Raw genomic sequence first — 144,179 nt, 5'->3', positions numbered from 1 at the left:
TTCAATGTGCACTTCCATGGGTAATGAGGATTTCAGGTTGAGATTCCTACCTCTTTTATCTCTCACTTTATAATGGAACCAAGAGAAGAATGACAGATCTTTTATCTAGGAAAGATGCTATTTTAATTCTGCGTATAATATTCCTGCCTTAACCTCTCTGCTTTGTACTTCAAATTTGTTCATTCAGACTTTTTGATCCTCCTGTATCAAAGTAGTACAGATAGATGGATCTCCTTTTTCTCTGGCAGGTCTGTTTCCTCAGAGGTTGATAGAGCTGATGGAAGTAGCATGCACTAAATGATAAAAATTAAACCTTTGGATCACATACCACACTACCTCAGGAAAAAATTGGAAGTTGGTTTTCCCAATTGGATGTTAGAGTGGAAATGCATGTTGGGGATTCACAAATTCTGCCCTCAATCCATCCTAATACCAATTGCTGAGGATTAGGAAAAGTGTCCTCTGTGGTAGGGCACTATGAATGGACATCAATCTCATCACAAATGACAACAAGGACAAAAATAGATTGATTTAATGAATGTCTTCCTTTGATTCTGGAGGATTAAGGTTTAAAGACTGGTCTACCTGTCTGATTAGAAAAGGTCCCTTCTGGACAAGCATCACACTGGTAGCAGCAAACTTGTTTGCCCTCAGGAACTCTTCTCCTTTCTCCTGCCTGGCACCTCTTCCTGCCACACCTGGCAAAGGGGATGGTCTGAGAGAGAAATACCAATGAATTATTTAATTGGTTCCCACATTCCTATTTCTATGCTCAGAATCTCTTCTAAACAAATTGTTCACCATTTTCTATCAAAAACCAGGAACAGCTGCTAGGGGATGCAGGCCAGTGAAACTCCAAATCCACCTACAGATGCTGGAGATTGGAACTGGGGTTTCATCCTGCAAAGGAAGGCTTGTGACTGAAGCACAGCATTTCTAAAAGAAAGAACTATGAGGATGCAACTGAGCAGAAATGGTCCATGGAAATCACTGTTTTTTTTGCTGTAATTGCATTCTGTGTTTCAAATAGAAATTGTTCCCTTTGTGGAATGACACAAATCAGACCTCAAATGTGTTACATGAAAAGCAGATTTGTCACGAAATGACTGCCATGATTTCTGACTCAATTGAGTTAGAAGGATGTTCTGCATTTCAGAAAGAGAATGAATCTTTCCCAGAATTTACAACATTTCCTTGCAGCTCACCTTTGTGGCCCAGACAATTCCATCAGACTTAATGGTGAAATCCTGGCCTGGGGGAGCCTCAGGATTCACTTGCCCAACTTTCATGGGGACAAAAGATTGATTGGGGAGGAAAAGCCAATTGAGAAGGTCATAACGAGCAGATCCCAGTCCATCTTCTGAGAAGAAGACTTCATCTCCAGCACTGTTGTTGAACTGCACATTACCCAAATAGGGAAGAATCTGAAATAAACGTGATCTTTAGAAATAGGAGTATTTGGTTAGAGCTACGGTTATGGCTTCTAGCAGAACATGGTGACAATTTTGAGAAGATGAATTTATGTCTGAAAAGCTAGAGGATTCTCTTGGTGGAGAATTGTGGAATCTGGAGTAACACCAAGTATTTACTCTGAAACTACAAAAAAAAAAAATCTTTATCATTGGTCCTTTGTATCATGGTTTCTTTAGATATGGCTTTACCAGAATAAACACATATGAAAAATTTCAGTGCCACATTCCAAAATTAATCATGTGCTCTTTCTCCTGAGATATTTGACTACATGTAGTTTGAAATATTTACTTTATGGCAAGGTCTTGTAATTGATAAATTCACTTTAGCAACAATTAAATTATTTGTATGGAAACAGAGTACAATTCCTTTGATTTTTTTCTATCTGAGAATCGAACAGAGCAGAATGCAGGAACCATGTTTGATGAAATGTAGTCAAGGAAAAGGAAGTGCTTGCCCTGATTTGTCTCTTCACTGTTCAGAGAAGTTCAATGTTTATCCAGTAATGCAGAAAAGTCTGATGGGTTTGAGACAAACAACACATTAAGGCTATTTTGAGTCCTTCTTTACGTGCTCAGGTGGCTGCATTCACATAAGCTGAGCAGTGCAATAAGCATAAAGCTGAACAAATGGGGGGAAGGGTCACGTAGGATGTGAAACTATAGAAACATAAACCAGGATTAAAATGAATTGAGTGTCTTTCTACAAGTTGGATTCAGGTTACATGCTGAGGGAAATGGAGATTGTTCTGCAAATATGCCAACTAGGACTTCTGACTTCTTGAAGCTTCTTTCTCAAACCTAGACAGATTGTTGTTGTGGTCTCAGTTCACTTCTACTCCCTGTCATGGTTACCTCCTGAAACCCAGGTAAACATTGAAGCCTTTCAGGACTTTATGAAGGTCTTTCTTCTTTTTTCTTATTTTTGTAATAACTTTTATTAATGTTCTATTAATTACATTTAATAGTGCTTAATAAATGTGTTTTCTGGGTATTTAATTTGCTTAACAATACAGATTCCATTCTTACTCTCCAATCACTGGTAAAATAAGTTCCATGTCTGATCATATTCTGTGTCTTCTTTCTGTTTAATTTTAAATGTAAGTCTATCCATTACTGCAGAATCTAGTATCTTCTTAACTATCTCTTCCCCTTGGGGTCTTTCTTCATCTTTCCAATGTTGTAACCAAAATAATCCTCACTGCTGTTAAGATATGGGATACTAAATACATACTTTTCTGCTCAAATTTTTCTGGTATCATCCCTAATAAAAATAGTTCAGCTATAAAATCTACGTGTTTCCCTTTTATCTTTTATAGCCATCTGTTTATTTTTGCCCAGAATAATTTTTATTTTATCACAAGGCCACCACACATGATAAAATAAGCCCATCTTTTGACTACATTTCCACACTTTTAAACATTTTAAGGAACCTTCCCTTCTCTTTTCCCCTCTCTCTAATGTCTTCCAACAAAACATTATTCTTAACTCATATTTTTCTAATAATTGCTTTTAATATGCATTGATATGATAACATGCGGAAACTGAATCAGTAACTGAAGAAATGCATATGGGAATCTTCCTCTCTGAGCAACCACAGAAATTACCTGCCATGATTGGATATTTGGGGTCCTCTTTCCAAACCTCACCACAGTTGCTTGGGCTCTGGATCCAAATATTGTATGTAATGCATGTGCCACAGCATAAATGGCATTGTAGATATTGTAACTTTCACCTGTCATTCTTGTTTCAAAAATGTAATTGGGCAGATTCTGCACATTCTCCTTTCCTGTACATAGTTTTTCCCCCTTTGGAGGGATCTCTCCTAATTTATGGATTTTGCAGCCAAAAACCAATCCCCACCATCGAGGGAGAAAGACATCTCCTTGGGGATTCAAAGGGTCTAAAGACAGAACAAAATGATTGAATTCTGAGACATCCCCGGTGTGGTCTCTGAAATGCAAGACTCCATGGAAAGACTTTACAAATAACAATGCGTGTTCAGATTCCGCCACACTCAGTTTCCAATGGGAGGTTAAAATCCAAACATTCTGAAATGTTGTCTTGCTTGATTTTACATAGAGAAACCAAATTGCGTGTACACTTAAACTAAAATCAAAGTTTCCAAAAAGAAGAATCACTTCAGTTTTTGACCAAGTCTTGAAACTGAGAACTAATTTTTTCACTATAATCTCAATATCATGTGAATTCAACCTTTCAGAGAAAGCCAGGCATATCTCCTTCTCCTGGAGCATTGGGGTCAGAGTTGAGACAAATCTTTCTCCCCTGTCATGTTCAGAGGCCATAAGCCCAACCCAGTTCCACTGGAAATGTAGGAGCAGCTGGACTAAACCCACATATTGAGAAGATTCTTTAGGATTAATCCGGAAGAAGGAAGGATAAACTCTTCTCTCTTCCTGAGAGAACTCAAAGCCAACACCAAGCTGGAGGAAATGAAATTATTTTGACAAAAACAAAGTAAAAGTTGACGTTCACTTTAGGAATCACCAGTTAAACATTTTTATTGGTTGAGATATGTTGGAAGACAAGAGAAAAAAAACTAACAATCGGATTCAGAGAATAAATGGCACTAAAATGATGGCCACTTTTTAATAAAGGATTAACTAAGAGTCACATGCTCATGATGTGCCTCCCCAACCCCTTCCTCTCTGCTTTTGAGTAACCTTCTGATCTCTGTCTACTCCATACTTTATCCAATAGAGCTCTCTTACCTGTGAGACCTTAAAGATGCTGAAGATGGAATCCATCTGCCTTGAAGATTTGGGATTGAGGCCACCAATGATGGAGAACAGAGTGCCCTTCCAGCCACATTTGTAACCTGGAACCACTTGGCATTGTGAGGAGAGCATGGAGAGGCTGTTTAAGGAAATAACTATCTCCCTCTGGTAATAGCCATAGATGTGGAAGCCAAGGGTGATGTTGGGGAGTAGAAGAAAATCCTTATTGACCTGGGAGACAGCAAACATCAATGCAAGGATCTGCTGGTAGTTACCGGGGATGAGTCTATAATGAGAAAAACATTGGGGAACATTACAATTAAGGTTGTTTGCTTGTAGAGTTTGCTTCAGTATTTGGTTTGGTGTAGCAACATCCAAATTGGATTTGGGTTTTTTTTAAGGATCTTTCTCAGCAAAGCCTGAATGCTGCCATTCTATAATGGAAGAAGAAGGATGGGGAGAGTTGGTACAAGTAACCCTTTTGATGTAACCTGAATATTTAAAGCCTTGCATTGAATCTGTATAACTTCAACACTATATATGACTGCAGCCAGATGCCTGGGACCTTGTCACTTCTTGGAGAGATAGCAAGATGAGAAGTGACCAGAAAAATTCCAGCTCTGAGAGGAACTTCCTAAAAAACTTTTCTAAGATACGTTCCCAGAAAAAGGGGAGGGGGATTAACCTGTTGTTTCTTTGGTTGACTAAATCCACATTCATTTATCTCTTCCTGTATGCCTGGGGGTATCTTAGACTCTGCTTTTGCTAGTATCTGGATTACTCCTTTCAATAAAGAATTCCTTTTGAAGTACCTAGCTTTCAGAAGTTCAGAATTGCAGCTTATTTTAGGAGCTTGCTATTTTACTTAGAAATGGAGAAGGTGTATATTACACTTAGACAGTGCAGAATACTAGAAGAAGGATTTTTGAAAGAGGTCCAGCTGAAACTTACCTATTATCTAAAAGAAGATTTGATATATTAAAGTGTGGGACAGTAGAATTTAAACTAGCTCCCAAAGGCAAATTCCCACCAATAATATGATCACCAGGCCTATAGTAGCATTCCTCTAATGGGATATAATCCCTGAACACACACATGGTTTGTAGCCTCTTTGCTGTAGTTGGAGCCAGGAGCCAGAAGAGCATCAGCATCCACCATAGCATCATTCCTACCTGGTAATTCTTCTCAACTTCCCTCCTAGGACAGAAATAAAAGTTTAGGTAGAAACTGATTTGAAGGTTGAAATTTCACTGGAGCTTTAGCAGATCAGCCACCACCAATACCACCTGGATGGCCCCAGAACAAATTTACAGCAAAGATGCTTCCTCTTACCTGTGTTTGGGCTGTGATTATAAAGGAAACAAAGACACCTGAGTCTCTTCAAACCCAGGAGTGAGCTTTTTGCAAGACAGGCTAAGGTCTCATCTTTTACCCTCATCTGGAGAACTCAGACATGTTTTTATAGCTTGGAAGTTTTTGTATCTAGAAATCTACAGGGGATACACTAACAATTACTGTACTTCTGATGGTTGCAAGGAAAACCAAGTTTCTGTCCTTGTAGCAATAGCTTCTCATACACCCAATTGGAAAAAATGGATTGAACCTTATCAAGGAATGATCCAACTTGAACTAAGGAGAAATTTCCCGACTGGACAATAGAATAGAATAGAATAGAATAGAATAGAATAGAATAGAATAGAATAGAATAGAATAGAGGAAGGAGAGGAGAGGAGACAATTTTATTTATTTATTTATTTGTTTGTTTTGTTTATTTCTTTATTTTTGTCAATTGCTTACAAGATAATAGGTATCAGTAAAAACATAGTTTTGAATACATGAAATAGATACTTATAAGAAAAATAAAAAGAAACAATAGGAAAGGGATGGTAGGCATGTTGGTGCACTTCTTCCTGCCCCCTACAGGCCTCTTAGGAAAGGGGTGAGGCCAATTGTACACAGTCTAAGGGTAAAGTTTTGGTGGTTTGGGGAAGAAACCATAGAGTCACGTAGAGTATTCCAGACATTGAGCACTCTTTTGCTGAAGTTGTATTTTGTGCAATCAAGTTTGGTGGTATTAACCTTGAGTTTGTATCTATTGTTTGCTCTTGTGTTGTTATGGTTGAAGCTGAAGTATTCATTGACAGGTAGGACATTACAATGTATGACTTCATATACTATACTTAGATCGGACTGAAGGCGGCGTAGTTCGATATTTTCTAGGTCTAGAATTTTGAGTCTGGTGGCATAAGTTATTCTAAAACAAGTAGAGGAGTGGAGAACTCTTCTTGTGAAATATTTCTGGACTTTCTCAACTGTGCCAATATCAGATACTTAACGTGGGTTCCAGACTGGTGAGCTGTATTCGAGTATTGGTCTAGCAAATGTTTTGTATACTCTAGTTATTAGTGTAATATTTCCAGAGAAAAAGCTATGTAAGATTAGGTTAACAACTCTTAATGCCTTTTTGGCTATGTAGTTACAGTGCGTTCTAGCACTTAGATCATTAGAGATGAGTATTCCAAGGTCCTTGACAGAGCTTGGATCATCAACAAGGTCTTCACTATTCAGCTTGTATTTTATTTTCTAATTTTTTTTTTGCCAATACGTAAGACAGAGCATTTATTTGTTGAGATTTGAAGTTGCCATTTGTTTGACCATTCTGATACATAGTCAAGGTCTTTTTGAAGGGTAGCAGTATTGTCTCTGGTATTGAATAGCTTTACATCATCAGTGAAGAGAACGCAGTTGCTCTTAATATCATCAGAGAGGTCATTTGTGTAGAGTATGAATAGAGTTGGTCCTCGAACACTGCCTTGGGGGACACGAATATCGACAGATATAGAATTTGACAGGACACTCCCAATTTTGACCATTTTTTGTCTGTTTGACAGGAATGCTTCTATCCAGTTATGCAGTTGTCCAGAGATACTGTAAGGTTTTAGTTTTAGGAGTAGTTTGTCATGTACCACTGAATCAAAGGCTTTACAGAAGTCTATGTAGATTGCGTCTTTTGTTTTGCCCTGATCGAGTGCAGGATAATGATCGTTAATAATTGATTCCATAACTTTACAGGTGATGCAGCATTACGAGACTGGTCTGTAATTTTCAGCTAGGCTGGGGTCTCCCTTTTTGAAGATGGAGATGACTGTGGCTTGTGACCATACGTTAGGCAAGGAGCTTGTCCTGAAAGATTTTTCAAAGATTATGCTTAGAGGTTCTGCTATGGGCAGTGGATAGCTTTTTAACGAAGTAGGCACATATTCTGTCCCGTCCAATAGATAGAGATGGTTTTAGATTGCGTAGTGGTTTTTCAACATTTTCTTCTGTAAAATCGATATGTATTAGATCATTGTAGTTATCTTTGGATTGACTAGGAAATACTGGGCATGATCCATTGCTGTTTACAGATACTGAGCCAAAGAATGTGTTAAAGATGTTGGCTTTAATGGTGTCATCATTGCAATCTTTACCTTTAGGTCCTTTCAGGGGTGGGATGGACCTTGAATCTTTTAGTTTGTGGTTTACAAAATTGTAGAAAGCACAGGTGGAATTTGTGCGTAGAAGGTTTTCCTCTTGTTTAATGTGATAATTGGTGCATTCAGTCTGGTGGAATAAATATACTTATACCTATTGTTTTGTAAGTGATAAAATCAAAATAAATAAATAAAAAATTAATAATCATAGCTTTTTCTCTGGTAATATTGCACTACTAACTAGAGTATACAAAACATTTGCTAGACCAATTATCAAAAAATTATTTATTTTATTTTATTGATTTGGTTTGTCAATCACTTACAGGATAATGGGTATGGGTTTAGGCATTCATGGGAATGCAGGAAGTAGGTACGGATGAATGGGGACGGTGGGACAGGGAAGGTAGGGACGATGGTGTGATCTTGCACATCCCTTACAGGCCTCTTGGGAATGGGTATTCTTTTCTTTCCTTCCTTCCTTCCTTCCTTCCTTCCTTCCTTCCTTCCTTCCTTCCTTCCTTCCTTCCTTTCTCCCACTCCCTCCCTTCGCAAGGTAAATTGCATCAAACTTGACTGCAGGAAACACTACTTCAGCAATAGAGTGTTCAATGCCTGGAATACTCTACCAGACTTTATGGTTTCTTCCCCGAAACCCCAAAAACTTTAGACTGTCTACTGTTGACCTCACTTCTTTCCTAAGAGGTCTGAAAGGGGGTGTGCATAAGTACACCAACGTTCTTACTGTCCCCGTCCTAATATCCCCTTTTTATTCCTAGCCATTTCATGTATTTTTACTCATGTTTTTACTTATACCTTTTATCTAATACATGCTTGACCAAATCAATAAATAAAATAAATAAAGTTGAGGTGAAGCCAGCATGAATCATCCTTGAGAAATACAATTGTTCCCCTACCTCTGAAAGAGGTACTCAGTTTGACTCCTACTCAAGGAACAATGGCTGGACCACATCATACTGGACTATTTTGGTGGATCCTAAATGAATCCTCCTTTCAGTGAGATTTCAGGATTGGGTGTGGGGTGGAAATGGTATTGGTTGCACATTTAGATGAACTTAGGAAGAAGCAGAATGAGGGCAGTGCATCCATTCCAGCTCAACGTGGCCTCTTGGTAGTCTTTAAAGTCATCAACTGTCAAATGCTGGAAATCAGGTGACCCAAATGAATATAGGGTTATTGTATGCCAATGATCTCCAGAAAAATCTGGTCTACTAGCAGTGAAAGCAAATTTGGCAGTAAATAAGAGTCAGCAGAATTCAAGGTGGCCTGAACTTAGATCTCTTGGAGATTTGAGATGACTGGAGCATTTGTCCCTTATATCGGGCTGAGCCTTGTCATCACCTACATCAACCCTGGTTTCCAAAAGTATTGGCTGTCTTATTGGCCTTGACAATCCTTCAGGAAGATGATCAGTGTTATGATATGTACAGAATAACCCTTGAGGAACAAGGATATGCACATGGAAATGTTTATGAGAATAGTTATGAATAATTATCCAGCCACACACAAATACACTTAATTGAGTTAAAGTTTACTTTAAGAAATAGCACAGTCCAATAAATAGTCCAGGTCATATACATTTAACAGTCCAAAGAATATCCAATTACAAAGGCTTCTTACTGGTTGCCTTTGTCAGTTACAGTAAACAAAGATATCAAAATATAAGCACAGCATAAATACAACAGAGAAGCTTAGATAGCAGCAGAATGTCAGAGAGACAGAATGCCAGAGAGAGCAAGCTATGATCTCTAGCTCCCTCTAACTGTAATTTTCAATATAATCAACCAATCAGAATATAGTATAATTCAATACAATGATTTTTGTCTTAAAGCTACAGACTTACATTGTTGGTTTATATATTGCCAACCCAACTAATTAGTGGACAGATTACTAACAATTTATGTAGAAGTTGCTTCCCAATTAACTAATACTACATAACAGATCACAGATAATCAGAGTTGGAAGGGACCATATAGGTCATTTAGTCCAACCCCCGCCCAGGCGGGAGACCCTACACCATTTCTGTCAAATGGCAGTCCAATCTCTTCTTGAAAGACTCCAGGGATGAAGATCCCACATTCTCACTGTCAGAAAGTTTCTCCTTATTTCCAGGTTAAATCTCTCCTTGTTCAGTTGCCATCCATACATAAATTTTAACTACCCTTTCAGTGCAGTTTATTCCCTGTGGGTGGTTTCTTTCATCTTTTGACTTGTCACCACCAAGCAAAATATGTAATTGATCACTCTTCTTAAAAGGAAGAAGCTTAAGCTTGCCACTCAGAGTGAATCAGACTGACTAATGGAGCCATCAACCATACAACGGTGACCCCTTAAGTCACCAAAAACTTTACTTTGTCTTTGAAAGAAGACTCCCACTTTCTCCAGCTTGGTGTTGGCTTTGAGTTCTCTCAGGGAGAGAGATCAGCTCATCCTTCCTTCTTCTGGATTAATCCAGAATGTGGGTTTAGTTCAACTGCTCCTCTATTTCCAGTGGAACAGGGTTGGGCTTGTGACCCCTAAAAGTGACAGTGGAGAACATTTCATCTCATCTCTAATGCCAATGATCAGGGAGAAGGAGATCTGTGTGGCCTTCACTGAAATATTGAAACCGGATAATTTTCCCGATACATGGAATACATTTCATCTTTTTTTAAAAAAAAAACTGATGTCAGACTGAAGAGATTGTTCTCTTTGGAGACCCTCATACTAATGCAAATGTACAGTCCACTCTGCATTTTTATGTAACGTCCACAAAGTCACTGCCTCAGAAAGTTTGGATCCTAACTTCCTAATGGAAAGACAACATGGTTGCAGCTAAAGACGCATTGCCAGTTATAAAGCCCTTCCATGAGTCTTTGCAGTTAAGGAACCACACAGGGGAAATCTCAGAATTCAGACATTTTCCCATATCTTTGGACCCTTCAAATCCAGAATGGGAATTCTTTCTCCCACAGTGGTGGGAAAAAGTCTTTGACTGCAAGATCCAAAAACCAGGAAGGATCATTCCAAAGAAGAAGAAGAAATGTACAGGAAAGGAGAATGTACAAAATGTGCCTGCTCACATTTTTGAAATAAGCATGACAGGCGAAAGTTACAATATCTACAATGCCATTTTTGCTCTGGCGCACACATTGCATGCAATGTTTAGATCCAGAGCCCGACCAACCATAATGAGGCTTCAAAAGAGGATCTCAAATGTCCATTCATGCCAGGTAATCTATGTGAGTTTTTATTTAGTCCATATAGCTTTAGAGAGAAAGTCTCCTCTATGTATTTTTTTGAATTTAATGATTTAATATCTGTATGCTACCATATCAGTACATCTCAGAACAGATCATTGAATTATATTATAACAACATGAAATAAGTACAGTGAAATTATTTTAAATACATGCAAGTTGTCAATTTTTGATCACATAACAATAGATATGCAAAAACTGGTAATAAGTCATTTTGTTTGGGGCTGATGCCATTTCGAATGGTCAATAAAGAAATGATTGTAAGTCAAGGACTACCTAACTTTGTAATAACATTGGTTTAATGGTAATTATAGAATGGAGAGATGGATATATACATGGATATAACGCCATCACTCTACTAAACAAATAATTCCCTCAACACTGTCGAACTATTTACTAAGTCTGCATTACTATTATTATTAATTTTGCAATCCTTCCTTTCACCCATCTCCTCCCACTTATGACTGTGTGACTGTAACCTTGTTCCTTGTATCCTAACGCTTTTTATTGACTGTTTCCTAGTATGATTTGATTTCTTATTACTATTATTAAATGTTATACCTTATGAGTTGTGACAAATGTATCTTTTCTTTTATGTACATTGAGAGCATTTGCATCAAAACAAATTCCTTGTGTGTCCAATCACACTTGGCCAATAAAGAATTCTATTCTATTCTATTTTACTCTATGTGTGTTTGAGAGACTATTTGGTGGAGTTGACTCCAATTTAAATTTTGCTTTTTTTGCAGCCCCTCAAGCAGGGGCTGCAACCAGTTTAACACACACACACATGCACACAAATCACAGGAGAAAAACTATAGAACAAAATTTGGAATACAGAATTAACATCTTGATATGTAGGTATTATTCCAGTATGGTTGAAATAGAAAAAGCTATGATACAAATGTCCAAATATTTTTTTTTTTTTTGTAATGCTGGGGAAGAGGTTAAATATTTGGTTTTACTCCTGATTGCTCAGATCTCCACCAAGGGAACATGTTTCAAAATATTCATAGTTCTCAGGAGATCATTTAAGTTTATGGAACTAAGCTCACCTTCTCCCACAAGCCAACTTTTCTAACCAATTTAATGCAGGGGTATTTCAGTAAACAACGTATGGGTACCCTACTAGCCCTTCTCCCCCTGCTTTCACATCCCATTGGAGGAATAGCTACCAATCTTTTCATAAAGGATAGGAATGAAAGGTTCAAGTTTTACTTTTTATAATTTAGGTGTTGCTTCTTTTTTCAGTGCTACTAATCTCCCAGGAAATTGATAGACCCATAGGAAAAATAAGGGATTGAGCTATTCCAGGCCTATCAATCTGGTGGCCCATGGGCTGGATGCATCACACACAGGCCACGCTCACCCCGGCTCTGGAAAGGCAAAAAATGTCATGATACATCCCATGACATGATCAAATTTAACACCCATGATTTTTTCCTATCTACTAACCTTCCTCTGGAGTGGGAAAAATCTGAATGGGCAGATTTGAAATACAGAGTCGCTGATCTAGAAAGCTCTCAGTGCTGTCTTGTCTCTGTATCTTCCTTTCCTTTCTCCCTCCTATAATCAATTTCCCATTAAACTGCTTTTGAAGGGGGAAAGAGACCATTCTCCATTGGTGGGATTCAACCAGTGTAACAATTGGTATAACAATCTCCTGAACCAGTCCATACCAGTTGAATCCCATGGCTGCCTTTCTCCCTTACAATACTCAATATACAATTGCACCACCTTTTCTCTCTCATTTTAGAATTCTTTCAGCCCAGAACAATGGACAATGGATACAGAAACAAGATAGCAAGATTCTTAGCTTACAGATCTATCAGACTTCTGTGAGTTTCAGTATAAATTGAAAAAAAAAACATTTCATAGTTTCTCTCACTCTGAAATGTGCACATTGATGTGCCCAGTGATTGGACAGATGCTTTATACCAGAGCAAATTGATCAAACTGTTGGGGCTTAGCAGATTCTTGTCTCTGACTAACCTACCATCAGTGTCATGGATGATTTGCTCTTTTTGCTCTTCTATATAGCACACATAGTTCATTCCATCACTACATCTGTGGGTTGGCCACAGAAGAAAGGAGGTGTTCATATCACCCTGAAAGGAGGGATAACACTTATAGTAGATGCCCTTGAAATCCTTAAACAAAGGCTCTTCATTTCAGATGCTGCCCACTGTGACCTTTGCCCAGAAGACTAATACTCCAATGAGCACAAGGACCACTGCATTGCCAAGAGGATCCACTTCCTTGCTTATCAAGAGACCCTGGGATACACTTTATTATGTCTTGCTCTTTTTCTCTCTATGATCACATTAGGAGTCCTGGTGATTTTCCTTAAACATCATGAAACACCGATTGTCAAGGCCAACAACTGAGATCTCACCTGTATCCTCCTGGTCTCCCTCCTGCTCTGCTTCCTCTGCTCCTTCCTCTTCATTGGTCGACCCAGGAAGCTCACCTGTCTCTTCCAACAGACTTCATTTGCCATCCTCTTTTCCTTTGCAGTTTCCTCTGTCGTGGCAAAAACTGTCATGGTGGTTCTGGCATTTATGGCCACCAAGCCTGGGAACAAGACAAGGAAACTTAGGAAAACCACTGACCAATTCCATTGTCATAGCCTGTCCCCTGATCCAAGCCCTTCTTTGTGCCACCTGGCTGGGAACCTCTCCCTCGTTTCCTAACTTGGACTTCCACTGCTTTGTAGGAGAGATCATCTTGGAATGTAATGAAGGCTCAGCTTCCGTGTTTTACATTGTCCTTGCCTACCTGGCTTTTCTGGCCCTTATCAGTTTCACAGTGTCCTTCTTGGCTAGGAAATTGCCTGACAACTTTAATGAAGCCAAGTTCATCAGTTTTAGCATGCTGGTCTTTTGCAGTGTTTGGATCACATTCCTTCCCACCTACCTGAGTGCCAAAGGGAAGTCCATAGGGCTGTGGAGATCTCCTCCATTTTGGCCTCTGGGGCTGGTCTTTTGGTTTGTATCTTTTTCCTCAAATGCTACATTATCTTACTGAAACCCCATCTGAATTGTCGGGAAAATATAATGAAGCACAAAAATCTCTGATTCATATGGGATTTGGGAATTTTTATTTTGACTTGGGTACTTTTTCTCAGTTGTCCCCAGAGAGGCCTTGGTGATAAACATGGAAATCATTTAGATTAAAATATATGGCTAAGAATTTTCAGCAATACAATTTCTTCATTTATTTTTCAGTTTTGGAAATGAGTTGGATTCACCATCAATGTTTTTAAATGTATTTCTTTCTATAGATCTACAAGGTTTTGCTAAGTTCCCTACTAACATTTTCATTCAACTGACTATTAGTTTTTTTTAATTCTAGAATTTAAATGATTCATTTTTCTCTATTAATAGATACTTTATTAATATATTTCATGTGAAGTAGACATTAATGCAGGGGTGGGCAAACTGCGGCCCACGGGCCACATCCAGCCCATTGGCCAGTCCAATCTGGCCCGCCCCTGAAAAAAGTCACGGGGTGTGGCATATTGCCCTACGCTGCATGGCCCCCAAAGCTGAAAAAACTGTGCGGAGTGCTCTTGGGGTAGGAAAGAAAAGAAGAACATTGCAAAGGCCTTGGCTGGGAGTTCGAAATCACCTTTGAGTGTGATCTCTCCGAAGGTGAGTCCCCGCCGATCCCCCTTTTTTTTCCGGGGCTTCCAGGCTTAAACTTTGCAAAGGCAAAGTTTGCAGGCGGGAGCGTCTTCCCGCCGAGGAGTGGGAAGGGTTCTGCCCGGCGGGCGGGTGGGCTGCTTGGAGTGGGCTGCTTGAAGCCACCTAAAGCTAGGCCACTGCTGGTGGAGCCTTGCCCTGACTTGGTGCCCTGCTTCCCAGCTCGGTGGTCCTGCTCGGGCGACACTTTAAAAACCTGCTCCCAGCACCCGAGCAACTTCCCAGCAACTTAAGGCTTCCTTTTTCCTCACGGGTGCTGGCACCTGGCCCCAAGCCGCGTGGCAGAGGGGAAACCTGGAGCACTGCCGGCTCGCCTCCTCCAAGCAGCCTGCCTGCCTGCCGAGCTGAACCCTTCCCACTCCTCGGTGGGAAGACGCTCCCGCCTGCAAACTTTGCCTGTGCAAAGTTTAAGCTTAGAAGCCCCAGAAATCCAAGCAACTTCCCAGCAACTTTCGGCTTCCTTTTAACTCACGGGCACTTGCGCCTGGCCCTGAGCTGCATGGCAGAGGGGAAGCCCGGAGCACTGCCAGGTTGCCTTCTCCAAGCAGCCCGCCCACCTGCTAGGGTTCCCCTCTGCCACGTGGCTCGGGGCCAGGCGTGAGTGCCCATGAGTTAAAAAGAAGCCAAAAGTTGCTGGGAAGTTGCTTGGGTTTCCAGGGCTTCCAGGCTTAAACTTTGCACAGGCAAAGTTTGCAGGTGGGAGTGTCTTCCCACCGAGGAGCGGGAAGGGTTCCGCCTGGCGGGCAGGCGGGCTGTTTGGAAGAGGCAACCCAGCAGTGCTCCGGGCTTCCCCTCTGACGCATGGCTCGGGGCCAGGAGTGAGTACCTGAGAGGAAAAAGCAAGCCGCAAGTTGCTGGGAAGTTGCTTGGGTTTGGGGGCTTCCAGGCTTAAACTTTGCACCTATACGGAAGCCTGATGATGGCAGATGAGATTCTGCTGAAACATCGCTACAACTTTAAAAGCACAACTACTATGACGCGGGAAAATTCCCGAGCAAAGCCGAATGCCATACATGTAAGTACCCGCGAAAACTTAAGAAAACATATATATATTTTATACATACATACATACATACATACATACATACATACATACATACATATATTATTCTTATATATAATTTGCTGCATTTTATAATGGGCCCTTTATAATGGCCTTTTATAAAATTGGTTTGGCCCTCGAATTCAGATCTGATTTTCCATGTGGCCCCCGACAGAAATTAATTGCCCATCCCTGCATTAATGGGTATTTTCCTACCCCTGTTATACTATTTCCCCCCTCATTTTGAAATACTATGAAGAAAGAAGGACAGGCAGAAAATTGATGGAAATAAGTAAGTAAGGATGGATATGAATACATCATGACTCATTTATTATTGAGTAAGGAGGAAGACAAGGATGTTGTCTTACTTGTTCAAATAACTTACAGATAATCACACTGAAACTAGTGAACCAGTTGTCAAGCATTTGGATTTTGATCATGTGACCATGGGGATACTGCAATAGTCTAAAGTGTGAAAAATGAGCAAAAGTCACTTTTTTCAGTGCTGTTGAAACTTTGAACAGTCACACTAAATGAACTATTGTAAGTTGAGATCTACCTGTTCTTTGGAGAGTTCTGTTTTTCTTAATGGATCTGAGAAGAATTGAGGCACCTTAGCAAAATGAGGCATAAACCTTTGATACTACTACATTTGTGTCAGGAGCGCAATTTTGGAGGCAACTATTCTTTATGTGAGGCTGGACCTAAGAGGGCTATTCTAGGTGCAAGCTACAGCAAACCTTTCCAAAATGTGCTTGAGTAGGTTGATTAAGTTTGATCAATGTCACCATGAGTACTGACTTCTGACAGTCTTAGAAGTCATATTAGCACCAGAACCTTCTATGCTGCCACATTCCTGTGCCTGGGAAACTGGGAGGAGGGGTTTCATAGAGTGAATGTAGTTAGCCATAATAGCATTCTTCTAGCAGTGAAGGTCATGTCATCCTGCACCTGGTTGAGGAGTGGTTAGAGGGATGTTACAAGTTGGGACAGATGGTGATTGGGCCATGTGATGAACTGAGGGGTGCAGGGAATGGATTTTTGATTTTCAATTATTGAGGAAAAACCTGGAACTCTCAGATTCAGGTTTTCCCAGATGTGCCAGTATGACAACTCCAATAAAATGGAACTTTGAGAAAATGCCTGTCTTGGAGTTTTGGGGTTAGAGTTTGTTTTTCTGGAATGTTGACAACTTCAAACAAAGAAGGCCTCATGGAAATAACTTCCAACCAACACTGACTGGAATCTGCTTCAGAGAAAGGAGATAACTACATAACATTATGAACTAATTCTTATTACTCCAGCCAGGCCAGAGGCAAAACATACTTCACAACACAAACACAAAATATACTTTCGAAGACAAACAAAGTTTTCTGGCTACAACCAGTTGTTAGAAAATATTGCCATAGAGTGGCGAGACCTAGCCCATAGAATCATCAAGAGACAGACACAACTGATATGGACCTATCATGGTGGCCACATATGCAAATTACAATCAAGGTATGAGAAAGATGTGAAGGCATATGGCTTTTACAAATAGCAAACAATATTTGATCAAATAATGTTAGTGGTAGATGAAAAGTTAATAAAGAAACTATATAACTTCTTGTTAAGCTTTAAAATGGAAGATGAACAGGTAAAAGAGAGAATGATAACATGGACAATTTATATATATATATGTTGTGATTGGAAGGTCCAATCCTGTTAGGAACTTTGAATCTGATGACTGTTAGATTGTGGATTGACGTCAGAACCAGGGAACGTTACTCCCTTTAGTTTGATTTGATTGTGAAATGACTGTTGAATTTCAAAAGGGAATCCTAACAGTTTTGCTTGCAGTTTTGAATGAGAATGTTACAAGGGAGGACATTTGATTTGCAGGACCGGCCTGAACCTTCAATCTCCTCGGCTTCTCAATCAGGTTACTTATGGAGTCTTCAGGTGAAAGTAATAATTTAGTTAATTGCTGGGTGGATGTCAGAAGAAACCAACGGGAGCACAGGAGGAGGGCAGATCAGTAATTAGCTGCTGTTCTATAAAAGGAAGAGGAATGACTCTGCACTCTTGTCAGGAACAAATTGTCTGCAAGGAGAGCTGAAGACTTTGACTTGGAGAATTTGGGTCTGAAGTATTTTTGTTGGAATTGGATTTGTTGGAACTATTATTTTGGATTGTTTTGTCGAGGCTGGCCACAGCTGTGATCGGTGGAGACTCCTGGTTGCTGCCTTTGTTTGCGAGGACTGCTGCTTTCAGCCTTATCTGCTTATTTTTGAAGGTGGGACATAACATTTTTGTTCCCGACCAACAGACCATCTTTGCAACGATGGATTTAACTCAAATGCAACAATTGATTGACCAGCAACAGTTACAGATTAATCAGTTACTTCAGAGCAACGTGACCCTTCAGAATCAGGTAACTCAATTGTTAGCGTTTGTTACCAATTCTCAAACTGTCTCAGCTGCAGCTGGAGCCTCCCCTGCACCCCCTATGAGGAAAATCCCGGTAGCTATGCCAGAAAAATTTTCTGGGCAAACAGACATGTTTTCCACATTTTTGGGTCAGTGCCAACTGTATTTTTCTGTGAGGCCTGAAGATTTTCCAACCGACCGGGTTAAAGTGGGGTTTGTTATTAGTTTGTTAACCGGGCAGGCTGCCAAATGGGCTACTCCCTTATTAGTACAGGATAGCCCATTATTAGACAATTTCCAGGGGTTTCTTCAACAGATGAACATAATGTTTGAGAACCCGATTAAATCACAAATTGTGGACAGAAAGTTGAAGAATATTACTCAGGGCAAACGTCCCTTGCAAGAATACGTTGCAGAATTTCGGGTGCTGTGTTTGGACTCCAACTGGAATGAACCGGCTCATATGGCTGCATTCCAGGAAGGCCTGTCTGATGCCATCAAAGATGAGCTGGTCCATGCAGAGAGGGCTTTAACTTTGGATGCACTGATAGTTCAGTGCTTACGAATTGAAGCTCGTTTGCAGCAACGTGGACACAAACGGCTCAGTATGGAACCATCTTCGTTTTTTTGTGCACAACCCACGCCACCGAGAGTTTTCCAACCCATAGATATGACAGAGGAGCCGTTGGAGTTGGGAGCACTCCGCCCTCGCTTAACAGCGCAGGAACGTTCGAGACGGTTCCAGGAAGGCTTGTGCCTTTATTGCGGGGGTCTGGGACATTTTGTTAATTCCTGCAATCGGAGAGGGAACCGCAGACCTGTACCTGAAACCACTCTTGGCTCGTCAGGAAAACAGCGTAGACCTGACCTTAAGGAGGCCTTAGGTCTGGTACGTTTCACATCTAGGCCCCGCACTGAACCTGTTACAGATACTACAGTGGTTGGAATTTATGATTCATGATGGAAAAAGGGACGATTCCAGTACTTTGTGGGAAGAGTAGAAAATGAAACGGAGATCCGTCATTGGCAGGATGTGACCAAGGTACATGCCCCAGACCTTGTTCGAAGATATCATGCAGAATTCCCTTGAAAACCACATCCTGAACGTAAGACTCGGGGGACGGGCCCTGAGGTGGGGGATAGTGTTGTGATTGGAAGGTCCAATCCTGTTAGGAACTTTGAATCTGATGACTGTTAGATCGTGGATTGACGTCAGAACCAGGGAACGTTACTCCCTTTAGTTTGATTTGATTGTGAAATGACTGTTGAATTTCAAAAGGGAATCCTAACAGTTTTGCTTGCAGTTTTGAATGAGAATGTTACAAGGGAGGACATTTGATTTGCAGGACCGGCCTGAACCTTCAACCTCCTCGGCTTCTCAATCAGGTTACTTATGGAGTCTTCAGGTGAAAGTAATAATTTAGTTAATTGCTGGGTGGAGGTCAGAAGAAACCAACGGGAGCACAGGAGGAGGGCAGATCAGTAATTAGCTGCTTCTCTATAAAAGGAAGAGGAATGACTCTGCACTCTTGTCGAGAACAAATTGTCTACAAGATGAGCTGAGAACTTTGACTTGGAGAATTTTGGTCTGAAGTATTTTTGTTGGAATTGGATTTGTTGGAACTATTATTTTGGATTGTTTTGTCGAGGCTGGCCACAGCTGTGATCGGTGGAGACTTCTGGTTGCTGCCTTTGTTTGCGAGGACTGCTGCTTTCAGCCTTATCTGCTTATTTTTGAAGGTGGGACATAACATATATATATATATATATATATATATATATATATATATATATATATATATATATATATATATATATATATATATATATATATATCTTTGGTTGTTCGGGTTTTCTCCCGCGTAAGATTCGGAGTATCTAGGCAACGTTTCGATGAAGTCTCATTCATCATCTTCAGGCTTCTGTCTTCGGCTCTTGCTTCTCAGACTGATGTGAGATTGCAGCTGCTTCTTCCTTTTAACTGCTAGTGGGGTGTGACTTGATTGGGTGGGGGCTTGGCTGTGTTCTGATTGGCTGGGGTGTGTTCTCATTGGTAGGGGTTTGGCTGTGTTCTGATTGGTTGGGGGGTTGGCCGTGTTCTGATTGGCTGGAGGCGTGTTCTGTTCAGGTGGGGGCTTGGTTGTGCTCAGGTTAGTCTTACTTGCTGGGGGATTTGAGTTGGTGAGCTGTGATCTTGCTGTTTGGCTTCGAGTTCGTGGTCGTGCTGCATCTTCATAGTGGGTGTCGGTTTGCTTTGTGTATGGCTCGGAGGGGTTTGTAGTGGGTAGTAATGCAGCTGCAGTGCGGCTTCTGGTCTGTGGTCGTGTGTCATCTTCTGAGTGGGTGTAAGTCTGTTTTCTACATGGAAGTGTGGTGGTGGCATCTTGTGTGGCTCTCATGAGTGCGGGTCTGGTGTCAATCTTCATGTTAGGTACTCGTCTGTTCATGAGGGTGGGTTTCCAAATGGCTGGAAGGCGGGAGGTGTCATCTCGTTTGTTCATGCTGTGTGGGCGTTTTTCTATCTCTATGGCTTCTCTGATTATTCGGCTGTTGAAGTGTTCGGTTTTGGCGATGGTTCTGGTATTTTTAAAGTCAATCTCATGTTCTGTGGTTTTGAGGTGTTGGACGAGGGAGGAGGTCGTTTCTTCTTTTTTGATTGAGTTCTTATGTTCTTCAATATGTGCACTTATTCTTCTGTTCGTTTGTCCAATGTGTGTGGCGGGGCAGGCAGTGCAGGGGATTTCATATATTCCTTGGTTTTCTAATTCGATTTTGTCTTTGGGGTTTCTTAGGATGGTGGATATATTTCTGTTTGTGCAGAATGCTGTTTTAATGTTGTGTTTTTGGAGGATCTTGCTGATTTTGTCTGTGGTGCCTTTTATATATGGGAGGAGGGCTTTGCCGTTTTCTTGTTCTCTGTCTTGGATTTTGGTTGGGGTTTCTTTTTGGATTAGGTGGGTAATCTTCCTTCTTTGGAATCCATTGGCTGTTAGTACATTGGTGAGAGTGTGTAGTTCGGCTTTTTGGTGTTGTTCATCAGCTAAGCATTTTGTTCTGGAGATGAGTGTCTCGGCTACGGAATTGATCTGTGCTGGGTGGTGGTGTGAGAGTGCATGTAGATAGCGGTTTGTATGGGTTTTCTTCTGGTAGATGGTGTGTCCTAGGGAGCGATTGGATCTTTTGTATACCAAGGCATCTAGGAAGGGGAGTTGATTGTTGGCTTCTGTTTCCATGGTGAATTGTATTTTGGGGTGTAGGCTGTTGAGGTGTGTGAGGAAGTTGCTCAGTTTTTCTTTCCCGTGTGGCCAGATTATGAAGGTGTCATCTACATATCTGAGCCAGAGTTTGGGTTTGTGGTCGTATTTTTCTAGAGCTTGTGTTTCAAAGTGTTCCATGTAGAGGTTTGCGATGACAGGTGAGAGGGGTGATCCCATGGGTGCTCCTTCTATTTATTTGTATTTTTGTCCATTGTAGGTGAAGTATGTATTGGATAGGCAGTGGTTGGTCAGGATGTGCTTGGGGGGGTTGTATTTGTTTTGGATGGCTGTCAAGGCTTCTTTTATTGGCACTTGGGTGAAGAGGGATATGACATCGAAGCTTACTAGTAGGTCGCTGGGTTGTAAGAAACAACCCAAAGTTTCTGCACAAACAGAAAAATATCCACCATCCTAAGAAACCCCAAAGACAAAATCGAATTAGAAAACCAAGGAATATATGAAATCCCCTGCACTGCCTGCCCCGCCACATACATTGGACAAACGAACAGAAGAATAAGTGCACGTATTGAAGAACATAAGAACTCAATCAAAAAAGAAGAAACGACCTCCTCCCTGGTCCAACACCTCAAAACCACAGAACATGAGATTGACTTTAAAAATACCAGAACCATCGCCAAAACCGAACACTTCAACAGCCGAATAATCAGAGAAGCCATAGAAATAGAAAAACGCCCACACAGCATTGACAAACGAGATGACACCTCCCGCCTTCCAGCCATTTGGAAACCCGCCCTCATGAACAGACGAGTACCTAACATGAAGATTGACACCAGACCCGCACTCATGAGAGCCACACAAGATGCCACCACCACACTTCCATGTAGAAAACAGACTCACACCCACTCAGAAGATGACACACGACCACAGACCAGAAGCCGCACTGCAGCTGCATTACTACCCACTACAAACCCCTCCAAGCCATACACAAAGCAAACCGACACCCACTATGAAGATGCAGCACGACCACGAACTCGAAGCCAAACAGCAAGATCACAGCTCACCAACTCAAATCCCCCAGCAAGTAAGACTAACCTGAGAACAACCAAGCCCCCACCTGAACAGAACACGCCTCCAGCCAATCAGAACACGGCCAACCCCCCCAACCAATCAGAACACAGCCAAACCCCCTACCAATGAGAACACACCCCCAGCCAATCAGAACACAGCCAAGCCCCCACCCAATCAAGTCACACCCCCACTAGCAGTTAAAAGGAAGAAGCAGCTGCAATCTCACATCAGTCTGAGAAGCAAGAGCCAAAGACAGAAGCCTGAAGATGATGAATGAGACTTCATCAAAACGTTGCCTAAATACTCCGAATCTTACGCGGGAGAAAACCCGAACAACCAAAGATCCACATACAAATACCCGCGAGAACCTCAGAAAATATATATATATATATTTATATATATATATCATAGAACTAAACAAATGGCAAAAATGTTGGGAAAGAATCTGTAAGTTGACAATGGCAACTACTTATAAAGAAAACCTATACACAATGTTTTATAGATGGCACTTACACTGGGGAGATTAGCAAAGATGTTTAAAAATATGTCTGCCAAATGCTGGAAATGTAATCAGACACTGGGCATGTACATGTGGTGGTCATGTGTGAAAGCAAAGAAATATTGGAGAAAAATACAAAAAATACATGGTTAGAAAAAATGTTAAAATTGCATATAGATTATAAGCCAGAAATATTTTATTCAGTATAGTACCAGAAAAGTATGATAAGGGGAATATGTATTTAATATTATATGCTTTGACAGTACTGAGAAAATGCAGAAACAACAAGAGAAGAGAATGTAATTAAAAAAAATAGATTGTGCAGAAATGGACAGATTTGCATTAAAGATAAAAGAAAAAGAAGATACAGAGTATTTTCAAACATGGGATCTGTTTTATAAATGATTGGATAATAGAGGTAGAAATTTGGAGATGGAAAAGTTTTATTATGTAAGCAAATTGACCCAGACAATACACTGTACACGAAGTACTTATGAGTGTTGGTATTCCGCCGGATCTCACGAGATCAGGCGAACTGGTAGCAAGAATTTGGCATGAGTCGCTGAACCAGTAGTAAGTTCTGGCTGGCTATGCCCCCCACCTGGTCGCCCTCTGGCCCAATGCTCACTCACCCCGCCCGCCTGCCTGACATTCGCCTAAGGTATTTCTTACTTTTTTTCCCCCTCCCAACAATCAGCTGTAGATACGATCAACTGTACTGGATTCCCCTTGCTGAGGCCCAGGAAAGCAAAAAATGGAGGAAGGAACTCATGCCCCCCTCCATTTTTTGCCTTCCAGAGCCCAAGAAGAGCCTTAGGGGAGTAAAACGCCCCCCCTCCCCAAGGCTTCTCTGAGGCTAGGAAGCTCCCAAAATGGAACTTGGATGAGTGCTGCATGCCCCTCCCAAGCTCTGTTCCTTTTCTTCCAGAGCCGCAGAGGAGCCTTAGGGGAGCAAACACCTCCCCCAGGGGGCTTCTCTGTGGCTAAGAAACTCCCCAAAATGGGTGGGGGCTGCAAAAATAAAGTCTCGCCCACCCAGTCACATGGCCATGCCCACCAAGCCATGCCCACAGAACCAGTAGTAAAAGTTTTTGAATCCCACCACTGGTACTTATGAATGTTAAATGAAAATGTATAAATAAACTGAAAAAAAGAGAGACAGACACAACTGAATGGATAATATCACCATTGTCATCATCCCTATAGAATTTTAAATCTGCCTAATATCTTTCGGTGTTCTTGTGTCTATTTTAAAGATCTATGGGAGCATTTAGTTTTTAATTTCATCTCCTGTCCTAATGGCTATAAATAAACCAGTTATTCCATCCAAACGGTATCATTTTATTGTTGGAAGAAATATCCTTTTGGATTCAGTTTAAGTGGGGAAAAAGACACTGGATTCATGGAAGTTGCTTGGAAAGAAGGTTTATTGATGAACAGGCTTGGAGATCCTGGATGAAAAGGGGAGGAATGCTAAGGCTGCCTGGGTTTTATGCCCTCTCTGGGCTTTGAACTTCCTGGGGCACAGGAAGAGTATCCTGATTGGTTGCTATCAGAAGCCACAGCTAGTTTTGTAGGTTGTCTGTGTGCCAAGTTTAGTTGAAACTTGGTGGCTGGTGCAATGAAGGGCAATTCAATGGCTCTGTTGAAGGAGGTAGATCTTTGTTATGTAGAATAGGCTGCCCCAGGCATAAATGGCCATTAATTAAAGTGGGGGCGTGAGTTTCTGCCTTTCTGGGTTTCTTCTTCTCTTTTAGAGCAAATACTCTGCCTTTTTAATATATCCAAAATATTTCATTTTTCTAGGAGAGGGATGGGTTTTAACTTCCAACAGTATCTAAAAGAGGTTAATGTCAACTTGTAAAGCATTCCTGGACTCCTTTCAACTTGCCATGTGGGGGGTAGAAGACCTGAAGGAGCAGCAAGGCAATCAAAACCAGAAGTACATTCTACACATACCTTACCAGAGCTGTATCCCAGGTTACCGATCCAGTTGGAGGGGCGTGCCCTCTAGAGCCCGCAAAAGTCCTCTGTTGGAGAACATGATTTATGACACACCTAGTGTCGGGCTCTGTTAGGGATTATAGATGATCTGAGCCTGTCAGCTGCAGCATCGGAGAATGATGACATGGAGAATGATGACAAATGAAAGGATCCTCAGTCGTCTGTAACTTGAAGGTAAACTCCTATCAGTGTTTGATGGATTATTGGATGTTAATTAGATGATTCTGCCAAAAGCTGAACTGAAAGTGATAACAGCTGGTGCAGCTGTTGAATTAACTGGGCTGAAGAAACAGGCAATGGGGGGGGGAGTTTAACTATTTAGTTACTCGCAATGAGATAGGAAGCATGATGGGAATAAGGGGTGATTAAGGGAATAATTAGGGGCATGGATAGGAGATAGAAGTGTTTAGATGGGTTTTATTTATACCTTTAAATAACACTGTAAGACAGAAGCTTCCAGTGATAACTGGAAGAATGAATACCATTCTTGTCGGATGGAAAATTCGTTGTTTGACATTAAAGCCCTTGAAATCCGCTTTCTGCTTTGCATGGTGTTTTGTAATTTGTGTGCAAATCTTCAAGTTTTCAAAGATCGGCTGAGGCCCGGGGGAAGGGGGAAATGGAGTCATAGGTGCACTGTATGGTAACTGGACCAAGGTTTATTAAAACTGAGACATTTCATTTCTCATCCAAGTAACTTCTTCATTCAAATTAAAATTTTGGGTAGCCAGAGAGTCAGAGGGTTGTTGGAATGAACCAACTCTTGCCATACAGACTGCAGGGGGTCATTGCTCACACTTACTAGGGTACAACTGATTGTCATGTGCCCCATTAGCACTTGTACAATCTGAATCAATTATGACACAAGCCAAACTCCATCTTGTTTGCACATTCTCAGGTTCATGTAAGTCAAATAATGAACCCTGACTCCTAAGTTCATTTGCCCTAAGGATTACAAGAGACATAAACACGCTTTTCCCTTTCTGGGGCACAAACAAAATCTAATGCTAAGTGGATATGATATCGCTTTTCCTTGCAATTATTTTTTTTAAAAAAACAGTGGTTCTCAATGTGTCCCCTATGGATTTCTACCCACAAAAATCTTCCAAGATAAAACTTGCTTTAAACAATATACTCTCGGTTCTCAAGGTGGGGTTTGGACATGTCAGTTTAGCATTTCTTGCAAAGAGCTGACTCTTAGGTTTGGTGCAACTCAGCTGGCCTTAGTTTTCTCTTTGTTCACAGGGCAAACACAGGTAAGAGCAAACCTGGTGGATATATATTTGTCCCAAGACCATCCAGGCTGCAGGCCAATCTCTATTCTGCTAAAGCTCTGCTGAGATTTCAGGTGCTCCCTGAAATTCAGATTCTACACAAATCTTTAATTTCTGGTCTAGGAGAGAAAGTGACAAGAATGCCTGGGTTGCCTTTACTACTGCTGCTCTTCTGGCTCCTGCCTCCATCTACTGCTAAAAGAATTCCAAATATACCTGGGTTGGCAAATGCTTTCCAGATTCAGCAAGAGTATTACAGGCCTGGTGATCTCATTATTGGTGGGACTTTGATCCTGACAACCATTACTTACTTAGGCAACCCATATTTTAATGAAGACCCATCCAGGATTCCTTATATGTTGTTGTAAGTTTCACCTGTAGCAGCAAGATATAGATGGTTGTTTGCTTTGTTTTAGATTCAGGAATTCATTTCAGAAATACTTCTTCTAGTGGTCTTTGCAATGTCCTGGTGTATCTCAAATCTTTGTGCTTGTCATAATAAAGAGCTCATAAAATACTGTCACTTTGATATGATGATGATGATATGATTTATATGATGAACATCATATAAATGGAATGGAAATAGAACAGAACAGACTAGAACAGAACAAAATAGAATACTTTATTGGACAAGTGTGATTGGACACACAAAGTATTTTTCTTGGTGTAAATACTCTCAGTGTATATAAAAGAAAAGATACATTTGTCAAGAGTCAAGAATTATAAGGTACGACACTTAATGACAGTCATAGGGTACAATAAGCAATCAAATCATACTGGGAAACAGTCAATATAAATTGTAAAATAGAATTCTTTATTGGCCAAGTGTGATTGGACACACAAGGAATTTGTATTCAGTGCATAACCTCTCAGTATATGCAAAGCTAAAAGTCATGATCATAGTCATCTTTAAAAATACATTCATCATAAATCATAAGATACAACACAGTGATAAAATCAACATAAATCGTACTAAAAAACTAAATAAAACAATTTAAATCATAAAGATACAAGAAACATCAGAGAGCATTTCACATATTTCGTTACTATACCTTATTGTCTAACCATTGATACAATAGATCCCAAACTTTATAAAATTGTTTATCATCCTGTTCTCTAATTTCAAATGTCAATCTGCTCATTTCAGCACATTCCAATATTTTCTTAATGATTTCCTCCTGTGATGGTATTTTCTCATTTTTCCAGTTTTTAGCAAATACAATCCTAGCCACTGTTAATACATTTACAATCAGGTATTTCAAATCTTTACTATATATTTCAGGTAAAATTCCCAATAAAAATGTCTCTGGTTTCAAGTCTATATGCTTTTTTGTCATTTTTTCCAACCAAGTGTGGATTTTAGTCCAGTATTTTTTAGCATCCACACAAGTCCACCACATATGGTAATATAAGCCAGGTGTCTGATGACATTTCCAACAATTTTCGGATTTATTCTTGAACATTCTTGCTATTCGTGTCGGGGTAAAATGCCACCTGTAAAACATCTTATACAAATTTTCTTTACATGCTGTTGACATTGTCATTTTATAATTTTGAGACCACATTTTTTGCCATTTCTCTAGATCAATCCCATATCCAAAATTCTTCCCCCAAGCAGTCATAGTTTCTTTAACTTGTTCTTCTAGTTTAATTTCTAATAAAGATCCATACATTTTTTTAATCACCTTTTCATCAGTACCTGTCAAAATCTTATCTAAATCAGTTTATCATAGAAACCTTCTGTTTTAAAATCTTTATCATACCTTGAATGTATTTGCTCATATGAAAACCAATTCATCTTTATACCTTGTTCCTCTAGTTTTGTATAGATTTAATTCACCCTTTTCATTCAATATTTCCCCATATCTAACTGTTTGTTCCTTTTTGTATATTATAGGATAAGAAAATGCTTCAATAGTCGATAACCAGACTGGAATTTTCAAATAACATTTTCTTTTAATCTTCTCCCAGTTTAACCACAGAGACTCCCATATATAATGTCTTCTAAAGTACCCCTGTGTTTTAGTTCCTTTATACCATAAAAAAGCATGCCATCCCAACCACAGGTCATGTCCTTCTAATGTCAACAATCTAGTATTTCTTAATGTTATCCATTCCTTAACCCACATCAGATTTGTAGCTTGGTAATACAACCAAATCCTCCTCTTATTCTAGCATCTTGCAAAAGTTTTAACTTTATTCTCACTTTCTTTTTTTCCCCCAAATTTTATTGGTTTTTAAAAACAAACATAAACAAACAAAACATAAAAACATCAAGCTATCTTCCATAGGTGTACATACAGTGTGCCAGTTGGTTTACAAATTGTTTTGTGCTTTCATTTCATAGTCTTCAATTACAATTACATTACATATAATGTCATATTGTCAATCAAAAATTAAATACCTTAGTATCGTTATTAATCAATCATTTGACTATACTTTTATTCATTCATGTTTTACAAGATAACCATAATTTACTTAGATCTTATAACAGTTCATATTACCATCCCAAATCTATCCTAAAATCATTTTGTAGATATAATAAGGAAGAAGTACATCTTTGTATATTTATTATTTTCTAAAAGTCTACATAATTCATTACTGTACTTTATTGTCTAACCATTGATAGAAAAGATCCCAAATTTTATAAAATTGTTTATCCTCTTGTTCTCTAATTTCAAATGTCAATCTACTCATTTCAGCACATTCCAATATTTTCTTACTGATTTCCTCCTGTGATGGTATTTTCTCATTTTTCCAGTTTTTAGCAAATACAATACTAGTCGCTGTTAATACATTTACAATCAGGTATTTCAAGTCTTTACTATATATTTCAGGTAAAATTCCCAATAAAAATATCTCTGGTTTCAAGTCTCTATGTTTTTTTGTCATTTTTTCCAACCACATGTGGATTTTAGTCCAGTATTATTTAGCATCCGCACAAGTCTACCATATATGGTAATATGAGCCAGGTATCTGATGACATTTCCAACATTTTTCAGATTTATTCTTGAACATTCTTTCTATTCTTGTTGGGGGTTTATTCTCACTTTCTTACCTTGCCATATATATTTCAACACAATTTTATTTACAATTGTCATTAATAGGGAGAATATCAACAATCAAGATGAATATATTACCCTGAATTTTATATTTGTTTCAAACAATTCCAATTAGGCTTGGAAAAGACTATTTTGAAGATTTAAATAAAAATAGGCTATAATTCTTGATCTTTTCAGAAATCATCAGGAGGATAATAAGCAATATAAAAAGTGAAAAACATTAGAAACTTTGCTGGCCGAGGGAAGAAGTTCAATCATGATATTTATTTGGATAGAAAGTCATGGTGGAAATCTCAAAAGCTGAATCGTTTTCTATGGGATACTGAAATTAATGAAACTCAGTTTTGGAATCAGCAGTGCTGCTGATTCAAGAAATCTATGTTGTAACCCCCAACTGGAGTCTTGTGCTGCATAATGATTACAGACCTGAAGAAGGTGCTCAAAAAGAGAACCAAATTGATTGGGTTTCTAGAGGAGCAACTGGGAAGGATTACAGTTACTGGAGCAAAATAATGAAGGTGTCAATGTCAAGGTTATGACTGACGAACCCAACCAAAGCAAGCACAGTTGAGATGATCCAATCTTATTGAGTACATCATTTCAGCATGTTTGAAGGCAAAACCAGGTCTAGATCTTTTCCGCGCTAACTCCTATAGTTAAAGTTCAGATTCTTCCACCCCACGTTGTCCAATACAGTCTCCGGATATTGTTGTGGGAAAGTCTTTTTGGCTTTTGTAACCACCTGCTGAGATGTCCTTGGGTCTCACACTGACATCTCAATGTTTGGGCCATGCTCTATCTTTCCCTTCCCTCCCCCACCCCCAGTTTGTTGGCAAGCTGAGATGTGAGAATAGATACAACAGCAAGAGGTCTTTTGAAGCTTGAGAGAAGGGTAGGATGATAGAGGGGTACAAAATAGTTTGTGATATGGATAGAGTGGCTTTTCTCCTTTGTCACAAAGCCATCCAAGTTTAATCAAGGGATTTACAAAAAAAATAAAATAAAGGAAACATGGGACTTCCTTTTCTAAACCAGGGGTCTCCAACCTTGGCAATTTTAAGACTTGTGGACTTCAACTCCCAGAATTCCTCAGCCAGCTTAGGAATTCTGGGAGTTGAAGTCCACAAGTCTTAAAGTTGCCAAGGTTGGAGATCCCTGTTCTAAATGATACAAAAATAAGACAAGGCATATTCCACCAGCACATATAAGTTGCTCTGCAATGTTTCTCAATTATTTTCTTACTATAGAGCCATCCCCAAGAACTATCATCAGTTCCTGACTTTGAAGTTTGCAGTCACAGAGGTGAACAAGGATTTGGTTCTTCTCCCCAATATCACCCTTGGCTTCCACATCTATGACAATCATCAGACTGAGAATAATATTTCCTTAATCAGCCTCTCCCTGCTCTCCCCAAGAGGTCAAAGAGTTCCAGGCTATAAATGTGGCAGGCAGGACCCTCTGCTCTCTGTCATTGGAGGTGACAACCCCAAATCCTCAATGCAGATGGCATCCATCTTCAGCCTCTTCAAGGTCCCACAGGTAAGAGAGCTCCATCAGATATAACAGGAGGTAGACAAACAACAGAAACACACTGAAACCAAAGGTGTTTGAGGGAGAGCATCTCATACATATATGATTTAGAGAATCCATGCTACAGCTGAATTTATTTTTATATCTTATGTGTGAAGATGCAGTTTATGTAACCCCAATGATAGACAATGATCGATAATCCCAAAATTATTTTTGAAGAGGCAACTTGACTTTCTGTTTTTTCACTTCTCATCCAAGAAGTCTACAAGAGTCTGAGTCTACCACACAGTCCTTTCAACAGTTCCAAGAAGGCTCTGCGGCTATTTGTACTACTCAGGTGACCCCAATGACACAGATAAACCTCCAAGTGCTTAATGGACCCTCTAAAAGATGACCAGCTGACTGCAAGGAATATAAATCCTTCAATTCCCCACTATCCTGTCAGAGCAGAAGAAGTTTCTTGAATGGAGAAGCAAAATGTCTTCAGAGAAAAAGCAAGAAAGTCCAATTGCCTCCTCATAAAGCATCTTTGGGGCAACCATGACCTGGATGGCTGAGAATCTCTACAGACTGATGATAGTGATGTAATTCTGACATTATCAGTAATTTATTATTGATAACTCCTGGTTTTCATAAAAGAGTAGCTACCCTTTCAGTGCAATCTATTCTCTGTATTACCTTGATGGTTTCTTTGTTTATTTTACGAACTGTCCCAATGAGGCATAATATATAACTGGTAGTATTTCTTAAGAAGGGAGAAATTTTACTTGGAATTCAGGCTGAGCCACTCTGATTGGTACAACAATAACCACACAATGGTGACTCCTGGAGTCACCATAAAACTTAACTTAGTCTTTGAAAGAAGATTCTCACTTTCTACAGCTTGGTATTGGCCTTGAATTCTTTCAAGGAGACACAATGGTTTGTCCTTCCTTCTTCCGAATTAATCCCAATAAATTTCATCAGTATGTGAGTTTAGTCCAGCTGCTCCTGCATTTCCAGTGGAACTGGGTTGGGCTTTTGGCCCCTGAAGATGATGTTGGAGAACGTTTCATCACATCTTTGAAGCCAATGCTCAAGGAGAAGGAGATCTGCCTGGGCTTCACTGAAATATTCCATTTTAATATTCATGTATCCAAACTGTTGAGATTTCAACTTATGTTCAAAATCTTGCGTGAACTTGAAGTGATTATTCTGTTTGGAGACTACAGTACTATTTCAACGGTGATGATCTTTCTGCTTTGTTATGGACAGTCCACATCCTTTCAGAAAGTTTGGATCATATCTTCTTATTTGGATCTTAGTCTGGTGGGATCTCAAGATATATTACAATTTAGAAAGTACTTCCACGGGGCTTTGCATTTTAAAGAACACACCAGGGAAATCCCAGCATTCAACCATTTTCTACTGTCTTTAGATCCTTTGAATCCAGAAGGAGATGACTTACTCCCACTATGGTGGCAAAATATATTTCAATGTGAAATCCACAAACCAGGAGTGATCCTTAAAAACTGGGGAAAACAATGTACAGGAAAGGAGAATTTACAGAATCTGCCCTCTTACGTATTTGAAACAAGCATGACAGGTGACAGTTACATCATCTACAATGCCATTTATGCTGTGGCACATGCATTACATGCGATGTACAAATCAGGAGTTCAACCAACCATGCTGAGGCTTGGAAAGACGATCTCAAATTTCCAGTCATGGCAGGTAAACTCCAAGACTCGGACCACAAATCCTTAGAGAGGAAGATTAAATATCTCTATGCTACCATATCAATGAATATAAAACAGCAATTATTAAAAATATGAAATATAACTTTTTGTTAAAAAGGAATGGGGGGGGACAGAACAGAATAGAATAGAATAGAATTCAATTCTTTATTGGCCAAGTGTGATTGGACACAAAAGGAATTTGTCCATAACATCCATTGAGGTCTTGAGAGCTCTTCAACAGTTGCCTGAGTTTCAGAATAGAACAGAACAGAACAGAATAGAATAGAATAGAATAGAATAGAATAGAATAGAATAGAATAGAACAGAACAGAACAGAACAGAACAGAATTCTTTATTGGCCAAGTGTGATTGGACACACTAGGAATTTGTCTTTGGTGCAGAAGCTCTCAGTGTACATAAAAAGAAAAGATACATTCATCAAGAATCATAAGGTACAACACTTAATAATAGTCATAGGGTACAATAAGCAATCAAATCATACTGGGAAACAGTCAATAAAAATCATTAGGATACAACAAAGTTACAGTCATACAGTCATAAGTGGGAGGAAATGGGTGAAAGGAAGGATGTGAGGATTAATAGTAGTAAAAATAGTAGTGTAGACTTAGTAAATAGTCTGTCAGTGTGTGGGAATTATTTGTTTAGCAGAGTGATGGCATTCAGGAAAAAACTGAATTTGGGAATCACTTCACAAAGGACATGTCAGCCCAGAGCAAGATAACAATTTGGTTGTGTTTGTGAATGATGTTTAAACAGGTCACTTGAAGTCAAAATTCATGCAGAACAACTTCAGTTTTCCTCAGTTGGTTCCAGGGGTGAAATTCAACTACCTTGGCCCGCCTAAAGAGTGGTGGTAGGGATGATTTGAATCAGTAAAAAATTGCCCCTGGTTGCTATTATTATTATACCAAGCCACGTCCACAGCCATGCCCACAGACCTGGTAGAGGAAAATTTTTTAATTTCATCCCTGGGGTTCCCTTGAATCCAACCTGGTTTATGTTTCTGTGTCTTAGCATCCTATGCGCTCCCCACCCCATCTGTTTAATTTCTATTCGTTGTACAGTTCAGCTTGTTGTGTGAAAGCAGCCTCTGTAAACTTCAGAACACTGAGCAAAACCCCAAGTGATCCTAGTGGGTTTCTGGTCTGAACTTCCATCAGGATTTCCGCATCAACAGCTGAATATTGGACTTTCCTGGGTAGTGAAGTGACAAACCCAGGGCAGGTTCTTCTTTCTATATGAACACATTGGTTCAGACCTGCTTCCTCTCTCCTACTCTCCTACTCTCCTTGAACATTGTTCTGACCCAACCAGGTTCCCAAAGAACAAACACAGACAAAGGCAGCAGCTCCCATCTTTTAAGGTTTAATAACAAAAGCTGATAAAAGGCTGATTTCCACTAATTATCTCCAATGAGAAAGAGCCTTCCCAAGGTGTTTGTCAATGCTGCCAAAAACCCAGAGACAAGAACTAATTTACCAGATTCTCCAAACACGAACTAAAATGTCCACACATTGAGTTTCAGAGCTTCTTTGCTGTCTGCAAAGAAGGCTTTTCCAAACCTGGCTTTTATCCTCTTGAGGGCGGGGCCATTACCTTGCAGCCTTACTCCTGAGTCACCCATGCTGCTGTAATTGTTCTTTCCTCCGAGTAATGCTTCATGCACATGAACTTGGCACAGGCTCCTAAGGAACCTCCTCATCACTGCTGCCAGCCCCCACAATCTCTGAAGGCAGCAGTCCACTCCATGCTGGTCCTGGCCCCTCATCAGAGTCATCGCTCTCATTAGCCATCTGCCAGCTGCCTGCTGCCAGCTAACCACAACAAACATCGGCTACAGAAAGTCAATGAAATTATACACTGTAATGATACAAATTATATGAGTTGTGCAGTGGCCTAGAAGTGGAGTTCTCGCCTCACAATTGGAAGGCTGTGAGTTCAATCCTAGGTAGAGGCAGATATATCTCTCTTTAGGCACACTGAGAATATATCTGCTAAACAAAACTCCACATTGGCAACAGGAAGAACATCCGGCCATAAAACATTCTGCTAGCTCCATTCAGTTGCCTAGACTCCACCCACTCCAAGGGATTATGGAGTTGTTAAATGATGATGATGATGATGATGATGATGATGATGAATGATACAAATTATATAACCATTCCTAAAATGCATTTCTCATTTATAATATCTTGGGCCAAAAAAATTAAATATTCCCAAGTATTACAGAAGCAAAACCATATAAAATCATTCTATTTTATTTTATTTATTTTATTTTATTTATTTATTTTTGTCAATTGCTTACAAGGTAATAGGTATAAGTAAAAACTTATGCATGCCCCCTACAGGCCTCTTAGGAAAGGGGTGAGGTCAATAGTAGACAGTCTAAGATTAAAGTTTTTGGGGTTTGGGGAAGAAACCACAGAGTCAGGTAGACTGTTCCAGGCATTGACCCCTCTGTTGCTGAAGTCGTATTTCCTGCAATCAAGTTTGGTGCAGTTTACCTTGAGTTTGTATCTATTGTGTGCTTTTGCGTTGTTATGGTTGAACCTGAAGTATTCATTGACAGGTAGGACATTGCAATGTATGATTTTATATACTATATTTATATCGAACCGAAAGTGGCTTAGTCTTAGGTTTTCTAGGTCTAGAATTTCAAGTCTGGTGGCATAAGGTATTCTGCAACAAGTAGAGGAGTGGAGAACTCTTCTTGTAAAATATTTCTGGACTTTCTCAACTGTGTTAATATCAGATATGTAATGTGGGTTCCAGACTGATGAGCTGTATTCGAGTATTGGTCTAGCAAATGTTTTGTATGCTCTAGTTATTAGTGTAAAATTTACCAGAGAAAAAGCTACATAGGATTAGGTTAACAACTCTTAATGCCTTTTTGGCTATGTAGTTATAGTGGGCTCTAGCACTTAAGTCATTTGAGATGAGTACTCCAAGATCCTTGACAGAGTTTGGATCATCAACAAGGCCTTGACTATTCAGCCTGTATTTTATTTTCTGATTATTATTTTTTTGCCAATATGTAGGACAGAGCATTTATTTGTTGAGATTTGAAGTTGCCATTTGCTTGACCATTCTGATATATAGTCAAGGTCTTTTTGAAGGGTAGAAGTATTGTCTGTGGTATTGAATAGCTTAATATCATCAGCAAAGAGAACACAGTTGCTCTTGATATGATCACAGAGGTCATTTATGTAGAGTATGAAAAGAGTTGATCCTTGGGGGACACCACTATTGACAGGTACAGAATTTGATAAGATGCTCCCAATTTTGACCATTTGTTGTTTGTTTGACAGGAAGGCTTCTATCCAGTTATGCAGGTGTCCAGAGATACCATAAGATTTTAGTTTTAGGAGTAGTTTGCCATGTACCACTGAATCGAAGTCTTTACAGAAGTCTATGTAGATTGCATCTATTGCTTTGCCCTGATTGAGTTGTGTAGTACATATGTTTTTGCAGTGTAAGAGTTGCAGATTACAGGATAGTTTTTTTCTGAAACCAAATTGTTTAATAGAGAGTAGGTTGTTTGTATCTAAGTGGAGGATAATGGATTGGTTAATAATTGATTCCATGTTTTTACAGGTGATGCAGCATTAGGGGATTGGTCTTTAATTTTCAGCTAGGCTGGGGTCTCCCTTTTTGAAGATGGGGATGACCATGGCTTGTGACCATAGTTTTGGCAAGGAGCTGGTCCTGAAAGATTTTTCAAATATTATGCTTAGAGGTTCGGCTATGGCAGTGGGTAGCTTTTTTAAGAAGTAGGCACATATTTCGTCTGGTCCAATAGGTAGAGATGGTTTTAGATTGCGTAGTGCTTTTTCAACCTTGTCTACTGTAAAATCGAAATGTATTAGATCATTGTAATTATCTGTCGTTCGACTAGGAAATACTGGGCATGATCCATTGCTGTTTACAAATGCTGAGCCAAAGAATGTGTTAAAGATGTTGTCTTTAATAGTGTTGTCGTTGCAGTCTTTACCATTAGGTCCTTTCAAGGGTGGGATGGCCCTTGAGTCTTTTAGTTTGTTGTTTATAAAATTGTAGAAAGCGTGGGTGGAATTGGTGCATAGAAGGTTTTCTTCTATTTTAATATGATAATTGGTGCATTCAGTTTTTATCTGGTAGCATAAATTTTTGTATCGACTTTTGAAGTTGGCAACGTGACCAGATTTGTTTTTCCACCAAAGTGATTTCTTTTTGGATTGAACCTTCCCTATTGTTTTGGGTAATTTGTTTTTTTCTGGCTTTGGGAGTTGTTAATAGTACATATAGTTTGATAACTCTTTTGACTTCAAGTAAAAATAAGTTGTAATGGTCTTCAACAGTATTGCCTCCAGTGAATAGAGATTGCCAATCAAGGGATGAGAGATAGTTGTCTATAAGATCATAGTTGCCATTTTAGAAGTTATAATTGGGGATTATGTCATTGTGGTGGTTTTTGTGTGGACGTATGTTGAGACAAAAGTCAATCATGTTGTGGTCACTGTTCGAAAATGGTTCTTTAATTTGTATTCTGTAAATTGAATTCAAGCTGTTGCAGAATATGAGTTCGAGGCAGTTATTAAGTCTAGTGTTGTTGGTTACTAGTTGTTCTAGTCCCAGATTTGTTACTGCATTGTAGAAAGTTGCATGTGTGAGTTCAGTTGTACATTTGTTAAGGGTCCAGTTAATATGAGATAGATTGAAGTCACCAAGAAAGAAAAAAGCGTGTGGGCAGAATGCTGCCCATGTTAGTAGTGTATTTAGCTTGTTTGCATGTTCAATGTCATCATCAGGAGCTCTGTAATATAGTAAGAACTGAAATGTGATATTTAAGGACAGTTCACAGATGATGGTCTCAGGAATAGCAAGCTCCTGGGTAACTTGGATGTTTTTTAGATGTAGGGACCTTTTATAGAAGATAGCAACATCACCTCCTCTACGGATTTCATGATCTGATCAGTAAACATGATAGTCTCTTATTGTGGTAATGGAGTCAGGGGGAGATGCATTGAGCCATGTTTCACAGACAAATATAATGTCTAATTTAGCCGTATTTAGTAAGGGGAGAATTTCAAGTATTTTATTTACAAGGCTTCTTGCACTGAGTAGCTTGCATTTAAGGCCAGTTGTGGTTGGAATAGAGGTAGTTAGGGGCATGCATGCCTAGTTTTGAGTGATGTCCAATTGGATGGAGTGGGGTTGTTTGCAGAGTTGTGGGTTGTGTGACTTTCTTTTGATGAAATCAGCTCTGTAGTCAGGGTTAGGGTTAGGGTTAGGGTTAGGGTTAGGGTTAGGGTCCTTTTCTCCACAGTTTTTGAGTTCTGTGTGGAGTTCAAGGGAGCGGATTCTTTGCAGTATGGATAAGTCTGGTCTTGAGCAAAGTTATTTGTGGTTGGGATTGGTTTTTGCAATGGCATTTATTGTATGAATGAATATGCATTTGCTGGGTTCATTTTTGCATACAACTCTACAAAATCTTGGGGCCACCGAGCCATCATTGTATTTGTACCCATGGCCATCTCTGGTTATTTCAATGATATCTTCAGGAAGTATTAGAGTTGCTTTTGATATCACAAACTTTGGTGATGTCATCTGATTCATTGGTGTCCTCAAGACCAAATAAGATTGCATTTGGACATTTCTGTTCATGTTCCATGGTGTCTCTGATGAGTAAGGAGATATGTGGAATTATTTGAAGGGATAGTAATTGTTTGTGGCTGTGGTTTGGTGGTTATTTTTGGTTGTAGTTGTGATTGTAGTTGAGATAGTGGTTGTGGTTGTTGTGGGATTTGATTTTGAGCTGATAGATACTCACTTATCTGTGCTGTATTTTTTTTTTCAAGAGAAATTAGGCTTGCTTGTATAGTAGTTTCAAAACATGTTACTAAGTGTTCTTCTATTGAGTGAATGAGTGATTCTATGCTTTCAACTCTGCCAGGTAGGGTACTCAGTTTGTTTAGCTTAGGAGAACATGATGGACATAGAAAAAAGAATGTATCTGAATTTTTAACCATATCAGCTAGGTTTTTGTTTGTGTTTAACCAGGCAGGATGGGCTAGATTATCACATAGGCAGAATTTGATGTAAATTTCACTTTCATTGATGGTTTCAAGACATTTGAAACATGTGGAGGAGTCTGGGAGATCTTTGGTAGAGATATTTTTCTTTTGTTTTGGTTTGGTAAACCTGGAGTTGAAATAGCCCTAATACAAATGCCCAATATTAAAGAGATTTTTTTTTTGTCATGATGGGAAAGGAGTAAAACATTTTGTGTTATTCCTGATCTCCACCAGATATCCACCAAGGAAATTATTCTAGCTTCTTAGATATACATGCATCTCCTAAGATAACAGCCATCATAGAATGATAGAATTTGTAGTGTCTAAGTCAAGTATTCTAGTTTCTGAAGGCTTCTTTTCTTTCAGCTTCTTCCATATTTGAGGAATGTCCAATTCAACAACAATGCTGCAGATGAAATCTCCTTCTCAGAAAATGAACTGGGATTGCCCCTTTATGATCTTCTTAACTGGATTTTCTTTCCTAATGAATCTTTTATCCCTGTGAAAATTGGACAGATAAATCCCAGGGCTCCCCAAGGCCAGGATTTCACTATTAATTCCAATGCAATCATCTGGGCCACAGAGGTGAGCTGGAAGGAAATCTTGCAAATTGAGAGACAGACTCATTCATTCTCAACACTGGAAGTTTTAAAGAGGAGGTTGGATAACCATTTGTCTGAAATGCTATAGAGTTTCCTGCCTAAGTAGGGGGTTAGACTAGAAGATCTCCAAGGCCCCTTCCAACTCTGTTATTCTCTTCTCTTCTCTTCTCTTCTCTTCTCTTCTCTTCTCTTCTCTTCTCTTCTCTTCTCTTCTCTTCCCTTCCCTTCCCTTCCCTTCCCCTCTCCTCTCCTCTCCTCTCCACTCCACTCCACTCCACTATACTATACTATACTATACTATACTATACTATTTTCTCCTTTCCTCAGGATGTCCAATATCCTTCTAACTAGAGATCAGGTCTACTGAATGAGAAAACATAGCCAATGTTTCATGAAAAACCTGCTGTCAACTCATAAAACATTTTGTACACACATTTTATAGTTGACAACAGAAAGAAGGGGGGGAAGTCTCAAAGAGCAGGTGGAAGTGTGGAATCGAAAGTACATTCCATTCATATTTTCTTCAAACCCCGATTAGATGACAGAAGCTTCTGCCATGCAAAAATCTAATTGGAGAGCATGATTGATTACTCTTGGCTATGGGCATTTTTCATTGGATGCTACACCCAGAGGGGTGGTGGGGAAAGCAGGATCAAGGGTGACAGTGAATTTCATAGAGAGTGGGCTTCAACCAGGTAAATGCCAGTCATAGAATGTTACCTTCAAATAAATCTTTTTTAGTTTTGGGAGTGTGGCTGGAGGCTCATGATTTAATTGGAGTAACTGCCAGAATCCTGATACCTGCTTTGAATGTAACACAGTTGAGGTCTTATTTGTGGCAGATATAAAAATTATATTTTATATAATTTATATATTTTAATATATTTTATATATTTTAATTTATATATTTTATGTCACCAATGTCATCTATGAGGCAACTGTGGACAGCATAAAAATAACAAAATGACAAATATAAAAAGGAATGAGAATTAAGCCAGTGGAATGGCTTTCTTATGGGTGCTTCATCACTGGAGGCTTTTAAAAAGAGACTAGCCATTTGTCTGAAATACTATAGGGTCTCCTGCTTGAGCAGTGGGTTGGATTACAAGACCTCCATGGTCCCTTCCAATTCTGTTACTATATTAAAAGAGTTACTGTATACATAAAAATTAGAATCAAATCCACGATGAGCTGGGATTGGGAAGAAGTTCTGCTTAAAATCTAAGATACCATTAAGAGCAGGCAATAGTAATTAGTAATCTATGGACTCTTCCTGTTCAGTTGGGTGTCAGCCATATTTTACTTAGACATTTCAAGGCTGCCACATTTAGTGCCTCGGAATGTGGGAGGGGGGATTTCATAGACAGGAGGAAGATTACACTCAACAATATTTTTCTTATAAAGGACATGTTTCCCTGCACCTGGAGAGGAGTGTCTGGAGGAATGTCTCCTGTTGGGATGATGCTTGATTGGGCCATATGATAGACTGGTGGGTGCAGGGGATGGATTTTGAATTTTTATTGGGAAGGGAAAAACCAGAACTCTCAGATCTGGGTTTTCCCAGATGTGCCAACATGACTCCTTTAATACATTCTTACTTGGATGAACTTTGTTTCTGAGTACTGAATGAAAATGGGGAGTTTGATTGGAATCCTGGCCCTGGGTCCTCATGATTCTTTGTTCTAGAAAAGCTGTGGATCAATATTTCAAACCTGCTTTTGTATTTTGAGGTCAGAGTTCCAATCTCTATAATCCCTTGGAAGTTCAGGAATGTCCCTAATATGGACCCCCCCCCCCAGTTCCTGACCATGCTGAACCATTTCTTTTGAGATATTCTGAACATGAAAATAGAAATGCAAAAGTAAATAAATGAAGTATGTTAATTACTTAGGTCATCCCAAGCATTTCTCTTTTAGAAGGTGCCCTTTGCCAGGTGTGGCATGAAGAGATGTCAGGCAGGAGAGAGAAGAAGAGTTACAGAGGCTGAGCAAGTTTGCTGTTATCAGTGTGACCCATGTCCAGAAGAAACCATTTCTAATCAGACAGGTAGAACAAACCTGGGGCACCTCTTTCCATTGTAGATCTTCCTATGACAAAGAACCTATGCCTATCAAATCTTCGGGTTCCAGAGGATTTGCAATGGTTCCCTTACTGTAGCAAACATTATAGTCTCTTCTTTCATGGGATTTTTAATAATAACAATCATTAGTGCGGTTTGGTTAGAATGTGGTTAGAATCCAGACCTCAGGCTGCCAGCAGTTTCACAGTTTGCCAGTTCAAGGTTGCCAGTTCAGCCAGCTCAGGGCTGACTCAGCCTTCCATCTTTCTGAGGTCAGTAAAATGAGGACCCAGGTTGTTGGGGGCAATAGGCTGTAAACCATTTAGAAAGCGCTGTAAAGCACTATGAAGCAGTATATATATCTAAGTGGGAAGGAAGGAAGGAAGGAAGGAAGGAAGGAAGGAAGGAAGGAAGGAAGGAAGGAAGGAAGGAAGGAAGGAAGGAAGGAAGGAAGGAAGGAAGGAAGATAGATGTTGGTGCAGTGGTCAGAATGCAGTATTGCAGGCTAACTCACTGCTCACTGCCAGCAGTTCGATCTTGACCTGCTTAAGGTTGACCCATCCTTCCATCCTTCCAAGGTGGGTAAAATGAGGACCCAGATTGTTGGGGGAAATATGCTGACTCTGTAAACTGCTTAGAGAGGGCTGTAAAGCTCTGTGAAGCGGTATGTAAGTCTAAGTGATAATACTATTATTAAACATTTTTGTATATATTTATTTGTTCTTTAACTCTAACATACTGCTCAGAGTCGCTGTCTTATGAAATGTTCCTTTATACAAATATGATAAATACAATATGATATAATACAATGATACAATTAAAAACATACAATAAAAAAAATATAAAAATTATAAATATAAAATACTGAAAAAGTAGTCAAACTTCAGGTTCTCTCTTCCAGTGTAGATCTTCCCAAGTCAAAGAAGTTGTTCACTTAATCAAAAGGTTAAATTTTATCATTTTTGGTAGGTGTGACATGTTACTAATAACCATTTTTTTCCTGAAAATTGTCATGACTCCACAGTCTAGATTCCCTACTCTTGAGGAACAAGGATTTGGTTGTCCTGTTCTCACACCACTAAGGACACAATAGTTCCAGGGCAGGAATTGGACAGTCCCTGCTCTCTGTTCCCCTCGCATCCATTGTGAAGTACCAATAGAAAAACACCTTCAATCACTATTTAGAATGAACGGCTTACTGTAGTTGGGGGCTCAAGTCTTAATGTGTGTTATTTATGATTTGTTATTTCTTCTTTCAGTACTAGGGACCTCCTAGAGAAATTGATAGAGCTTTGAGAGAATAAAAAGATCAATCTTTCTCTGTCTGCTAACCCTTCCATGTAGAATACTTTATTGGCCAAGTGTGATTGGACACACAAGGAATTTGTCTTGGTGTAAATACTCTCAGTATACATAAAGAAAAGGTACATTCGTTAAGAATCAAGAATCATAATGTACAACACCTAATGATAGTCATAGGGTACAATCAACAATCAAATCATACTAGGAAACAACCACAAAAGAAAAATCTGATTTAAGTGATGGAAAACTCTTATTTGAAATATAGGGCACATAATTCAATCTACACAACTCTCATTTACTATATATTGTGCCTCTGGACCTTACTTTCCTTTACCCCTCCAAAAACCCAAGATTCTCTTTTAATCAGACTAAGGGTAGCTTCTCTCACTTACCTCCCATTCAACATTTATGTCATGTATGGGATCTTCTTAGCAAACACCAACAGATAATATATTTCAGTCTTTCTCAGCTTCAGTGAATTTCAAAATATGTAGACTTCAACTCCCAGAATTCCCCAGCCAACATAGATTCTGGGAGTCAAAGTCCAGATGTCTGAAAGTTGCTGAAATTGAGAAAAACTGATGTGGGTAAAAATCAAAAAGCAGGATTTGTAACTGACAGATATATTGATATTCCAATATAAAGTGAAAATGTCTCATCTTAATAGCCAACTTGTAACACACTTCATTGGAACTCAACAGATCCTATCTATGAAAAACTTATCCTCTGGTTCATCTTCTTTTCTTTCTTTCTTCTATAGATATATAAAAAGGATGTGTGAGTGTTTCTTCCAGCATAACTCTGGAATGTCTCAAGCAATTTCAATCAAACTTGGTACACAGATTACTTACTCTCTGGAAACAAATACTGTTGGGGTATCACCCCAGAGTGTGTGTGTTCTTAAGATATAGCCTGTTGTGCCTTCAAATGACTTCTACCGTACTGCCTTAAAATGGCTTCTACTGTACGGTGATTGTCCAGTTGCTATGGTAACAGCTTCACTACTCCACAAGGGGGCTCTCTCTGGTAACAGGGAAAATTATGTTTGTTCCAGGTCACTGAAATCAGGGCTTTTCCTGTGTAATCCAGGATTAGGATAAATAAATACCCGGGCAACACCAGGTTATCGGCTAGTCTTTGATATTAAAAAATCTGTACTTTCTGGTACACTGTAAGCTACACCCTGGGTCTTCTATCATTTTTTTTTGAGTTGGCCCCTGCAGAAAGAAGTTACATATAAGACACATTAAGAGAGGGACATTTTGCTCATGGGAGATGGAATCAAAAAAGTGAGACAAAGCCTTTTGATTTCAGATGCAGCTCATTGTAATGCCTGCCCAGAAGACCAGTACCCAAACAAGGACAACAGTCAGTGCATTGCCAAGAGGATCCACTTCCTTGCCTATCAAGAGACTCTGGGACACACTTTCATTTCTCTTGCGCTTTTTCTTTCTGTAATCACGACTGCAGTTCTGGTGATTTTCCTCAAGCATAATGATACACCAATTGTCAAGGCCAACAACAGAGATCTCACCTACATACTCCTGGTCTCCCTCCTGCTCTGCTTCCTCTCCTCCTTCCTGTTCATTGGTCAGCCAGGGACAATCACCTGTCTTTTCCAACAAACTGCCTTTGCCATTCTCTTTTCCCTTGTGGTTTCCTCTGTCTTGGCAAAAACTGTCATAGTGGTTCTGGCCTTCATGGCCACCAATCCTGGGAACAAGACAAGGAAACTCTTAGGAAAACCATTGGCCAACTCCATTGTCATAGCCTGTCCCCTGATCCAAGCCCTTCTTTGTGCCTCCTGGCTGGCAATTTCTCCTCCATTTCCTAACTTGGACTTCCACTCCTTAGTAGGAGAGATCATCTTGGAATGTAATGAAGGCTCAGTTTCAATGTTTTATTCTGTCCTCGGTTATCTTGCTTTTTTGGCCCTCATCAGTTTTACAGTTGCATTTCTAGCTAGGAAATTGCCTGACAGCTTTAATGAAGCCAAGTTCATTACTTTTAGTATGCTGGTCTTTTGCAGTGTTTGGATCACCTTCCTCCCTACCTATCTGAGCACCAAAGGGAAATCCATGGTGGCTGTGGAGATCTTCTCCATTTTGGCCTCTGGAGCTGCTCTCTTGGCTTGTATCTTTTTCCCTAAATGCTACATTATTCTACTTAGGCCCAATCTGAATTGTAGGGAGAATATAATGAGTCACAAGAATCTCTGATATATGCAGGAATTGGAAACTTTTATTTTGACTTTAAGGCATTTGTGTATTTGATCTGTGTATTTGAAAACCATTCAAGTTCAGTTTGATCCTCATTATACTTTGTTATAGGAAAATCAGCTCAACGTGAGAAGCTTTTTTTTCATACGCTGAGGTCCCAGTTCTAGTCTCTAGCAATCCTTGGTGGGTTGGAAGTTATACTAGTTTGAATCTCCCAAGAGTTATCCTTGTTTTTTTTGTAAATCCTGGTTAACATTTTTTTAAAAAATCATTCCAAGGCTGGAAAAAAGAATATCAAAATGTGTACATGAAGCATGTTCATTGCTTAGGCCATCTCAGGCATTTCGCTTTTCTCTCTTAGAAGGTGCCCTTTGCCAGGTGTGGCCACGCAGGAAAGAGGAAAATGGTTCCAGAGGGTGAACAGGTTTGCTGCTACCAATGTGTTCCATATTCAGAACAGACCATTTCTAATCAGACAGGTAGAGCAAATTTGGGAGAATTTCCTTCCATTGTTCCTGGGACAAAAAAACTAAGAACCTATGATAATTTCCTTACTGAGACTAACCTTTGCCTCTTGTTTCATGTGTACAGTGTTTATAATTTGCAATAATGAGAATCATTATTAAGCATTTTTGTATGTATTTATTTCTTTTCTAATTAAGTGTTGCACACCACCCAGAAACACTTTCTTTTAAGACGGACAACTATATAAATATGGTAAATAAAATAAAATAAAATGGCAATGTTCAGATGTTTCCTTCAGATGTTCACTTAATTGTAACATTAAGCTTTGCTTGTCATTTTGAGCAAGTTGGATATGTTCCCTGTAGTCAATGTTTTCAGAAGAAATCTTCAGGATATTGACTTAAATTGTCCTGCCCTTACAGTTTCAATTTTCCTCAGTCTTTGAGGAATATGGATTGGGCAGTCCTGTCTTCATACCACTGAATACACAATAGTTCCAAGGCAAGAATTGATTGGTCCCTGGTTTCCATGCCACTCTCATTCAATATCAGGAACCAATGGGAAATTTCCTCCTGATTGCTATCCTGAATGAGTGGCTTACTGTGGTTGGGGGCTCAAGTCTGAATTTGGGTTATTTGTGATATGCTATTTTTTTCTTTTAGTACTAGGAACCACCTAGAGAAATTGATAGATTTTTGGGAAAAACAATTCTTTAATACCTGCAAATGAAAAATCTAACTGAGTGATGGAAAAAATATTGCTGTGGTCTTTTCAGCAAATACCAACAGATAATATATTTTGGGTTTCAAATGTGTGAATTTCAGATGTGTGGACCTCAACTCTCAAAATTCCCCAGCCAGCATTCCAGGAGTTGAAGTTCAGACATCTGAAAGGGCTGATATTGGGAAAAACTGACATAGAAAATAATCAAATAGCAGGATTTGAGGCTGGCATATCTATTGGTATTCCAGTAAAAAATGAACCCCTTTAATCCTAATCTCAATAGTCAATTTATAAAGCCAATGGAATTGTCAGAGTTCCAGTGATTGCCCAAATTAAATCATAGGCCTTGAGCCAAGTTTCAAAAGAATTCAAAATTTTATTAGGAGCAACATGTCGGCATTAACCTAAATGAAGCCAACTCTGGCATACATAATTTACAGTCACCTGTGTCCCTGTTTTCCCCCTCCCCCCGGGTGTATCATAAATCAGATTCTCCAATGAAGCACATTCATGGGCTGCGTGTCATCAATCACGTTCTCCAATGAAGGATTTTCAGGGACAGAAGATCCAGAAGCCTAGTTACAATCTTTGTAAGATAAGGGTGGAATGTACTTCTGCTTTTAAACTGCCATGCTGTTCCTTCACATTTCTCCCCCTCTTGTTTATGGAAACTCAAAAACAGACATGGGAATGTTTTATGAGTTGACATTTAAGATGAGCCGGGGATGAATTGATCATGTAGAGGAACAGATTCCTCTACATGATCAATTCATCCCTGGCTCATCTTAAATTTTCAAAGAAAATGTGTCCTTTCTGGTGGGTCATAAGATGTTCTATTACATTATTTTTGAGTTCTCCCCTGCAGAAAGGAATCACATCTGAGACACTCTGCAGGAGACAGAAATCGTCCTCATGGGAAATGTAACTAGAAAAGTTAGACAAAGACTTTTGATTTTAGATGCATCTCACTGTGACCCTTGCCCAGCAGACCAATACCCCAACAAGGACAAGGATCACTTCATTGCAAAGAAGCTCCACTTCCTTTCCTATCAAGAGACCCTGGGATATGCTTTAGTTTTTCTCATTCTTCTTCTCTCTTTCATGACATCTGCAATTCTCGTGATTTTTCTTAAACATCATGACACACCAATTGTCAAGGCCAACAACCGAGATCTCACTTACATCCTCCTGGTCTTCCTCCTGCTCTGCTTCCTCTGCTCCTTCCTCTTCATTGGTCAACCAGGGAAGCTTACCTGTCTCTTCTAACAATCTGCCTTTGCCACTCTCTTTGCCCTTGCAGTTTCCTCTGTGTTGGCAAAGAATGTCATGGTGGTTCTGGCCTTCATGGCCACCAAGCCAGGGAACAGGGCAAGGAAACTCTTAGAAAAACCACTGACCAACTCCGTTGTCATAGACTGTACCCTGGTACAAGCAATTATTTGTACCACCTGGCTGGGAACCTCTCCTCCATTTCCTAACATGGACTTCCACTCCTTGGTAGATGAAGCCTTTTTGGAATGTAAGGAAGGCTCAGCTTTAACGTTTTACTCTGTCCTTGCCTATCTGGGTTTTTTGGCCCCCATCAATTTCATGGCTGCATTTCTAGCTAGGAAATTGCCCGACAGCTTCAACGAAGTCATATTCATTACTTTTAGCATGCTGGTCTTTTGCAGTGTTTGGATCACTTTCCTCCCTACCTATCTGAGCACCAAAGGGAGGTCCATGGTGACTGTGGAGATGTTCTCCATTTTGGCCTCTGGGACTGGTCTCTTGGCTTGTATCTTTTTCCCCAAGTGCTACATTATCCTACTGAGGCCAGATCTGAATTGCAGAGAAAATATAGTAAGAAATAATAATATCTAACAAATGATAGGATAAACCACATTTTTTATTTGTCTTTAAAGCTTATTTATAATAGGGTGACATTTCTGAGGGCTCATGACATGAAGTTTTTGTCAATTAATAATTGGTTATCTAATGCTGTGATTGGTCACAATGTACATGTTGTCAGCAACAATAACTCACCATCAAGGCTTCCATTTATCTCCAGTGATGTCCAGTTCCTTGAATGGAAAGAAAACGTGATGTTAAAGATGTGTTCATTTTCTCATTTTGTTCTTTTTATTCTTTTAGTGTTTCACAGTGTTGGGTTTGTTAGGAATAAAAAGGTTACCTAACGTAGTTTGGGTAAAATAATATATATAAACTATGACAGTAAGTTTAAGTATGTATCACTTTAAACTGCAAAGCATGTAATTTTGGGTGCGGTTGTGAACCACCATAAGAGGGAGCAAGAGAACCTGACGATTCCTGATGATTGACTAGTTTGATGGATTGATGGTTTGTTAACTGCATGTTTCCCTACTGCTGAGTTGCTGGAGGAAGAGAGGAGTTTTGACTTCTTCATATCTCTACTGCAAGGAGATATATTCCTGGACTGATATTTGTAAGTTTACTGACCTCTCTTTTTCAACACTGGAATTTGCAACTGAATAATCCCCCGGACGGACTGAATTAGTGAATGATATATGGACTGTTTGACTATGCTATAACTCTTACTGGAATAAACTATTTAACTAGCACTGTGTATCTGTTTTACTGAGTGTAAGCTACAAAAACAGTTATCTCACATATTTTGCCTGCCTGCCTGCCTGCCGTGCAGATTCTGCTAGGGTGTATCCCTAACAGGGTTTACTATCAACGTATTAGAATTGCCACTCAATGAAAGGTTCCAACTGCAGAGGATGGGGACTGAAGAGTGATGTATGGCAGAATAGTAAGTCCAAGAGAAGCTCTGGATTACCCTTAGGAAATCCTCCAACAGTCAGACTAATAGATTTTGAAATACTTATTTTTTATTATTATTATAATTTTATTTATAGTTTTTTTCTTTAACATCTGTAAGTCCTTAGTGAATAGTGTATTGTCTGGATCAATGTACTTTATACACAATACTAAAACCAATACTAATACTGTTTAGGTATACATATTAATAATTTTGCAACTTCTAACATTTACGTATACATAATAATTATAATGTATTTGATTATGTATCACTATACGTAATACTATTTTCCCAATTTCTACTTTCTCCTTAATGAAGCAATTACCATATTAAGAAGTATTCTATATCTGTCCATCATCTCTTGTTCTTTTTAGTATTTCAACTCTTATTGGTTTTTTTGACAAACCTCCCATGCTCCTCTCTTGGGACCTTGAATCTCCTCACATCACTCATATTTAGTCTAAGGAAATACTTATTTAAAATATTGATGATCCAGTCATAAGTGGTAGACTGGGTTAAATACACAACTACATCATAAAGAAAAGAAGACAAAAAGAAAGTATGTGATTATTTAAAAAGCATTTGGGTACCTCATGGGCAAACGGCTTCCCCATTAGTATGTTTGGAAGATACCATTATGATAGGTGTGACATGACAGCAGGGGTTCCAATATCTCAGGGGTTTCCACAAAGAAGAGGGGGGTCAAGCTACTCTCCAAAGCACCTGAAGGCAGGAGAAGAATAAAAGGGCAGAAACTAATCAAGGAGAGAAGAAACTTAGAACTGAGGAGAAATTTCCTGACAGTCAGAACAATTAATCAGTGGAACTTCCAGTGAGTTGCATTGGGGCCAAAAATGATGGGGGAAACTTATGAGGTGATTTAAAGGGTGCCCATAGATGAGTTGATGGGGAAAGAAGAGTGCTTTCCAGAAGCACTCCCTCTCCACACTATGCAAAAGGAGAGGGAAAGAAATTCCAAAGGAGGTAAATCTTAACAAGTATTATTATTATTAATAAATTAAAATCAAAAATGTATTATTTTACTATGTTGGAAAAAGTTGGAAGGCAACAGCTTTTCCCTCTCCTGGTTTTTCTTTTTCATCCTGCACTCTCTCCAATCCCCCCCCCCATTTTAATCTTTATTTTTGCTGTATTTTACTTTATAATAAACCTCAATAGAACTGTAAAAAAAGAAAGAAAGAAAAACAACTAGGGGTTTTGGCTCAATTTCTCCCTTCCAGCCAACACTGATTAGGAACAGCTTCAGAGAAAGGAGAGAACCACACAGAATCACTCACCTTTTTCTATTAGCCCAGCTGATTCAAATGTTTCCTTCATTGATAACAAAACTGACTACCCAAAGTTGGAAATGTTCGATTCATATATTGCTTCCCTGATATAAACTCTTGACTTCGCTTCAGCAAAGAAGACGGTTGAAAAGATTGACAGCTATGGGATTACAAGCTTCTTGCACAGCTGGAACAGAGTGAGGATTGCTAAATTTTGACCATTCAGGAAAACTGTAAACAACAACAACAACAACAACAACAACAACAACAACAACAACAACAACAATAATAATAATAATAATAATAATAATAATAATAATAATAATAGATGCCCAAAGGAAGGCTTTTTCCTGCTTCTGTGTGAAAGGGAAGACTGGCTATCAGGGAAGGTGAGTGGTCAGGAGAAGGATTGGATACTTCCTTTCCTCCCTGGCTTGGCTCTCAGTAGCCATTACTGATGTGCTTCTTGTCTCTCCTGCAGTGTCATAACTTTGACCTCATAATGTCCAGGGTTAAAGTAAGGACAGGAATAAATACTTTGAAATAATCCAGGTCTTCCTTTTATTGATGCTCCAGTAGTTATCAGCCAACATCTGCTAACATTTTCTCCAATTGTTCCCATCATATCTTTTTGTGTACCATGGGAGGTAGGAAATGAGCCATCTCTCTCTTTGAAGGAATCCCTATTTTCTCCAGAAGACTCATTCAGAGGCATATAGGTGCATTTAGAGGCATAACTGATGAAAGGAGATTTGGAAAGGAGAAAATTTGGGGATGGGGTATTCAAGAGGAGGAAATGGAAATCAGAAAGTAAGAAAGTAAGTGTCATGCCCCTGTTGGAATCTGATTCCGAGGGAGAGGTGGAACAGCTTACAGGACTGGGAGTGTGGCTCCGGTGGCTGTGGAGGAAACTGGGGAAGGGCACAATCCAGCTGGGCATTCAAAAGAAGACCCAGGCCCATCCCCTCTTCATCCTAGGGCATGCAGGGAAGAACAGATAAGGGAGCAACGTGAGTTGCATGGCTTACGGGGGAGGAAAGGGCCCTGATCCCATTCATTGGCTGCAGCTGGGAAAACTGTTTAAAAAGGGATTCTGTTGCTGGAAGCAAAGCATGAATTATTTTGGATTGTCAAGTCTTATCTGAGTTCTGCCGTCCTCCCAACTGTGTGTGTTTTGTTATCTTTTGAAGTCTGCAATTCGTTATACTGCCCTGTCTTGTTAATTGCTGCAGCGTGGTTTGTGTTGGTTTTTATTTATAATTTATATGTACTTTGGGTTTGGATGGAATTTCTTCCCTTTAAAAACTGTTCTTGGGAGAATTTTTTTCTCCAGCCAAGGATAATTGGACATCGGGGGCCAAGTTGGAGGTATTAAAGGGACTTTACCTACTTTTGTTATTTTGTTGCTTTTGTGCCACGGCCCGGGTCATCACAGTAAGTCAAAAGAAAACCAACAGGGTGAGCCAGCTTTTAACACAATTTTGGGACATCCCTGACTTCTTTTTATTGGATGTGTTCAGGAGTGAGATTCAACCAGTGTAACAACTGGTTTGGTAAGTGCGTGCACAACATTCGAAAAACACTGCTTTTTCAGCTCTAAAACTGCTGCAGTCCCAGTGAGTAAATCAGCTGAGGCACCACAACGCACTGTGCTACGCTAAACAGCTGAATTGAAAATCCCAGAAATAAAGGCCAGAATAGAGCAGAGGTGGGTGGGTGGGGTCAAATCATTGCCGTAATTACCAGTTCGCCCAAATGGGACTGAACCAGTAGAATCCTACCCCTGGATGTGCTTATATTTTTGGGACTTGATTCAATGGAGTTTTATATCTGCTTCTAATCAGTCGTTTTTTAATTCTGTTTCTTTATCACATCTACAGTCTAGCAGGGGATTGATGGAACAAAGGGAGGAAAAGAAATACGAATTGCAAAGCAGGGAAATAAATATCCTGCTAGATTGCCTTGGTTTCTTTCTCTGTCATTGTGAAAGAGAATCTGGGATCCTTTTAAACTTGCTGGAAGGATGTTGACTCTTTGGGGGTCCCTACTTTTGAATGCCCAAATAATTTTACTTGGAAGAAGCATCCAATGAGCATGGAGTAGGCAAGGTTATTTAACTCAAACTTCTTATGGAGTGACTGAGGCTAGAATACAATTATTTCATTGGCCAAGTGTGATTGGACACATAAGGAATTTGTCTTGGTGCAAATGGTCTCAGTGTACATAAAAGAAAAGATACATTCATCAAGAGTCAAGAATCATCAGTACAACACTTAATAATAGTCATAGGGTACAACAAAAAATCAAATCATATTAGGAAGCAGTCCATATACATCGTAATGATACAAGCAACAAAGTTACAGTCATACCATCAAAAGTGGGAGGGGATGACCGATAGGAATGATGAGAAGATTAATAGTAATAGTAGTGCAGATTTAGTAAATAGTTGGACAGCGTTGAAGGAATTATTTGTTTAGCAGAATGATGGCGCTCGGGAAAAACCTCCCCATGTGTCTAGTTGTTCTGGTGTGCAGTGCTGTATGGCATTGTTTTGAGGGTAGGAGTTGAAACAGTTTATGTCCAGAATGTGAAGAGTCTGTAGATATTTTCACAGCTGTCTTTTTGACTTGTGCAGTATACAGTCCTTGATTGCAGGCAGGTTGGGAGTAGCTGTTTTTTCTGCAGCCATACTTACTCTCTGAAGTCTGTGTCTGTCCTGTTGGGTTGCAGAACCAAACCAGTTATAGAGGTGCATATGACAGACTCTAAACTACATGATACACTGTATCTACTTCCAAGGACACTGTAAAAAGAAGAAAAATGCTTCTTTTTAACCCAACCACTTTTCCTTCTTTTTTACTCTGGGGCATATGTGCTAGGGAGAATAGTTTTATGCATAGGGGACCTTTCAAGTGGACTTTTCATGAAGCAGGCCTAGACAGTATTTGTCTGTTTAAATCTCTTCTTCCACAGATGTGCAACCTGAGGCAACTAAAAATTATCAACTAATGGTAATGCTTTGGGATGAGAGAGGGGTAATGTTTTTATTTTTTGAAATATTTTTATTGTTTTATATCATACATTTCCTTTTTATGTTGAGCAGTGTGCTCTCTAGGTGTCTAAGGTGTTACATACAAACATCCAAACATCATCATGATCATATATAAAAACAAATATGTGGTAATATATAAACTAATATGCGATAACATCACTCATATTATAACATATTATGTTCCATTATAGTATCAATTATATAACTGTCAGAAATGTTTACTCATCTGTTTTTCTTTCTCCTATAAACCATATTTCACCTAATTCCACTCCTCCAACCCTAGTATCTCTCATTTAACTATTTATAAACTAGTTCCCATGCTATGAAATAAGAGAAGGGTAAACTCTAATGGTGGGCATACTTACAAATCCAATCAAGATACAAGAAAAACAAGAAAGAATGGGCCATACAGAGAGAATTGATGGCATTGGATAAGATACTATTAGGAAGGGAGGGAAAAACAATCAAGAGAATATACAACTATCTACTACAAAATAAAATAGAGGAGGAGCAAGTCAAAGAAGTAATGATAAAATTGGGCTCAAAATTTCAGTTATAATATTGAGTTTAGACAATTGGAAAAAGTTATGGGAAAGACATAGAAAATTAACATTGGCAACTTCGTATAAAGAGAACCAATATAAAATGTTTTACAGATAGCATCTTCTTCCAACTAAATTGGCCAAAATTAGTAAAAGTATATCACCACATTGTTGGAAATGAAACATAGAGATAGGGACTTATATGGTGGAAATGTATAAAGGCAAAAAAACCCCACCACTTTTTATTTTTCTGCCTTCTACAAGATTTAACAACTTTTTCCTTTCTCTGTTTATGTTTTTTTTCTTCCTTTTTTTGAGCTTTTACTGCTATTTAACTAATCGATTGAATTAAGGTATACAAGAAGCTGAAGAAATCTTTTTTTTCTGTCTTGCTTTTTTTTTTCCACTATTTTTACTTGGATTTACAATTGGCTATTTCATGAGTGGATTAAGGACTAGAAGAACCTGAAGATTTTGAATTGTTTGAAATGAGCAGGAAACAGTGGCTGGTTCTTCAATTCCTACTTCTTCCTCTTCACCATCTGGAGGACAATGTTCAATACAGATGGTGTTATAGCAAGAAAAAGAACAGGAAAAGGTGACATTGCAGATGATAATGCAAGGAATTCAAAGCATACAAGCAAGAACAGAGAATATTGAAAGGAAAATAGAAAAAACTGATGAAAAGGTTGAGAATATTCAACAAATGATGATGAAGTATGATGAGAAATTCAAAAAAAATTGAAGAAGATAAACAAAGAGATAAGAAGATTGGAGATATTGATGACAAATTAACAGTGGTTGAACAAGATAAAAGTAGGATGCTGAGATAGGAGATGGATAGATCAGAATTCTATCTCTGATTTCAAAACATAGAGGAAGAAAAGGGACAAAACCTAGATGAGATAATGATAGAAATCTTGGCTGAAGCTCTGGAAATAACCAGATGGATGGAATAGACGAGGTTCTTCGAGTCTTCACAAGGTATGCAATGAGAAATAGCTTACCAAGAGAAGTTCACATCAGATTTACAAAGAAAGCCATTAAAACACAAATACTACAGGTGGCAAGAGAGAAAACATTGAAATATAAATATAAGGAGATTGTGGTCCTGAAGCAAGTGCCCAGAAGAGTGAGAGAAATGAGATGAGAATACCGATTCCTGACTAAAATCCTACTTAAAAAAGAGGTGAATTATAGATGGCTGATTCCAGAAGGTTTAATGTTCACATGGCAAGAACAGAGACACAGAATTGACTCAATTGAGAAAGCTGAATCGTTTTATACTGAACACTTTGGCGGGAGAGAGGGGGAGACAGAAAAAGAAATGTCACTAATTGAATTCCAAGAAGATTGCCAAGTAGCGACTGAAAAAGAAGAAGGTGCAGTAGGTGGAAAGTTGGAAGTTAAGGAATAATGTGAACCAAGATCTACAAGAGCTGCTAAACCTACTTATAAAGTATAAACACGGAAGAGAAAAAATTACAATTAACATAAATGGACTTAATTCAACTGCTAAAAGAAGGAAAACTTTTCATAAATTAGAGAAATTAAAAGATATAATCTGCCTACAAGAAGTACATATCAAAAAGCAACATGAACAACTTTTGATACAGCCAAAGTTAGGGAAAATATTTATTTCTTTGACACAATGCAAGAAAAGAGGAGTGGTTTTATACATTAAAGATATTATCCCAGTGAAATTGATCGATACAGATGATGATGGAAGAGTATTAATGGTGGAAATAATGGACAATAATATGAAAACACTCCTGATTGCAATATATGCCCCAAATGACAATCAAGAAGAATTTTATAGAAAACTACATATGAAAATAATTGAACTGGACCATACTAATATTGTTATGATGGGAGACTTCAATGTAATTGTAGAAAATAAATTGGACTATACAACACAGAAAACAACAAAGCAAAAGAGAAAGACTCTCCCTAAATCCTTTTTTAAAATGACAGATGAAATAAATCTAAAACATGCATGGAGAGAAAGAAATGCTGAGACTAAACAATACACTTTCTATTCAAGCAGACATTTATCATGGTCCAGAATAGATATGATATGGATGGCAACAGAATTGTTAGCCAATATGCAAGAAATAAATATTGAGACAAGTATTTGGGCAGATCATAATCCAATGACAATTAAATGGAAAGGACAAAGAAGAAGATCTAAATGGATGTTAAATACTACATTAAAAGAAAAAGACTTCATACAGAGGATGGAGAAAGAACTGGCTTTCTTCTTTAGAGAAAATAAAAAAGAAGATACATCAATTCAGAATGTATGGGATACAATGAAGGCATATGCCAGAGGCTTGATAATAGGCTATACAAGGAAAAGAAATACCATGAAAAGACTAGCCTCTAAGACATTAGAGGATGAGTATAAAGAACTTGAAAAAGAGCTACAGAAAATGCCACAGAAAAAGGACATTAAGTTAAAAAAATGGATATTATTAAACATAAAATGGGATTAATGGAAAAAGAAGAATTAGCACAGAAAATCAGAGGCACAAACAGAACTATTTTGAAGATGCAAATAAACCAGGTCAATGGTTAGCATATAAATTGAGAAAGGAGAAAGAATCAAGGAAAATATTGCAATTAATAGATGATCAAGGCCAAGTTTGCTATGGAAGTAAAGAGAAGGAAATTATACGAGACTATTATGGGAAACTATACACACAAGATAATATTGATGATGAAAGAGTTAAACAGTATTTACAGAATGCTAACCTACCCCAGATACCTAAAGAGATTGAAATAATGTTAGAAAGCAATATAACGATGATGGAATTAACTGAAGAACTTAAGATGCAAAACAATGGAAAGGCACCAGGCCCAGATGAACTTCCGGCAGAATTTTATAAAACACTACAAGAATCATTGAATCTTTCATTGCTAGAAGTTATGAATGAAAACCAGCTGGGTTGTCAACTTGTAAAACATTCCTATGCCTGTTTTTTAGTTGCTATAAACAAGCTGGGTAGAGAAATATGAAGGAGTAGTATAACAGTTTAAAACCAGAAGTACATTCCACGCTTATCTCACAACGATTGTAGCTAGGCTACTGGATCTTCTGCCCGTGAAAATCTTTCATTGGAAAAACGTGATTGATGATACCCAGCTCATTAACATGCTTCATTGGAGAATCTGATTTATGATGCACCCAGGGGGGAATGGGGAAGCAGGGTCACAGGTGACTGTAAATTACATATGCCAGAGTTGGCTTCATTTAGATTAATGCCGACATGTTGCTCCTAATAAATCTTTTCAATTCTTTTGAAGCTTGGCTCGAGGCTCATGATTTAATTAGGGCAATCGCTGGAACCCTGACTGTGTCTTTGAGCCAGTCACTCTCTCTCTCTGCACAACCCACTTTACAGGGCTGTTGTTGTGGGGAAAATAGAAGGAGGAACTTGCTACCTTCAGTTGTTTGTAAAAAAAAATATTTTTTGTAAATTTTGAGTTTTCACAAAAAAATACAAATAAAACATCTTTTTTGAAAGTAACGTAATCCCGGGTTACATTGCTTTGTACCGACACAAATTCAATTTCATGCTCATTTTTATGTTTTATTCCATATCTTATTATGGTTTTACATTTTCTACATAGCTTCTCCCCTCTTTTAATTTTCTCAATTTTATTTTAATTATCTCGTCTCAATTCAAATAATTATATTTATACTTTTTGTCTGTCCTGTTTCAATTTCATATTATCTTTTCTCATTGAACAAAGTTTCTCCTGTAGTTGCTGATTGGAGTATGACACCTTTATATCTTTTAAGTTTATCCATTTAACTCTTATTTAGGCTTCAATATATACCTTAAAGTTACAACATTCAATATAATACATAACTTCCATTCGGATTCTGCTTGGTACATTCTTAAAATACACACTATATTCTTAAAAAAAAAAGATTATAAATATATGTAATTAAAAAAACACATTTCATTCCAATTCTATTCTATCATTAATGTTCATATTCATTAAAATCTTAACTTCTTTAACATTACTTTTCAATTAAATATCATACTTTTATGGGAACAGTTATAAGCTTTCCATAATTAATTCCCCCCTTCACTTATATTTTATAAAACATTAACTAATTAAAATGTTCCCGTCCCTTTCTAATTCAATTTTCTCATTTATTTTATTTCATTTATTTTATTAACAAACATTTCACTAGATTACACTAACTATTTTATCCCTCATTTTAACCATACATTGTTTCCAATTTTCTAAAATTATTTCTATTACTAATATAACAATCTTTTTTTTTAAAAAAAAAAAAACCAGTTTTATTGATTTTCAAAGACAACTTTTTCTCTCTACAATGGCATCACTTCTGGATGAATTGAAAACTGAATACCAAAAATACAAAAAAGAAGAACAAGAAGGGAAAGATTCTCTTGGCACTCTTTTTAAATTTTTAGAAATGGTGGTTTGTATTTATGAAAAATTGACTGCGCAACAGGATGATTGGCATAAAGAAGAAGCCATCTTTGATGAACAAGTGACTCTATTTGGGGAAGAAAAGGAGAAAGTGTTCCCATAAAAGTATGATATTTAACTGAAAAGTAACATGTAAAGTGTTTAAGATATAAATGAATATTAATATTAATGATTAGATCTGTATTGGCATTAATAGCTGTTTTAATTACATCATATACCTATAATTTCCTTTTTTCTTTATAAAAAACATTGTGTAATTTTAGAGAATAAAATTGTGAATAAAATAAATGATATGAAATAAATAAGAGAAGTGAATTAGGAAGGAACTGGAACATTTTAATTACTTAATGTTTTATAAAATATAAGTGAAGTGGGGAGGAATTAACTATGGAAAGTTTATAAGTGTTCCCACAGAAGTATGATACTTATCTGAAAAGTAATGTGTAAAATGTTAAGATTTAAGTGAATATTAATATTAATGATAGAATTGAATTGGTATGGATTGTTGTTTTAATTATATTATACATTTATAATTTTTTCTTAAAAAAATATATATATAGTGGGTAATTTTAGAATGTGCCAAACAGAATCCCAATGGAAGTCATGTATTATATTAAGTGTTATAAATTCAGGGGAAAGAGTTAAAGGCATCATACTCCAATCAGTGTACAGGAGAAATTTTGTTTAAAGAGAAAAGATAAATGGCTGGCTGGAAATAGAACATACAAAGAATAATAAGTATTATGATTTGAACTGAGATGAGATAAATAAACTAAAATTAAGAAAGTTAAAAGGAGTGAGAAGTTATATAGAAAATTGAAAGTGGTAATAAGATATGGAATGGTATATAAAATGAATATGAATTTGAATTTGTGTCTGTATGAAGAATTGTAACCCGGGATCAAGCAGCTTTCAGAAAAGATGTTCTATGTTTTTGTGTTTTGTTTGTTTGTGTATTGTCTTTGAAAATCAACAATACAATCTTATGTACCTTTACAGAATCCCTTTTTCAGTTAAATTTTCACCCATTATCTCTAAATAGGCCCTGTTTCTCTGTACCTTGTTTCCGTCCTTTGTAAATTCTTTTCCTTTCCTTCTTCCCTCTCTTCTTCTCTCTCCCCCTTTTACCCCCTTGTCTCTCTACCTCTATTTCTCTCTTCTATACTCCACTCTTCTGTTGCTTTCCAATATTATACTTATTTTTTGAACTATTTTTCTTTTCTTTGGTTGTTTTTTTTAAGTCTTAAATTCTCCATTCTCTTCCACCCTTTCCTTTTTCTTCCCCACATAGAATTACTTGTTCATTAAAGATGGCTTCTTCTTTGTCCCAGTCTTCTTGTTTTGCAGATGTTTCTTGTTGTTTCTCATAGTGCCAAATCTCCATTTCTAAGAATTAAAAACCAAGCCAAAAGAACCCCTCCCTTCTTGTGCATCTTCTTTGTACTTTTTAAGTTCCATTTTCAATTCATCCAGAAGTAGTGCCATTGTATAAATTTTAAAAGAACCACCCGATTAATTTTAGTCATTCAAATGCAATAACCAAGAATCTAAAGATCATCAAGTAATCCAAATACATGCAAGCTTTTTCTTTTTGCTTTTTTCCCACTTTCTCTTCCTGGGGTTCTACTATTTAGTTGCCAAGTTTCAGTTAAAATGTATCTTTTAAAAGTCTTGTTAAAGTTTTACTGTAGGTTCCTTTTAATTCCACGCAGTCTCCTCCCTTTTTTCCAGATCCTGCCCTTTTATTCTTTTTCTCTCCTTTCCTGCTTATAAAAATTTTTTAGTGTCCAGAAATCTTTATTATCCCTTTGACATTTTTTTTTATTTTCAGCTTAATTGCCTGTTGATGTCAAAGCGGATTTTTTCCCCTATTTCTTATTTAAGTCTCTTAGTTGTCAGTATAGGGAAAGGTAGAAAAGAAAAAAAGCCCAAACCTTTCCCTTTTCACTTTTCTTTGCTGCTTCAGACTCTTCTTTGGGAATGATGTTATTTTTTTTTAGTTTAAATTCCAGGGTACCTTAGTTGTTACTTTTGCAATTTGACCCAGTCAGCCAAAACTTTCACTTCTTATCTTCCTCTTGCACATTCTTTTCCGGTCAAGTTCTTCTTTGAGGTGGCCATTTCTGACCACTGCTGCAACCGCCTTTGGGAAAGGGAGTAATGACCAGCTGAGGAGGAGAGATGTGGTTCTCCTCAACCCTGCTGGCAGTCTCCCCCCTCTTCACCACCTCTACAGGGTGGCTTAGCCCCCAAACCAGCTGGCTCGGGGTGCTCCAGCGGCGAGCCCAGACTGAAACTGCGCACGATCATGGATTTCTGTCTGTCATTGAAGAAGCTCAAACCAGAACCCCAGTTGTTTGTAAAAATTATAAAGGCAGGATATTAATAAACAAATAAATAAAATGGAAACAAATGTGCTTAGAAAGACTGATAATCACAATCCAACAATTTTTAAATTCTTTTTATTAAAATAAACAAAACAAAATAAATAAAATTCTTTTTATTAAAATGTACAGCTCCAAACTACTGCCCACATTTTTAATATCAATATTTATTTCTGCCTCTGCAATTAATAAAAATAAAAGGCTAGGTGGTTCCTGCTAATTAATAGATACTTTGTAGTTAGGGACAATTTGATTTCCAATTATTTAATATATAAGGCCCTTGCTCATTTTATATTTTTTAAGAAATTGATCAAATTCAAAAATAAAACAAGTAAAGTAATTTTAAATAAATTCCCAATTATACATAAATCAGGGATTCTTGTGCTTCATTATATTTTCTCGACAATTCAAATTGGGCCTAACTAGTATAATGTAGCATTTGGGGAAAAAGATACAAGTCAAGAGACCAGCTCCAGAGGCCAAAATGGAGAAGATCTCCACAGCCACCATGGACTTCCCTTTTGTGCTCAGGTAGGTAGGGAGGAAGGTGATCCAAACACTGCAAAAGACCAGCATGCTAAAAGTAATGAACTTGGCTTCATTAAAGCTGTCAGGCAATTTTCTAGCCAAAAAGGCTACAGTAAAACTGACAAGAGCCAGGAAACCTAGATAGGTAAGGACAGCGTAAAACATTGAAATTGAGCCTTCCTTACATTCCAAGATGGTCTCTCCAAACAAGGAATGGAAGTCCAAGTTGGGAAATGGGGGAGAGGTTGCCAGCCAGGTGGCACAAAGGACTGCTTGGACCAGGGGACAGCCTAAGACAATGGAGTTAGTCAGTGGTTTTCCTAATAATTTTCTTGTCCTGTTCCCTGGCTTAGTAGCCATGAAGGCCAGAACTACCATGACTGTTTTTGCCAACACAGAGGAAACTGCAAGGGCAAAAAGAATGGCAAAGGCAATTTGTCGAAAGAGACAGGTGAGCTTCCCAGGTCGTCCAATGAAAAGGAAGGAGCAGAGGAAGCAGAGCAGGAGGGAGACCAGAAGGATGTAAGTGAGATCTCGGTTGTTGGCCTTGACAATCGGTGTGTTATGATGTTTACGGAAAATCACCAGGACTGCAGTTGTAAGTACAGAAAGAAAAAGAGCTAAAGAAACTAATGTATATCCCATAGGCTCTTGATAGTCAAGGAAGTGAATCTTCTTGGCAATGCAATGATCATTCTCTTTGTTGGGATATAGTTCTTCTGGGCAGGGGTCACAATGAGCTGCATCTGAAATCAAGAGTTTTGTATAAGGAAAGCAAGCTTTTACACTTAAAATGCACAATTATAAAATAGGTGTTGCATGGCTGAACTGCAGTAGCAGTGAATGAGATCCAAGAGTCCTATTGGACAATGAGTGACCAGTGTGCTGCATCTGCTAAAGAATCCAATGCAGTCCTGGGCTGCATCAACAGAGAGATAGTTCCAAGGTCAATAGCCTTGTTAGTACCACTTTATGCTGCGTTCATCATACTTGAAATACTGTTCCAGTTTTTGTTCCCCCTGCTACAAAAAAAGGATTGAAATCTAGCTAGAGTGATGAGAAGAACAACAAACATGGGGTTTGGGGTCAGTTCATAAAACATATGATGACTGTCATCCCTGAAGCCATCTCAGAAACCTTCAGGGCTGCCACAGTGGGGCAGGGATGGAATCCGACCTGTATAACTACCAGTTCTGTTACTCTAATCTCTCATGCATGTGTGCAAGAATGCAAGTCATGCGAGTGCAATTTACAACCTGGTGAGTTGCCCAGACAATACTTTTTCTGCTTCTTCAACCACAGATGTGTCACACAAAGCAGCTGTGGTTGAAAAAGTGGCAAATAAAGGTCAGATAAGAGCCTGGGTGGGTGGGTGGGCCAAAACAGCAGCACACATAGAATCGGTTCTATGTATGCTCTCTGTCTGCTGCTCTTCAGAACTACCGGTTCTACAGAGGTGGACAGAACCAGTAGAATCCCACCTCTGGGCTAGTGAAAGTGTTGGAAAGCATAAGGGCAGTAGAGTTCATTGGGATATTGTAGCCACAACAGTATTCTTTCTCCTTGGAGCCAAGGACATTCCCATCAGATGCTAGGGAGGCATGAGGCATGAGCACCTAGAAGATAGGACAGTGATCTGACTGGAGCATATGACAGACACTGGAGCAAGGGGGAAAGAATTCTGGTTTTGATTTGGGTGGGGACAACCTCAGGGTCATTGTGCCAATATGACTTGTCTAATAAAAGAGATTCTTGATGGACCTGGATATGGAGATGTGATCTTTGCTTTGGACTTGGAACCCTGACAATGAACATTTGCAGAAACTGGATCAGAGGTGGTATTCAGCAGGTTCTGACCAGATCTGGAGAAGATCCAGATTTCCAGTACTGGAAATTTTGAGTAGTTTGGAGAACCAGCAAATACCACCTCTGACTGGCCCCACCCCCATCTATTCTCTGCCTCCCGAGTCCCAGGTGATCAGCTGTGTCTTCTTTTGTTGCCCTGCCCAGGACAACGGAGCTGGAAAGCAGGTTAATGGGGTGGAGAGGGAATGGGATTTTGCAGTAACCTTCCCCCAGGAGTGGGGAGGGGATGGAGATTTTACAGTATCCTCCCCCTGCCATGCTCACCAAGCCACACCCACCAATATTTGAGAGACTGTCATAGAGAAGAGGGAGTCAATCTTTTCTCCAGAGTAGAATAGGGTCTACTGCTTGATCAGGGGGTTGGACTGGGTAAAGGTAAAGGTTCCCCTTGCACATGCGTGCTAGTCATTTCTGGCTCTAGGGAGCAGTGCTCATCTCCATTACAAAGCCGAAGAGCCAGTCTCCATGGTCATGTGGCTGGCATGACTGAAGTGCAAAGAATGCTGTTACCTTCCTACCAAGTGCCCCTTCCAGCTCTGTTATTCTGTTATTTCAGGCAGGGGTGGGCTGCTGGGGGCTTGCAGGGGCTCAAGAGAGCCCCTAGCTAAGACTCTGTGGGGCTCAGAGAGCCCCTTCTAACCTCAGAAAGACAAGCAGCAAGGGAAAACTCTTAATAGGCTTAATTGAACTTCTGGGCATTAAGCCAAGAGCATTTCACACCTTGTAAAAGTGTTGCAAGCTAGATAAACAACCCACTCATTGCATGCCAAGGGAGAGCCATTGAGAAAATCAGATCTTTTTCCCCACTTGGAACTGAACCCAGAAGGATATTTATTTAACAATTGCTAGTAGAGAATCTGAACACTGCACCCTGAAACTACTCTACATTAAATTGTTAAGGAGTGAGAAAGGTAGCTTATGGGTGCAGGATAGTTTAGTCCTAGCAACCTAAATGCATTGCTGAAAATCATGAATACTTTGAAGCTGGTTATCCTACCAAAAAAGAACAAAACCTGTAATATTTTGATCTTCTGAATGGCTTTCTTGGCTGTAGGAGAAATATGTTTGAAATATGCTTTACCTGTCTGATTAGAAATTGTCCCTCCTGGACAAGTGTCACATTTGTAGCAGCAAACCGGTTCACCCTCTGGAACACTTCTTCTCTCTCCTGCATGGCACCTCTTCCTGCCACACCTGGCAAAGGGCACTTTCTAAGAGAAAAAAGCTTGAGATGACCTTAAGCAATGAATACCTACCATTTATTCATTTCTACATTCTTATTTCTATCTTCACAATGTCTTCATCAGAAATAGTTTACAAGGGTCCATGAGGAACCAAGAGCAGCACCAGAAGGATTGAGACAGGTAGAATTCCCAACCCACCAATGAAATGCTGGAGATTGGAATTGGCACTTCCCTATGCCAAGAAAGGTTTGTGACATATTTAGTTACACCTTTTCTAAAACAAGGAAGCATGAGTATCCAACTGAAAAGGAATGATCTATGGAAATGATTGTTGCCTGCTTTAATTGTATCCTGAGCTTCAAGCAGAAATTATTTCCCATCACAACCATGGCACAAATCAGGATCCAAATGACTTACACACATTATTTTTTTGCCAAATGATTGCCAAGTTTTCTGAATCAACAGTCTTTTTTTTTTTCAAATTAGAGCAATGTTCTACTACCCCAGGAGAGAATATATCTTTCCTTGAATGTTCAACATTCCCTTCTAACTCACCTTAGTGGCCCAGACAATGGTATCTGAGTTAATGGTGAAATCCAGACCTCCAGGGTCAATTTCTCCAACTTTAACAGGAATGAAAGAGCAATTGGGGAGGAAAATCCAGTTGAGGATATCATAACCAGCAGATCCCCGTCCATTTTCTAAAAAGGAAACTTCATCTCCAGCACTGTTATTGAATTTCACATTCTTCAAATAGGGAAGTAGCTGGAAGAAAAGGGGAGATCAGAAATTGGAGTCATTGTCTGAAATCCACAAAGGAAACTTCATGGCTTCTATCATTCCCTGAAAGCCATGAATGATAGATGGGAATCTTCTAAGCATCGGTAAAGGTCTTTAAAATGGACAAATAGCCTCAGAGCTTACCTGCCATAACTGGAGATCTGAGATCTTCTTTTCAAGCCTCAGCACGGCTGTTTGCATTCTTGAGCTATGCATGGCATGTAATGCATATGCCACAGCATAAATGGCATTGTAGATATTATAACTTTCACCTGTCATGCTCATTTCAAACATGTAAGTTGGCAGATTCTGCAAATTCTCCTTTCCTGTACATTGTTTCCCCACCTTTGGAGGAATCTCACCTGGTTTGTGAATCTTGCAGTCAAAGACCCGTTCCCACCATATCAGAAGAAACGGATCCCCTTGTGGATTTGTAGGGTCTAAAGAATGAAGGAAATGGCTGAATTCGGAGACATCACCCGTTTGATCCCTAAAATGCAGAGCCCCATGGAAGGGCTTTATCCTGTCCAAAATTACTTGAGGTTCCACACCATTAAGTTCCCAATGGGAAGACATAATCCAAACTGTCTGAAATAGTGTCTTTCTCAATTTTTCAAGAGCAGTCTTTACCGCTATTATTTTTATACTACTGCTGGCATCTCCAAACAAAATGATCACTTCAACATTAAGCCAACTTTTCAAAATAGAATGGAATTTCACTATTCGAATAGCATTAATATTAAAATCGAACATTTCAGTGAAGGCCAGGCAGATCTCCTTTTCCTGGAGCATTGGCGTCAATGTTGAGATGAAATGTTCTCCCCTGTCATCTTCGGGGGCCACCAGCCCAACCCAGTTCCACCGGAAATACAGGAGCAGCTGGACTAAACCCACATACTGAGGAGATTCCTTTGGATTAATCCGGAAGAAGGAAGGATAAACTCTTCTCTCTCCCTGAGAGAACTCAAAGCCAACACCGAGCTGCATAAAATAAGATTCTTCTTTCAACAACAAAATAAATTCTATGGTGATTTTGGGGTGCCCCATTGTGTAGTTTGTTGTCCCACCACTCAGATTGACTCAATTGGAGTGGAATCTTAATATTCCTCCCTTTTTAGGAAAATCCACCAGTTGAACATTTTGCCTGGTTGTGACACATCAGTAGATAAGGGACGAAAGCATCAACCCGATGCAGATAATAAACTGCATTGAAAGGGTAAGTACATGTTTATGATGAATTATTTAGGGAGGAATTCCTCTTGGCAACATTTTAGAATTATCTCCTTATTGATCCGTTTGGAGTCATATAAAACCATCTTGACTAGTAAACTATAAAAATGTAATAAACTAATTCTCTAAGTCACATATGCCACATGTACTGTCCTTGACACATTTTGCTATATGTGCTGTTTATTTGATAATGTATCTAGTGGAGCCACCTTACCTGTGGGACCTTGAATGTGCTGAAGATGGAGGACATCTGACTTGAGGTTTTGGGGTTGTGGCCTCCAATGACAGAGAGCAGGGGGTCCTCCTTGTCACATTTGTAACCTGGAACCATTTGGCCTTGTGTGGAGAGCAAGGAGAGGCTGGTTATGGAAATGGTCCTCTCAATCTGGTGATTGTCATAAATATGGAAGCCCAGGGTGATGTTGGGCAGGAGAACCAGATCCTTGTTGACCTCTGTGACTGCAAACACCAAACTCAGGAATTGTTGGTAATTCTTGCACATGATTCTATAGTGACAAAGAAATGGGGAGATTACAGGAAAGGTTGGTTGTGCTGGTGATGTTTGCCTTGCTATATTTTGTATTCTTTGGTGAAACAAGTCCTATGTTTTATTGGGTTGGCTTTACTTATTTATGTGTTTGTTTGTTTGTTTGGGAGGATGTTCTTTGATTAAATTGGGATGGCTTTGTGAGAAGGGAGAAAAGCTTGACTGTCCATATTCCAGATCATTTCTTCATTTTGCTCCAGTGGCTGTAATCCTTCCCAGTTGCCCTTCTTACCACCCTAAATAATTTGTTCTCTCCTTTCACTTTATTGAGTCTGGTTCACATTCCAAAGGACAAGAGGGTAGATTTTCTGAAGACACTAGTGATTCCAGACCTCAGTTTTATTTAGCGTTTTTTTTTTTCACAGGATCCTACATTAGAAATAAATTGTGCTTTGATTTTATCTTTCCACCATGAATTTATTTCCAAGATAATATCAAGTTAATCTTCACTAGTCCAGCATAATTTCTTATGTCTTTCACCTCCTTGTTCTCTATTTCTTTCAGCATCTCCCAGATGAAGAGTTCTGGAAGAATTTTGCAAGCTTGGATCTTTATTGAGAAAGGGAATATGATCCCAAATGCCATCACTCTGTTAAATAATTCCCTTAACAGTGTCAAACTATTTACTAAGTCTGCATTACTATTACTATTCATCTTCTCATCCTTCCTTTCACCCATCTCCTCCCACTTATGAGTGCATGAATGTAACTTGGTTGCTTGTATCCTTATGATTTTTTAATTGACTGTTTACTAGTGTAATTTGATTTGATTTGAATGCTTATTATTATGTTTCCTAGTACTATTTTTTTATTTGTACCCTTTGACTATTATTAAGTATTATATCTATGATTCTTGACAAATGTATTTATTTTTCTTTCTTTTTATGAATACTCAGAGAATTTGCACCAAAACAAATTCCTTGTGTGTCCAAACACACTTGGCCAATAAAGAATTCTATTCTATTCTATTTTAACTCACTAGGACATCACAAACATCATTTTTGAGCAAACAAATTAAATAATCATATGCATTTTCCATCTAGGTGAAACTTACAAAAATCGGTTTGTAATCTGGGATGACTTTGTTTTAAAGTCTGGGACATAGGATGACATAATATTTATCAGGAGCAAATTCCCACCAATACTGAAATCTCCAGGCTTAGAATAGTATTCTGGAATCTTGACAGTATTTGCTAACACACATAAGATTGGCGTCCTCTTAGCAGAAGGTGGAGACAGGAGACAGAAAAGCAGCAGCAATAGAGGCAGCCCAGTCATTCTTGTCATCTTCTGTCCTAGATGAGAAATCAAAGTTTGGGCAGAAGCTGAATTGCAGGCAGCACTTGGGAGCTCACAAGTATTTTAACATAATAGATCCCATTCGTGTCTCCTGGATGGCGTAAGGGCAAATATATCAAATATGCTTCCTCTTACCTGTGCTTGGGCTGTCACCAAAGAGAAAATAAAGATCAGCTGTGTCTCATCAACCAGGAGTTGGATCTGTTTTCAAGAAAAGGTGAGGTGACATGTTCTGCCCCCACCTGGAAAATTCATGGATATTATTTTTAAACCAGGTTTTATCTTGTAAGATTTTATGGCTTGAAACCCACAGAGGATATATTAATAACTACTGTTTTCTGATAATTGGAAGGAAAAGCAATTGTCCCAGCCCACCTTGCCTTCCATACAAGAAATGGAAAAAACATGTTTTTTTTCTCTTGTTGGTAAACCACAGAGCAGATGGGTGTGAAAACCAAGGTGAAGTTGGGTATTTGACCTACATGAAACTGAGCACCAGCCCCTATGATGGAATTTGAACTGAAGCATGGGTTGTTTGGGGTAGTTTGAGTGTGTCAGCATTCCAGGAAAACAAGCTCCAGCACCAAAACTCCCAGACAGGCATTTTCTCAAAGTTTCATTTTATTAGAGTTGTCATACTGTCACATCTGGGAAAAACTGAATCTAAGAGTTCCGGGTTTTCTTCCAATAATTAAAATCCATCCCCTGCACCCATCATTCCATCACATGCCCCAAATCACCCTCTGTTCCAACTTGAGACATCCCTTAAACCACTCCTCCTCCAGGTGCAGGAATAACATGACCTTGACTGTAAAGAACAAAGTTATTATGTCTAACTAAAACCACTCTACAAAATCCCCCCTTCCAATTTCCCAGGTACAGGAATGTGGCAGTGTGGAAGTCATGGCTAGATAGTCATATGACTGGGATGGACGTGGCTAGGTGGCCATGTGACTGGCAAACCAAATACAAGTGGTCCTTGCTTAATGGCTGGTTGCTTAACAAGTGTTTGAATTTACAACTGACCTTGATCTGTTTTTGGAGTTTTGACAGCCATTCACACACACACACACACACACACACACACACATGACCAGTTACAACATCCCACATAGTCATGTGACTGAGGTTTTCTTTGTTTTTTGCCAGTTTCCAACTGTCAAGGTCATGTTATTTTTCATCTGGTTGAGAGGATTTGGGACGGACGGTGACTGGGGCATGTAATGCCATGAGTTGTACAGGGGGTAGATTTGTAATTTTTTACTTATTGAAAGTAAACCCGGAACTTTCAGATTCAGGATTTCCCAGATATGCCAGTTTACTACTCTAATAAAAGGAACTTTGGAGAGGATGTCTGTATTGGGATTATTTGTTGGAGTGGAGGTTTTCTGGAATGCTGATACCATGTTTGATTCCACAGAAGTGCATTTCAGGGTGTTGGCATTACCTTTAAAGCAGTACCTTTAAACCAATTTCTCCAGCTTGGTAGACTGGCAGAGGTGGCGATGGCAGGGTGGGGAATGGTTTCATGTACATGTGCCACTTTCACGAAAAACCCTCACACACCAAACAGGCCCTGGGCTTCAGACCAGGAGTTGGGAATCCCTGCTTTAAAGTAATATTGTCATATTCGGAACCATTTCTCACTGCTTGTTGGTTTTAGATGCAGATACAGATCAAGAGGGACACGATGGCTCAGTGGCTACGATGCTAAGCTTGTCGATCAGAGAGATCAGCAGTTCAGTGGTTCGAATCCCCAGCGCTGCGTAATGGAATGAGCTCCCATTACTTGTCCCAGCTTCTGCCAACCTAGCAGTTTGAAAGCATGTAAAAAAATGCAAATAGAAAAATAGGGACCCCTTTGGTGGGAAGGGAGCAGCATTCTGTGCGCCTTCGAAGGCATTTAGTCATGCTGGCCACATGACCATGGATACATCTTCGGACAGAACTGGCTCTTTGGTTTGTAATGGATATGTGCACTGCCCCCAGAGCCAGAAACAACTAGCACATCTGTGCAAGGGGAACCTTTACCGTTACCCCTTTACCTTTAACTTACAGATTAACAGAGTTGGAGTCCAATCCCCTGCCCAAGCAGACCCTGCACCATTTTTGGCATTCCAGTGTGGTCTTGAAAACTTCCAATGATGAAGCTCCCACAACTTCTGAAGGCAACTTCTGTTCCATGGGTTGATGGTTCTCACTATCGGAAAATGTATCCTTATTTCCAGGTTGAATTTCTCCTTGATTGGTTTCCATTTATTATTCCTTGTCTGGCCTTCAGGTGCCTTGGAAAATAGCTTGACCCCCTCCTCTCTTTGGCAGCCCCTCAAATATTGGAAGACTGCTATCATATCACCCCTGGTCCTTCTCTTCACTAGACTAGCCATGCCCAGTTCCTGCAACCACCGTTCATCATATGTTTTAGCCTCCAGTACCCTCATCATCCTGGTTGCTCTTCTCTGCATTTTTTCTAGAGTCTCAACATCCTTTTTAAAGTGTGGATGCAGTACTCTAGGTGTGGATGGATGCAGTACTCTAGGTATGGTCTTACTAAGGCTTTATGGAGGAGTATCAGTACCTTTATTGATCTTGTTTGTATCCCTCTGTTAATGCAATTTAGGATTGTGTTGGTTTTTTGGCTGTTGCCACACACTGCTGACTCTGGAATGACCATCATGCTTTGGCAGATTTAGAGGGAAAATATATATATTCATAATGAAACTGTCAACTTGGGAGAAGCTGGAGCAAGTAACTGGAGCTCATCCCCTCATTCAGTGCTCAGGTCTTGAACCTGAGTTGTCAGCTTTCCAGTGGACAAGCTCAGCATCTTTAACTGCTGAGCCCTCTCCATATCTCCATATCTCATACCATTTTGTAGCGCTTTATCATACTTCTCTTCTTCACTTTGCTCCAGTGGTTGCAAAGGAGCTGGAAAGCAGGTTAGTGGGTGGGGAGGGAATGGGATTTTGCAGTAACTTTCCCCCAGGAATGGGGAAGGAATGGAGATTTTACAGTATCCTATCCTGCCACGCCCACCAAGCCACACCCTGCCCACCAAGACACACCTACAGAACTGGTAGTAATTTTTCTTTGAATCCCATCACTGCCCCATGCCATCACTGTGCTAAACAACTAATTCCCACGACACTGTCAAACTATCTCCTAAGATGGTATTACTATTCTTCTTCTCATCCTTCCTATTACCTGTCTCCTTTTCTGCTTATGACTATAACTTTGTTGCTTGTATCTTTACGATTTATATTGTTTATTTAGTTTAAGTATGATTTATGTTGATTGCTTATTTAGTATCTTATGACTATCTTTAAATGTTGTATATTATAATTCATGATGAATGTATGATTATAAACATGATGTATCGCTTGTATATGTTATGTACACTGAGAGCTTATGCGCTGAAAAAAATTCCTTGTGTGTCCAATCACACTTGGCAATAAAAAATTCTATTTCTATTTTATTATCTTCTACTGTGCTAAAAACAGTTGGAAATGCCTCTTTTTATATAATCGGCATACATTAAAATGAAATTTCATTGCATACAGCTCTCAAAGGGCCACCCCCATGCAATATACACTGCATGAACATGACAAAATAAATAAATACAAAATTATGTATATACCCACATATTTTATATCCACATATTATATTCTCTTTTTCCTCTTCTACCCAACACTTTGTTCTTTACTTTTTTCCTTCCCTAGTTTCCTATTATTTTCATTTTCTTTGTATATATGATAAACTGATCATACTAGTAAAAATTTTAAAAGTAGAAATAACTAATAAGTGGCAATGAGACTTATTAGTAAACTTTTTCTACAGTATCAGGAGAAATAAGCTGGACATAACAGAACATGGGTGGTTTTTGTTTTTTGTTTTGCAAAGTAGTCAAATTCTGGCTATTTTAATCATTGGGAAATGTTCCACTCCTGTCTTTTTTCCCCTTTTTTTAACAACTCCCACACTCCTTTTTTGTTTGTTTGTTTGTTTGTTTACAACTTTGCCAAGCAAACCTGTTGAATATTCAACAGAGAGTGGATTCTTACGTTGGAATACACTCATTGAAGCAAATTCCCCGGTGGGAAATTGATGTTCTTTCAGAACTATTTATACAGTCCTGAGTGTCCTGCCTCTTCAATTGATCTTCCAACTCAACAAAACTCTTGATAGAAACAGAAAAGGATGGGTTTGGCTCGGTGTGTAGCATCCACTGAATTCATTGACCAAGATAAGATATTTTTCCGGCAATATGTAAAGTTGGCCAAAATTATTTCTAGCAAGTCCCAAATATCCCATGAGCCCTTGTCACAGATGTATCCTGGTCCAGCTTCACAATACCCTTTGCTTAACCAGACATGGGTGGCATGCCTTAACCTCAGCGCTTCTTTACCTGGGCTATTGTCAACCCAGGTGGCTCTCCATTTTATTTCTTCGGTGCTAAGTTCTGTGAAATGTTGTTCTGTTATGCTAATAAAGGATAATATTTGTAGCTCAGGGTCCTTGGTGCTCTCTGAGCTTGTTTGTTTCCTTGCGGGCATTTCAATACCCAGCTAGGTAATTGTTCTGACCTAGGATTTCCCAACAGCACGAAGCCGATTCCTTGTCTCGATAAATCCCTTTTATTTAGTTCCTCTCCAGCAAAGTCCCGGTCAACAGTCTTTCAAGATATTTCACAATTACAGACCTTTATCAGACTTGGAGAATTGCCAGGCTGATATCTTTCAGATGCCATACTGTAGCAGACAATACTTGGCAAGAATGCAGGAACAGATCTTCAACCAAATGAACTAATTGTCTCCTGCAAAACCCCTCTCCCCCTTGAGCTCCTCTTTTATTCCCTATGGGAGGGGCCATTCACTGTTTACCTGTGGCTTTACTCCGAAGTTGACCCTTGTTCCTGAGCTGTTCCCTTCTTCTGGCAGCTCTGTGCATGCACACACCTTGGGATCAGGCTCCATCTGTTCTTTTGCCTTGCTGAGGACTGACTCCGAAGGCAGAAGATAATTTTCAGATGGCCCTGGCCCCATCTCTGCTTCCGATGCAGAGCCCTCATCAGAGCCTTCCTCAAACTCCTGGACTGGCCCATGTTCCTCCCCAACCTCATCACTGTCCAGCAGCTCTGCTGGCTGCTGGCTGCTGGCAGGCCACAACAGTAACATCATCAGTGCAATAGTGGCATATATCTGTAGCTCATGAGTAGGATAAGGATGAAGGTTCATTCTCTGACCTTGTGAGTTGGTTTCCAAATATTTCATTTTCAGGCTATACTCAACGTTCAGTGGAGTTTAAAAGATGTCGGTGTTCTGTTTATAAGGGCTTCATGTGTGAGTGTGTCAAGTGAGGGTTTTGTGAAGCTAATAGCTATTCTATTGTATTCTATTCTTTTTTTAAAAAACAAATTTTATTGATTTTCAAAGACAATACACAAACAAACAAGACATAAAACATAAAAAACATAAAACATCTTTTCTGAAAGCTGCTTGGTCCTGGTTATATCTCTTCATACAGACACAAATTCATGTTCATTTTATATATCATTCCATATCTTATTACCATTTTACATTCTCTATATAGCTTCTCCCATCTTTTGACTTTCAGATCATTATGCTTATTATTCTTTGTCTGTTCTGTTTCCAGCTATCTATTTATCTTTTCTCTTTAAACAAAATTTCTCCTGTACACTAATTGGAGTATGATGCCTTTATCTCTTTCCCCTAAATTTATAACACTTAATATAATATATGACTAGTATAGTACATAACTTCCATTTGGATTCTGCTTAGTACATTCTAAAGTTACACATTATATTTTAAAGAAAGAAAAAAATTATAAATATGTAATATAATTAAAACAACAATCCATACCAATTCAAATCTATCATTAATATTAATATTCATTTGAATCTTAAAAATTTTACATATTACTTTTCAATTGAATATCATACTTTTATGGGAACACTTATAGACTTTCCATAATTATTTTCTCCCCACTTCACATCACTTATATTTTAAAAACATTGTATCATTAAAATGTTCCCATTCCTTCCTACTTCAATTCTCTCATTTATTTCATTGCCTTCCTTTTATTCAGAAAAAATTCACTAAGTTACACTGAATATTTTATCCCACGTTTTAATCACATGTTGTTTCCAATTTTCTAACATTATTTCTAAGTACAAATATAACAATACAATCTTATGTACCTTTGCAGAATCCCTTCAATCAAGTTTTTACCCATTATCTCTGTCTAAATGAACATTGTTTCTTTACATCTTGCTCCACACCATTGAAGCTTCTCATCCCATCCTTCCTCCCTTGCTTCTTCTTCTTCCTGCCCTTTTTACCCCCTTGTCTCTCCACCTCCCTTTCCCTCTTCTGTATTCCCGCTTTCTGTTGTTTTCTAACATTATATCCACTTTTCATCTTATTTTTCTCTTTTTTGGTTGTTGTTTTTTAAAATCTTAAAGTCTCCTTTTTCTTTTCCTCCTTTTCCCTTTCTTCCCCAAGAAAAGTTACTTGTTCATCAAAGATGGCTTCTTCTTTGTCCCAATCATCTTGTTGTGAAGTCAGTTTCTCATAGGTGCAAATTGCCATTTCTAAGAATTGAAAAAGAGAGCCAAGAGAGCCCTTCCCTCCTTGTTCCTCTTCTTTGTATTTTTTGAATTCAATTTTCAATTCATCCACAAGTGATGCCATTGTAGAAAGGAAAAAAATTTTCAAAACAACCACCCAAGTGTTTTTAGTCCTTCAAAGATAATTTCCAAAAGTCCCAAAGTCACCAAACAATCCAAATAAGCTGTTTCTTTTAGCACTTTCTTCTTTCTTCACTTTCTTTCTGGGGTTACAGTTTAGTTACAAAATTCCAGTTAAAATGTATCTTTTAGAAGTCTTGTTAGTATTTAATGATTCTTTAAAGTTCTAGGCAATCTCCTCCTTACTTCCAAATCCTGCCCCAATTCTTTTCCTCTCCCTTCCCACTTACAGCAAAAAAATTTTTTAAATGTTCAGAAATCCTTATTATCCCTTTGACATTTAGTTATCCAGTTTAGTTACCTATTAATCCAAAGTGAGTTTTTCTGATTTCTTTCTGTTTGCTGTCAATGTTAGGAAGGAGAGTGAAAAAAAAAAAGAACTTTCCCTTTTAACTTTCATCCGCCGCTTGTAAGTCTCTGGGAACGATGCATCTTTTGCAAATTTTAAGTTCCAGGGTACCTTCATTGTTACTTTGTCTTGGTCAGCCAAAAAAACTTTCACTTCTTAACTTCGTCCTGCACTTTCTTTCCTGGCTGAGCGCTTCTTTGTGGTGGCCATTTCTGACCGCCGCTCATACCGCCTTCGGAAAAGGGAGTTTAGCCAGCTAGGGAGGAGAGGTGTGATCCTCTTGACCCTGCCAGATCCCCCCTGTCTTCACCACCTTCTACGGAGGTGGCTTAGCCCTGAAGCTGGATGGCTCCAGGAACTCTAGCGGTGAGCGCAGGCAAAAACCACGCATGATCGCGGATTCCTGCCTGCCCCGAAGCACTGCAAATCGGAACTCTCTTATTGTATTCTATTCTATTGTATTCTATTGGATTGTATTGTTGTCAGCCTTCAAGATGATCCCCTCTTCTGTGCTGCTTTGCATCTTTCTTACTGCTCCATCTTTCGGCTATCATTAGCAATGGGGGAGGGGGGGATTGGAAGGGAAGAAAGCTAGAGGTGTTACATTCCTATGCTGTAAATGGGAAGAAGGAGGGGGAGTATAAATTCCTATTCTTAAGTTTCTATTTCCTGCCTAGCTTTTCTATCCTTTGCGCAGCTGCAAAGTTTTATCAAAATATGTCAAGGTCAACGGACAGAAGCCTCATCACCACCTGAAGATGCCCACATGATCATATTCAGAACTTTTAATTGGAAGAGTCTTTTGGACTTTGAGGGGTGGTAACAATTCCATTCCTTTGTATATGTGATCTGCGCGCCAAATTCTTTAGATTCTGAATTCAACCTGTAGCTTCCACTTTGATTTCCAGTAAAAGGAAAAGGTTTGCTCTAACCTATAGAGCCTGAGTATTTCTTTCTTGGATTTTGAATGGAGCACAGACTGACAATTGTATTGCATTGTGTTGTGTTGTGTTGTGTTGTGTTGTATTGTATTCTGTTCTATTCTATTTATTCTATTCTATTCTTCTATATCCCTATACTATTCTTCTATATCTCTATTCTATTCTTCTCTATTCTTATTCTATTCTTCTGTATCTTTATCTTTCTATCTCTATCTCTATTCTACTCAATTCAATTCTATTCTATCCTTATTCTATTCTTCTCTATCCCTATTTTATTCTTCTCTAACTCTACATCTCTATCTCTATCTCTATCCTATCCCATCCTATTATTGTATTGTATTTGTATTCTAATTTCAATCCCTCCTCTCTCAAAATAGGCTGTCTATTCCATAAACACAGGGAGCGGATGCAGGCTTGGGACTCTCCTTTGAGGTGACACCCAAGTGGCATTTGCAGATGATGCCAAATTGGCAGGTATAACTGACACCCCAGAAGATAGACTCAAGATTCAGGTGGATCTCAATAACTTGAATGCTGGCCCCTACCAAACAACATGAAATTTAGTGTAGGAAAAAAGAGTAAGGTTTTACACTTAGGTGAGAAAAACCAAATGGGCAGGCATAAACTAGATGAAACTTGGCTCAATAGCAGTAACTGTGAGAGGGGTCTTGGAGTCCTAGTGGACAATTACTTAAATATGAGCCAGCTGTGTGACAGCTGCCAAAAAAAAACCCCAACTCAATCCTAGGCTGCATTAATGGAGGGATAGAATAAAGATCACGAGAAGTAATACTACTGCTTTGTAATGCCTTAGTAAAAGACCAAACTTGGAATACTAAATCCAGCTTTGCTCACCCCAGTGTAAAAATGATGTTGAGATTCTGGAAAGAGTGCAGAGAAGAGCAACAAAGGCTGAAAGCTAAAAGACATGAAGAACAGTTACAGGAATTGGGTGTCCTAGTCTAATGAAAAGAAAGGAATAAGGGTGACATGATAGCAGTGTTCCCATATTTGAGGGGCTGTCAGAAAGAAGAGGGGGGTCAACCTACTCTCCAAAGTACCTGAAGGTAGGACAGAAAGCAAAGGATGGAAACAGAACAAAGAGAGAAGCAACCTCGAACCAAGGAGAAATGTCCTGGCAGTGAAAACAATGAACCAGTGGAATGGTTTGCCTTTGGAAGTTATGGGCATGCCATCCAACCAGGGGGTTGGACTAGAGGACCTCCAAGATCCCTTCCAACTGTGTTGTCCTTTGCTGTTCTCAACCAGACTATTTCTGCACATTGTGTAGAGAACATTGTGTGGCTTTCTCATGGGTAAACTGATTTTGCAAGCAGAGAATGAGGTTTTTCTGGGATTTGTGTTTATCAAATTTTTGAATGCCACTAAGATTAATCAGTGGAACAACTTGCCTCCAGAAGCTGTGAATGTTCCAACACTGGAAGTTTTTTAGAAGAGATTAGATAACCATTTGTCTAAAATGGTATAGGGTTTCCTGCCTAAGCAGAGGGTTGGACTAGAAGACTCCAAAGTCCCTTCCAACTCTGTTGTTCTAATGTAGTATCATCTCCTCCTTGTTAAGGTAGAACAATGTGGGATAGACAGTATCACTACCAGATGGATTTGCAATTGGTTGACCAACCACACTCAGCAAATGGTCCACAATGGAACAATGTCTAGATAGAGAGAACCATGCAATGGTGGCACCTCAAAATAGTGTCTTGGTCTCAGTGCTCTTCAACTTTTTCTTCAATCACTTAGATGAGGATGTCAAAGGGGTGCTCATCAAATTTTTGAATGCCACTAAGATGGGGTGAAATTGCTCACATTCAGGATACCATGTCCGGTTCTGGTTACCATGATGCCAAAAAGATGTTGAAGCCCTTGAAAAAGTGAGAGAAGAGCAACAAAGATGACATGGAGTCCAAAGGATAAATTGCATGATGAATGACCAATGGAACTACTGTATATATGTTTAGGCCAGGGGTGTCAAACTTGATTACGTTGTGGGCCACATCAGAGGTGTGTTTGATCTTGGGGGCTGGGATAGGCATGACCAGCTCAATGTCACTCATGACAGGGGCACCTGTGGTGGCCCGAGCACTCTTATCAGCAAAAATGGGCTCCCAAACTCCATTTCCAGCTGTGACAGCCTCCTGCAGTCCTCTGCCAGCCCTCCTGAACTCTGTTTTCACTGGCAGAGGCTCCCTGTTTCCAGGGCAGTCCCATTGGCCAGATCTAATCACATTGTGGACTGCATTCAGCCCTGTAGGCCTTGAGTTTGACACTGGTTTAGCTAATGAAGAGGATGCTGATGGGAGACTTGAAAACAGTCTACCAGGACTAGAAGGGCTGTCACAGGGTAGATTTATTCTCTACAGCATCTGAGGGCAGGACAAAAAAAAAGTATGTCTGGATACATCCTTTTCAGGCATGAAATGTTAAGAAAAGCCCCTTGCACATGGGGGCTCTCAGACACGTGGACTTCAACTCCTAGAATGCTCCAAGCTCCACAAACACAGTACTAGGATATTGTCTTCACTTCGGAAGCTGAGAATTGGGATTACATGACACCATTTCTCTTCATTTATGCATTGCAGCCTCTCCATCCAAGCCTTTATGGCTACTACCTCCTGCAGTTCTCCTTCTACTAGTCCTTGGACATCTCAATGTTTTTGACATCAAACAGCAGGTGAGCGAGCTCTGGTAGAAGAGTAAAAAAAGGTAAAAAAAGAGGAGGCTAGTTTGGTGCACCTTAAGATGCAAAACTATATGGTACAAAATAAGTACATCACAGGGCAACAATTTTTGAACTGGGGTACCTCAAATGGGCTAACATATGGAATGCACCCAAAATCTGGAAGCAATGAAGTTGTGACTGCTTCAGAGCTTTTGGCTACTGCTGCACTGCTGTGCTGTTAATGAGAGTATATGATCTTCCTTTTCAATTTTCTGTGACAGTTTCCCAGCCAGTCTCACAATCCCTTGCTACATTCCTCCACCCAGCAGCAACTAGATACCTATTTGCTGGGAAGGGAAAGGGAGAAAGAGAGGGAAGGGAGACAGATTTCCAATACTTTTCACAAGATTCTCAAAGGTAAGGAAATACTTCTGAAACAATGACTCAGCAGAACTCAACGTTGTCTACTTCCACTGAAAACCCCTTCCCCATAATGGGATGTATGGGGCCCCTGGAAGAGCTACAAAACCAATAACCCAGTTATCTCATCTTCCTGCAGGATTTTAATGCAGTGATTATCCACCATGTGATCGCCATCTTGCTCACTGGCTTCTCCTATTGCATCAATTTCATCCCTATCAGTTCACTTGTCATAATTGTAAACGTTGCTTCTGATAGTCTGCTGTATGCAAGTTAAAGCTCAGGAACACTCTTCCTCTACCCTAAGATAAAAATGAATACATTCTTCCCCTTCCACTGTTTAAAAAAACAGAACAAAACACCCTCCTCCATGTTTTTTAGAAAGAGGAAATAAATCTAGATGGTGATCAAGGTGAATGCCTAACCACATCACTGGAGACTGGGAATGGGGTCTGGAGCCAACGGACCCGTGATCTCCCTCAACTGGGACTGTTGGGAGGTTTTGTAAGGTTCTGAGAACAGAGAAGTAGCTGGCAATCCTGAGAGTGAGCAGAGAGAGGGAGCAGAGAGGCTAGGACACCATCCTGAGTGGAGAGCCCAATACTCTATTCCACAGGATGTCATTCTGAAAAGGTGAGACCAAGTTGATAGCCAACTGATAGACAAAAGAGAGACTATAGAGCCTGAGACTATAGCTTACCAGGACCCAAGAGGGAGATCAAATTAAATATCCAATTGCGCTAGCTGATACTGGAAGGAGACTAAGAAACATGATTCTGAGCTCCGAGAGCAATACTGTGATCAGCAGAGAGCAAGGGAGACTGGAGAGAAGCTGATAGCAGAGAGCTGTAATAACAGGAAAATAACAGGGACACCAAAATTTGAGAGAAATCAGTGAAGTCTGAGAGACTGAGAACAGCACAATTCTGAGCTGGAAGTGGTCAGACAGCAGGCTGAAAACTCCATTCTGAACTGAAAGTGGATGAGAATAAGCCAAGGAGAAACCCTTTCATTACTAATCTCTACCTCACCAAAAATCAATCACTCTGAAGCCATTCAAACCAACAGAAATCACATGCCTTCAACTTCTACCTCACCAAGATTCCCTGGGCAGAGACCCTGAGCAGAGATTTCCTGCCAACTGAAATCAGAGTCAGCTATACAAGTAGATCAGATAACAACAGCAAAGCAATAAATCTTTCTCACCAAGTGGATCACCAGCAAAGCAATAATCCTTTACTAGCTGACTTACTACCTCATATAGCACTGATTGCTTCATTATCTCAAAACGTATAACTTTATGACCTCAAGACATATATCAATGATTAGACAATGATGTTTATAAAACAATGTCTCTATAATAATTTCTCTAAAATAATTGATCAATTGATTGATTGTTTGATTGATTAGTGTGATTAGAATGCCTAGTGCAAATAATGTGAATACCAATCAGTGTAATTTAATTGATTAGTAAAATTAATTATTAGTGAAATTAATTGACTAGTGTGATTAAATTGATTAGGGTGATTGTTAATTAGTGAAATTTCTTGACTAGCATTACTAGTGTAATTAATTGATTGGTGCAATATTGTTATTGATCTTGTTTGATTGAACAATTTAACCAACAAACCATCTCAACAAACCCACCATGCCAAGAAAAAAAATCCAATGCCAAACCACAACCCCAAAAGGAAGAAATCCCCACCAATGAGCCACAAGACACATGCCATATATGTCAAGAACCTTTACAGGAGAATGAAAATTCCATCAAATGTTCCCCATATGACAACTACGCTCACCACTACTGCTTGGGATTACCCAAGCAAATGGCTCAATTTCTAGGATCATTCAACCATGGGTTTCCATAGTTCTGTCAAGCATGCAAACCCAAACTGGACAAATACATTGCCCTGTACGAAAGAGTTGATACCTTAGAAACACGAATAACATCCCTAGACACCATAGTAGAATCCCTGGATACTATAAAAACAAGATTAACTAAACTTGAAAACAAAGACACAACCCCAAAAAACTCGAACATTCAATAGCTGCAAACCACATCTTTACTCAACAACCGCAACCACAACCCATTCCACAAAAAAACACAAATCCAACAAATAATGATATCTCAATCCTCATCAAAGAAGCCGTTGAACGTGAATGGACACGTCCCAATGCCATCTTATTTGGTCTTGAAGACAACAATGACAATGATGACATCACAAATGTCCACAATGTCATCAGTGACTATCAAGCATCAAGCATCTCCCCTGATGAAATACTCGACATTTCCCGCATTGGCCCAGAGTTCAGAAACAGTGACAGCTCATTGGCCCCACGCTTCTGCAGGGTCGTTTGCAAAAATGAATTAGCAAATGAAAATTCACTTACACTATAAACTCACTTGCCAAGAGCAACATCAACCATAACAATCTCCATTCTCGCCCTCACCTAACCTTACAGCAACGTGTATGGTCCCATGAACTATGCTCTGAACTCAAAAGACTACAAGAACGAGGAAATACTGCAACTGCCTTTGGGAAAGGGAGTAATGGCCAGCCAAGGAGGAGAGATGCAGCTCTCCTCAACCCTGCTGATGGCTCCCCCTTCTTCACCACCTCTATGGGGTGGCTTAAGCCCCAAATCCAGGTGGCTTGGGGTGCTCCAGTGGTGAGCACAGATCAAAACCCCACATGATCGCGGATTTTGGTCCATCACCGAAGAAGCCCAACTGGAAATCAACTATAATACTAACCTATACATTGACTACTGCACAGAATGTATCAAAAGCAAGACCTTCAACTTAAATCCCAGCTACCATCACCCCAACATCCAACAATAGGCATACACGCCCCTTACTTTCTCCAGACCCACTACTACATATCTAAAATGCAAACTACTCAATGCAAGAAGTCTCGCAAACAAAATGCATGGATTCCTCATCTTACTAAGCACAGCCACATTCGATATTATATTTGTCTGTGAGACATGGTTGAATGCATCTTTTCCAGACACCATTACCTCGGTCAGAGAATATCACGTTTATCGGTCAGATTGCAAAATCCGTAGAAGAGGTGGAGTTGCTATCTTCTATAAAAAATAACTAAATCTAAAAAAGATTCAAATTACACAAGAACTTGCTCTTCCAGAGACCATCATTTGTGAACTGTCCTTAAATACCACTATCCACTTCTTACTATGCTACAGAGCCCCTGATTATGACATAGTTCATGCAAACAAACTAACTTCACTGCTGACATGGGTTGCCTCTTGTCCACACCCTCTTATTTTCCTTGGTGACCTCAATCTACCTCTTATAGATTGGACCCTAAATGAATGTACATCCAAAATCATACATGCAACCCTGTATAATGCCACTGCTACACTGGGACTAGATCAATTAGTAACTAATAACACTGGACTCAACAACTGCCTTGACCTCATCTTCTGCAACAGCTCAAACTCTATTTATGGCCTACAAATACAAGAACACTTTTCTAACAGTGACCACAGTATGATTGACATTTGTCTCAATTTACACCCTCACAAAGAAGATCATAATGATGGATTTCCAAAATACAATTTCAAAAAAGCCAACTATGATCTCATAGATGTTGTCCTATCATTTCTTGATTGGTACATTCTGTTCTCTAACTGTAATACTACAGAAGACCATTATAATGTATTCTTACTTGAAGTTGAAAAAGTCATAAAACTATATGTACCATTAGTAACCCCTAAATACAAAAAAAATTACCCATAACAATAAGAAAACTCCATTTTTTTAAAAAAAACCACTATGGCGTAAAAACAAAACTAGCTATGTAGAAAACTTTAAAAACTGATACAATACCTTATGCCGACAGATAAAGGCAGAATGCACAAATTATTACTGCAAACAAGAGGAAAACTTCCTATGTACAAAATCTATCTGCACTTTCTACAATTTTGTAAACACCAAACTTAAAGACTCACCTCTAAAGAGACCAAATGGAAAAGACTGCAGTGACAAAGCTGTTAAGGCCAACCTGTTCAACACATTCTTCAGCTCAGTTTTTGTTAACAGCAATGGCTCATGCCCCACATTTCCTAGTCATACCACAACTAACTGAAATGATCTACTACATACTGACTTTACAGAAGAAAACAGAAAAGGCTTTATGTAATCTAAAATCATCCCTATCTATTGGCCCTGATAGATTATGTGCATACTTCTTAAAAAAGCTTTTCTCTGCCATAGCAGAACCCCTAAGCATAGGGGTTATATACGACATATCATTCAGAACCAGCTCCTTACTGGACCTATGGTCCTTAGATTAGTCATCACCAATCTTCAAAAAAGGTGACCCCAGCCTGGTTGAAAACTACAGACCAATCTCATTATGTCGTGTCACGTGCAAAGTCATGGAATCAATCATTAACCAATTCATCACCCTCCACTTAGAGTCAAACAACCTACTCTCCAAAAAAAACAATTTGGTTTCAGGAAAAAATTGTCCTGCAGCCTACAACTCCTATACTGCAAAAACATATGCAAAAACATCCTATACGGCAAAAACATCTACTCGACCAGGGTAAAGCAATAGATGCAATTTACATAGACTTCTGCAAAGCCTTTGATTCAGTGGTACATGACAAACTACTGTTAAAACTAAAGTCTTATGGCATTTCTGGATCCCTTCATAAATGGATTACTGCATTTCTGTCAAACAGGCAACAAATAGTAAAAACAGAGAGCACTATATCAAACCCTGCTCCAGTTAACAGCAGTGTCCCCCAAGGTAGTGTTCTAGGACCCACATTCTTTATACTCTATATAAATGACCCTTGTGATCACCTTATAAGCAATTGCATCCTCTTCGCAGATGATGTAAAACTACTCAACACCACCGACAGTGTTACTGCTCTTCAATCACACTTTGATTATGTGTCTGAATGGTCAAACAATTAGCAACTCCAAATCTTGACCAACAAATGCTCTGTCCTACACATTGGTAAAAAAAATCAGCACACCAAATACAAACTAGGTGGTTATGACCTCTTTCATGACCCTCACTCTACCAAGGATCTAGGAGTACTCATATCTAATGACCTAAGGGCAGAACTCACTGTAACAGCATTGCCAAAAAGGCATTAAGAATTGTAAATCTAATCTTACAAAGCTTCTCCTCTGGAAATATTGAATTGCTAATTAAGGTATACCAAACCTTTGTTAGACCAATACTCAAATACAGCTTATCTGTCTGGAATCCGCACTGTATATCTGACATTAATACAATTGACCAAGTCCAGAAGTATTTCACAAAAAAAGTACTACACTCCTCTGCTCACAACAGAATACCCTATATCACCACACTTGAAATTTTGGGCTTGGACAATCTTGAACTATGCCACCTACGGTTGGACTTAAGCATAGTGCACAAAATTATCTGCTACAATGTCCTACCAGTCAATGACTACTTCAGCTTCAACCGCAACAATACAAAAGCACACAACAGATACAAACTCAATGTTAACTGCTCCAAACTTGATTGCAGAAAGTACAATTTTCAATGCCTGGAATGAACTACCTGACTCTGTAATTACATCCTCAAAACCCCACTCCTTTAACCTCAAACTATCCACTATTGACCTCACCCCATTCCTAAGAGGTCTGTAAGGGACGTGCATAAGTGCACCATCGTGCCTCCTGTTCCTGTCCTATTGTCCCCATTTAATTGTAACTATTTTCTGTATTCTTACTCATGTTTATACTTATACCTATTATTTTGTAAGTGATTGACAAATCAAATAAATAAATAAATAAAATCTCACCAGAGCTTACAGAGACAGGCCGTTCCACCTGGATGGCTGTGACAAAATTTATATCAACCATCCTTTCCCTTATTAAGAGTTTCGGCTGTGACCAAGACAAAGCTAAGGCCAGCTGAGTCTCATCAAACCCAGGAGTTAGCAAGACAAAGTGAGTTGCCCCCACCTGGTGAATTCCAGCAGATTTTACATTGGAACATAAATCTTGGAAGAGGAAATCCACAGGGGATACATTAAGAATTACGGTTCCATTGACAATTGCAAAGAAAAGCAATTGTCCTATGCAATTATTATTAGATTTGTTTGCATACCAGAAAAGGAAAAACATTTTTGTGTCTCTTAGTTGTAATCCACAGAGATGGACTTGAAATGATGGTGAAGTTGGATATTTGACTTAACATGAAACTGAGCCTCTGCAGACAAAATGTAGTTTTGATAGAAAAATTGTAGCTCAGGGTTGAAGTAAGGGATTCTTGGTGCTCTCTGACATTGTGTATGGTCCTGCCTTGCCACCCTTCTCAGGAAAGCAGAACTGTACAAATGAAAAGCATTTCAAAAAGAACTTTTATTGGAAGGCAGTTATAGCAGAAAGAATGTAGGCGTGTCCCACTGCAAGCCCTATACAAGTTGGTAGAGCCAGGTCTTCACACTTTTCTGAAAGGTCAGGAGTGTGGAGGCCCCCCTTTCTGTTTTTCTCTCCCTCCCTGTGTCCTGCATGAGTATTCATAGCAAAGAGAATTTGAGGAAAAATTAAAAACTGAGGCCTGTTGCATTTCCTCCTCCTTCTCCTCTTCTATATTCTGGAATCTCAAGTAATGAGTGTCTTTTTTTGTTTCCAACATTATCACAGTGTTTTCTAGCTCTTTATCTGCTTGTGTCAATTTATAATTTATATCATTCACTTTTTTCTCTACTTGTTCTGATTTTTCCTCCATTTTCTGGATTCTTTGCTAATTTTTTTGTTATCATTTGTTGGAAATTCTCAAGTTTTTCACCCGTATTTTGAATTTTTTTCTTTCATCTCTCCCATCTCATTTCTCACTATATCTTTCCTTATCTCACTATGATTTTTTGTCATGGACTCCTATAGCACCTGTGCAGCTTTTCTCACCTGGTTCTGCCTCCTTCCATCCAGGAAGAAGTCAGCGGCTTAGCCAAGCAGTGCGACCTCCAACCAAGACAGATAGAGAGGTGGTTCCGATATAGACTGAATCAGAACCGGCCCGGTTTGACCAAAAAATTCTGTGAAGCCAGGTGAGTGGAAACTCTTGGGCAGGGCAATTCATGTGCAGTCCATGTGGACCAGAGTATTTCTTTGTACCCAACAGGATCTTTGTCACTGCTAACTTTACAAGAAGATTCTGAATGATTTAAGAAGGATGTTTGTGTTGGATGTCCAGTAGGAATATACATATTAATTGATCAAAGGTGCTTCTTCCAAAGTTTCTATACTTAAGAGTGGGTTTCTGAGCTTGAAGAAAGTTCTCCGGGGAAGGAGAAGTCTTTGAAATCAACCAATCCACTGTGTAGTTGGATTCTTTCAGAAAGCTTTGGACATAGGGAAGAAGAGACCAAGTGAACCATCAGGTGGGATGGGGCAATGGGAGAAGATGGCAAGGAAGTGAATGGCAGTAGCCACAAAGTGGAACTGCTTAATTCATTCTTTGCACTTGTCTACATGCAGAAGGAAAAAAAATACCCCAACCTACCAAAAGTAGAACCATAAAAACAGACTAGTAGTACATGTCCAAATAGGTAAGAAATGTTAAGAAATACTTGTCCACTCTAGATGAGTTCAAATCTCCAGGACCAGATGGTTTATATACCAGAATTCTGAAGGAGCTGGAAGATGCGATCTCAGAATCACTGAACTATATCTTCAAAGATCCTAGAACATTGGGGAATTACCAAAGGATTTGGAAAGGTGTTGGTGAGATTCCCATCTTCAAAAAAGGAGGAAAAAATGGATCCAGGAAATTACAGATCTATCAGTCTGCCCTCAATACCTGTGAAGATCCTGTAAAAGAATATCAGGCAACAAATCAGGGAACATCTACCGTGTTTCTCCAACAGTACGACCTCCCCCAATAAGGAAGACCCAGCATGTTTTCTAGGCATAAAATGAAATTAAGCCCCTCCCCCCAAATTTAGGCCTATTTTTAACATGCAAAATGGGGGGAAGGGTGGGGGACTTGCTGTTAAGAGCGCCCCGGGGGCAGCAATTCCTCACCACCAGCTCCTCCTAATGGGCGATCATGGCAGAGCTTGGAGAGCTCCCTACTCCTGCCAAGCACCTTTGTGGCAGACCCAAGACCTTCAATGCCCACCACTGTTGATTTCCCTTCTGCCCATGCCGCCACTGCGTTTGGAGCTGCCACTTCCATGTTTGGAGCACCACTGCTGTTTGGAGCACCGCTGCTGTTTGGAGCTGCTGCTTCTGCATTTGGAGCTGTTGCTGCGTTTGGAGCTGCCGCTTCCACGTTTGGAGTCCTGCCACCGTTTGGAGCACTGCTGCTGTTTGGAGCTGCCACTTCTGCATTTGGAGCTGCTGCTGCGTTTGGAGCTGCCACTTCCGCATTTGGAACCCCACCGCTGTTTGGAGCACTGCCACTGTTTGGAGTTGCCATGTCCACATTTGGAGCTGCTGCCATGTTTGGAGCTGCTGCTTCTGCGTTTGGAGCACTGCTGCTGTTTGGAGCACCACTGCCATTTGGAGTGCCGCCACCACTCCAAACACGGCGGCAGCTCCAAACGCAGAAGTGGCAGCTCCAAACATGATGGCAGTGCTCCAAACGGCGGTGGCACTCCAAATGGCAGTGGCACTCCAAACACGGAAGCGGCAGCTCCAAATGTGGCAGAATAATGGGCAGAAGGGAAAGCAACAGCGGCGGGTGCCAAAGGTCTTGGGTCTGCAGCAAAGGTGTTTGGTGGGAGTAGGGAGCTCTCTGAGCTTCACCATGATCACCCGTTAGGAGCGGCTGGTGGCGAGGCTATCCGCGGGGCGCTCTAGATGGGGATGCAAGGGGGGGAATTAAGTCACCCTCGAAAAGACAGCCTAGGACTCAAAAAATGTAAGATCTGGCCTTATTTTATGAGAAACATGGTAGAGGCAAGCAAAGTTATAACTAGATACCAACATGTGTTTGTCAAAAACATATTATGCCAAACAAAACTTATTGCATTCTTTGATAAAATGACTAAATTATTGGACCAGCAAAATGCTGTAGGCATAGTATGCTAGGTCCTCAATAAAGCATTTGACAAAGTAGACCACAACCTACTACTTGATAAGAGAGAAAAACGTGGAATAGACATCATTTTCATCAGAAGGATTTGTAACTGGCTGATACACCACATTCAACATTTAGTCCTCAATGGAACTACATCAGAGGGAAGTATGCAGTCCAGTTCCCCAAGGTTCTTTCTTGGGTCCAGTATTTTTTGACATCGCCATCAATGCTTTAGATGAGGGAATAGATGGGGAACTCATGAAATTTGCACATGACAACAAGCTATTGGGAATAGCAAAAACTTTAGAAGATAGTTTCAAGATCCAGAAAATTCTCGAGAGAATTGAACATTGGACCTATCCAAAGTCACTTCTTTCTCTTTTTTCCCTTCACCATTTTTCCACTATTTTCATTTTCATTTTATATTTTGGAAAGTTTATTAAAATTATATTTTAAAAAGACAATTTGTGTGATGCAAAGGAAAGCATCCCCCTTCAGCATCTTTACAATACTGGTACCAATGTGTTTTGGCCTCCAAACCAGTGCAGGGCCCAATTAGGTTGTCAAAGAGCACATCTGTTGGGTCCCAAAGGTGGTTTTTTAAAGAGTCAACTGGACTTTCCAGAGAGAAACAGGATTCAACTAGGCGGCTTCTCTGCAGCCCAGGAGCTATTTCTGAAAGGAGGGGGACTCGCTCTGCTGCAGCGAAAGGCAGGCAAGAATGGCCGGCCTGGTGGGCAGGCAAAAGCAGGCTGCAGGCATGTCGTGCATGTGCATGATATTGCGCATGTGCGATAGGGACTGACTGGGCAGGGAGAGGAGAAGCAGGCAGAGAGTGAGCAGAGGTCGATTTACCAGTTCTCCGAACTACCGGAGAACGTAACACCTGGTTCTACCAAACTGGTACGAACCAGTAGAATCCCACCCCTGCTGTTTTCCAATTACCCTGATGTGTTTTTTCTGATTGTTTTCCAGCTGGAGATCCGTGCACTCCCTTACTTATCTCTTCATGACATTGGCTGTCCTTTATGATGTGAGTGCCAACTTTACCTACTTCTGTTGGTCATTGTAAAAAAAACCCTAGTCATGTATATGACTGGGTGTGACCTTCTCTGCCTCCCACTTCCTAACATGTAATTATACTTTTTTGATGAGCAAAACAGGGTCCATTTTTGAACTCTTTCCAAATATCTTAGTGACTAAAGTTGCTTTGTAATCTCCTTTTCCTTCCATTGTCCCCTTCATGTCAGGTCTAAAGGAGTGTTGGTGGGCTGGTATGATGCGATTCCTAATGAACAATTTCTTCTTGCAGAAACCCTGGTTCTGGAACATTCGCGAATGTTGGGTTGGGTACCCACTGAAGGTAAGTTATCAGGAGATATTCAAATTAACATTTCAAGCAGAAAATGTGCATCAATCCCTTTTGCAAAAATAATATGAAAGTGCAATCCATCCTGCCCTGACTTTCGAAACATGACATTCATCCAAGCTTTAGGAATTCAATTCTTTCCTGTTCTTGAAGCTGAAAAGAAAGTGATTAAGCAGCAATAAGAAATACCACATGAGGCCAAGTGTAAGGAAATTCTCAGCATGCCCTGGGCAAAATCATTGGACTTTTCTAACTTTCCTAGCAAACAAATTTATCATCCAAAAGATGGAGGAGGGAATAGAGTGACAACTATGTTAGACTTAATTAAAATGAATAGGAATGATAATGCAGGCACAAGTAATAGAACAAAGACTAGTGAGCTGATTTTAACAAACTAAGAAAGACAAGAGGAAGGATTCCATGGATGGAAATTATAGAGTGAAAACCAATTCATGGTACTTGGGAAATTTGCAAAAACAAAGTAAAAAAGCCCAAACAAAACCAATGCCACAGAGAAAGAGAAACAAGGAACTCAAAATGAGATCAGCATGGTTGAACAAAGAATTCTGTGACAAATTGAGAGACAGAATGAACTTAGGAAAAATGTCCTGACAGTTAGAACAATTAATCAGTGGAACAACTTGCCTCCAGAAATTGTAAATGCTCCAACACTGGAAGTTTTTAAGAAGAGATTGGATAACCATTTGTCTAAAATGGTATAGGGTTTCCTACCTAAGCAGAGGGTTGGACTAGAAGACTCCAAGGTCCCTTCCAACTCTGTTATTCTAATGTAGTATCATCTCCTCCTTGTTAAGGTAGAACAATGTGAGATAGACAGTATCACTACCAGATGGATTTGCAGTTGGCTGACCAACCACACTCAGCAAGTGGTCCACAATGGAACAATGTCTAGATAGAGAGAACCATGCAATGGTGGCACCTCAAAATAATGTCTTGGTCTCAGTGCTCTTCAAGTTCTTCATCAATCGCCTAGATGAGGATGTCAAAGGGGTGTTCATCAAATTTGTGAATGACACTAAGATGGGGGGAATTGCTAACACACTCCAATTCTGGTTACCATGATGCCAAAAAAGATGTTGTGGCCCTAGAAAAAGTGAGCGAAGGGTAACAAATATGATATGGAGTCCAGAGGATAAATTGTATGATGAATGACTAATGGAACTACCTTATATATGTTTAGGCCAGAGGTGTCAAACTTGATTACATTGTGGGCCACATCAGGGGTATGTGTGGTCTCGGAGGCTGGGGTAGGCGTGATCAGCTTAACGTCACTCATGTTGGGATTGCCTGAGATGGCCAGAGCACTCTGTCAGAAAAAACAGCTCTCAAGCTCTATTTCCAGCTGTGACAGCCTCCTGCAACCCCTGCCACCCAAACCAGAGCTAGCAGTGGCCCTCCTGAGCTCTGTATCCAACTGCAATGGCCTCCTACAAACCTTTGCCATTGGAAATGTAGCTAGTGAGAGCCCTCCCAGCTCCATTTTCACTGGCAGAGGCACCATGGGCCAGTCCCTCACTTTTTTCAGGGCGGCCCTGCAAGCCAGATCAAAGCAACCCATGGGTCAGATTCACCCTGTGGGCCTTGAGTTTGACACCCCTGGTTTAGCTAATGAAGAGAATGCTGATGGGAGAGTTGAAAACGGTCTACCAGGACTAGAAGGGCATCACACTGTAGATTTATTCTCTGCAACACCTGAGGGCAGGACAAAAATATGGGTCTAGAAAGATCCTTTTCAGACATGAAATGTTAAGAGAAGCCCCTTGCACATGGGGGCTCTCTAGCACAGTATTTCTCAAACTTGACAACGTTAAGACATGTGGACTTCAACTCCTAAAATGCTCCAACCACCACGAACACAGTACTGGATATTGTCTTCACTTCGGAAGCTGAGAATTGGGATTACATGACACCATTTCTCTTCATTTATGCTTTGCAGCCTCTCCATCCAAGCCTTTATGTCTACTACCTCCTGCAATTCTCCTCGTATTTGACCTTAGTTATCTCAATGCCTTTTGACGTCAAACAGAAGGTGAGTGAGCTCTGGCAGAAGAAATGTGGTCCAGCTGGTCGGAAAACTCCATTCAGATTCCAGAAGGAAATGTGTGTCTTCCTTTTAGTGCAGTACCAGCATTTATGCATTTTGGTTAATTTATGTGGCAGCCCATCTGGCCAGTGCAACTCAGGTCGTTCACTTGAAAACTCCACAACCAATCAAATGAAGAGGAAAAGTAAAACAAAAACAAAACAAAGGTGCTAGTTTGGTGTATCTTAAGATGCAAAACTATATGCTATTGGTATGACCTTTAAGTACATCATAGGGCAACAATTTTTGAACTGGGGTACCTCAAATGGGCTAACATATGGAATGCACCCAAAATCTGGAAGCAAAGAACTTCTGCCTGCTTTAGAGCTCCTGGCTGCTGCACTGCTGTGCTGTTAATGAGAGTATATGCTCTTCTTTTTCAATTTTGTGTGACAGTTTCCCAGCCAGTCTCACAATCGCTTGCTACATTCCTCCACCCAGCAGCAGCCATATACCTGTTTTCTGGGAAGGGGAAGGGGGAAGGGAAGGGAAGGGTAGGGAAGATAAGGGAAGGGAAGGGAGGATGGATTTCCAATACTTTTCACAAGATTCTCAAAGGTAAGGAAATATTTCTGAAACAATGACTCAGCAGAACTCAATGTTGTCTACTTCCACTCAAACCCCTTCCCCATAATGGGATGTATGGGCCCCCTGAAGGAGCTACAAAATCAATAACCCAGTTATCTCCTCTTCCTGCAGGACTTTAATGTGATGATTGTCCACCATGTGATCAGCATGTTGCTCATTGGCTTCTCCTATTGCGTCAATTTCATTCCTATTGGTTCACTTGTCCTGATCCTACATGGTGCTCCCGATACTCCATTGTATGTAAGTTAAAGTTCAGGAACACTCTTCCTCTTGCCTAAGATACAAAAAAATGAATACTTTCTTCCCCTTTCTTTCTTTTTGAAAAAAAAAAACCCTCGTCCCTGTTTTTGGGAAAGAAGAAATAAATCTAGAAATTTATACCAGCCTTCTCTTGCTTGCGGTCTGCTGGATGTGTTGGGATCAGCTAAATAATTGATGTCATAATCCCAATCTGAAAAGCTTGTTTGAAGGTTGAGAAAATAATAATTCCAAGAAAGAAGCAGCCTGAATAAAATTGGGGCTGAAATTGTTTCAAATTTTAGATATCCAGTTATAAGTTTGAAAGCATGTTTGTTCTGTATTCAACACAAAATATTTGGAAATGAGCCAACCCTCACTTGTGGGTGACTAAGCTATCCCCATCTGGCTTTGCTTGCAAGCTGGTCCAGGTTTCTCATTTTTGTATTCTGCAAACTACAATTCCCAGGATCCTGGTGGGAGATAGAATACAGGTCGTACATCTTAAACTCACAGAAATGTGCCACCATATTCTGAAAGCTAAGTGTTCTCACAACAGGAGCCTCAGCCACTCAACAATTTCTGTCCTAAAGGTGCTTTTTCAAGAGGCAGCTGGACTTTCTGATTTTTCTTTGAAGATGTTTCACTTCTATAAAGGAAGCTTCTTCAGCTCTGACTGGATAGTGGGGAATGGAAGGATTTATATTCCTTGCAGACAGCTGGTCATTTGCATTATTTTAGTGAGTCATTAAGCCCACCTGGATGTTTTTCTGTGTCCTTAACTGAGTAATCCAAATTTTTGTGGAGCTTTCTTGGGTGCAGCCAAGTGGCTCAACCTTTAAGGAGCCTCAACAACTTGCTAAAAGGATGCAAATGACCGGCTGTTTGCAAGGAGTATAAATCCTTCCATTCCTCACCATCCATAACTGAAGAAGCTTCTTGGATGAGAAATAAAACATCTTCCAAGGAAAACCAGAAAGTCCAGTTGCCTCTTGAAAAAAACAAAAACTTTTGGGACAGCCATGACCTGGATGACTGAGAATCTCCATAGATATCAACAGTTACTGTTTCTTTTTCTCTTTTTTTCCCCAGGCTGCAAAGGTGTTTAACTACCTGAAGTGGCAGAAAACCTGCAACACACTCTTTATCATTTTCTCAGTGGTATTCCTCTTTAATCGTGCCATCTTTTTTCCTTACAAGTATGTTTCGGGAATGCATGCAAAAAGGGCGGGAATTTGACAGCACAATTGCAGTGCCATCTTTTTGTGACATTTCTCCTCACATCTTTGGGACATGTTTTTTTTTGTCATATTGTGATGACCAAAATTGGATGCAGTATTCCAAGTGTGGCTGTAGTAAGGCTTTGTTAGAACCAGTTTAAAAAGCCTTATTACAGCCATACTTGGAATTCTGCATCCAGTTTGGGTCACCACAATGTAAAGAAGATGTTGAGACTCTGGAAAGAGTGCAGAGAAAAGCAACAAGAATGACTAGGGGGCTGCAAGTTAAAATATATGAAGAACAGTTGCAGGATTTGGATATGTCTATTCTAGAGAAAACAAGGACTAGGCGTGACATGATAGCAGTCTTCCAATATTCGAGGGGCTCTTTCAAAGATGGGGAGGGTGCCAAACTATTTTCCAAAGCACCAAAATGCAAGGCAAGAAACAATGGATGAAAACTAATTAAGGAGACAAGCATTCATAGAACTAAGGAGAAATTTCCTAACAGTGAAAGCAATCATCTAATGGAATAGCTTGCTGTCGGAAGTTGTGGGTGCTCCATCACTGGAGGCTTTCAAGAAGAGACTGGGCGGCCATTTGTCTGAAAGTCTGAAATGGTATAGAATCTCCTGCTCAAGCAGAGGCTGGGCTAGATGACCTCCAAGATGCCTTCCAAGCCTATTATTCTATGTTCTATCTCAGCTTGTAACTGCTTGTAAACAAGTAGAAGTTTCAATCTGCATGTAACCCATCAAACTTCCAGAATTGGGAAGTAACATCCATTTCCTGCCTAAGCAGAGGGTTGGACTAGAAGACTTCCAAGGTCCCTTCCAACTCTTCTCCTCTCCTCTCCTCTCCTCTCCTCTCTCTTCCCTTCCCTTCCCTTCCCTTCCTTCCCTTCCCTTACCTTCTCTTCCATTCCATTCCATTCTAAATCACTGTTATTCTCTATTAAAATACTTCCATTTTAAGCAATTTTGGCTAAAGCCATTCAGATCATCTGTTCTTGTTTTGAAGCCCTAATGGATATCCCGAATTCCTAACGCCATTGGTTATCTCAGCCTTGAAAAGTAGAGATAACCCATATTCCTCTTTCTTTTTCCATCCCCTCTCCCTCCTCAAGGATTCTCTACAGCACAATTTACCATTTCGCAGAGACCCATGAGCTTTATTTTTACTACTTCTTCAATGCCCTCCTGATGCTCGTGTATGTTCTCAATGTTTGCTGGTCCTACACAATCATCCTCATGCTTTATAGGTTCCTGATCCATGGCAAGGTAAGGACAGTAAGGTAAGGACAGTAATTGGTCACTTGTGAATTGGGCACATAGGAACAGAAGGCACATGTTGGGGAGGGGGAAGAAGACCACCAATTACCATATTTTTCAGACTATAAGATGCACTTCCACCCAAAAACATGGGTTGAAATGTCTGTCCATCTTAAAGAGCAAATACGGGTCCATTCTGGGCCTCCCAAAGCCACTGTGTGTCCCATTTTTTGGCCTCCCTGACACCGAGGAGGTCAAAAATGGGACCCATGGAAGCAAAACACTATATTTTTCCTTGTTTTCCTCCTCTAAACTTAGGTGTGTCTTATGGTCTGGTGCGTGTTATAGTCCAAAAAATATGGTACTTTCGTTTAACCCTGCTGCACGTTTGTTTTTATTCCATGTTGAATGATGCAAGATTCCTGGGCTCTGCTTGCATCTGTGATAGGCGGGTGAGAATTGGAATGGAAGAAACCACATATGTTCAACCACGTTCCCTAGCCAAAATAGACTTTTAGACACAAACACTTACATTACCGTACACTCCTAAATGGTGGCCTTATAATGGCAGTGGGAAAGGACATGGGATCAAACCAGTGGTGGGATTCAATTTTTTTTTACTACTGCTTCTGTGGGTGTGGCTTGGTGGGCATGGCTTATTGGTCATGTGACTGGGTCGGTGTGGCCCAATTTAGCAGTCCATTTTGCCAATTACCAGTCCATTAAACAATTCACAGCAGCCCCCTTTTGCATTCTGGCAAATAAGCTGAGCTAATAAACAACAGACTATAGGAGAGGTGAGAGGTAAGAGCGGGGCCAGTGAAAATTTTCCCTACCGGTTCTACGAACCACTTAAATTTCCCAAACCGGTCTGAACCTCCTGAATACCATCCCTGGATCAAACCCACCATAACACCTAGTGCCCCATTGTCACCGCTGAACACAACCTGAAAATCCTAACCCCCAGGACTTTTTTTTGTAGGGGGAGGAATATCAAAATAAGGGACCCTGTCCCCCTCCTGTCTACAACAGTCAAGCAAGCACACTAAAACTCTAAAACTCTTCGGAAAGTTTTCAGGGTCACCGAAAAGACTATATGCTGCAGCATCTCATTTTCTGGTCCCTCTGGCAATTTGCTATGGTGGGGGGCCACCCACCTTCATTTTCATGATAGAAAATGGCCCCCCAAAATGTACAATCCAGACTCTGGCTGTGTTCAAGTGGGAGTTCAACTCTGACCCTCTCAACCCCAGAGCTTAAGGAGAGGAGAAGGACCATGGATTGGGTATTTGAAGAGGTACCAGAGATAACATGGATATCTCGAGCTTGCAGGGGGTTCAAGCCCCCAAGGCCTCTTAAACATTTTTTAATTATTTTTTGTATTAATTACATTTGTTAGTGCTTAATACACATCGTGTTGTCTGGGTATTGAATTTTACATATTACGTTCTTAATCTCCACCTCTTTTTTCCAATCACTGATAAAATAGATTCCATATTTGATAATATTCTGTACGTTCTTTCTGTTTAATTTTTAATGTCAGTCTGTACATTTCTGCACATTCTAGAATCTTCTTAATTATTTCTTCAACTCGTGGTGTTACTTCATTTTTCCAGCATTGCGCAAATACAACTCTCACTGTTGTCAAGTTGTGCAATATTAAATACATACTTTTCTTATTAGGTTTACCTGATATTATACCTCATAAAACCATCCCTAATAAATTAATTATGTCTATTCATTAGGTTTAAAATCTACATGCTTTCCAATAATCTTTTCTAGCCATTTATATATTTCTCCCAGTTTTTTTGGCTTACCACAAGTCCACCATATATAATATGTGCCTGTTTTTTTATTCCATTTCCAACATTTGCTAGACATATTTTTAAACATTTTAGCCAATGGTCAGTGCCATCCATAAAACATTTTATATAAGTTTATTTATGCAAAGTTGCCATTAACAACGGCCTCTTTAACATGTTGAAGTCCCTTCTTCTAAAGAGCCATGGACTTGCCTGTATGCCATGCAAAACATAGCATGGCCCTTTGGTTGTACAAAAGATAAGCATCTCCAATGGAAAAGGCCAGTTGTGTGCCCCCAAAAGGTTTTTTGCCCTCTGATGGACTCTAATTGAGCAGGATTGAAGAGAGGTGACATTCTCTGTTGTAGTTGGAAAAGGATGCACGGAGCGACTCAGAGAGCAGCGAGGAAGAGGATGTGGATGAAGAAGAGGATGTGGATGCAGTGGACCAGAAGGCAGAACAAAAACACACACCAAACAAAACAGCACTATTGTCAAGGAATTGCATGGTAGGTGTCCAAATGAGGTCATAGACACTGACACATACCTGTAGTTTTATATGAACAAATATGTTTAACATTTTTATTCACAGAAGGCAGGGTGGTCACAGAGAGGAGGGCGTCAAGCTATTTTCCAAGGCACCCGAAGGCCAGACAAGGAATAATGGATGGAAACTGATCAAGGAGAGATTCAACCTAGAAATAAGGAGGAATTTTCTGACAATAAGAACAATCAACCAATGGAACGAAAGTTGCCTTCAGATGTTGTGGGAGCTTCGTCACTGGAAACTTTCAAGAAGAGACTGGACTGCCATCCGTCATTAAAAATGGTGTAGGGTCTCCAGCTTGGGCAGAGGGTTGAACTAGATGACCTACAAGGTCCCTTTCAAGTGTTGGATTCTACTCCACTCCACTCACTCCACTCCACTCCTTTGTATTGTATCTATTTCTGCTCCATTAATTCTATTCTATATTCTATTCCTGTGATGGCAAACCTGTGGCACATGTGCCAGAGGTGGCAGTCAGACCCTTCTCTGTGGGCACGTGTGCTGTTGCCAGATGCTCTCCTGGTTTCTGATGTGCACATGAACACCACCCACTAGAGTTCGCAAGAGCCACAGCACGGGAAAATGGCCTGAAAATGGCCCCCCAAATGGCCTGAAAATGGGCCCCAAACCACCAAAAAACAAGCATGCATGCACCAGCCAGCTGGTCTTTAGGTTTCTGGTGCTTCAGAACATGCACATGGATGTGCATGCATGCACATTCTGGTTTGGGCACTCTGTGCCAAAAAAGTTCACCATTATTGTTCTATTCCATTTTTCTATTCTATATTCTATTCTATATTCTATTCTATGTTCGATTCTGTTCTACTGCATTCATTTCTATTTCTAATTTCATTCCTTCCCTTCCCTTTCTATTTCTATTATTTCTATTCTATTAATTCTACTCTATTCTATATTCTATTCTATTCTATTCTATTCTATTCTATTCTATTCTATTCTATTCTATTCTATTCTATTCCTATTCCTATTCCTATTCCTATTAGTTCTATTTCTATTGTCAGGCAAACAAGAACATCATGAGGTAAATCACAAACAACGTACAGCGCACACAGAAGAAAAAAGCGGGAAAAGGGGAAACTCCCCCTTTACACCCACAGCAACCCATCATAGCAAAGATTGCCTCATGCAGGAATTAGCACTCTCTACAATGGAGGTGTGTGCATACGGGCATGCAGACGTGCTTGCCAGCCACTTGTGCCAACCATCCCCTCTTCTTCCCCCCACCGGCCCCTAAATCCGGAAACATTGGTGAACTCTGCCCTAGAATATAAAATGAGAATGGACTCCCTCCTTCTAGCACTGATGTGGTCACCTAGTTTGGTCATGAAAGGTTTGCCAGAAAATAAGCAATGTGTCAGGTGCCATAGATCTCAATCGGGATGCTGGCATTCTAGTGGGAGCAGGGATTCTTTTACATGGAGTTTTCTTTTCTTCCTTTCATGGCTTTGTTGCATCTTTTGGGGAAATTGGGAGCAGGGAAGAACGTGCCTCGGGCCATCTGTTTTGTCTCACCACCGGAGAAGTGAGATCATAGGACCTAGGAATTGTTATCACCTCCTCAGTCTGATGTTCTCACATCTTCCCACCTTGGGATTGGCTTGAAGTTGAACTGGACATTGGGAGAAGCATCAGAGTAAATGGTTTAACCTAATGCTTTGGCATGGGAAATTCAGATCCTGCCTACCCTCTCTTTGCTATCACTGTCTTCCAATAAAGGTTCATTTTGAAATGCTTTTTGTTTCTGCAATTGTGCTTTCCTGAGAAGGCTGGCGAAGCAGGACCATACACAATACCAGAGAGCACCAAGAACCCCTCACTTCAACCCTGAGCTACAACTTATTTTATTTATTTAGTTAGTTTAATTTGTCAAGCATGTATGAGAAAACAAGTATTAGTATGAACATAACATATAAACATATAAGTATAAACAGTTATAAGTATATACATAATGAGTACGAATAAATTGGAACAGTAGGACAGGGATGGTGCACACCTCCTTACAGACCTGTTACAAAAGTCCATGGTAGACAGTTTAAGGTTAAAGTTTTGGGGGTTTGAGGATGTAACAACAGAGTTAGGGAGTGAGTTCCAGGCATTGACCACTCTGTTGCTGAAGTCATATTTTCTGCAATCATGTTTGGAGTAGTTTACTTTGAGTTTGTTTCTATTGCTTGCCCATGTGTTATTGTGGTTGAAGCTGAAGTTGTCATTGACAGGTAGAACGTTATAGTAGACAATTTTGTGTACTAAGCTTAGGTCAGACCGTAGCTGGCATAGTTCTAAGTTGTCTAAGTCCAGAATTTAAAACCTGGTGGCATAAGTTAATCTATTACAAGCGGAGGAGTGGGGTACTCTTCTCATGAAATACCTCTGGACTTGTTCAATTGTATTAATGTCCATTATACTGTGTGGATTCCAGGCAGATGAGCTGTATTCGAGAATTGGTCTGGCGAAGGTTTTGTATGCCCTGATTTGCAGTTCAATGTTGCTGGAGAAGAAGCTTTGCAAAATTAGATTTACAATTCTTAATGCCTTTTTGGCAATGCTGTTACAGTGAGCTCTGGGGCTTAGATCTTTTGAAATGAGCATTCCTAAATCCTTGACAGAGTGAGGGTCACCTATGAGGTCATATCTGCCCAGTTTGCATTTAGTGTGCTAATTTTTTGTTCCCAGTGTGTAAGACAGAGAATGTGTTGGTTGAGATGTGAAGTTGCCAATTGTTCAACCATTCTGACACATAGTCAAGGTTGCTTTATAGGGCAGTAGTATTGTCAGTGCTGTTAAATAGATTTACATCATCAGTGAAGATGCCTGCACATATGGATGCTGTGGCTGGCCGCTCCTTCTTTCAGTGTACAGTGTGTATGATTCTCTGTGTGTTTTGGATCCTTTCCTTGATTGAATCCTGTGGGGCAAGAATCATCTATAGTCAGCAGGCCTTGTTACAAATTGGACTGAAATGTGAAAAGGTTATTACCAGGGGTGGGTTTCTACTGGTTCGCACTGGTTCTATAGAACCAGTTGTTAATGTCACCGGTAGTTCTAAGAACCAGTAAAACCACCCCCTGCTTGGCCCACCCCCCTCCGCCACTCCTACAGGTCAAAAACTGATCTTCTGTTTACTGCGCATGCGTGAAAATCCCTTCCCCATTCTCCCCAGCTCACCCCTCCGCTGGCCCCGGCCCCCACCCCTATCTGCCGCTCCAAAATTTAAAAAATCTGGTTTAAAAAAATGGGGTTTTTTTACTGCACATGCACGACATGTCCACCATTGCTGCCTGATGACATGCCATTGTGACACGAGCCTCTTCTCTGCTCTGCCTGTTCACAGGAAAGCCTGCAAGTCATGCTAACCCTTCCCCCACTGTCCCAGGGTCTCCCCTGGCCTCTCCCAGCCTACCTAGCTGCCCTCCCAACGTCCCCAGGCTTGGCTGGCTAGCTTCCCCACCGGCATGGCCCCATCCCACCAGCGCCAGTGGCTGGGGCCTACCTAGCTGCCCTTCAACGTCCCTGGGCTCGGCTGGCTGGCTAAGCCACCATACAGTGCTCTCCCAGCTCACCCTACTATGTGGCGGCCTCCCGTAAGAAGCGCCATTGCTGCAGCACGTCCGCCACCTCTTTCCCGCTTCTACCGGGAGCAAAACGAAAGGAAGAGGATGGAGGCAGCCAGGTCCGCTGCCTCCGCCCGCTTCCTTTCATTTTGCTGCCACCGCCATTGCCCCCCCGAGGTACCATACTTTGGGAGGGTCTGTGGGGGGGGGTGCTCCACAGCCCCGCTACTGCCACAGCACTTTTGCCATGTTGCCACCTCCCTGTTTCCTTTTGTTTTCTGCCACCACTTCTACTGGGAGCAAAACTGCTTCCTTTTGTTTGCTGCCACAGCCGCCAGTTGCGAGAGTAGCGGGGAGGAAGAGGGTCATCCAAAGGGATGCTTCCATTGTGGCTGGCGATCATTGTTCAGCCAGTTCCTTTGAGCGACACTTCTTCTCCTCCCCCTCTTGTGACCGGCAGCTGTGTTGGGACCGGGAAGATGCTTTAAAAGGAGAGAGGGAAGGAGGAAGAGAGAGAAAGAGAGAAAGAGAAAGAGGGAGAGAGGATAAAGTAAATGAGATATATTATGGATGGATAGATAAATACATGGAAGGAGGGAGGGAGGGAGAGAGAAAAAAAGGAGAGGAAGGAAGGACATAAACCCTGGCTTCAGAAGACTTTGAAGCAGCACAGCAATCTAGGGCTGGCCTGCAAGGGATCCAACCCCCTGCTCCAGCAGGAGATCCTTACAGAATCAAAGAATAGCAGGGTTAGAAGGGTATGGGTGTGGTTGTGGCTGTCAAAACAACAAAAACAGGCCAAGTAGCTCTGTGGAAGTCAGTCGTAATTAGAACACTTGCTAAACAATTGGCCACTAAGTGAGGACCACTTAAATTTGGGTTGCCAGCCACATGGCCAACTGCCTGGGCCTTGCCTGGGCCTCCCCAGACCTTGGAAACTGGCAAAAAGCACTTGCTAAGCAATTAGCCACTAAGCAAGGACCTGGTCATTAAGTGAGGACTACTTAAATTGGGATTGCCAGCCACATGGCCACGCCCACCCCAGTCACCTGATCATGTAGGCACGCCCAATCAGCAAGCCACTCCCACCCCAGTCACATGACCACCAAGCCACACCCTCAAATGAGGCCACGCCCACAGAACCAGTTGTTAAGAAATTTGAATCCCACCCCTGGTTATTATGGACAATTTTATACATTCTCATAACATATGGAAGGAGGCAGCTAGGCCCTTGGGAGAGCCATGGATCACGATCCCTGTAGGAAGGAGGAAGAGGCAGAGAAAGAAGAACAAGAAGATGAAGAAAGGATGCCATGCTGGGGGTTTTTTTTGGCTCAGTAAGTTTCCACACAAGCCTTCAATTCCAAGTATATTTCTTACCAATGCAAGATCTCTGACTAACAAAATGGATGAATTAAGGCTACAGATTTAAAAGACTAAATTCATCAAGAACTGCTGTGTTTTGCTAAACACAGAAACTTGGCTTCATTCACTCATTCCAGGTGAAGAAGTTCAGCTGGAAGGCTACTTAGCTCACCAGCAGGACAGGAGCAGAGATTCTGGCAAGGGCAAGAAGCCTTTATGTGAACAAAAGCTGGTGTATCAATAGAAAGACTGTAGACAGCCACTGCTCCATGGATCTGGAGTATATGACTCTTAAATCTAGACCCATATATCTTCCACAGGAATTCAGCGTGGTTTTGATTACTGCAGTCTATATCCCACCTGATGGGATAGGTGGGATATAGACTGCTATTACCATAGCTTTGGGATTCTTGTGTAACATTGTTAGTAATCAGCCGAATAAGTATCTTGATGCTGTGCATATCATACGGGTGACTTTAATCAAGCTGATTTAAAAGCAGTGCTCCCTAAATTCTATCAGCATGTTAAGTGTGCTACTAGAGGAGCAAACATAATGGACAAAGTATATACCAACATCAAATATGGCTATAAGGTTATATAATTACCACATTTGGGACAATCAGACCATATGTCACTGCTTTTAGCACCAGCTTACATCCCTCTTAGGAGATAGGTTCTGCCTATAATAAAGACAGTGAAATCTTGGCCAGAAGATGCTTCCCAACAACTTCAGGATTGTTTTAAGAACACAAATTGGGACATTTTTTATCACCCTGATCTAGAGGAGCACACTGCAACTATTATGTGCTATATCAAACACTGCACAGATACTATCATTGTGGATAAATGTATTAGGATCTATCTCAATCAGAAACCCTGGATGACCAAGGAAGTCCAGCACCTCTTGAATGACAGGACCAAGGCCTTTGGATCCAGTGATAGGGCAAGATACAGTGTTGCCAGAGCTAATATGAAGAAAGGTATTCAGAAGGCCAAGACTGATTATAAGAGGAAGATTGAGGATAATTTTTATAGAAATAAAATGACACAGGTGTGGCGAGGGATTCAACAAATTACATACAATCAACCGACCAATGTCATCCCTGCTGAGGGGGATGCTTCATTGGCAGAGGAACTGAATCATTTATTTGCTCGCTTTGAAGTGGAGACATCAGAGACAGATAAAATACAACTACCAGCCAATTGTAGCCCCCACCTCATTGTAGAGGAACAGGAGGTGAGGAGCATTCTGAAGGCTGTGGACCCTCGAAAGGCAGCCAATCCTGACAGTATCTCTGGCTGATTGCTTAAAGACTGTGCTGATCAGTTGGCTGGAGTCTTTACCAGGATCTTCAATTGGTCTTTATTCCAGTCCACTATTCCATCTTCTTTGAAGGCTTCCGCCATTGTTCTACTGCCAAAGAAGTTCCCTATCAATAACCTCAACCATTACAGACCATTGGCACTCACTCTTATCATCATGAAGTGCTTTGAAAAATTGGTCTGCTGGTACATCATTTCTGGTCTTCCGCATACATTTGATAAACACCATTTGCATACAGAAGAAATAGACCTACAGAGGACGCTATAGCCATCACTCTTCACACTGCTCTGACTCATCTAGAACAGCAGGGGGGCTATGTGAGGATGCTTTTGGGGGATTTTAGTTTTGCGTTTAACACAATTATTCCACACAGACTAGTGTCTAAACTTCTGGACCTTGGCCTTTCTAATTCAATCTGCCTTTGGATTATGGATTTCCTGTCTGGACACTCACAGAGGGTCAGATTAGGAAATCATACCTCTTCAGCCCTTATTCTTAATGCTGGTACACCACAGGGTTGCGTGTTGAGTCCCTTACTCTATACTCTTTATATGCATTCCCACTCATGCTAGTAATAATATTGCTAAATTTGCAGATAATACAACAGTGGTGGGACTCATCTCCAGGGTGTGTGTGTGTGAGTCTGCCTACCAAGATGAGGTGGGCTGGTTGCTTTCTTGGTGGTCCTCAACACCAATAAGACCAAGGAGCTTATAGTGGATTATAGAAGGAACAGATCAGACACCCAGCCCTTGCTTATCAATGGAGACCAAGTGGAGCAAGTGGCCAGTTTTATGTTTCTGGGTGTTACCCTAAAAGAGGACCTGATCTGGTGGGCTCACATTGCAGCCCTGGTCAAAAGGGCCTAGCAGAGATTATACTCCCTGAGACTTCTCAGGAAACAACGACTGAATGAAAAACTGCTGGTGACCTTCTACTGCTGCATTATAGAGAGCATTTTAACATACTGCACCTCTGTATGGTTTGCCAATTGCACAGTGGCAGATAGGAAAGCACTCCAGAGGGTTAATGTCATTGCCCAGAGGATCAATTGGTTGCCCTCTCCCCTCTTAGGAAGAGCTTTATAGCTCCCACTGCATTAAGAAAGTTCAAAACATCCACAAAGATCCATCTCATCCTGGGAACCCCCTATTTTTTTTTTTTTAACTACTACTATCTGGCAGATGGGACAGGATAATAATAAAAACAAGGACAAATAGGCTGAAAAACAGCTTCTATCCCAGGGCAGTAGCTCTGTTGAATTCTGCTATATAGTGCAGTACTGATGCAGTGCACTGCCATAGCTGAATCACTAAGCACAATCTATGAGATATCTTTTAGATCCAGCACTTTTCCCGACCTATGGTCATTAGCCATGGTCATTCCTATCTTCAGAAAGGGAAAGCCCAGCCTAGTTGAAAATTACAGACTAATTTCATTATATTGTGTCACCTACAAAATCATGGAATCAATCGAACCAATCCATTACATTCCACTTAGAGACAAACTACCTACTCTCTAATAAACAGTTTGGTTTCAGGAAAAATTTGTCCTGTATCTACAACTTTTGTACTGCAAAAACATTTGGACTACACAACTCTTGCAGAGTAAAGCAATAGACACAATTTACATAGACTTCTGCAAAGCCTTTGCTCCAGTGGTACACTACAAACTACTGTTAAAACTATGCTCTTATGGCATTTCTGGATCCCTGCACAAATAGATAGCTGCATTCCTGTCAAACAGGCAACAAGTAGTCAAAACAAGGAGTGTTGTTGAGGTAATTCCCCATTAGGAGAATGAGACGTAATGAGAGCAGTGAAGAACAACACACAAAAAGCACACAGATACACTTTACAGTTAACATAGGTTTTTACTTCCATTAAATGTTTAAGCACAGTCCAAGATAAGCAGTCCAAGTCATTCATAGGTAAGGCAGTCAGTGTTCAGTTCAGGGATAGTCCAAATATCAAAGTCCAGTATCAAAAAACAGTTCAGTAACAGACTTACATCAACGATCAATAACAGTCATTTAGGAGGAACGGCAACACTCTCCAACAGAAGAAACAGATACTCACACACTCACTGAGACTAAACAACCCAGGTTTCTGGCTCCATCTTATGGCCATTTGAGAAACCACACCCAATTACAGTTTTAGCATTTTCTTAGAGACATAGTATAAAAATCCTAGTTTATATATTTCCAACCCAAATAACTGTTAGGTGACTTACATTCCTAACATTCTCCCCTTTGGGTAGGACAATATATACAACCTTACATTCTAAGTTCCTAATCCTCGCAGCAAGCCTTATGCTTTATAGAGCCTTGGGCCTTTGTAAAATGACCTGCTATATTGTTTTCTGACATACAACATTCTAGCTTAATCATCTAAAACTATCTTGCAATCTGCAACTCTTACACTACAAAAACATATGGACTACACAACTTGATCAGGGCAAAGCAATAGACACAATCTACATAGACTTCTGTAAAGCCTTTGATTCAGTGGTACACGACAAACTACTCCTAAAACTAAAATCTTATGGTGTCTTTAGACACCTGCATAACTGGATGGAAGCATTCCTATCAAACAGACAACAAAAGGTCAAAATTGGGAGTGTCCTATCAAATTCTGTACCTGTCAACAGTGGTGTCCCCCAAGGTAGTGTTCTAGGACCAACTCTTTTCATACTTTACATAAATGACCTCTGTGGTCATATCAAGAGCAACTGCATTCTCTTCACTGATGATGTAAAGCTATTCAATACCACAGACAATACTGCTACCCTTCAAAAAGACCTCAACTATGTATCAGAATGGTCAAAGAAATGGCAACTTCAAATCTCAACAAATAAATGCTCTGTCTTTCATATTGGCAAAAAAAAAATCAGAAAAATAAAATACAGGCTGAATCGTCAAGACCTTGTTGATGATCCAAACTCTGTCAAGGATCTTGGAGTACTCATCTCTAATGATCTAAGTGCTAAAGCCCACTGTAACTACATAGCCAAAAAGGCATCAAGAGTTGTTAACCTAATCTTACGTAGTTTTTTCTCTGGAAATATTACACTACTAACTGGAGAATACAAACATTTGCTAGACCAATACTCGAATACAGCTCATCAGTCTGGAAACCACATTATGTATCTGATCTTAACACAGTTGAGAAAGTCTGGAAATATTTCACAAGAAGAGTTCTCCACTCCTCTACTCATTGCAGAATACCTTATGCCACCAGACTTGAAATTCTAGACCTAGAAAACCTATAACTAAGCTGTCTTCTGTCTGATCTAGGTATGGTATATAAAATCATACATTGCAATGTCCTACCTGTCTATGAATACTTCATCTTTAACCATAACAATACAAGAGCAAACAATAGATACAAACTCAAGGTTCATCACACCAAACTTGATTGAGGAAATACAACTTCAGCAACAGAATGTCTGGAATACTTCACCTGACTCTGTGGTTTCTTCCCCATACCCCAAAAAATTTAACCTTAGACTGTCTACTATTGACCTCACCCCTTTCCTAAGAGGTCTATAGGGGGTGTGCATAAGCGCACCAACGTGCCTACCATCCCTGTCCTATTATTTCTTTTACTTTTCATATATGTATCTGTTGTGATTGGAAGGACCAATCCTGTTAGGAACTTTGAATCTGATGACTGTTAGATCATGGATTGACGTCAGAACCAGGAAACGTTAATCTGATGGGCAAGCCAGTTAATTAGCACGTTGCCTTAATGGGTATAAAAGGAACGAAATGACTGTTTGAATTTCAAAAGGGAGTCCTAACAGTTTTGCTTGCAGTTTTGAATGAGAACTTACTCCCTTTAGTTTGATTTGATTGTGAAATGACTGTTTGAATTTCAAAAGGGAGTCCTAACAGTTTTGCTTGCAGTTTTGAATGAGAACGTTACTCCCTTTAGTTTGATTTGCAGGACTGGCCTGAACCTTCAACCTCCTCTGCTTCTCAATCAGGTTATCAGCCGGAAACGGCTGACAATGAGGAACTTATGGAGACTTCAGGTGAAGGTAATAATTTAGATGATTGCTGGGTGGATGTCAGAAGCAGGCGTCTCCTTACGAGAAGAAACCAACGGGAGCACAGGAGGAGGGCAGATCAGTAATTAGACTAATTAGTTGCTGCTCTATAAAGGGAGAGAGATGACTTTGCACGTCGTCCGGAACAAACTGTTTGTTTGCAAGGAGAACCGAAGATTTTGGCTTGGAGGATTTAAACCTGAAATATCTTGTTGAGACTTGGATTTATTTCGTTGGAACTATTAACTTGGACTATCTTGTGGAGGCTAACTACAGCTGTTATCAGTGAAGATTCCTGTTTGCTGCCTTTATTTGCGAGGACTGCTGCTTTCAGCCTTATCTGTTTATTTTGGAAGGTGGGACATAACATGTATCCATGTATTCATCACTATGGTTTTCCTTATACCTATTATCTTTAAGCAATTGGCAAACCAAATAAAATAAAAAACAAAGGTTTTTGGTCTTTGGGATGTGAGGGGCCAAGGATAGGATGCAACAGAATGGCTGATGATGACAATGGTGATGTTAGTAAATCAGATTCTTCTAGAGAGCATCAGCACAATAATAAGTCTCATTTGCATTTTCCTGGACTCCTAACTGCCCATGCTTGATGGTTGGTGACATGAAAAACCACCAGGTGGTCAGGTTGAGCCGGAATGGATGCACTGCCCTCATCCTGCTCCTTCCAAAGTTCATCTAAAAGTGCAACCAATGCTATTTCCATCCCATACCATGCCTGAACATTCAAAGAAATGAGAGTTTATCAAAAGTCCACTAAAATTGTCCAGTATGATGTAGTCCAGTAATTGTTTCTTCTGTAGAGGGCAAACCAAGTAATCTCTCAAGGATGAATTCATGCTGAATGCCACTCAACCATAAATTTTATCCTAATTTTCAGAGTTTGTAGTAATCCAGCCAGCACACAAACAAATAATTCAGCAGGATTCATTAGATATAAGAAACTTCTTTATATACAATAATATAAAACATGATGCATGTATACAATACCCATGCATCTCTTGCAACGTGGTAGAAAGAAGAAATAGCAAGTACAAAAACAAACACTCTCAAGCAAAGACAAAATGAACTCTGTGATGACCCATGGCCGGGCACAAAGGCAACACAGTCAGATAAGCAATAAGAGTCCCTTTATTATCTCTAACTTTGCCCCTAGTGTCCAGGTTACCCTAGTGTCAGGGTCCTTTCCTCCCCTATAAGCCAAGCAAATCATGTTGCTCCTTTCTCAGCTCCTCCCTGTGTGCCTTAGGATGAAGAGAGGATGGGCCTGGGTCTTCCTCTGAATTCCCTCTCCCTTGTTCCACCTCTTCCCTGCTCTTCCAAGCCAGACTTTGCCCTTCCTCAGTTTGTTCCACAGCCAACAGAGCCAAACTCCCACTCCCTGTCAGCTGTTTGGCTTCCTCCTCGGAGTCAGATTCTGACAGGGGTATGACAAACTTTTTTATACACAGAACAGTTAAGGTAAGCCATGCATAGGCTTCAAGCTGTCTCACATGTCTCACAACAAATCCTGTGTCTCAGTCACCAAACCACTGGTTGATCTGTAGCTATGACTATTCCAGTTCATGAATTCTTATACACTTCTTATACACCAATAACTCCTGAGTTTCTGACTCTACTCTTTCACCATTCTTGCTTCTGTTCTCTCTGTTTCTCTTGTGAACATTCAGACTCTCCACAGCTCAATTTTATTCTCTTTAACAAACTGAAGTTTAGTCCAGGAAGACCTGGATTTAGCTCAGTCTCTTACTCTAAAAAACTCTGACTGGAACTGTTTTCAGATGAAGAAGGTACTAACATAACACTATATACCCATTCTTTGTTATCCCAGTTTCTAATTTCATTTCCTGCCATGTGGCTACAAATAAACTAGTTATCCCATCCAAGCATTGGCATGGTTGCTCACAGCTACAAGGCTACGACTGATTCTCATGTGCTACCAAACCCCATTAGCATTCTTACTAGCTGACCAACTTATGGACCAGGCCAAGCTCCATCTTGTTTGCAGGGAGTCAGTTTCATGGAGGTCAAATTCACAACTTCAGCATGACTTCATCTACTCTGTGCATTACAAGAAACACAAACGTTTTTCCATTCTAGTGTATGAGTAACTATTGCTAAAGGGTTTCTTTCCTTGCAATTATCATAAGAACAGTAATTCTTAGTGAGTCCTCTGTGGATTTCTAGATACAACACCTTCCAAGGTAAAACCTCTTATAAAAAATATGTCTGAAAATGTGTTCTCCAGATGGGGGCAGGACATGTCACCTCAGCCTGTCTTGCAAAGAGCTCATTCCTGGGTTGGAAGAGACTCGCATGTCTTTGTTTCCTCTATGGTCACAGCCGAAACACAGGTGAGAGGAAGCATGGTTGATGTAAATGTGTCCTGGTAGCATAGGTAGTATCTGCTCTGCTAAAGTTCCAGTGGGATTTCAGGAGCAACTTTCAAATCAGTTTCTGCATAAACCTTGATTTCTGTTCTAGGGGGGAAGGTGATAAGAATGATTGGGCAGGAGTCATGCTACTTCTGATGCTGATATTCTTCTGGCTCCTGGCTCCAACTACACTGAAGAGGCTGCAAACCATGTGTGTTATCAGGGATTATATCAAATTAGAGGAAAGCTACTATAGGCCTGGTGAACTCATTATTGGTGGGAATTTGCCCTTGGGAGCCAGTTTTGATTCTACTGTTTCTCACTTTAATACATCGAATCTTACTTCAGTTACTGGGTAAGTTTCAGCTGGGGGACAAACATACATCTAAATAGTCTCTTTGTTTTAAATTCTGGCACCCCTTTCACAAATACTACTTATATTTTTTTGCACTGTCCTAGTACACTATACTATAGAACATTTTGTGCATCTCTCAGTAAAATGGCAAGCTCTTCAAATTGACTGGACCTCTCAATCTCTTCCCCAAGAGAATGATAAAAAAACACATGAAGAGGGAAAGTGTGCTGGCATAGTGAAGAAGTCACATTACAATATTAATCTGGACAGGGGTGGAAAATTAAAATAAAAGCTCAATCCCATTGGTTCAGCAGTTATAAAAATCCTTCTCAGTGTTGGAATCAGCATTGCACAGGGATAATGGCCTTCAATAAATCTATGAGGTGACACCCCCCCACACACACACACTGTAGTCCTGTGTTCAGCAATGTTTTCCCCACCTGTAGAAGTTTCTCCAAGAGAGACCCTTAATTTTTATGGTGAAAGAGGAAGAGTTGGGGAGGATTACAACCATTGGAGCAATGTGAACTTGGGAGAAATCATGGACAGTTAAAAAAACAGCCATTTGATATGGAAGGAAATGCTTGTTTCCTTTCTCACAAATTCATTCAAATTCAGCAAAGAAAGATCCTTTAAAAAAACCCAAACCAATAAAATTTGGGTGTTGCTTCCCCAACCCCCTGCTCAAACAAAGAGTGAAGCAAGTTCTACCAGCACACAAGCTTTCCTGTAATGTTCCCCAGCCTTTTCTCACTATAGCCTTGTGAAAAGCCAATACCACCCCCAGAAGAATGAAATCTTTTGTGGGATAATAATTGGATAAACATGTATTTTTAGAGGCAGGAAACAGATATTTTGTGCCCATTAAAAAAGACTGGGCCTAATATTGGAATGTGCAGAAATGAGTAGATTAACATTGGCAATTAAAGAACAAGAAGAAGTGGAATATTATATGATATGGGATTTATTTTATAAATGGTTGGAAAATAAAGTAAGAACTTAAATGAATATTGTTATAATGATAAGATTTATAAAGGTTAAGTAGTTTTTAATATGAATGTAACCATAGTAAGAAATGTATACAAAATATGAATATTTGCACAAGATATATGTACCCAGTTGACACATTGTATAACTGAAAGGTGGATTTATTGTTAAATAAAATTAAAAAAAAATGGTAAAAAAGAAAAGAAAGAAAGATTGGGCCAGCCTATTCAGAAACCAGCTCCAGTCTCCCTGCCCCCAAGCAGGAGCTGAGGAGGCCACTTTTTAGAAATGCAGATTTGGTAATCCATTCAAGACAGGATATTTTGAAACAAAGGCAGAATGGTAGAATTAGAAGCAGCTCAGAGCAGTCCAAAGCCTCTTCATTGTATCTCCTCCAGAGCAGTCCAAACTTCAACCAAATTAGCTCAGACAAGCACCAAGTATTTGCATTTCCTCTTTTACCTATAGAGCCAGATATGACCTCTACATAATCCCTACATGACACCCATAGGAATCTCATCGATTAGAGCATATGTTCTTGCACAGGAACAGCAAGCTCAAATACAAAGTCCAAAGAAGACATAAAAACCACCCACTCTCAACTCCCTTTGGTCAAGCTCCCCTGAACCACAACTCCTGGTGGTTCTTCTTCATCAATAAACCATCTTTCCAATCAGCCTCCATGTTTCCAATGTCTTTCTCCCACTTGGAACTGAACCAGATGGATATTTCTCCCAACAGGATCATACCCAGTAACTACCAGGCGTTCCTTGCATTGATGTTTGCTGTTTCCAAGGTCAATGAAGATATTCTTCTGTTCCCCAACATCACCCTTGGCTTCCACATTTATGGACATTTCCAGAGGGAAAGGTTTATTTTCTTAAACAGTCTCTCTATGCTCTCCGCACAAGGCCAAGTGGTTCCAGGTTACAAATGTGACCAGCTGGATACTCTGCTGTCCATAATTGGTTGTCTCAATGCCAAATCCTCAAGGCAGATGGCCTCCATCTTCAGTGTTTTTAAGGTCCCACAGGTAAAAGAGGTCCCTTGGATACAGTATGGACTAGACAAATATCAGAAGCATATTCAGAAGCCAAAGAGGTAGTTTTTTGTGGGAGGTGGCACAAATTGAGCGTATGACTCTTAGTTTATTCTTTACTAAAGGGTAGCCACTGTTTTAGTGTCATATATTCTCTGTATCGATTTGATGATTTCTTCTCTTCTGACATACAACAACCATTCAAAATGTATAACTGGTGGTAGGGCAATAAACCACACAATGGTGACCCCTAAAGTCAACATAAACTTTTACTTTGTATTTGAAAAAAGAATATCTTTTTCTCCAGCTTGGTGTTGGCTTTGAGTTCTCTCCAGGAGAGAGAAGAGTTTATCCTTCCTTCTTCCGGATTAACCCCAAGGAATTAATTCAGTATGTGGGTTTAGTCCATCTGCTCCTATATTTCCAGTGGAACTGGGTTGGGCTTGTGTCCTCTGAAGATGAAATTGGAGAACATTTCATTTCAACTTTGATGCCAATGCTCAAGGAGAAGGAGATCTGCCTGGCTTTCACTGAAAGTTTGAAATTGGATGATATTCAAATTACATTGAGAAAGTTTCTTCTCAATTTCATTACCTGGTCTAAACCAGAAGTGTTCATTCTGTATGGAAGCTTCACTGTTTCTACCAGCATGGTCGCAGCAGTAATTAATTATGAAAATATAAACAAGGCATCATTTAGGAAAGTTTGGATTTTAACTTCCCATTGGAAAGTTAGTGTGGAGGAATCTCAGGAAGGATTGAAATACATACGGTTTTTTCATGGTGTTTTGCATTTGAGGGACCACTCCGGGGATGTCTCAGAATTCAGCCACTTCCTCCGGTCTTTAGACCCCATGAACCCAAAAGGAGACGTCTTTCTCCCTCAATGGTGGGAATTGGTCTTTGGCTGCAAGATCCATCAATCAGGAAAGATCCCTCCAAAGGCGGGAAAACCATGTACAGGAAAGGAGAATGTTCAGAAGCTGCCAAATTACACTTTTGAAACAAGAATGACAGGTGAAAGTTACAATGTCTACAATGCCATCTATGCTGTAGCACATGCATTACATGTGATGTATGGATCCAGAGCTCGACTGACCATGATGAGGCTTGGAAAGATGATCTCAAATGTCCAGTCATGGCAGGTAATTACTATTGCTTTTTCCTGAGTCCACAGATGCTTAGAGAGAAAGCTCCCCATATGAATTTCTTCAGTTACTGATTCATTGTCTGCCTACTCCAATATCAAGTCATGCTGGATTAAAACAGCAATTATTTAAAGCAGCTAAGAACAATATGTTATTGAAAAAGGGCAGAGGGGGAAAGGAGAAGTAAACCAAACCAATGGCCCATAGGTTTCACAGAGGAAAGACTTTTATAAAGTCCTGGATAGCCTTCAACATTTGCCCGAGTTTCCAAAGGTGACCATTCCAAGGAGGAAGTTCAGCCCAAAACAAGATAGCAATCTGGGTGTGTTTGTGCAACACATTTGAGCAAGTCAGTTGAAATCTTAATGGGCATCCATGCAGAACAATCTCAGATTTGCTCAAAATGTGCCCCGAACCAACTTGCAAAAATACACTCCATTTCTTTGAACCTTGCTTTATGTTTCTATGGCTCAGTATCTTCTGTGATCCTGCCCGTTTTTTTTAGTTTTCCATTTGATGCACTACTCAGCTTGTTGTGTGAAAACAGATCTTGTTTAATAATGGACAGAAACTAAGCAAGGAGAGTAGCAACCTAGAACTAAGGAGAAATTTCATAAAATTGAAAACAATCAGGGGAACAGCTTACCTTAAAAAGTTTTGAGTGCTCCATTGATGGAGGAATTTAAGTAGTGACAGGACAGCTACTTGTCTGAAATTGTATAGGGTCTTCTGCTTAAGCAGGGGATTGGACTGTATTATTCTATGTTTCTATGTCAACCACAGCACACAGCGGGATTCAAAGTGATCCTAATGGGCTCCTGGTCTGAAATTCATCAGAATTTTCTGCATCAAAGCCAAACATGTTGGACCCCTCTGAATTGACAAACCACTCCAGTGCTTCATTCCACATGGCCCAGTTAGTCAGATCAGGTTCCTGTGTTCTGCTGTCTTTGTCTGTGAACTAGAAAAAGTCAGTGGATTTTTCCATGATAGAAATTATTTATTGATAGAATGATAGAAATTGTGATAGAAATTATTTACTCATTTCTGAAATTCATTTGTCAATTAACAAGACCTTGGGCCAAAGTATCTATTTGAAACTGCAGGTAGCCAAGTATTCCAGGAGGAAAATCCTATAATCCTATAATTATATTTGGAGTACGGAATTAAAATGTTTGAATGTCTTAATTGAACCGGAGTGTCATACCATGTGACAATAGGATGTTTTTGCCATTTCAGAATTGAACATTTGGCGTTGTCCCTGATTGCTCAAATCTCCACCAAGGGAACTCCTCTAAGCTTTTCACACATAAACCCATCTTCTCAAGAGGGCCATCATGAGATGATAGAAGACACAATGTCTCATGTGTAGCTCTAGCCCAAATACTCCAATTTCTGAAGGTCTCCTTTCTTTCAGATTCTTGCCTATTTGAGCAATGTGCAGTTCAACAACAGTGCTGGAGATGAAGTCTCCTTCTCAGAAGATGGACTGGGATCTGCTTGTTATGATCTTCTCAACTGGCTGTTCCTCCCCAATCAATCCTTTGTCCCCATGAAAGTTGGGCAAGTAAATCCTGAGGCTCCCCCAGGCCAAGATTTCACCATTAAATCTGATGGAATCATCTGGGCCACAAAGGTGAGCTGCAAGGAAATACTGTAAGTTCACAGGAAGTTTCATTCTCTTCTTGCAATGCAGAACATCTTTCTAAGTTGAAAAACAATCAATTGAGTCAGAAATTCATTTGCATGTAATACTTTTGAGGTCTGATTTGTGCAATTCCACAAAGGGTTAGGCTTGGGAACAACTGCTTAAAATGCAGGATGCAATTACAGCAAGCAACAGTGATTTCCATGGCCCACTCACACTCAATTTCTGGTTCTTCCTTTTAGAAATGCTGTAATTCAATCACAAGCCTTTCTCTGAAGGCTGAGATCCCAGTTCCAGTCTTCCACATTCATGGGTGTGTCAGACCTGGATCCCTCAGGACTGTTCTTGATTTTTGATAGACAGTGGCAAAATATTTCTTTAGGAAAAAAACTGAACAAAGAAGTAGGAATAAGGAAGGGAAATAGGAATGGGGAAAAATAAATGCAGCAGGTTCATTGCTTAGGTCACCCCAAGTATTTCTATTTTTTCTTTCAGAAGGTGCCTTTTGCCAGGTGTGCCATGAAGAGGTGTCATGCAGGAGAGAGGAGAAGAGTTCCAGAGGGCAAGCAGGTTTGCTGCTACCACTGTGATGCTTGTCCAGAAGGGACCTTTTCTAATCAGACAGGTAGAGTGTCAATGGTCTGACTAGAGAACCCCCCCAAAATAGGTACTTTTAGGAACTTTGTAATCCCAAAAGCAAAACTTTATTGGATACCACCATTTCAGTACTATAGAATCAAAACCAGCTCTAGTTTTTCCCACACAAGGTTTACATGATTAAAGGATAGCTTGTCCTTCTTCCCATCCCTGGCTGTTCATATTGTCCAATTATGAATCATCCTTTTGTTTTGAGAACAGTTCACTTCTTTGTTCAGTTCAGCAATGGCCTTGGCTCTGGAGTGTCTGCATTTTTTCTCACTCTTCTCTCCCAGTTTTTTGGCAAATTGAATAGTGATAAGACTTAAATGTTTCAAAAACAGTTCAGTCTTGATATAGAGCAGACATCAAATGTAAATCTTCCAGGATCAAGGAAATCATTAAATCATTTTTATTTGTTATTGTTATCATTTCTGATGAGAATGACATGCACTCCTACTTTTTAGCAAATCCTTTCAGAAAACTACCCTCAGGAAAGGACATCTTTCCTGATCCTCAACAATTGCTTGCTGGATGGATTTAGGGCAGAATTTGTGGATCCCCAGCATGCATTTCCACTCCTACTCTAATATCTAATGTGTAAAAACTAACTTTCAGTCTTTTCCTGAAGAAATGGTGTGTGTGATTAAGCTTTAATTTTCATCATTTAGAGCATTATTCTTCTGGCAGCTCTATGAATCTCTGAGGAAGCAGACCTGCCAGAGAAAGAGGAGATCCATCTATTAATGTATCCTTAATAGGAGTGATCAAATAAGTCTGAATAAAAACATTTGAAAAACAAAGCAGGTTAAGGCAGCAATAATGTATGCCCAAACAAAACAGCAGCATTCCTGGATAATAGAACTATCAATCTTCTGTGTGTTCCATTACAAAGTCAGGGGAAAAACAGGCAGCTGCCTCAGACTTAAAGCATATTACCCATGGAAGTGCACAGTGAATGGATAGCTGGAACTGAACAAATCCTTGTCTCTGACCAATCTATCCCCGGGATCATCTTCAATGAAGGATGGTTTCCTCTTTTTGATTCCCCAAAAATTGCACAGTGGGCAGTTTCAATCCCTTATGGATAGGGCAATAGCAGAAAGGCAACACTTATATCTTCTTTGCAAGCAGGATAATGGGCATGGTAGATGCCCCTGAAATTCTTAAATAGACTCTTGATTTCAGATGCAGTTCACTGTAAACCATGCCCGGAAGACCAATATCCCAATAAGGACAAGGACCAATGCATTGCCAAGAAGACCCACTTCCTTGACTATCAAGATACCTTGGGATACATTTTAGTTTTTCTTGTTCTTTTTCTCTCAGTGATCACAGCTGCAGTCCTGCTGATTTTCTGTAAACATCACGACACACCAATTGTCAAGGCCAACAACCGAGATCTCAGCTACATCCTCCTGGTCTCCCTCCTGCTCTGCTTCCTCTGTTCTTTCTTTTTCATTGGTCAACCCGGGAAGATCACTTGTCTCTTCCAACAATCTGCCTTTGCCATTCTCTTTTCACTTGCAGTTTCCTCTGTGTTGGCAAAGACTGTCATGGTGGTTCTGGCCTTCATGGCCACCAAGCCAGGGAACAAGACAAGGAAACTCTTAGGAAAACCACTGACCTACTCCATTGTCATAGCCTGTCCCCTGATCCAAGCAGTCCTTTGTGCCACCTGGCTGGGAACCTCTCCCCCATTTCACAACTTTGACTTTCACTCCTTGTATGGTGAAATCATCTTGGAATGCAAGGAAGGCTCAGCTTTAATGTTTTACATAGTCCTTGCCTACCTAGGTTTTTTGGCCTTCATCAGTTTCACAGTGGCCTTTCTAGCTAGAAAGTTGCCTGATAGTTTTAATGAAGCAAAGTTCATTACTTTTAGCATGCTGGTCTTTTGCAGTGTTTGGATCTCCTTCCTGCCCACCTACCTGAGCACCAAAGGGAAGTCCATGGTGGCAGTGGAGATCTTCTCCATTTTAGCCTCCGGAGCTGCTCTCTTGTCTTGTATCTTTTTCCCCAAATGCTACATTATTCTGCTGAGGCCTGATCTGAATTGTAGAGAAAATATAGTAAGAAACAAAAATGTCTAACTAATGTAAGGAGTTGCCTCATTTATATTTGTCTTCGTGGTATGTTTAGAATGTCATAGATATCTAAAAATGATGTCATAAAGAAGAATTTGTCCTATAATTGTTTCATATGCACCTGCTGTCGTAACAATCTGCCAGCCTCTGGTTTATCAGTCCTCGAAGTGTCCTCAGTGATATTTGTGTTTATTATTTCAAGGAGGACATTTTTTTCACTTTATTCCTTTTAATGGATTTCTTTTAAAGGTTATATTTTAAGGGTTGTGTTTAGTGTTTTTAAGCCTGTATATTTGTTTCCCATACATTTCTGGGGCTTTATACAATTTCTATTATTATTCAACTATTTTTAAATCAGAGTTTAAATCCCCAAGCACTCATTTATGCTGTGTTGTATCATCAATATGGGTCTATTTCCTGGGGTGGATGAGTGAAGAATATCAATAGTGTATGAAATATTTTGTTCATGTCTTTGCACCATTCATCTCTTGTAACTCCTCAATAAACAATAGTGCCATGTGAGTGATATGTTCACAGGCATAATTCAATTTCAGTCCAACATCACAATAATATTTCCTTTTATGAGTACATGTCTCAAGCAAGGTTACCAGGACATGACAATCATCTCAGCTTCCTAGCTAAACTTATTAGATACTTTCAAATCACCCAGTCCTTTGACATTAGTGCATTAAAAGTGTTAATAACTGCTACACTCTGCCCTCCTTGTTGTGGTCATTAAATGACTCACAGGTACTTAAGTCTCTATCTTTGAGGGACATGGGCAGTTCAAAAATGTAAAGAAAACAAAAAATAGGTGGAGCATGGATTGCCCAAGACATCTCAAGTCTCCCCCAACTCCTGAGTCATGCTAGGCTTTGCTTCCTGGACCTCAGGAGAATGCTCTCCAATTTATAGGGCTTGTTAAAAATATAGATTGATCGCTTATCCATGGCTTTGAAACAAATCCAGGATGACACACAAAAACAGAAAGTAACAGTGAGACTTGATTTGCAACTTGTTGAATTGGAATCTAATTTGTTGGTACAAGGCGTAAAGAAGAAAGAACCTCATTTCAAAATTACAGATTTTCCAGAAAAGATAGAAAGGAATATGAATACAAATAAAATAAATCCTGAGATAATGGAATTGATGAATGAGGGACTGGACTTTCTTGGCAAGATAAAGGGTGCATTTTTAAAAAGACTTTCCGAACAATGGATGCTGCAGAGAGATTTACAACAGAGACCTACGATTGGGAAATGAGATGGAATTGTTGGGAAAGTTCCCTATTAAAATGCTAAGAAAAGGGTTATTATTAAGAGCCAAGTAAAGATATTTGATCCAGGAAAGATCAGAGATAGTGATTATGGGGATTTCTGGCAGACAAGAAACTGCCTTAGACTATGAGTTAAATATAATAATACATTGTTAACAGAGGGCTTTGAAGTTTAACTTTGAGTTGATTGTCCTGTGAACCATTTCTTCATATATATATAATTTATGACAGGTCAAATAGAATAGTGGTGTATAAATCTTGGACCTATTTTGCAAATGGGAAAGCTACTATTGTTGCAATATATTTGTCAGTGTTCAACTGGCAGGATAATATGTGTTTTGGCTTTTTGTCCTTTTAACAGATCTTTTTGAAAGATTTTGTCTAGTTTTGTTTTGCCTTTGTAAAAAAAAAAATCTTTCCCTCCTTGGATTTTGTATCTAAAAAATATGGAGGGAAAATTCAAACTGTTCCTTGCCATCCAACAGTCCTCCTGCACTAGGGCAAAACTGGGACAGCATGGCTTGGTAAGTCAATGGTTGTACAACTGACTATCATCAGCATTCAGATGATATCCAACCTCAAACTGAAAATGCCTTATTGATGCACCCTGAAATTTGGAGGAATTGGGCTCAATCTCTCCCCTCCAACCTACACTGGATGGAATCAGCTTCAGATAAAGGAAAGAACCATATAAGAATATGTTCCCATTCTTATTACTCCAGTTTCTAATCTCATCCCCTGCCACTTAAGTATAAATAAAATAGTTATTCCATTCCAATCATTGGCATGATTGTTCAGGATACAACAGATTATCATGTGCCACCACACCCACCAACACTCACACTATCTGAGCAAATTATGGCACAGGCCAAAATGCACCTTGTCTGCAAGGTCTCAGTTTCATGTAGGTCAAACACACAACTTCACCATGACTCTCAAATCCATCTGCTCTGTGCATTTCAAGAAGAGACACAAACATGTTTTCCATTCTGCTGCATGAAGAGAAACTGTTGCCAAGGGGATAGGACAGTGGCTTTTCCCTGCAATTATCAGAAGAACAGTAATTCTCCATGTATCCCATGTGGATTTATAGACACAAAAATCTTCCAAGATAAAACTTGATTTTAAAAATATATTTGAGTTTTCTAGATGAGGGACAGGATATGTCACCTCGGTTAGTCTTGAAAAGAACTAACTTCTGGGTCTGAAGAGATTCATGTGCATTTGTTTCCTCTTTGGTCACAGCTCAGACATAGGTAAGAGGAAGCATTGTTAAGATAAATTTGCCCTTGGGCCAGCCAGGTGGCACATCTGGTGTCTGCTCTGCTGAAGCTCTGGTGATATTTCAAGTGCTACCTGCAATTCAGTTTCTGTACAAACCTTGATATCTATTCCAGGAGGGAAAGTGATAAGAATGTCTGGGCAGAAATTATGTTACTGCTGATGCTGCTATTCTTCTGGCTCCTATCTCTAACTTCTACAAAGATACTCCAAACAGTATGTGTGTTGAGGAATTATTTTCAGTTAGAGGAAAGCTACTATAGCCCTGGTGATCTCATTATTGGTGGGAATTTGCCCCTGGGAACCATTGTTCTATCCAAAGACTCAGACTTTCAAGAAGACCCATCGATGCTTACTATACATTATTTGTAAGTTTTCCCTGCAGGCAAAACATGCAGATGATTTTTCATATTGCCTTAAATTCAGGGGCTCCTTTTAGATATCTGCTACTGTTTTGCAGTGTCCTAGTGTAGCTCACAATTTGTGTTTTTCTCAATAAAGTGCCAAGCTTACAAAATAGGCCAGAATTCTCAATTCTTCCTTGTGTTCCTCATCAGGAAAATGATAAACAACAACAAAGATGAGGAGGGACAGCAAATTAGAAACTGCCAGCTTAGTGAATAAATCAGATTATAATATTAATTTGGACAGTAACTTGTGGTAAACTCAAATAAAAGCTCAATCAGGAAGTATAAAAATCCCTCTTGGTTTTGAAATCAGCAGTGTTCATGAATAATGGCCTTCAGTAAATTGATGAGGTGACTACCACTGTTGTCCTATGATCAGCAAGGTTTACCACACTTGAAGAATCTGCTCTGAGAAAAACTCAAAATTGTTAGGGTGAAAGAGTTACAATGGGGAAGGATTACAATCTTTGGAGCAAGTGAAAATGGAAGGAATTGTAGAGGGGTATAAAACAATGCTTTATATGGATGGGAGAGCTGTTTTTTTGTTTCTCACAAATCCATCCAAAGTTAAACAAGGAAGATACCCGTAAAAACCTGAAACCCAATGAAACTTGTGAGTCCTGCTCAAAAGGTCTGCCCTAAAAAGTAAAGCAAACTCTACCAACACATGCCAGCTTTCCTGCAGTGTTCCCCAATGTTTTTCTCACTACAGAGCCATACCTAGTAACTACCAGCAGTTCCTTGCATTGATGTTTGCTGTCCCAGAAGTCAATAAGGATTTGCTTCTCCTTCCTAACATCACCTTGGCTTCCACATCTATAGTCATTTCCAGATTGAGATATTTATTTCCTTAAACAGCCTCTCCATGCTCTCCTCACAAGGCCAAGTGGTTCCAGGTTACAAATGTGATGGACAGGACACTCCGATCTCCATCATTGGATGTTGTGATTGGAAGGATCGGGACCTGTTAGGAGTTTTGAATCTGATGACTGTTAAATCGTGGATTGACATCAGAACCAGGAAACGTTAATCTGAAGGGCAAGCCAGTTAATTAGCACGTTGCCTTAATGGGTATAAAAGGACACAGCTGAGCTGGTGCATTTTGCCAGAAACAAAATGTCTATTTGAATGAGGACGTTACTGCAAAGAGATCTCTGTTTGTTTGAATTTTGAAGGGAAGTCCTAACAGTTTTTGCCAGCCGTTATCTTGTTATTTCCTACAGTTTGATTTGATTGTGAAATGGCTGCTTTGTGTTTGTTCGTTTGAATCTCCAAGAGGAGACATAACATTATTGTTTCTGGCCTAAACAAACCATCTTTCAAGCAAGATGAATTTAAATCAATTGCAGCGTTTGGTCGAGCAGCAGCAACAGCAAATAAATCAGCTACTGCAAAGCAATGTGACGCTTCAGAATCAGGTAACACAATTGCTGAATTATGTTTCCAGCTTACCAAGCCCTGCTGCTGTTCCCCCTGCCCCTCCTGTGAGGAAAAGCCCAGTATCCATGCCGGAGAAATTTTCTGGGCAAATGGACATGTTTCCGGCATTTCTGGGGCAGTGTCAATTATTTATGTCCTTGAGGCCTGAAAACTTTCCAAATGATCGGGCCAAGACAGGATTCATTCTTAGCCTCTTATCTGGGCAGGCTGCTAATTGGGCTACTCCTTTGTTAGTTCAAGATAGCCCGTTGTTGAATGATTTCCAGGGTTTTCTTCAGCAAATGAAAGTGATGTTTGAGAACCCAATTAAGATACAAACTGTGGACAGACGTTTGTGGGATATAAATCAGGGGAAACGTTCCCTCCAAGATTATGTTGCAGAATTTCGTTTGCTGTGTTTGGACTCCAATTGGAATGAACCGGCTCATATGGCTGCATTCCAGGAAGGTTTGTCTGATGCCATCAAAGATGAGCTGGTCCATGCAGAGAGGGCTTTAACTTTGGATGCATTGATAGTTCAGTGCTTACGAATTGAAGCTCGTTTACAGCAACGTGGACGCAAACGGCTCGGTATGGAATCATCTTCGTTTTCTCGTGCACATCCCACGCCACCGAGAGTTTTCCAACGCACGGTTAATGTTGAGGAGCCGATGGAGTTAGGCGCACTCCGCCCTCACTTAACGGCACGAGAACGATCGAGAAGGTTCCAGGAAGGCTTGTGCCTTTATTGCGGGGGTCTGGGACATTTTGTTAATTCCTGCAAACGGAGAGGGACCCGCAGATCCGTACCTGAAACCACTCTTGTCTCGTCAGGAAAACAGGGTAGACCTGATCTCAAGGAAACCCTAGGTCGGACACATTTCACATCCCCACCTCAAATTGCTGAAGTAAATCCTGGCCCTCCTCGGCATTTACTTTTGGACACTCGAATTTTTCTACAGTCACAGAAGGAGGGAATTCCTGCTGTTGCGTTGGTGGACTCAGGGGCTACAACCAGCTTTATGGACCGAGCTTTTGCTACGCACTATGGGATCCCATTGGTTGCTGTACATCCACCCATTAAGGTGGAAACCGTGGATGGGCGTGAGCTCAAGTCTGGGCCCATTCGTTTCGCCACCCAGCCAGTGCGTATGATCATTGGGGATCATGAGGAGGCGATAAGTTTTTATATCACCTCGAACCTTCATCTCCCTTTGGTGCTCGGAATGTCCTGGTTGCGGTTGCACAATCCATTGGTGGCTTGGTCGCAGAACGGTATTTCTTTTCCAAGTCTCCAATGTGTAGACCACCTGAGACAATTGGAACGAGCGACGCCTCCATTGGCTGTGGGAGACAGAGTGGGGTTGTCAACGAAACATCGTCAAGTTAATCATCAGACTCGGGGGAAGGGCCCTGCGGTGGGGGATAGTGTTGTGATTGGAAGGATCGGGACCTGTTAGGAGTTTTGAATCTGATGACTGTTAAATCGTGGATTGACGTCAGAACCAGGAAACGTTAATCTGAAGGGCAAGCCAGTTAATTAGCACGTTGCCTTAATGGGTATAAAAGGACACAGCTGAGCTGGTGCCTTTTGCCAGAAACAAAATGTCTATTTGAATGAGGACGTTACTGCAAAGAGATCTCTGTTTGTTTGAATTTTGAAGGGAAGTCCTAACAGTTTTTGCCAGCCGTTATCTTGTTACAGTTTGATTTGATTGTGAAATGGCTGCTTTGTGTTTGTTCGTTTGAATCTCCAAGAGGAGACATAACAATTGGAGGTGTCAACTCCAAATCTTCAAGGCTGATGGCTTCCATCTTCAGCATTCTCAAAGTCCCACAGTTAAGGGGGCTCTATTAAATACAGTATGGAGTAGATAAACATGAGAAGTACACACAGAAACCAAAGATGAAACCAAAGCTGGTTGGGGGAGGCATCATAACAGATAATCAGAGTTGGAAGGGACCTTATAGGCCATCTAGTCCAACCCCCCACCCAAGACCCTACACCATTTTTGATGGATGGGAGTCTAATCTCTTCTTGAAAGTCTCAAGTGATGTCACTTCCACAACTTCTGAGGGCAACTTTTGTTCCATTGGTTGATTGTTCTCACTGTCACAAAGCTTCTCCTTATTTCCAGGTTGAATCTCCTCTTGTTCAGTTTCCATCCATTATTCCTTGTCTGGCCTTTGGATGCTTTGGAAAATAGCTTGAGCCCTTTCTCCTCTCTGTGGCAGCCCCTCAAATATAGAAGACTGCTCTCCTGTCTCCCCTGGTCCTTCTCTTCCCTAGACTAGCCATGCCCAGTTCCTGTAACTGTTCTTCATATGTTTTAGTCTCCAGCACCCTAATCATCCTGGTTGCTCTTCTCTGTACTTTTTTTAGAATCTCAACATTTTTTTTGTAATGTGGTGACCATAATGAGCATGTTCTTCTTATGTCTTCTTGGGTGTCAAAATCTGTAGCTGGTAGCTTCCTAAGAATGGAAGAATCTTCTTAAGAATAGAAGAAGCTTGCCACACAAACTCAGTTAACCAGACTGGCAAGGTAATAAATTATAGACTGGTGACCCCTAATGTCACCAAAAACTTTTAACTTGTCTTTGAAAGAAGAATCTCACCAACACCAGCTTGGTGTTGGCTTTGAGTTCTCTCAGGGAGAGAGAAGAGTTTATCCTTCCTTCTTCCAGATTAATCCCAAAGAATCTCCTCAGTATGTGGGTTTAGTCCAGTGGAACTGGGTTGGGCTTCTGGCCCCTGAAGATGAGAGGGGAGAACATTTCATCTCAACTCTGATGCCAATGCTCAAGGAGAAGGAGATCTGCCTGGCCTTCACTGAAAGGTTGAAATTGGATGACCCTCTTATTACAATGAAAAAATTACTTCACATTTTCCAAACGTGGTCTAAAATGGAAGTGTTCATTCTGTTTGGGGACTCCAAAAGTATGACCAATGTACAGCTGTTTCTGCATGCTCATGAAATACCAAAAAAGACATATCTTCCGAAAGTTTGGATTTTAACTTCACATTGGAAACTTAGTGTGGTGGAATCTGAAAATGTATTGCATTTTATAAAGCCTTTCCATGGAGCCTTGCATTTTAGGGACCACACTGGTGATGTCTCAGAATTCAACCATTTTGTTCTGTCTTTAGACCCCTTGAACCCACAAGGAGACATCTTTCTCCCTCTATGGTAGGAAAATGTCTTTGGCTTCCAAGATCCATCAATCAGGAAAGATCCCTCCAAAGGGGGAAAAACCATGTACAAGAAAGGAGCAAGTGCAGAATCTGCCAAGTTACACTTTTGAAACAAGCATGACAGGTGAAAGTTACAATATCTACAATGCCATTTATGCACTGGCACATGCTTTATATGTGATGTATGGATTCTGAGCTCGACTGACCATGATGAGGTTTGGAAAGAGGATCTCAAATCTCCTGTCATGGCAGGTAATTTCTGTGGCTTTTTACTCAGTCCATAGATTCATAGAGAGGAAACTTCCCATATGAATTTCTTCAGTTATTGATTAAATGTCTGCATGCTCCCATATCAGTCCATCTCAAAGCATATTAAAACAGCAATTATTAAAAACAGCAATTATTAAGAGCAATATTTTATTGAAAGAGGATAAAAGGAGGAAAGAGAAGTAAAACAAAGCAGTGGTCCATAAGAGTAATACAGGAAATACAAAGTCCAGAACGGCCTTCAACAGTTGCCCAAATTTCAGGAGGTGACCATTCCAAGGAGGAGGAGCAAGATAGCAATCTGAGTGTGTTTGTGCAACACATTTTAGCAAGTCAGTTTAAACACAAATGGGCATATTTGCAGAACAATCTCAGTTTTGCTCACTATGTACCCTCAATCCAACTTGTAAAAATACACTCAGTTCAATACCATGATCCCAAAGACAACATTTAAAATGAACAAACAGGCAACCCACTATGCAACAACAAAAAATCACAATGCAGCTCACAAGAAATTGGACCGTGTCTCAGTAAGAACCACCAGCCATTCAAATAGACCGAAACCAGACCATGACTCAGCAGTGTCCAAACAAACAATACTAATTTACATCACACAGATGGTACTTAAGACCATACCTCAGTAAAAACAGCCAATCAAACAGTCCAAAGTCATATCATGACTCAGAAGGAGCCAAATTGCCAAGCTCGGAGCTCACACCAACAGCCCAACACTCAATTCATTTTAGGCTTGGTTTATGTTTCTATGGCTTAGCATTCTTTGTGACTCCACCCCATTTGTTTCATTTATCATTTGTTGCACTACTCAGCTTGTTATGTGAAGACAGCCTCTTTCAACCACAGCACACATAGCAGGGTTCAGAGTGGTCCTCATGGGCTCCTGATCTGATATTCATCAGATTTTTCAGCATCAAAGGACAAACGTTGGTCTTCTCTGAAGAATAAAGTGACCAACCAGGGCAGGTGATTCCTTCTGCATGGCTCTACTTGGTTAAGACCTGCATTCTGCATTTGGCAGCAGAATCAATGAAATTTTACATGGTTGTGATAGAAATTATTTATTCATTTCTACAATGGATTTGTTAATTAACAAGACCTTGGGCCAAAGTAACTTTGAAATGGCAGGTAGCCAAGTATCACAGGAGCAAAACCATATAATTAAATTTGGAAAGTGGCACTAAAAGGTTTCTATATATAGTATTCTGATAAAATTGGACTTGAAGAAACCATGATACAAATGCCCAATGAAAAGAGAACTTTTTGTAGTTTAAGAGTTAAATATTTGGTGTTACTCCTGATTCCTCATATCTCCACCAAGGGAACTTGTCTAGTTTCTGAGACAAGATGGTCACCATGTTATGATAGAAACCACAAAATCAAGTATTCAAATACTCAAAGGTTTCTTTTCTTTCAGATTCTTGCCTATTTGAGGAATGTGCAGTTCAACAACAGTGCTGGAGATGAAGTCTCCTTCTCAGAAGATGGACTGGGAACTGGTCGTTTTGATGTTCTCAATTGGGTTCTCCTCCCCAATTGATCTTTTGTCCCCATGAAAGTTGGGCAAGTAAATCCTGAGGCTCCCACAGGTCAGGATTTCACTATTGACTTTGATGCAATCGTCTGGACCACAAAGGTGGGTTGCTAAAAAAGATTTGTTCTCTTCTGAGAATGCGGAACATCCTTCTAACTTGAAAAATAATGAATTGAGTCAGAAATTATGGCAGTCACTTGGTGAAAAAATCTGCCTTGCGTGTAACATATTTGAGTTCTGATTTGCATTAGTCTACAAACGATTGGAACTAGGAAGAACTTCTGCTTAAAATCCCGGAGACAATTACAGGAGGCAACAGTGAGTGCCAATGAGTCTTTGTATCACTGTCAAAAGCTTTGTTTTGCAGGATGAAACCCCACTTACAATTTCCAGTGTCCATGGGAATATCAGGAATGACACTGGCCTGAATCCCCCAATTCTGCTCCCGGCTTCATGTAGATAGGGGTGAACCATTTCTTTAGAAGAGATTCTGAAAACAGAAATAGGAATATGGAATGGAACTGAAAATGTGGCAATGGATTAATGAAGAATGTTACTTGCTTTCTATGACTATGATCATGATTTATCACTTATAGCATTTATGTACACTGAGAGCTTATGCACCGAGGACAAATTCCTTGTGTGTCCAACCACCCTTGGCCAATAAAGAATTCTATTCTGTTCTGTTCTGTTCTGTTCTGTTCTATTCTATTATTCTATTCCATTCCATTATTCTGTTCTGTTCCATTCCATTCATTCCATTCCATTCCATTCCATTCCATTCCTTCATTCCACTATTCTATTCTATTCTATTCTATTCTATTCTATTCTATTCTATTCTATTCTATTCTATTCTACTCTACTCTATTCTATTCCACTCCACTCCACTCCATTAAGATCATCTCAAATATTTCTCTTTTCTCTTTTAGAACATCCCCTTTGCCAGGTGTGGCATAAAGAGGTGCCATGCAGGAGAGAGAAACCAGAGGGTGAAAAGTTTTGCTGCTACCAATGTGATGCTTGTCCAGAAGGAACTATTCTAATCAGACAGGTAAGCACACATCAAATCTAAACCTTCCAGAATCAAGGAAGCCATTCAGTAGATCAAAATACGTTTTGTTATTATCGATAAATAATATTTAGCATAAAATTGACATGCACTCATATTTTTCAAAAGAACCCTTCAGGTCACAGATCTAAACCCTCCTGGCTCCACAGGCCTCCTTTCCCTCATCAATTCCATCCTCATCAATTCCATGCAGGACAATTTAAAGCCACAATTGATAAATCCGTAACTCCTGTTGCCGCTCCTATGGTAGCATTAGATTGGGAAACCAATATCCTATCATTTTCTGAAGGAGCATGAAGGGTATTCAAGATTTAATTTTCATTATTAAAGATGCAGTTCTTCTGTCAGCACTATCCCTGAGGAGATAGACCTGCTATATGTACTGTATGTCTCTTAGAGCAGGAGGGAGCAAAAACAGATTTGAAGTGCAAAGGCAGAGATAACCAACATATAATCCACATGGAAACAAACAGTGTTCCAGGTAACAGATCTATCAGTTTTCTATAGTATAAAGTGGCAGAAGAAAACAGGTGAGTGTCTCAAACTGAAAGCTACAATAGTGATGGTAGTGCCCATTGAGTAGATAACTGGAACTGAAGTTAACCTTGTCTCTGGCTAACCTATGCCCAAGATCATCAGGAATTAAGGATGATTTGCCCTTTCTGAAGCCCCATAAATTACACAGTGGGTTATTTCATCACTTCCTTTGTAAGTAGGACAACAGAAGAAAGCTGACAACCATATCATCACTGTGGGAGAGATAATGTATATGGTAGTTGCTCAAGAAATCCTTAGACAAAGACTTTTGATTTCAGATGCAGCTCACTGTGAACTTTCCCCAGAAGACCAATATCCCAACAAGGACAAGGACCAATGCATTGCCAATAAGATCCAGTTCCTTGACTATCAAGACACCCTGGGATACATTTTAGTTTTTCTTGCTCTTTTTCTCTCAGTGATCACAGCTAGTCAAAACCTATAGCTGGTGGCTCTTCCTAAGAAGGATAGAAGTTCACCTTGCCATTCACTCAGTTTACCAGACTGGCAGGGTAATATATCACAGAATAGTGACCTCCAATGTCACCAAAAACCTTTAACTTGTCTTTGAAAGATTAATCTCTCTTTTTCCAGGTTGGTGTTGGCTTTGAGTCCTCTCTAGGAGAGAGAAGAGTTTATCCTTCCTTCTTATGGATTAATCCAAAGCAATTTCATCAGTATGTGGATTTAGTCCAGCTGCTCCTGTATTTCCAGTGGAACTGGGTTGGCCTGGTCATTTCAACCCTGATGCTGACGTTCAAGGAGAAGGAGATTTGCCTGGCCTTCACTGAAAGGTTCAAATTGGATGATACTCATATTACAATGAAAAAATTACTTCACATTTTTTTTATTTTTTTTATTTTTGTCAATTGCTTACAAGAAAATAGATATAAGTAAAAGTATAGTTATGAATACATGGATACATATAAGAAAAACAAAAATAAAAGAAATAATAGGACAGGGACTGCAGGCATGTTGGTGTGCTTATGCACTCCCCTACAGACCTCTTAGGAAAGGGGTGAGGTCAATAGTAGACAGTTTAAGGTTAAAGTTTTTGGGGTTTGGGGAAGAAACAGCAAAGTCAAGTAGAGTATTCCAGACATTGACCACTCTGTTGCTGAAGTTGTATTTCCTGCAATCAAATTTGGTGCAATTAACCTTGAGTTTGTATCTTTTGTGTGCTCTTGTATTGTTATGATTGAAGCTGAAGCATTCATTGACAGGTAGGACATTGCAATATATGATTTTATATACTATACTTAGATCGGACCGAAGGCGGCGTAGTTCGAGGTTTTCTAGGTCTAGAATTTTGAGTCTGGTGGCGTAAGGTATTCTGCGACGAGTAGAGGAGTGGAGAACTCTTCTTGTGAAATACTTCTGGACTTTCTCAACTATGTTAATATCAGATACGTAATGTGGGTTCCAGACTGATGAGCTGTATTTGAGTATTGGTCTAGCAAATGTTTTGTATGCTCTAGTTAGTAGTGTAATATTACCAGAGAAAAAGCTACATAAGATTAGGTTCACAACTCTTAACACCTTTTTGGCTATATAGTTACAGTGGGCTCTAGCACTTAGATCACTTGAGATGAGTACTCCAAGATCCTTGACAGAGTTTCGATCATCAATAAGGTCTTGACTATTCAGCCTGTATTTTATTTTCTGATTTTCTTTTTGCCAATATGTAGGACAGAGCATTTATTTGTTGAGATTTGAAGTTGCCATTTGTTTGACCATTCTAATACATAGTCAAGGTCTTTTTGGAGGGTAGCAGTATTGTCTGTGGTGTTGAATAGCTTTACATCATCAGTGAAGAGAACGCAGTTGCTCTTGATATGATCACAGAGGTCATTTATGTAGAGTGTGAAAAAAGTTGGTCCTAGAACACTGCCTTGGGGGACACCACTGTTGACAGGTACAGAATTTGACAGGACACTCCCAATTTTGACCATTTGTTGTCTGTTTGATAGGAATGCTTCTATCCAGTTATGGAAGGAAGCTGGGATGATTGTCATGTCCTGGTAACCTTGCTTGAGACATATACTCATAAAAGGAAATATTATTGTGATGTTGGACTGGAATTGAATTATGCCTGTGAACATATCACTCACATAGCACTATTGTTTATTGAGGAGTTACAAGAGATGAATGGTGCAAGACATGATCAAAGTACTTCATATGCTATTGATATTCTTCACTCATCCACCCCAGGAAATAGACCCATATTGATGATACAACACAGCATAAATGAGTGCTTGGGGATTTAAACTCTGATTTAAAATTAGTTGAATAATAATAGAAATTGTATAAAGCCCCAGAAATGTATGGGAAACAAATATACAGGCTTAAAAACACTAAACACAACCCTTAAAAAATAACCTTTAAAAGAAATCCATTAAAAGGAATAAAGTGAAAAAAATGTCCTCCTTGAATTAATAAACACAAGTATCACTGAGGACACTTCGAAGACTGATGCTGGCAACTAGAGGCTGGCAGATTGTTACTGACAGCAGGTGCATAAGAAACAATTATAGGACAAATTCTTCTTTATGACATCATTTTTAGATATCTATGACTATCTAAACATACCACAAAGACAAATATAAATGAGGCAACTCCTTACATTAGTTAGACATTTTTGTTTCTTACTATATTTTCTCTACAATTCAGATCAGGCCTCAGCAGAATAATGTAGCATTTGGGGAAAAAGATACAAGACAAGAGAGCAGCTCCGGAGGCTAAAATGGAGAAGATCTCCACTGCCACCATGGACTTCCCTTTGGTGCTCAGGTAGGTGGGCAGGAAGGAGATCCAAACACTGCAAAAGACTAGCATGCTAAAAGTAATGAACTTGGCTTCATTAAAACTATCAGGCAACTTTCTAGCTAGAAAGGCCACTGTGAAACTGATGAAGGCCAAAAAACCTAGGTAGGCAAGGACTATGTAAAACATTAAAGCTGAGCCTTCCTTGCATTCCAAGATGATTTCACCATACAAGGAGTGAAAGTCAAAGTTGTGAAATGGGGGAGAGGTTCCCAGCCAGGTGGCACAAAGGACTGCTTGGATCAGGGGACAGGCTATGACAATAGAGTAGGTCAGTGGTTTTCCTAAGAGTTTCCTTGTCTTGTTCCCTGGCTTGGTGGCCATGAAGGCCAGAACCACCATGACAGTCTTTGCCAACACAGAGGTAACTGCAAGAGAAAAGAGAATGGCAAAGGCAGATTGTTGGAAGAGACAGGTGAGCTTCCCTGGTCGACCAATGAAGAGGAAGGAGCAGAGGAAGCAGAGCAAGAGGGAGGCCAAGAGGATGTAGGTGAGATCTCGGTTGTTGACTTTGACGATCGGTGTGTCATGATATGTACAGAAAATTACCAGGACTGCAGAAGTGATCACTGAGAGAAAAAGAACAAGAAAAACTAAAATGTATCCCAAGGTTTCTTTATATGCAAGGAAGTGGATCTTCTTGGCAATGCATTGGTCCTTGTCCTTGTTGGGATATTGGTCTTCTGGGCAGGATTCACAGTGAGCTGCATCTGAAATCAAAAGTCTTTGTCAAAGGATTTCTTGAGCAACTACCATGCACATTATCTCTCCCACAAAGGTGATATGCATGTGACCTACCCACAAAGGGAATCATGAAATGACCTACTGGGGAATTTATGGGACATCCAAAGGAGCAAATAATCCTTCCTTTGTGATGATGCTTCTTAGCCAGTAATGAAGTTTTGTTAAGTCCCAGCCATCCATTAACTGGTCACTTCCATGGGGGATGTGGTTTTCAGTTTGAGATTATTGCTTGTTTTCTCCCTCACTTTATAATGGATCCCACAGAACAGTGACAGATCAGTTACCCAGGAATTCTTCTATTTTGTTTTTGTATATATTATCCCTGCCTTAACCTCTTTGCTTTGTGCTTCAAAACTGTTTATTCAGACTTTTTTTATCCTTCCTCCTCTATCGAAGAGAGATAGATCGATGGATCTCCTCTTTCACTGCCAGGTCTATTTCCTCAGAGGTTGATAGAGCTGATGGAAGAAGCATGCACTAAATGATAAAAATTAAACCTTTGGACCACACACCCCACTTCCTCAGGAAATGATTTGAAGTTGGTTTTCCCAATTGGATGTTAGAGTAGGAGTGGAAATGCATGTTGGGGATGAACAAATTCTGTCCTAAATCTATCCTGCAAGCAATTGGTGAGAATTAGGAAAGGTGTCCTCTGTGATAGGGCAGTTTAGTGAAAGGTTCTGCTGAAAAGTATGAATGGATGTCAATCTCATCAGAAATAACATCAATAAAAAAATAGATTGATTTAATGAATGTCTTCCTTTGATTCTGGATGATTAAGATTTAAAGTCTGGTCTACCTGTCTGATTAGAAAAGGTCCCTTCTGGACAAGCATCACACTGGTAGCAGCAAACTTGCTTGCCCTCAGGAACTCTTCTCCTCTCTCCTGCCTGGCACCTTTTCCTGCCACACCTGGCAAAGGGGATGGTCTGAAAGAGAAATACCAATGAATTCTTCAATTTGTTCCCCCATTCCTATTTCTATTCCACATCCCCATTTCTGTGCTAAAAATCTCTTTTAACCAAATTGTCCACCATTATCTACCAAAAACTAGGAACAGCTGCTGGGGGATTCAGGACAGTGGCACTCCCAACCTCCCAACAGATGCTGGAGGTTAGAACTGGGGTTTCATCCTGCAAAGTAAGACTTGTGACTGCACCAAAGCATTTCTAAAAGAACCCTGAGGGTGCAACTAAGCAGAAATGGTCCATGGAAATTTCTGTTTCTTGATGTAATTGCATCCTGCGATTGAAACAATCGTTGTTGCCTTTGTGAAATGAAAAAAAATTAGAACACAAATGTGTTACATGAAAAGCAGATTTTTCACCAAATGACTGCCATGATTTTGGACTGAATTGATTCTTTTTCAAGTTAGAAAGATGTTCTGCATTTCAGGAAGAGAATGAATCTTTTCCTGTACTTACAACATTTCCTTGCACCTCACCTTTGTGGCCCAGACAATTCCATCAGACTTAATGGTGAAATCCTGGCCTGGGGGAGCCTCAGGATTCACTTGCCCAACCTTCATGGGGAGAAAAGATTGATTGGGTAGGAAAAGCCAATTGAGAAGATCATAACGAGCAGATCCCAGTCCATCTTTTGAGAAGGAGACTTCATCTCTAGCACTGTTGTTGAATTGCACATTGCCCAAATAGGGAAGAATCTGAAATAAAAGAGACCTTTAGAAATAGGAATATTTGGTTAGAGCTATGGTTATGGCTTCTGTCACAATATGGTGACCATCTTGAGAAGATGAATTTATGTCTAAAAACCTAGAAGATTCCCTTGGTGGAGAATTGAGGAATCTGGAGTAACACCAAGTATTTACTCTGAAACTACAAAAAAGTTTTCTTTATCGTTGGTTCTTTGTATCATGGTTTTTTAAATAAAGCTTTATCAGAATATGTATACTGAAAGATTTCAGTACTACATTCCAAAATTAATCATGTGCATTTTCCTCCTGTGATATTTGATTCCCTGTAGTTTTAAATATTGACTTCGTCCTGAGGTCTTGTAACTGATATATTCATTTTAGCAACAATTAAATGATTTGTGTGGCAACAGAGTACAATTCCTTTGATTTTATCTAGTTGACAATGAAAATAGAGTACAATGCTGGAACCATGTTTGATGAGAAGGAGTCAAGGTAAAGGAAGTGCTTGCCCTGCTTTCTCTCTTCACTGTTCAGAGAAGTTCAATGTCTATCCAATAATGCAGAAAAGTCTGATTGGTTTGAGACAAACAACCCAATAAGACTATTTTGAGTCCTGCTTTATGTGCTCAGGTGGACCAAGACTTTGCTGGAGTCACACAACAAGCTGAGCAGTGCAATAAGTGTAAGGCTGAACAAATAGGGGGGTTACCCAGGATGTTAAACTATAGAAACATAAACCAAGGTTAAAACAAATTAAGTGTCTTTCTACAAGTTGGATTCGGGTTACGTGCTGAGGGAAACAGAGGTTGTTCTGCAAATATGCCAACTAGGACTTCTTCTGACTTCTTGAAGCTTCTTTCTCAAACACAACCAGATTTGGTCTCAGTTGACTTCTACTCCCTGTCATGGTTACCTGCTGAAACCCAAGCAAAGATTGAAGCCTTTCAGGACTTTACAAAGGTATTTCTTCATTTTTCCTTCTTTTTATAATAACTTTTATTAATTTTCTATGAATTAAGTTTCTTAGTGCTTAATAAACATCGTGTTGTCTGGGTATTTAATTTGCTTAAAAATACAGATTCCATTTTTACTCTCCAACCATTGGTAAAATAAGTTCCATGTCTGATCATATTCTGTGTCTTCTTTCTGTTTAATTTTCAATGCAAGTCTATCCATTTCTGCAGGGTCTAGTATTGTCTTGACTATCTCTTCTTCTTGTGGTCTTTCTTCATCTTTCCAATGTACAAATATAATCCTCGCTTCTCTTAAGTCATGTAATACTAAATACATAATTTTCTGATCAAATTTTTCTGGTATCATCCCTAATAAAAACAGTTCAGCTTTAAAATCTACATGTTTCCCTATTATCTTTTCTCGCTGTCTGTGTACTTTTGCCCAGATTTTTTTTATTTTAGCACAAGTCCACCACATATAATAAAATATGTCCATCTTTTGATTACATTTCCAATATTTGCTAGACATTTTTAAACATTTTAACTAACATTTACTTCTCTTTTCCCCTCTCTCTAACCTCTTCCAACAAACATTATTCTTAATTCATATTTTTCTAATAATTCCTTTTAATGTGCATTGATATGATAACATGTGGATATTGAATCAGTAACTGAAGAAATGCATATGGGAATCTTCCTCTCTGAGAAACCACAGAAATTACCTGCCATGATTGGATATTTGGGGTCCTTGTTCCAAACCTCATCATGATTGGTCGGGCTCTGGATCTAAACATTGCGTGTAATGCATGTGCCACAGCATAAATGGCATTGTAGATATTGTAACTTTCACCTGTCATATTTGTTTCAAAAATGTAATTGAGTAGATTCTGCACATTCTCCTTTCCTGTACATTGTTTTTCCCCATTTGGAGGGATCTTTCCTGCTTGATGGATCTTGCAGCCAAAGACATCTTCCCACCATGTAGGGAGAAATATATCTCCTTTTGGGTTCAAGGGGTCTAAAGACAGAAGGAAGTGGCTGAATTCTGAGACATCCCCGGAGTGGTCCCTGAAATGCAAGACTCCATGGAAAGACTTTACCAATAGCAATATGTTCTCAGATTCCTCCACACTAAGTTTCCAATGGGAGGTTAAGATCCAAACATTCTGAAATGTTCTCTTGCTCTCATTTTCATGGACAAACAACATTGTCTGTACATTTAAACTACAATCATAGTCTCCAAACACAAGAATCACTTCAGTTTTTGACCAAGTATGGAAATTGAGAACTATTTTTTTCATTATAATCTCAAGATCATGTGATTTCAACCTTTCAGAGAAGGCCAGGCAGATCTCCTTCTCCTGGAGCATTGGTGTCAGAGTTGAGACAAAACCTTCTCCCCTCTCATCTTCAGGAGCCAGAAGCCCAACCCAGTTCCACTGGAAATGCATGAGCAGCTGGACTAAACCCACAAACTGAGGAGATTCCTTCGGATTAATCCGGAAGAAGGAAGGGTAAACTCTTCTCTCTCCCTGAGAGAACTCAAAGCCAACACCGAGCTGGAGAAAATGAGATTCTTTTTTCAAAGACAAAGTAAAAGTTGATGTTCACTTTAGCAGTCACCAGTTACACATTTTTATTGGTTGAGGTATGTTGGAAGACAAGAGAAAAAAAATAACAATCTGATACAGAGAATAAATGGCACTAAAATGATGGCCACCCTTTAATAAAGAATTAACTAAGAGTCACATGCTCATGATGTGCCCCCCCAAACCTCTACCTCTTTGCTTTTGAGTAACCTTCTGATCTCTGTCTACTCCATATTGTATCCAAGAGAGCTCTCTTACCTGGGGGACCTTAAAAATGCTGAAGATGGAGTCCATCTGCCTCGAGGATTTGGGATTGAGACCACCAATGATGGAGAACAGAGTGTCGTGCCGGCCACATTTGTAATTTGGAACCACTTGGCCTTGTGAGGAGAGCATGGAGAGGCTGTTTAAGGAAATAGACATCTGCTTTTGGAAATGGCCATAGATGTTGAAGCCAAGGGTGATGTTGGGGAGCAGAAAAAAATCCTTATTGACTTCAGAGATAGCAAACATTAATGAAAGGATCTGCTGGTAGTTACTGGGGATGAGCCTATAATGAGAAAAACATTGGGGAACATTACAATTAAGGTTATTTGCTTTTAGGGTTTGCTTCAGTGTTTGGGTTGGGCAGCAGCATCCAAATGTTAATGGGTTTGTTTTGGTTTAAGGATCTTTCTCCATTAAACTTGAATGGCTTTGTGAGAAAACAGACAAGCCTTTCCATCCATATCATGGGCTATTTTATACCCCTCTGTTATTCTTCCCATCTTCACTTTACTCCAATGGTTGTAATACTTCCCAACCAATCTTCTTTCACCCAAATAATTTAGGGTCTCTCTTGGAGCAACTTCTTCGGGGTGGTAAACATTGCTGAGTACAGGACTACAGTGGGAGTCACCTCATAGATGTACTAAAGGCCATTATTGATGATTCCAAAGCTGAGAGGGATTGTTGTAACTCCTGAACACTGGAGTTACTGTCCAGATTAATAGTGAAATTCAAATTCTTCACTATGCCGCAGTTTCTAATGTAGTCTTCATGTTTGTTGTTTATCATCTCTGTGAGGAAGAGATTGAGAATTCCAGCCTATTTTAGGAGCTTGCTACTTTATTGAACTAAGCACAAGATGTCTACTATACTAGGACAGTGCAGAATACTAGAAGAAGTATTTCTGAATGAAATCCTAGAATTTAAAGCAAAGAGACCTTTTATCTATATGTCTGTCCTCCAGCTGAAACTTACTCATTATTTGAAAGAAGATTCGATGTATTAAAATGTGGGACAATATAATCCACATTGCCTCCCAATGGCAAATTGCCACCAATAATGAGATCACCAGGCCTATAGTAGCTTCCATTTAAGTCGATATAATCCTTGAACAAACACATGGTTTGCAGCCTCTTTGCTTTCATTGGAGCCTGGAGCCAGAAGAGCAGCAACATCAACCATAGCATGACTCCTGCCCAGTCGTTCTTATCACCTTCCCTCCTAGAACAGAAATCAAGTTTTACACAGAAACTGATTTTAATGTTGAATGTGAAATCTCACTGGAACTTTAGCAGATCAGACACCATCTATGCCACATGGATGACCTCAGGACAAACTTATAGCAACAACATTTCTTCTTACCTGTCTTTGGGCTGTGATTACAAAGGAAACAAAGACAAGTGAGTCTCTTCAAACCCAGGAGCGAGCTCTTTGCAAGACAGGCTAAGGTCTCATCTTCTGCCCCCATCTGGAGAACTCAGACATATTTTTAATAGCTTGGAAGTTTATGTATCTAGAAATCTACAGGGGATACACTAAGAATTACTGTATTTCTGATGATTGCAAGGAAAAAATTTTCTATCCTTGTAGCAATTGCTTCTCATGCACCCAAATGGAAAAAAAAAACATGTTTGTGTTTCTTGTAATGCCCAGAGCAGATGGAGTCATGCTGAATTTGTGAATTTGACTTCTGTGAAACTGACCCCGTTCGAACAAGATGGAGTTTGGCCAGGGCCATAGTAAGAGTGGTAATGGGGTTTGGTGGCACATGGGAATCAGATGTACCCTTGTAACTATGAGCAGTAATGCCAATGCTTGAATGGAAGTACTAGGTCTTTTTTTAATAATGACATGGCAGTGGATGAAATTAGAACCTGGTGTAACAGTTTCTAATCTTCTGATTCTCTCCTTCATCTGATGGTTGTAACATTCAATGTTGGTTGTTGGGAAGATATTGGGCTCAGTCCAATGACTTTTAGGGTGCATCAATAAAGCCTTCTCAGTCAAGGCTGAGTAACATTCATATGCTGATGATATTCAGTTGTATAATCACCGACTGACTAAGCAATACTGCCAAGGATTTTCCTTAGTACACGAAGGATGTTCAATGGGGAGTGAGAGTCATGGTTTAAATCATAGGCTGTGTTAACAGAGGGATAAAATCAAGATCTCATGAAATGTTAGTACCACTTTATAGTACCTTGGGAAGACCAGACTTGGAATACTGCATTGAGATTTGGTCCCTATGACATAAAAAAGATGTTGAGGCTCTAGAAAGAGTGAAGAGAAGAGCAACAAAGATAATGAGGGGACTGGAAGCTAAAACGTTTGAAGAACAGTTGCAGGAATTGGGTATGTCTAGTGTAAGAGAGAAGGACTAGGGGTGACATGATAGCAGTCTTCCAATATTTGAGGGGCTGTCAAAGAGAAAAGTCTGTTAACCTCTTCTCCAAAGCACCTGAAGGCAGGAGAAGTAATGGATGGAACCTTATCAAGGAGTGATCCAACTAGAACTAAGGAGAAATTTCCTGACAGGACAATTAATAGAATAGAATAGAATAGAATAGAATAGAATAGAATAGAATAGAAGAGAAGAGAAGAGAAGAGAAGAGTCTTCTTTATTGGCCAAGTGACACCAAGAATTTGTCTTGGTGCATATGCTCTCAGTGTACATAGCCCAAATATATAATAAGATACGTTCATCAAGAATCACAAGGTACAACACTTAATAATAGTCCTAGGGTACAATAAGCAATCAAATCATACCAGGAAACAGTCAATAAAAATCATTAGGATACAAGCAGCAAGATTACAGTCATACAGTCATAAGTGGGAGGAGAGGAGTGAAAGAAAGGATGGGAAGACTGTACTAAAATCATAAATTGCAGAGATTTATTAAATAAAAAAGGAGAATTAAAAACTAGGAATCAACTACAACTTCAGGAAATTGAGATAGAATGGTGGCCCTATCTACAAGTACAAGCACATTACAAGAAGGACAAAGAACAATTCAGCTTCTATATAACTGAACAAGAGCTAGATAAGATATGGCAAGGAAAAGAGAAAAAAAAAGATTAGCAAAAACTGTAAATGTGTATTACACTATAAAACGAAGGAGGAAACCGTTAAATAATGCATGATAACTTGGACTAAAAATGTGGGCCACAATATTAACTTATACCAGTGGGAACATCTTTGGCAGATAAACTATAGGTTAACGATGTTGGTCTCTTATAAAGAAAATTTATACAAAATGTTTCATCGCTGGCACTTACTGCCAGCGAGGCTAGCCAAAACATTCCCTAACATGACACCCAACTGTTTGAAATGTAATTACGATCAGGGAATTTATTTCCACATGTGGTGGACATGCCCGCATGCATGAACATTTTGGCAAAAAAAAATAGAACTTGGATAGAGCACATAACAGAAAGTAAAATTCAAACCGGAAATTTTTCTACTAGGTGTCTTAGAACCAAATATGGAAAAGAAACATCAATACCTGATTTTGCCTATTATAACTGCAGCTAGAATATGTTTTGCTCAGAATTGGAAATTGGCTACGACCCCCACAGACAGCAGGATAATCAGTAAAATACAGGAATGTGCTGAGATGGATAGATTCCCCAAACTGCTAAAAGATAAACAAGACAGTGAATATTACAAAATATGGTAATATTCTGGTATGATTGGCTAAAGAAAAGGTGATCTCTGATGACCCGGTAATATTTGAATAATAAGAGTAACGTGTAAACAATTGTAAATAAATTATATATATCCATATAGACTGTTTAAAAGAATGAAGGAGTTATTATGACAATTTATAACACGCCATCAGAAGGAAAGTACAAGTGTATCTGTTGCTCAAACAATGCTGTAAAATGTGTATACATGTTTTTAATTTTATAAATATTGAATAAAAATTATGAAAAAATAAAAAAGAAAGGAAGGATGGGAAAATTAATAGCAAAAGTAATAGTTATGCAGACTTAGTAAATAATTGACAGTGTTGAGGAAATTATTTATTTAGCAGAGTGATGGCATTCGGGGAAAACTGTCCTTGTGTCTAGTGTGTAGTGCTTTATAGCGTCGTTTTGAGGAAAGGAGTTGAAACAGTTTATGTCCGGGATGTGAGGGGTCTGTAAATATTTTCACAACCTTTTTTTGACTCATGCAGTATAAAGGTCCTCGATGGAAAGCAGATTGGTAGCAATTGTTGTATCTCAATAGAAGGGCTTGTCTCCAGAAGTTGTAGGTGCTCCAACTCTAGAGGCTTTGAAGAAGGAACTAGACAACATGGCATGGGGTCTCCTGCTTCAGCAAGGGATTGGACTAGAAGATCTCTAAGGTCCCTTTCAATTCTGTTATTCTATTATAACATGAAGAACAAGAAAAGTTTTTCAGAATTGCAAGATTGTGCTAAAACAAAGCAGTTGTGAATAATTGTTCCTCCCAGAAGTGGAACTTTTCATCTTTGATTCTACAGGACAGTTCACTGTCCCTCTTAGGACTCTTTTGCAATCTAGGGTTTTTGTGGATTATTAGTTTCTGCTCAAGCAGCAACATGGTGGCCATCTCAAGAAAAGACTTTCTGAATGTTGTGTCAGGTGTAAAACATTGAAACCACATTTGAAGTTCCAATTAGACTGATTTCTAACTGGAACTATTCATGCCTATCCATAGGAAGCTAATAAATGAATGTTTAGTACTATCTTGGTGTTTGATAAGGGTCAATGAAATTCAAGAGGGACTGGACTTAGTCCAGTTGCGGCTACATAAAGTTTCCCCTTGATTCCTCTTTTGTCTCCATGCTCCATTTCTGTTACTCCTCCTTACAGCTTCAGTTTGTTAAACAGAATAAAATTGAGCTGTGAAGAGTCTGAATGTCCACGAGAATAACAGAGAGGACAGAGGCAAGAGTGCTGGAAGGGAGGAGGCCAAAAGTCTTCTGTTATTGGGAACAAACCCACAGCAGAGATTAAGCCAGCGTAAATCATCCTTGAGAGAGGGGACACTTCCCCTACCTCTGAAAGAGGACTCAGTTTGACTCCTACTCAAGAAACAATGGCTGGACCACATCATACTGGACTATTTGGGTGGTCCCTGGATGAATTCTCATTTCAGTGAGGTTCCAGGATTGGGTGTGGGATGGAAATAGTATTGGTTGCACATTGAGATGAACTTAGGAAGGAGCAGGATGAGGGCAGTGCATCCATTCCAGCTCAACATGGTCTCTTGATAGTCTTTAATGTCATCAATTGTCAAGTGCTGGGAATCAGGAGTTCAGGTGACCCAAATGAATATAAGGTTATTGTATGCTGATGATCTCCAGAAGAATCTGATCTACTAACAGTGAAAGGAAATTTGGCAGTAAATAAGAGTCAACATAATTAAAGGAGGGCTGGACTTGGATCTCTTGGAGACTTGAGATGAATGGAGCATTTGAGCCCTCCATCGGACTCAGCCTTGTCAACTCCTACCTCAACCCTGGTTTCCACCTGCATTGGCTCTCTTATAGGTCTTGACAGTCCTTAAGGAAGATGATCAGGACTGTAGATAAACACTGATATTGAACCCAATCCTTTAAAACTCTACCTTAAAAATAAACTAAATAAAATAAGGAACAAAATAAGAAAATTTCCTCCTTGAAATAATAAACACATCTTTCTTTCCCAGTTTAACATTTTTATTAGGTCATAAGATCAAATACAAAATACAAAATAAATAGGTAGACACAGTATAAGGGGGGAGGGGGAGAGAAAAGTGAGGAGAAATTGGGGAAAAGAAAAGAAGTAACATTGAGTTCCGATGCCCTCTGTTGCTGTGAAATAAAACATTAACAATAAAACAACTTTTTGTTTTTCCATAATAATATAAACTAGCCATTTCTAGAAAAACATATCAATCTAATTGATAAAACCCAAAATCAAAGTTTCAATTTTTTCCACTTCAAGCACACAAGCAGTCTCTATTTGGAAACAAAAGTACTTCTATTGTTTCCTTTAAGCAAAATGGTCAGCTTAGCCATTTCTGCCAACTTCATCAGCTTCTGTAGCCATTTATCCAAAATGTCCTTCCATTTTTGTGTGTCAACATATGTAAGATAAAAGCTCCGTTTTTTTTCTCCAAATTTTTTTCCATTAAACCCAAAAGAAAAGTTTCTGGTTTCATTTTTATTTTCATTTAAGAATATTCTGTATTATAATATGAATCTTACTCCAACATTTCCTTGCTTTATCACATGTCTACCATAGATAGTAAAAAGTTCCTTCTTTCTTTGACACTTCCGACATTCATTTGAAATGCCCTTATACATTCTGGATAATTTATCTGGTGTTCAATGCCAGCGATATATCATCTTATAAAATTTCTCTTTTAAATTATAGTTTAGTGTAAATTTTAAACCTTTCATCCATATATTTTCCCATTGTTCAAGCATCACATTATATCAAAAATAACTTGCTCACTGAATCATACATGTTCACTTTCCAAATTCAATTGCAACAACATTTTAATAAATCTTAGCAATAATATACTCATCACTACCACACATTAATATTTACAATTTATTTTTAGCAAAATCAAACCCTCAACTCTTTTTATCCAATTTAAATTGTTCTTTCAGTTGTTGCTGCATAAAGCAATGCCAAAAATAACCTTTTATTCAAATTCTTCCCTCAATTTTAATGTAGGTTCAGCATAGTTTGAAGATAATAAATTATCAAATGTCCACCAGTCTGGCTTGGCCACCATTTCTTTTCTTTAAAAAAAGCTTCTTGGGGGGGTGGGGGGTGGGGACATCTAAAGAGGCAACTTCATATAGAACCTTGTTTTATACTTATTCCAAACTCTTAGTGTGGCACGTCTAGCAAAGTTATTTTTAAAATCAACATTAACTTTATCATACCATAAATAACCATGCCATTCAAATCTTAATTTGTGGCCCTATAATACAAGTAGCCTCTTTGTCGGGTTTCCAAGTCAATTTTGGGCTTGACACTCTTATTCTGGAAATTCACTGACTCTTTTAACCAGGCCAGACAACATGCCTCATAATACAATTTCAGATCTGGAAAACCCAACCCCCTCTTTCCTTAGCATCTTGCGGCAGTTTGCATCTGAATTTGGTTTTTTTTCCTTTGCTATATAAACTTTGAAATATCTGAAATAATAAACTTATCTTTAATAACAAATTTTCCTTCCATACAGGGCACAGGACCTCACCATGGATACTTTGAAAACATGAAAACAAAAGACTGACTAAAGGAATATTGTAAGCACTTGCAGGAATAAGGAATTCTTTTATTACAATCAATATTCTTTTATTAAAATCAATTTTATTCTTTTA

The 144,179-nt window shown here is 39.7% G+C and overlaps 4 protein-coding genes across 4 annotated transcripts; 2 read left to right on the top strand and 2 right to left on the bottom strand.

Annotated features, from left to right (window-relative positions):
• Nucleotides 1–60,802: 60,802 nt before the first annotated feature.
• LOC113451446 (vomeronasal type-2 receptor 116-like) lies at nucleotides 60,803–65,583 on the bottom strand. The gene is made up of 4 exons (XM_026722826.2): nucleotides 64,936–65,583; nucleotides 64,567–64,776; nucleotides 63,909–64,038; nucleotides 60,803–61,707 (listed from the first exon to the last, which is right to left on the bottom strand). The coding sequence occupies exons 1-4, from the start codon at nucleotides 65,581–65,583 to the stop codon at nucleotides 60,803–60,805; spliced, it is 1,893 nt and encodes a 630-aa protein (XP_026578611.2).
• A 13,839-nt stretch (nucleotides 65,584–79,422) lies between these two features.
• LOC113451448 (ceramide synthase 4-like) lies at nucleotides 79,423–98,951 on the top strand. Its single transcript, XM_087919290.1, has 10 exons — nucleotides 79,423–79,434; nucleotides 85,924–86,087; nucleotides 89,039–89,096; nucleotides 89,376–89,426; nucleotides 91,390–91,482; nucleotides 92,236–92,364; nucleotides 93,454–93,560; nucleotides 94,708–94,861; nucleotides 97,023–97,163; nucleotides 97,247–98,951. The coding sequence occupies exons 1-10, from the start codon at nucleotides 79,423–79,425 to the stop codon at nucleotides 97,316–97,318; spliced, it is 981 nt and encodes a 326-aa protein (XP_087775416.1). The 3' UTR covers nucleotides 97,319–98,951.
• Nucleotides 98,952–109,788: 10,837 nt separating this feature from the next.
• LOC148128325 (vomeronasal type-2 receptor 26-like) lies at nucleotides 109,789–117,807 on the top strand. The gene is made up of 7 exons (XM_087934157.1): nucleotides 109,789–109,916; nucleotides 110,012–110,257; nucleotides 111,986–112,277; nucleotides 112,591–113,427; nucleotides 114,848–115,066; nucleotides 115,574–115,703; nucleotides 116,903–117,807. Exons 1-7 carry the CDS (start codon nucleotides 109,789–109,791, stop codon nucleotides 117,805–117,807), a joined length of 2,757 nt encoding a protein of 918 aa, XP_087790283.1.
• Nucleotides 117,808–131,429: 13,622 nt separating this feature from the next.
• Nucleotides 131,430–140,202, bottom strand: LOC148128324 (vomeronasal type-2 receptor 26-like). Its single transcript, XM_087934073.1, has 8 exons — nucleotides 140,169–140,202; nucleotides 139,032–139,101; nucleotides 137,807–138,052; nucleotides 136,823–137,114; nucleotides 135,698–136,534; nucleotides 133,813–134,031; nucleotides 133,168–133,297; nucleotides 131,430–132,334 (listed from the first exon to the last, which is right to left on the bottom strand). The coding sequence occupies exons 1-8, from the start codon at nucleotides 140,200–140,202 to the stop codon at nucleotides 131,430–131,432; spliced, it is 2,733 nt and encodes a 910-aa protein (XP_087790199.1).
• Nucleotides 140,203–144,179: the final 3,977 nt, after the last annotated feature.

This window comes from Pseudonaja textilis, chromosome 1 (assembly GCF_049901715.1).
Source record: "Pseudonaja textilis isolate UNSWEBS1 chromosome 1, rPseTex1.2, whole genome shotgun sequence".
Classification (NCBI taxonomy): Eukaryota; Metazoa; Chordata; class Lepidosauria; order Squamata; family Elapidae; genus Pseudonaja; species Pseudonaja textilis.
The sequence above is the reverse complement of the archived record's forward strand: the minus strand, read 5'-3'. Positions and strand labels throughout refer to the sequence as shown.

Excerpts from the sequence above, each read along its gene's own strand:
- LOC113451448 (XM_087919290.1), top strand. Across the intron at positions 89,097-89,375 it reads CATTGGCTGTCCTTTATGAT|AAACCCTGGTTCTGGAACAT; the intron begins GTGAGTGCCAAC and ends TTCTTCTTGCAG. Across the intron at positions 89,427-91,389 it reads GGGTTGGGTACCCACTGAAG|CCTCTCCATCCAAGCCTTTA; the intron begins GTAAGTTATCAG and ends TATGCTTTGCAG.
- LOC148128324 (XM_087934073.1), bottom strand. The coding sequence starts at position 140,202 with ATGTCCACCACATGTGGAAATAAATTCCCTGATC. Across the intron at positions 137,115-137,806 it reads AATCTTCTTTCAAATAATGA|GCTCATCCCCAGTAACTACC; the intron begins GTAAGTTTCAGC and ends TTCTCATTATAG. Across the intron at positions 132,335-133,167 it reads GACCTTTTCTAATCAGACAG|ATGCAGCTCACTGTGAATCC; the intron begins GTAGACCAGACT and ends TTTTGATTTCAG.
- LOC148128325 (XM_087934157.1), top strand. The coding sequence starts at position 109,789 with ATGTCACCTCAGCCTGTCTTGCAAAGAGCTCATTCCTGGGTTGGAAGA. Across the intron at positions 115,067-115,573 it reads GAATCATCTGGGCCACAAAG|AAGGTGCCTTTTGCCAGGTG; the intron begins GTGAGCTGCAAG and ends TTTTTCTTTCAG. Across the intron at positions 115,704-116,902 it reads GACCTTTTCTAATCAGACAG|ATGCAGTTCACTGTAAACCA; the intron begins GTAGAGTGTCAA and ends TCTTGATTTCAG.
- LOC113451446 (XM_026722826.2), bottom strand. The coding sequence starts at position 65,583 with ATGCTCCAGGAAAAGGAGATCTGCCTGGCCTTCACTGAAATGTTCGAT. Across the intron at positions 64,039-64,566 it reads CCATTGTCTGGGCCACTAAG|AAAGTGCCCTTTGCCAGGTG; the intron begins GTGAGTTAGAAG and ends TTTTTCTCTTAG. Across the intron at positions 61,708-63,908 it reads GACAATTTCTAATCAGACAG|ATGCAGCTCATTGTGACCCC; the intron begins GTAAAGCATATT and ends TCTTGATTTCAG.